The sequence below is a fragment of the Trachemys scripta genome, chromosome 3 (genome assembly GCF_013100865.1).
Source record: "Trachemys scripta elegans isolate TJP31775 chromosome 3, CAS_Tse_1.0, whole genome shotgun sequence".
Taxonomy (NCBI): domain Eukaryota; kingdom Metazoa; phylum Chordata; order Testudines; family Emydidae; genus Trachemys; species Trachemys scripta.
Window position 1 is genome coordinate 7,706,517 of NC_048300.1, and position 121,653 is coordinate 7,828,169.

General features: G+C 45.9%; 3 protein-coding genes across 4 annotated transcripts; 2 read left to right on the forward strand and 1 right to left on the reverse strand.

Moving 5' to 3' along the window:
- Positions 1-873: 873 nt before the first annotated feature.
- On the forward strand, positions 874-9,749 carry OVOL2 (ovo like zinc finger 2; the record flags this gene model as incomplete). Its single annotated transcript, XM_034766945.1, is given in 3 exon segments — positions 874-1,071; positions 5,099-5,288; positions 8,800-9,749. Coding segments are annotated over 3 exon segments (699 nt in total), but the record flags the coding sequence as incomplete, so codon positions are not given.
- Positions 9,750-20,323: 10,574 nt separating this feature from the next.
- Positions 20,324-34,376, reverse strand: MGME1 (mitochondrial genome maintenance exonuclease 1). Of its 2 annotated transcripts, none has more exons than XM_034764067.1 (5): positions 34,320-34,376; positions 25,422-26,545; positions 23,749-23,971; positions 22,998-23,130; positions 20,324-21,659 (listed from the first exon to the last, which is right to left on the reverse strand). In XM_034764067.1, the coding sequence occupies exons 2-5, from the start codon at positions 26,002-26,004 to the stop codon at positions 21,501-21,503; spliced, it is 1,098 nt and encodes a 365-aa protein (XP_034619958.1). In that variant the 5' UTR covers positions 26,005-26,545; positions 34,320-34,376; the 3' UTR covers positions 20,324-21,500. The 2 variants fall into 2 exon arrangements, with proteins under 2 accessions (XP_034619958.1, XP_034619956.1); XM_034764065.1 differs by having other exon boundaries at positions 25,422-26,023; positions 34,320-34,368.
- A 374-nt stretch (positions 34,377-34,750) lies between these two features.
- On the forward strand, positions 34,751-73,290 carry SNX5 (sorting nexin 5). Its single transcript, XM_034764068.1, has 13 exons — positions 34,751-34,907; positions 52,745-52,849; positions 59,047-59,157; positions 59,803-59,924; positions 60,458-60,581; positions 62,349-62,444; positions 64,474-64,579; positions 64,666-64,741; positions 66,622-66,661; positions 66,744-66,830; positions 68,962-69,121; positions 71,502-71,587; positions 72,701-73,290. Exons 1-13 carry the CDS (start codon positions 34,869-34,871, stop codon positions 72,746-72,748), a joined length of 1,200 nt encoding a protein of 399 aa, XP_034619959.1. The 5' UTR covers positions 34,751-34,868; the 3' UTR covers positions 72,749-73,290.
- Positions 73,291-121,653: the final 48,363 nt, after the last annotated feature.

Here is a 121,653-nt window from a genome sequence, read left to right on the forward strand (position 1 = left end):
CCCCCCCCGCCCCCCCCTTCCCTCCCCCCCCCCCCCTGCCTGCCTCCTGCCTGGCACCCCCCACCACCTGTGCTCTGCCTGGCACCTTCCACCTCCTGCTCCCTGCATGCCTGGCACCCCCACCACCTGTGCCCTGCCTGGCACCCCCCCACCACCTGCCCCCTGCCTGGCACCCCCTCTCCCACCTGCCCCCTGCCTGCCTGGCATCCCCTGCCATCTGCACCCTGCCTGCCAGCCTGGAGCCACCTGTGCCCTACCAGCCTTGCACCCCACCACCTGTCCCCTGCCAGCTTGTCCCTGGATAGTACCCTGCCTGCCCACCAGCCTGACACCCCTCCCCCCACCTGCGCCCAGCCTGGCATGCCTCCCCTGCCTGCCTGGTCGCCCCTGGGCAGCGTCTTGCCCGCCAGCCTGGCACCCCCTGCCACCTGCACTCTGCCTGCCCTCTTCCTGCCCTTTGCCCACCCTGGCACCCCACCATCATCTGCGTCCTCTGGCAGCGCCCTCCAGCAGCACCCTGCCCGCCTGCCCCCTGCCTATCTGCTCTCTGCGTGCCTGCCCCCTGCCTGTCTGTCCCTGGACAGCACCCTGCCAGCCTGTGCCCTCCGGCAGCACCCTGCCTGCCTGCCCCCTGCCAGCCTGTCCCTGTGCAGCACCCTCCCACTCTGCTCCTCCGACCCTCTTCTGGGAAGGGCCAGAGCCCAGCCTGCCCCTGACAGCACTGCAGCTGCCATCGGCACCCTGCTGCTGCTGCCCCTCCCCTGGCCACTATTACTCCTCTTGCAGGAGCTCTGAATCCGGGCCACCCCCTTTCCCCTGCAGCAAGCGTCTCTCCCTTTCCCAGTAACCCCCCTTCTCTGCCTTGCCCCAGGGGGGATAAGCTGCGTGCTGCTGAACTACCGCATTGAAGACAGCTGCAGCTTGGAGAGCAATGGCAGCAGCGCCACCAGCACAAGGGAGGCTGAGCGGAGTGATCCCCCGACTCCTCAGCCAGCAGCCGAGATCGGGAACGCAGAGGGGACCCTTCTGGACTTGGCCATGAAGCGCCCAGTAGTCAGATCGAAAATCAAGGTACAGCACCAGCCTCCCATAATCTGCCCACCTGGCGCACAACCAGCCCGGTGACCGTCAACCGGGGAACACAGGCCCAGACCACCCAAGATATTTAGGCACCTGACTCCTATTGGAGTTAGACGCCTACATACCTTGGAGGATCTGGGCCACAACGGCTGCCACACTGGGGCCTACTCACAGGCATAGTTTGACTTCTATATTTGGGGGGGAAACTTGAGTCAGGCCAATGGGGCTGCGAGTGGGGGAGCAATGCAGTTTAGAGGGGGCAAAGACCCTCTGCCCCCTCCCAAAACTATACCCAAGGGCCTTCTTTCAGTTAAATAAATACAAAGCTATGGAAATACCCGCCCTCAAAAACCGTGGATGAGATTCGCAAGGCAGACAAGGGGATTTAGTCACTCACCGTGTGTTGAAATTCATGAATTGTCTGTTAACTAACTACTTGGAAAAAATCACTCTCCGTGTGTGTTTCTTGCGTGTACACACACGCACATATTTGGAGCCTGACTGAGTGGAGTCAAACACCGGCTGATTGTAATGGAGATTTCAGCAGAAACGGCAAGACCGAAAAAGGGCAGTTAACTGAGTGTTTTTCCCCGGTGTAAAAGAAAAAGTAGCCCGATCAGAGCAAATGAGTTCAGCCTCATTACGGAAGCTTCATTCAAAATTTTGCAACTGGCTTGTTATCTTTTCCATGAGGCAGTTTCTGCGAGCATTGCTTTGCTACTGAGGAGGAGGAGGACGATCAGGCAAAATAGCCAGCACGTCAGGAAAACCTAATTCTCTGCCTCTTCATTGTTATTTATTATTTGTATTAATAGCTTTGTGCTGCTGTCGGCCCTGATCCTGCCATGATCTCTGTGCAGGTAAAGCCTCGCGTTCGTACTGAGCTGCTTGCGGGATCTAGGCCACATATGGCTGGGAAGAAAAGAATCCGCTGGGAATTTGGGGTTATTTTTTGTTCAAACCGTGGAATTTATTTTGCTCACTAGTTTACTGATGACCCTTATATTTTAATCCCCGCTATTGTTAAAGCCACAGAGAAATATGTATCGTCTTATTAACCAGGTTTCTGCAGAACCCCCCCAAACTTTCTAGAAACACCACTAAATGCACAGCAGATTCTCAGGAGTCTGCTAAAGTCCCTTTTTACTCTGCCTGCTAAACTCACCTTTTACCTTGTGTTTTAGGGTACGTCTACATTGTGATAAGAGACCCGGGGCACAGAGGGGCTGGCATGAGTCAGCTGACCTGGGCTTTTGGGGCTAGACAATTCCAGTATAGACATTCCAGCTTGGCTGGAGCCTGGGCTCTGGGACGCTCACATGGGGTCTTAGGTTCCAGCCCCATCCTGAATGTCTACACTGCAGTTTTATAACCCTGCCTCCCAAACCCCAGAGCCTGGGTCAGCTGACCCAGGCCAGCTGCTGGTCTTTCATTGCAATGTAGATATATCCTTAATGGACAGCGTGGCTATTAAATTAATGTTTAACTATTAGCATAATCAAAACACTGAGCTTCCCCCATAAAGGACGTTCTTCCAAATAGCTGAACCACCAGCATCGGGTCCAGCCACTTCAGATAATCACATTAGCTCAACCTTCCTTGTATTAGAATGAAGAATGAAAACATTAACTCAGAATAACACTTTCAAGTTAATTAACAGGCAAGTGAGATAAACTGGGGATGACTCCATTGTTTCAGTCTCTGCAGAGTCAACACATGGCATGCTGGCTTACTTTGTAAGGATTATCTTCACAACCAAAACCTCTAGAAACTTTTTGGTAAACAAATCTTCTGTTCCATCAAACACAGCAAAAGGAAGTCCTTAGAGATACACTGAAATCTTGTTTACACGAGAAAGCTGCATTGTGATTCTAAACCGATTTAAGCCTTGTCTATACGGGGAAGTTTTGTGGTGTAAACTAAGGTGTTAATTCAAATACCCTCATAATCCTCTGTGTAGATGCTCTTATTCCAGTATAAGGGTGGCTTTTTTGTGTGTTTGTTTTAGTATGTTGCTTGGAAGGGATTTAAGCTAAACTGAAAATAACCCATAGCAGAATGGCTATGTGTGTCTATCTAGGGCAGTGGCTCTCAACCTTCCCAGGCTACTGTACCCCTTTCAGCAATCTGATTTGTCTTGCGTACCCCCAGGTTTCACCTCACTTAATCAGACATAAAAATACAGAAGCACACTATTACTGAAAAATTGCTTGCTTTCTCATATTTACCATATAATTGTAAAACAGATCAATTGGAATGTTTAATATTGTACTTACATTTCAGTGTATAGGATATAGAATGAAAGTTTAGTTTGTACTGACTTCGCCAGTGCTTTTTATGCAGCCTGTTGTAAAACTAGGCAAATATCTAGATGAGTTGGTTACGCCCTGGAAGAGCTCTGCTTACCCCCCAGAGGTACACGTACCCCTGGTTGAAAACCACTGATCTAGGGGGTTCTACCTCTCTAACTGGTAAAACTTTCCTGTGACGATGAGGCCTTAGTTAGACAGGCATAACTCTGTCATGGAGACAAGGACCAAGGTCCTGATCCAGCAAAATACCTAAGTATGAGGAGTCCCATTGAAGCCAATGGGTTACTCATAGGTTTACAGTAAAGCATGTGCTGAAGTGCTTGGCTGGATTAGGGCATAAATCTTTGGAATGTTTTCATTTTTTCTCATGACCGCATGTTTCTATTGTCCCGGTTTATGACTCATGGGACAGGTTCCCTTTCGTCCTGTGGAAAAACCCGCTGGGACTCTAAGATTGCTCCTTGTCCGTTGAATTGGGCTACGGACTTTGCCCCATAAGCTGTGGAACTCCTCAGATCTGTGTGGAGTCTGTGGTCCGTGCTTTAGGTTGTATAACGCCTGGACAATTCCTTGTGACGGTGGAGGGAGTCATCCTCATTTCTCAATGTCCAACCCAACATCGTGCTAGCTGTTTCTCTTCCAACACAACCCACATTAACATGGCAGTAAGGAAGCTGGTATCCATGCCTCACTAACTGACATACTACAAATCCCAAATAAGATTGTTTCACATGCTTTAGAAATCCTGTTCTCTTCCATTCAGTCAGTCCTTTCTCATATAAGTTTGAACAAGAGTTCGAAATTCACCCTTAACTCTGACCCCCACACATGAGCTTACCTTTTCAGCTCATTTTATTAAATAAATCCAGAGGCTCACAAAATGTTTGAGGCCGTTTCTGCAAAACTCTCCACTCCGAGCAATTAAATTCTTATATATGTCAAATCCTGAGCTGGTGTAAATTGATGTCGCTCTACTGACCTAAATGGAGAGAAGTCGATTGACACCAGCTGAAAATCTTGCCCAAATCCATATGGAATAATCTACACCCAATTCTATGTTATTAAGATGCAATTCCACTAACTGTAATAACCCACAGACTCAAATCACTACCGCTCCTTTAGGGGGATTTTAGCGTTTTTAGCATTCTTTTTAAAAATAGTGCTAAAAAACAAACCCTCAGGCACAATACGTGTTAGTAAATATGGTCTAAAGGGCAGAATTAGGCGTACCATCAATGGAAGCTGGGCACCTGGCCATCCTTTGTGCCTTTGAAAATCAGGCCCTGGATACAGTTGGGCAGGTAATTCAGGGTATTGTGAAATGGCACTCTATTTTCAGATCCAGGTTGTGACACTGATTATGGGGGCACGGGGAGGGGACATGTAATGCAGGGACTTTATGGCGTGTTTCTGTCGGATGCGATGGATCTCTGGCCCTAATGTTTTAGGAGATGAAAGCCCTGATAATGCAGGGAGGTCGGTGTGAGGAATGTGGGTGCAAGGGGTCAGCTTCACGCAGCTCACTGCAAGTGGAAGCTAAGGCCTCAGACAATAAAAGCCGATTTCTCGTTGGTGATACTATTCAGTTTCTCCTGTGTTGTTACCGTGAGGATGCTTTCACTGTGCAGAGAGAGAATCCCCCTGTTCTTTGCTCTTGCCTGTCGACCCAGAATCGGATCGAACCATGTTTTATTTCCATCCGTTAGTTCACGACTGGTACCTGCGACGATGCGGCGCTGCACAATTGTGAGCTGTGCGGCAAAGGCTTTCGCTTGCAGAGGATGCTCAACCGTCACGTGAAGTGTCACAGCCAAGTAAAGAGACACCTGTGCACCTTCTGTGGCAAAGGTTTCAATGACACCTTTGATCTGAAGAGACATGTAAGGACCCATACAGGTGAGAGCAGCTGGGAGAAGGTTCTGCAGCTCGACCAAGTGGTGTTCCTTTTTTAAAACTAAAGTGCTCTGCCCCCTACAGGCAACAGAAAGCAGTGTTTTGGTGAATAGTCAAAGGGTGAACCACAGAATAGGATTTTATATTCAGTACAACCTCAGATAACTACGGTTTGGTTTGGTTACATCCTACTCTGCCTCCCCTCCAGACTGGCTGGTTTGAGGGAAGCCAGACAGCAAATCTGACTTCTCCTAGCCCTGAGCACAGATGCCCCACAGAGCCAGCTGTGGCAGAATCACGCTGCTTTGGGCTTCACAGAAATTGCATCCATTAAATGAAGGGCTTGTGCGGCTCTGTGTGGAGACATTTAAGGTACAAAAGGCTGTGTGGACATTGCTGTTCCGGGTTAGCTTCACTCAGTTAGAAACAGGATTACGCTAAACCAAAATAAACTGCTGTCAAACTGGAATAGGAGTGTTTACACAAGGGTTTGCACCAATTTAAGTAAACTGGTGTGAATATGAATGCAGAGGGAGCTTAAATTGGTATAACCCCTTATGTGGACACTCTTGTAAGAGTGGCAGATAACTGAATTAAGCCAAATAAATATGGATTGATTGATTTTTTAAGAGTGTCCACTAGAAGGTTGCCCTGGTTTCACTAAATCAATCTAGTTACACCTGTGCAATTTCTGAGGGACCCCTAGACTCCAACCTCACCACTGCAGACATTCTTGGTCAAGCTGGCTATCCTATAAAATAGGGGTCACTAAACCAGCAGGTGTTTAGCCTGTGCTGCAGGATTTAGACACCCAGTGACTGCTGGACAAGCTCCCTGATTTCTCTCAGTTTCAGTACTAGCCAAGACCTTAGGGATGCTACGGTGCAACCTTGATTAACCTTTTTGTTTATGGTATCCCCAAGCACAGTCATTAGCCAGGTACCCCACTGCACATCCAGGTGCAATAACTGTGTAGGCAAACTCGGCATTTATGGCTTCGCAGTCGCTCCCACACAGCCACTGACATCTAACATACTGAGAAAACGTTGGCCAAGATATGCGACTTTCTATTTGAAAAGCATTGTGGGATCTTCAATTTGTGCATGGAAAGCTGTCGGAGACAAACAGCAGGGAACAGCAGAGACACACCATCAGGTTCAATTTGGCCCAGAGTTCAGATTTTGTAAAAACAAACTTTTATTAAGGACAAAAAAAAGCTAAGACCAGCAGACACATTTCCATATATAGTATAGTCTGACGTTTCCGTGAAACGATTGCTCCTTGCAGTGTTTGCAACCAAAACTTTGCAGCTCTCTGATAGTGCATGAGAATATGAAAGTGAAACGGATTAGTCATCTTCCATTGCCTGAGCTGAATTCAATGTAAAAAGTAACCAGCATAAATTCTTTCCGTTTAATCAAAGGTATTATTTGTAAAAGAGCTACATTTTGTTTGTTCTAGATACGATTTGAAACTTGACTGTTTTCCCTGAATTCCAACTAGATTTGATGGGAATTGTGAAGAATTCCCACCCCGGAGCGCTGTAGCTATGCTAGTCTCACCCCCACTGTAAAGGCGGCTAGGTTGACGAAAGAATCTGTTGACCTAGCTACCATCGCTTGGGGAGATGGATTATCTACTGCAGTGGAAAAACCCCTTGTGTCACTGTAGGAAGAATAGGAGCATAAATGTGATAGTCTCTAAGGCACCACAAGGACTCCTGTTCTTTTGGTGGATACAGACTAACACGGCTGCTACTCTGAAACCTGTAGGAAGAATCTACGCTATGGCGCTACAGTGGCATAGCTGTGGTACCATAGCTGTACTGGTGGAGCACCTGTAGCGTAGACGTGACCTAACTTCTAGCGTGATTGGGACAAACATTTCAACACTACTAGAAAAATTTGTGATTGAGACTCTCCCTCCTCCAGCCTCAAATTAGCTGGATGTTTCTGCTAAAATGATCCAGTAGTTGAGTCATCAACAACGGATTTTAGAAGGCACTTCAGATTCTTAAATCTTGGGTTGATTGCTGTAGCTATCTTTAGAAATCTCACATTGGTACAGTCTTTGCGTTTTGTGAAATCTGCAATGAAAGTGTTCTTAAAATGAACAACATGTGCTGGGTCATCATCCGAGACTGCTATAACAGGAAATATAAGGCAGAATCCGGGTAAAACAGAGCAGGAGACATACAATTCTTCCCCAAGGCGTTCAGTCAGAAATTTAATTAATGCTTATTTTTTTAATGAGCATCATCAGCATGGAAGCATGTCCTCTGGAATGGTGGCCGAAGCATGAAGGGGCATATGAATGTTTAGCATATCTGGCATGTAAATACCTTGCAATGCCGGCTACAAAAGTGCCATGCGAATGCCTATTCTCACTTTCTGGTGACATTGTAAATAAGAAGTGGGCAGCATTATCTCCTGTAAATGTAAACAAACTTATTTCTCTTGGTGATTGGCTGTACAAGAAGTAGGACTGAGTGGATTTGTAGGCTCTGAAGTTTTACATTGTTTTGTTTGTGAGTGCAGTCACGTAACAAAAAAAGTTTACATTTGTAAATTTCACTTTCACGACAAAGAGATTGCACTACAGTACTTGTATGAGGTGAATTGAAAAATACAATTTCTTTTATCATTTTTAAAGTGCAAATATTTATGAGCAAAAATAATATACACTTTGATCTCAATTACAAAACAGAATAAAATATATGTGCAAATGTAGACAGACATCCAAAACATTTAATAAATTTCAATTGGTATTCTATTATTTAACAGTGCAATTAAAACTACAATTAATCACAATTAATTTTTTTAATCACGATTAATTTTTTTGAGTTAATTGCGTGAGTTATCAGCGATTAGTCGACAGCCCTGGTATAAATATTAGAAGGATCACAATGTCTAAACACAAAATTGCAACAGTTTATCTAAGGTTGGAAATGGACCAAAATAGCTCAAAACTCGTGAGCCAAGGTCCCGACAATCATGAGATTGGCTTAAAAATCAAGAGTTTTTTTTTTTTTTTTTTTAAGTTAGTGTTTTTTATTTGCCCTCTGGGTTTTGAGTCTTTGGAGGAAAACATTTTCAGCTTTTTCTCAGCATCCACAAGAACTGGAAACATAGGGTGAAACCCTGGCCCCATCAAAGTCAGTATCATGAAAGTTGGCAACACCGTATAATTTAGGACACTGATTCAAGAAAACCTCCCTGTTCAGCTTAAACATGTGCCTAAGTCTCATTGAAACGCTTTTGTGCTTTCCTGAAACAGGGTGTTAGGTGCCTAATATGAATTTAAGGCGCCTCGCTTGAGGCACTCACTTCAGAAAATCTTATCCTAAGAAAGTGTAAATATTTATTTAGATTGTATGCGGTTTGGGGCAGGAACTGTCTACTAATCAGTGTTTGTAGCCTAGCGCAATGGGGTGTTTTTTCTTGGTTGGTCCTAAGTGTTATTGCAATAAATGTGATTCATCATAATTAATAAACAATGTCGTCTGGCCTTATAGGAATTCGGCCTTACAAATGTGAGATCTGCAACAAGGCGTTTACCCAGCGATGTTCTCTGGAATCCCACCTTAAAAAGATCCACGGGGTGCAGCAGCAATATGCGTACAAACAGCGGCGTGATAAACTTTACGTCTGTGAAGATTGTGGCTACACGGGCCCAACGCAAGAGGACTTGTATCTGCATGTCAATAACGCTCACCCCGGGAGTGCTTTCCTCAAGAAAACCTCTAAAAAGCTGGCAGCAGTCTTACAGAATAAACTCACCTCTGTCCTGCAGAGGAACCCGGAAGATGATGAGGAAGACGAGTAACGCAGTGGATTACAGCGGTCACATGCAATGAAGTTTACATGTTGGGTATTTTTTCAAACACGAAAGGTATCCGTGTAATAGCAGGCATCTTGTCCTTTTGGTGATGACCGGCTGTGGATGTTACAGCCTCAACGTGAAAGAAATGTTCTCAGCTTAATGCAAATACAAGGCTTTTTTAATCGTGAGAATAAAAGGGAAAATTTTGGAGCCAGCATCGCCTGTGGATAGAGCCCTGCACTGGTACTCGGGAGACTCCACGTCAGTTCCCAGCTCTGCCACTGGCCTGCTGTGTAACTTTGGGCAAGTCACTTAACAATTCCATGATTCCGTTTTCCCAACTGTGTAATGGAGATAATGACACTGATCAGCTTTGTAAGGTGCTTTGAAATCTGTGCGTGAAAAGTGCTAGATAAGAGCTAGGTATCCTTAATATTATTCCCAGATGAGAATCTACAGTAAAATGAAGTTAAGGATGAGAGTATATATCATAAGGTGAGAAATGCACAGTAATACACTCAAACAACCTTAACTCTGCCCTGTAGTGAAACCATGCAGAAATAGGGTGACGAGACGTCCCGATAAAATCGGGACCGTCCCGATTTTTAGGTGTTTGTCCCGTGTCCTGACCAATCTTTGGTTGGGACGCAATTTGTCCCAATATTTTGCTCCACTGGCATTTTTTTTTTTTGCTCTGTCAGCAGCACTCAGCAGTTTTTTTTGCTCTGCCGTCAGACCCTCCCCCCCGTGTCCTGATATTTTCTTCCTCTCATCTGGTCACCCTATGCAGAAACCATGTGATTATGATTAAGGTTGTTAGGATTTGTAATCCCAGGTTAGAAAAAAATAAATTTTAAAGATGTTAGATTTTTTTTTCATATCATTCTCTCCCCCGCCCCCCCCACAGGCATGATTCTAGGGCAGAGTTAAGTTTTTTGGGTGCCTTGACTGTGCATTTCTTACCTTAACATGTTTGGATTTCTTTTGAGTGCAACCTTTACTCTGAATTGCCTGTTTTTTTAATGCTTAGTTCTGAGATCACTATCACATCCCTGTAGCAGTTATTTAATTACTGAGGCATCTTTTCAACCTTAACTCCATCTTAATATATATTTTTTTGTCTGGGAATTTCCCTAGTTCTAAAATATTTTCATAGATGAACACTAAATAAGAAACCCAAAGGGAATGCTACCAGATATTTCTAAGGACTTGAAGATACACAGCACCAACCTTCAATCATTTTTTAAAAAATTAAACTTCCAAGGGTGGATTCGCTGGGATACCAAAGCAATGTGAAGCAGCCAGAGGGCACTAGCCAGTTCACCTAGTTTTAGAACTACATTGCATTGCCAGAGCGGCACAAATCAACCAAAGCTTACTGGTGAATCTGGCCCTGAGTTTGCCACTGACCTATTGGTTTAGAAGGCTGCGTTAGGGAGACCACCACTCTGCTGTGTGGCGGGAGCAGGCAGAGAAAGACCCCAGGCCCGGAGTCCCAGTGTCTCTGCTTCCTCTTTGCTCCCCCTCTGGTTCCTTTGGCGGTGCTGGCCCAGTGTTCAATGGAGCCAAGCGGCAGGCCATTGGGCAGCCTTACAAACACTGATGCCCAAACAAGTGTGCAGCCGCCGAATGGAACCTTTGAAGAGCAATGCCCAGTTGGGCCAAGCCATCCATCAGTGAGAACTCCTGGCACATGTGTCCAATCTGCCTTGGTACCACTGAGTCATTACAGCCAATAGTACGCTTGCTTGCAAATTAGCTGGCCAGGAAGGGTGGCGATTGGTGCTCTACTCTGCTAAGATCACTCAGGACAGAGAAAAGACTCATGCCAACACTAATTAATTTCTTAAAGGACCCAGTTTGACTGCATAAACCAATGAATGAATTTACTTGTAAATTATCCAAAAACTCATTCTGTACTCAGGGAGTGAGTGCTGGACGTTTGGGGAGGACACACTCTTATTTTGTATATAAAATTGCATCCCTGCTTTAATGCAAAATGGAACTCAGCCTGAAGTACGGAACTGAACTCAGCAGCACCTCCATGGTTAATATATGAAAATGATGTCAGATTCTGGTTGTGTCTGTAAACTAAATTTTCTTTGTTTGCCTCAGTCCTTGTACAGACATCTGCGAGGGCTTTGGAGGGGAGGGAAAAAGCTTTTGGGTGTTCTTAAGCATTTCTTAATGAAGCAACTATTTTATGCAACAAGACTGAGGGTGCTTGGGGCCTTGAAAGAATCTTAATAAAGTGAAGCTTTGATGTAACGAATAAGAAACTTACTGTCCTATGTAACAGGAAAGGTTGCGAGGGATACTTTCATAAACAGAATTCCAAGTACAAAGTGTCGAGATGAATGACAGAATATTCACTCAGTGACATTTTGGCTGCAGATTATATTTTGACTCTTAGTTATTCCCTGGTCATGACTGTCTTATGCTTCAGAGATGAAAGTCGGTTTGAGTTCTTAGCTAGGGCAAGGATTGGCACGAAACAGCATCCAAAATAAAGATTATTCTTTTCTAGTAAGGTTTGCCTCTCTGCAAGCGCACTGATATGTGAGATCGGATAGTGTAAGATCGTAAAGTTTAGGTTTGATCACGTGGGTTAGCAAAATAAAGGTGGATCATTGTATTTAATTCTGGTTTTTTTTAATTGTAGAAATTTTAGGCCAAAATATACTTGACATACCTGTAGCCCAGGAAATAATGTAATTTATTTGGTGGCGAATAAACAGTTCTATATGGCAAGGGCTAACACCATTCTTCCCTGACAACTTTATTAAACAGAAAAACAAGACAACTAAGGATATTTCCTGACAAACTTACTTCTTCAACCCTAACTCTGTCCTAAGTAGCAGGAATGTAAAAGAAAAAAGGCCCGAAGAGAAGTGTCGCTTGAAATGACAAACTTTAGAAAGCCAGGGAATTCTAAAGTGGGGTTACCTATAAAAGTCCTTCCAGGGCATGTTTTTCTCCTCTCACCACACTGCATTTCATCCCCCCAACAGCTACAGTTCAGAGCCAGAGTACAGCAGCTTTATCACATGGGTTGTCCAGAAAGAGTGAACTGGGGATAAGGCATCAGCTGTACTCCAGGGGACCCAGAGGACTGGGTAGTGTTTGATACCCGTTTTGAAATGTTTGAGCTTGTTTTACTTGAGGCTCAGGCGGAGGCAATGGTAATGGCAGGGTGTGATGGGGTGTTCATCCCACACGAGCCTAGGAGGGGCAGATCAACCAACTAGGCCACAGCTGAGGGGAATTAGGTGGCCCAAGTAATCCCCTGAAAGATGACCGAGCCCAGCTGCGGGGCTAGGATAATGCCAGGAAGCTGGCAGTGGAAAGGGGCTGCAGCGAGGGAACCTGCAGTCACCCTCTGTTAGGCTGTTAGGGTGAGAAACCTAGGGAAAGGATGTAGGAAAAGACTCAGGGAAACAGCAGGAAAGGTTAAGATAGTGCAGGCCTTGGCTGCTGATTAGATGGTCCCTGGTCTGGAACTAGGAGTAGAGGGTGGGCCTACGTTCCCCTACCAGCCACTGGGGCAGTTCCACCAGCTGGGCAGTGAATAAGAAGATTGCTGGAGACAGTTTCTGTGGAAAGACTTTGATACCCCAGAAGGGGGAAACCATTGTGACCTGGCGGGAGGGCCAAGCCAAGAAGGGAGAGCACTTGGAGTCTCAAGGAGAGAGGCACGCAACAAGTGGCAGAAGGGGGCATTGGACCTGCAAAGAGCTGATCCCCAGAATAACCAGGAGGAGGTGCCCTAGCAGTGAGTAGGACCCCTTGACACAGGGGTTGAAATCAGAATGCTGCCTTGTCCCAGCTGTGCTCAGAGCTCTTTGGAGGGGCATCACCTAGGAGTCATGGACCAGAACAAAAAGAACTTAGAAGCTAGGTATATGCAGCTGTGGGGAGGGGATTCCTGGGAGCCCTTGGCCATCTTGTTTTAGTCTCTCCCTGCTTTTCGCAACAGGGGGGTGATTTTCCCTCTTCCCCTGGGAGTGACCCCTCCCCACAGGACTCTCCAATGGGAGGAGGAAGCCTTCAGTTGCGGTGAGTATCAAACTTCATCCTCCCCATTCAAGGACTGTTTTCCCCTCGCTCTCTAGCAGGGGGTGCTGCATTCCCCCTCCACCTAGGCTTGTGGACTGTCTTCTATGCCATGTGATGTATTCATCTCTTAGCGAGAACCCTGTGAAGCTCCTTTGAGAAGGCCCGCAGGTGCCACAAACTCCTCAAGTCTCCCCTTTTCTGTTGAAATGCTTAACGTCCATGCAGACAGTCTCTAGAATCAATTCAACTGGCAGAATGGGGATATATTTACCATGGTCTCCTCCCACCTTAGGAAATTAATTACAATATATTGCACCGCCCTTTCCAGCTGCTGCTGTTCATTATTATTATTTTTTTTTTACATTTGACTGGGGTTTGTATGTACCTGATCGTGAGTTTAATGTATTTCCTCTGGAAATAGGAAGCACAGCCGAATGTTATAGTATAACTTAAAAAACAAACCAAAAAAAACCCTCAAGATGAGCATTCCGCTCTTCAAAACGGATGGAGATGAGCAACTACATCATTAGTGCATGTCACAGGTCAATTGTAAGGTAACTTTCTCTAGGCTTAGAGTAATTGCTTAAACGTACCCTATAACCTTAATGTCTTGCTAGACACCTTTGAAAATGCCAGTCCTTAAACTCTACTGGTCTAGCTAAGGCAGTACAGCTCGCTGTGTGGATGTTGTTATTGCTATAAAACTTTGCTAGAGCTATTCTTGCATGGGAAGAGGAATAAGTTATATCGGTAGATGGCATCTTTACATTGGTATAACCACATCCATGCTAGGGTGGTACTGGTATAAGTATTTTACTGATGGAAAAAAGTGACCAATATAGTTGTGGTGTTTAAAAAATAAAATAAAATTAAAAAAATCCTGTGTAGACCAGGCGTAAGTGGCTAGAGCTTGAAAAGTTCTGAATAACCTTTCCTGCCACCCTACTGGCCACTTTGGTGTAGTGCTGGTCATGTGCCTTTTAACTTCAGTGGTGCAGCATCAGATCCTAAATATGGCGTTAGAAACTGTCTTAAGAATGGCCATACTGGGTCAGACCAAAGGTCCAGCTTGCCTAGTATCCTGTCTTCTGACAGTGGCCAATGCCAGGTGCCACAGAGGGAATGAACAGAACAGGCAATCATCAAGTGATCCATCCCATCACCCATTCCCAGTTTCTGACAAACAGAGGCTAGGGACACCATCCCTGTCCATCCTGGCTAATAGCCATTGATGGACCTATCCTCCATGAACTTATCTAGTCCTTTTTTGACCCCTGTTATAGTCTTTGTCTTCTCAACATCCTCTGGCAAGGAGTTCCACAGGTTGACTGCGCATCGTGTGAAAAAATACTTCCTTTTGTTTGTTTTAAATCTGGTGCCTATTAATTTCATTTGGTGGCCCCTAGTTCTTGTTATGAGGAGTAAATAACACTTTCTTATTTACTTTCTCCACACCAATCATGATTTTATAGATCTCTATCATATCCCCCTCTTTTCCAAGCTGAAAAGTCCCAGTTTTATTAATCTCTCCTCGTATGACAACCGTTCCATACCCCCAATCATTTTTGTTGCCTTTTTCTGAACCTTTTCCAATTCCAATATAACTTTTTTGAGATGGGATGACCACATCTGCACGCAGTATTCAAGATGTGGGTGTACCATGGATTTATATAGAGGTAATATGATATTTTCTGTCTTATTATCTATCCCGTTCTTAATGATTCCCAACATTCTGTTTGCTTTTTTGACTACTGCTGCACATTGAGTCGATGTTTTCAGAGAACTATCCACAATGACTCCAAGATCTCTTTCTTGAGTGGTAACAGCTAATTTAGACCCCATCATTTTATATGTATCAGTGGGTTATGTTTTCCAATGTGCATTACTTTGTATTTATCAACATTGAATTTCATCTGCCATTTTGTTGCCCAGTCACCCAGTTTTCAGAGATCCTTTTTTAGCTCTTCGCAGTCTGCCTGGGACTTAACTATCTTGAGTAGTTTTGTATCATCTGCAAATTTTGCCACCTCACTGTTTATCCCTTTTTCCAGATCATTTTATGAATATGTTGAATAGGACTGGTCCCAGTACAGACCCCTGAGGGATCTGTACTACTTACCTCTCTCCTTTGACAATTTATTCCTACCCTTTGTTTCCTGTCTTTTAACCAGCTACCAATCCATGAGAGAACCTTCCATCTTATCCCATGACAACTTACTTTGCATAAGAGCCTTTGTTGAGGGACCTTGTCAAAGGCTTACTGAAAATCTAAGTACACTATATCCACTGGATCCTCTTTGTCCACATGCTTGTTGTCCCCCTCAAAGAATTCTTGTAGATTGGTGAGGCATGATTTCCCTTTACAAAAACCAGGTTGACTATTGCCCAACAAATTATGTTCATCTATGTGTCTGATAATTTTGTTCTTTGCTATAGTTTCAATCAGTTTGCTTGGTATTGAAGTCAGGCTTACCGGCCTGTAATTGCCAGGATCAACCTCTGGAGCCCTTTTTAAAAATTGGCATCACATTAGCTATCATCCAGTCATTTGGTACAGATGCTGATTTAAATGATCGGCTACAGACTACAGTTAGTAGTTCTACAATTTCACATTTGAGTTCCTTCAGAACTCTTGGGTGAATACCATCTGGTCCTGGTGACTTATTACTGTTTAGTTTATCAATTGAGAGGCAGAATTACCTCTCCTCTTTAAACAGAAGGTGTTTTAGTAAATAAAATCAACTGCAGCCAGATGCAAACAGGCTTCCCACAGCCCCTGTACCAGCTTTGCCTCCTTTGGGCCACCTCCAGAGTGGAACTCCATACTGCATGCAGACATCGAGCGGCTGTGTCATAGCCTATATTCAAGAATTTCAGCATTCTAATGTTGTGCATCTGTTTTTTGAACTCTCGGCGCTCTCTTTCCTATTAGTCATTCTCCTGACTTTTGCTGCATCTGTAACAGAGATGATCCAACCTGACTGCAGCTTAGCGCCTGCGGCTTTCTCTCATTTCCTAGTTTAGATGTTCTTCTGTTGTGCCATCCCTTTGCTATATACAGGCTCACCCTTCCACAAAATATTGCCCATCAAGTAATGCACTTGAAACCACCCACCTAAACACTGCAATTCTGACTTGTGGAACATCCCTGCATAACAGATAGAATTACTGTGGCAGCCCTGACTACACATCTGCTCCGCCATCTAAATAGAGCTTTTAGGCCTGGCCTGAATGTTAATGTCACATTCTGGGGTACAGTCCAGAGGGGTTGTATCATTGCCTGTCCTGTAAGCCCAAGTGCCTCAAAAGGATCTGCTGCTATGGTGCTCTTGTCTAGATGCTCCCAGCCAGCATACATGTCTGATCTGAGTGCCTGGGTTAGCTCTAATTCAGCATTTCTGATTCCAGCAGCCAGCTTGTTACCCCTGGCCCCACTCTGGTTACACCTGGTAAGATGACCCCAACACGCCACCAGTCCTGAATGTCCCATGTTGTCTGCCCTCCCATAGAACACTCAGAGCACCAGTAACATTTGTTGGCTCTTTTAAAGAGACAAAAGCACATTACAGCTTACTGACTTAGCTGGGGCAAATGCTCCCTTCCCTTCAAGCACAGCTCAGAGTTGGGGTATCGTAAAAATAAAACAAAAAATAACACAATGACATAGGTTTTGACACCACGTAGAAGGAAGAAAGTTAGAGTCACAAACAAAAGTAAAAATACACATTCTAATGGCTAAGACCTAACTTAACAAGCTACAGTGTTTGTTCAAGGTTCTTCCCCGTCTTCCAATCCCAGAGACTTTGACTCCCTTGGTCGAAGGAATTCCTCTTTCTTCACTTGCCAGAGCTCTGTTCCCTGGTCTGCCCAGTGATGGGTGCCAACATGGCTTCTCCGTACATCTTCCCAAACTTACTGTTTTGTTCCCTGACTCAGGCTGACTTCCTGGAGTTCTTCCCTTCCTGTAGACTTCCCAACCCCCTGCTGATTTGTATGTAAAAAGGACCTCTATTGTTTGTGATCACAACTTGCTTAGCAGGTACACTTTTATAATACAGTAATATTGTATACAATCAGTTGTCTGAATTACTTAACACGGGATCTAAATCTCAAATGATTACAGTCCAGAGAAGGTTTCTCTTTCTTGCTGGAATGCAGATGTCAAGCTGTCTTCTCCCCCTCTTGACAGCTTTGTTACCTTTTATGTCATTAGACCTTTGTCTCTGCCTGACAAGCAAATACACAGTCCTTTGTTTAGGACACACTGGACTTATGCCCTGCTTGCCCAACACATTTTAAGAAAATAATTCTAGCACATATTCATAATTCTTTGTATACACCCTGTACGTGCATCATGCAAGAACACTATCAGAGAGTTATTGGTTTACAAATATCTTATGAGACACCATTTAGGTATAGCTCATGACAAGTACTAGGTGCAGTGAGTACGACAGGCCTGAGAAGAGCTGCTGACACAAAGTAGTAAACCACAAATGCGCATCTGGGTCACAGTTGTCCTTTTAGTTATGAAGCTACTTAGCTCTTACATAAACACACAATTCACAGGCAAGATGCGAACAAGGAAGTGTCATAATAGCTGATTTGGAGTTTCACTGCATTGTTTTCCACACAGCTGCGTGCTCTGCAGGAACTGCAAATTCAAGTCTGGCTTTCTATCTACAGCTAGAAGCTTATCCAACTTACCTGAATAAACAATCTCTGTGGATAGAAAGTCCATGCTTCAAGAAGAATATAGCACTAGGAATATACTGCTGACCCATTTCGGCAGGATGGCAAGAGTGAAATGCTGAAGGCGATTAGAGAAGCTACACAAAACAGAAAACCCAGTGATAAAGGGGGATTTCAACTATCCCCCTATTGACTGATACATGTCACCTCAGGAGAGGAAGCAGAGATAAAATTTCTATGCACCATTTAAATGACTGCTTCTTGGAGCAGCTAGTTACAGAACCCACCAAGGGAGAGGCAATTCCTAATCTAGTTCTAAGCGGAGCACAGGATCTGTAGTGCCGTGGACATCCGCTTTATAGCCACAGATGCAGATACCATGTTTGTGGACCGCGGATGGACGCAGATCCAAATTTTATATCTAGAGCCCTGCAAATCTGTGGATATCTGCTTTATATCCATGGGCCAGGTTTACAGATTACATGCAGAGACAAATTTTGTATCCATACAGGGCTCTAAGGATCTGGTCCAAGAAGTGAATATAGCTGAACCACTTGGTGATAGTGCCCATAATTAAATTTAATATCCTTGTAAGGGGGGAAGGGAATACCAAAGAAACCCACCACAATAGCATTTAACTTCAAAAAGGGGAATTACACAAAAACGAGGAAGCTAATTAAGCAGAAATTAAAAGGAACAGTGACAAGTGTGAAATGCTTGCATGGAAACACCATAATAGAGGCCCAAATTAAATATCTCCCCCCCCCCCCCAAAACAAACAAACAAAAAAAACAACAACTCCCCAAACAAACAGTAAGAGGTCCAAAAATATGCTACCACGGCTATACAGGAGAGTAAAAGAGGTGGTTAGAGGCAAAAGGCATCCTTTACAAATTGGAAGTGAAGTTCTATTGAGGAAACTAGAAAGAAAAACTCTGGCAAGTCAATTGTAAAAGTATAGAAGTCAGGACAAAAAAGAATTTGAAGAGCAACTGGCAAGACATAAAAAGAGCAAATTTTTTTGTAAAGTACATCAGAAGCAAGAAGCCTGCCAAACAGTCAGTGGGGCGACTGGACAATCAAAGTGCTAAAGGAGCACTCAAGGAAGACAATGCTGTGGCACAGCACCTAAACCGCAGAGGATGTGAGGGAAATTCCCACACTTGAGCCATTCTTTTTAGGTGACAAATCTGAGGAACGGTCCTGGGGCGCTGGAACAATTTTTATAGTGGGGGCACTGAGAGCCATTGAATCAAACTATAAACCCTGGATATGATGGAAACCACTTCAAACCGTGGGGTGCAGCAACACCCGTAGTTCCAGCACCTATGAACTGTCCCAGATTGAGGTGTCATTAAAGGTGGTTTTGGAACAAACTGATAAATTAAACGGTAGTAAGTCACCAGGACCAGATGGGATTCACTCAAAAGTTCTGAAGGAACTCAAATATGAAATTGCAAAACTACTACCTGTGGTATGTAATCCATTGTTTAAATCAGCCTCTATACCAGATGCCTGGAGGACTGGTAATGTAAAACTGATTTTAAAAAAAGGCTCTAGAGGTGATCTTGGCACTCACTGAAGTTAGTCTTAACAGCCTGTACGAGGCACAGTGGTTGAAACTATAGTAAAGAACAGAATTATCATACACCTATATGAACAGGGCTTTTGTAAAGGAAAATCATGCCTCATCAATCTATTAGAATTCTTTAATGGCGTCAACAAGAGAGATCTAGTTGACATGGCATACTAGGACTTTCAGAACACCTTTGACAAGATCCCACAGCAAAATCTCTTAAGCAAAGTAAGCAGTCATGGGATAAGAAGGAAGGTCCTCTCATGGATCAGTAACTGGTAACAAGATAAGGGGATGGATCACTTGATAATTGTCCTGTTCATTTGCTCTGAAGTGTCTGGCATTGGTCAGTGTTAGAAGACAGGATATTGGGCTACAATTCAGGGGTTCTCAAACTTCATTGTACAGCGACCCCCTTCTGACAACAAAAATTACTACAAGACCCCAGGAGGGGGGACTGAAGCCTAAGCCCCACTGCCCCAGGCGGGTGGGGCGGCCCAAAGCCGAATCCCAAGGGCTTCAGTCTCAGGCAGGGGGCCTATAACTTGAAGCCCTCGGGCTTTGGCCCTGGGCGTTGGGTTTCAGCTTCAGCCTGAACAGGGTCGTGACCCATTTTGGGGTCCTGACCCACAGTTTGAGAACCGTTGAGCTATACGAGTCTGACCCAGCATGGCCCTTCTTCTGTTCAAAAGCAAACCTGTTCAGTCCTTTTCAGGTACTGTCTAGTTGGTAGTCTTTAAAATTATGGATCAGCTGTTCTTAAATATGTAATCCTGAGTGATGACAAGAAAAGTTCAAGTGTATGATTCAAAGGAATGAAATGAATAGGAAATGTTGACACATACACAAAGCAACACCACCTAAGAAGAAATGTTCAGTGTTTATTCAACATTTACAACACTATCTTGTTACCATCTCTTCTTACAAACTCGTTTTTATGAAATGAGTCTCAAATGTAACTCCTGTATTTTAGGACTAATTATTAATCGATAAACTTGTTATTTAGTCAACTTAACATAGTCAACAGAAAGCCTTTGTAGTCCGTGAAGGATATGGTTGCCGTTTTTACTTGTTTATTTAAGAACTAGCATCGGGGTTCAGTTCTTAAATTTCAAAATCACAAAATAAGGTTTCTGAAAAACATACTGTCATCAATATACATCCCAAGGTTTTGATCCTGCAATTAGTTCTGCATGGGTGGGCCCCCTTAATCTATGCAACACCCCAGTGAAATCAGCGGAGCTGTGTTGGCACAAGAGTCTTTGTATGGAACTTATTGCCCAATTGGGGCCTAAGGTACAAAGCCTCCGTTTCATTCTCACTTTGCTTTATCTGAGAGAACCAGCTTTGTACTGATGCAGAGAAACCTGTACGAGAGAGAGTCGTTAGAGCAACCTCTTGTCTTAGGGGGCTCTTACGGGTCGTCTTCAGCTATGCCAATTACATTTCTGCTCCTCTTCTGGGGGCCACTTCTGCTAAAGCAACCAATTTGTCTTAACATCCTGAGTGATTGCTTAATGCAGGTTTAGTTATAATTCTTAGCACTTGCAGTTTTTCTGGCTTCAGAGGGACACTGTCAACATAATGTTGTAAACAGATGAGAGATTAGCAAGAGCTGAAATGTTTAAAATCCAGTCTACTTGTCACTACTTATGCTCTTTATTGTTTGCATTTCACTCAGCTCTGACAATGCAAGTTTTGCTTTGGTTCAGAGTCAATTTCACTTTCGTGTTCTCAGTTCAGCAAGGGTTAGGTTTCAAACACTGCAAGAGTGTGATAGTTTGCTTACATAAACTTTTAACTGGATTTTTTCTTTAATTGTGGGAACATTTCTATGGATTTCAGGTTTTATAAAGGCTTGCTGCAAAATGTAAATATCAGCCCAATTTAAGTTGGCCCATTAAATCCTCTTTGCACCTCTGTAAGGTAGGCAAGTATTAGGCCCAATTTACAAATGGGACAAAGAGGTAGAGATATTAAGTGATTTGCCCAAGGTCAAAGAAGGTCAGTGTCGGAGACTAGATTAAAATTCAGGACTTCCCGCTTCACTTCTGTGCTCAGACCACACCCCTCTAACTTGTCTCAATTGCACGTTTTTTTTCCTTCTCTGTATATTCTTCAAGGCGCAGGAGCCATTTGTTCCAGTACTGAGAGCACAGATCCAAGTCCATGAAATGTGGATGTGCAGGGGAGCCATCTTTATAAGAAACCACAATGAGTCCACAATTAACCTGCAATGAAAAGCAGGATATCAGTAGTTCAATATCACTATGCAGGTTCAGTTGACTATTCCAAAGATTAAATTGCATTTTCACCATGTAGATCAATGTAAAGCTAAAATAAACCCCACTAACTTTAATAAGCAATGTTATTCACAATAAAGCACCAGGAGCCCAATTTTCCAAAGTGTGGAGTGCCCACTGTCTTGGAGTTGTAGGTGCTGAGCAATCCTGCATATCAGGCCTTAAGGGTCTAATCCTGTGTTCTGGACATTGACAAAATTCCCATTGACTTTGAGTCGATTTTTGCCTGTACCAGTACAGATTCAGGCCCATGCTATTCAGCAAATCAGGCTGTAAGGAAATGGTTACTTCGGCATGTTCCACTACCTAACAGACTTGTCAAATAAAACAACATAAAAAGTTAACAGTGAAGAATGAAGTGATATCATTGGCCTGTTATCAGAGCCATTTTTTTTAAAAAGGAACAGAACCATGTAGCTACTTCCTATATTTCTCAATGAAATGATCCTGCCATAGCATTATACAAGTCCTCAGCTTAACTTATCTTTCCTTTCCTAGAAAGCCCTCGACAGGGCCTTGGGGTATCCTGTCATTTTCTCCTGCTTTAATCTTCCCTCTCCAAATCAGGAACTGCCTTCCTTCAGGCCAAGCAGATCCTCTTTGGAGTCTATAAACACACATCCCTTCCTCAGCTGTTGAGTAATGGGCACCACTTCCCTTAACCGCTAAGGAACGGAGTAATGTTCCCGGATGGTTTAAGGAGAGCATTTAACCACATCCATTCAATTGCCAGTGGACTAAAGGCACTCTTCTACGAGGCAATCAGGATGTTTGTTACGAGCTCATTTCCTTGTTTGCCTGCTCTCGAGTTTGATTCCTCTCCACCCCTTTCACTTGCCACGCTCATGCAAAGCAGCATGGAGCTGGATGGTCCTTCTCCCCCGCTGTGCATTTCCCAGATGCTATGTTCCCACTGTAAATTGGCTTGCTGCGTTAGGGTCTGACTTTCCGTAGGGCCGTGCACCTGTAGCTCCCACGGAGTTCAGCTGGAGATTTGGGAGCTCAGCACTTCTCAATAGCTGTGCCATTAGCTAAGGGCCTGAGGAGTGGAAAATTCCTTGAGTACACTGACAACATACTGCTGACCAAGGGAGGCAGCAGGAGCAGCAATGATGGTGGAATTTGCTTAGGTTGGGACAGGTACAAGCGTGTAAATGCTAGATGCAGTTCTATATTGGATAGGGGATGACTAGAGGACGTGAGTGGGGAAAAATGAAGTTGATGTGAGCACTCCTGCTTGTCTCAGCAGGTAGTAGGCCTACTGACCTGGAAGTCATAATTAGCATCATGGTTTATGGCTCCGATATATGCTGCAACCTGTAGTGGGTTGTCAAATGTGTTCCGGAGATACGGCTTTGATTTCTCTGAAGTCTTCCAGTCAATCACACATAACTGGCCTCTGTAAAACCAAGCAAAAGGGGAGTATTTTAGTAAAACTTAGTGCTAATGCAAAAACATGACATCAGACACGTAAGTCACTCACTTTACTCTATTTCTCCTGTTTCCTGCTGATGAGGTGTCACTTGTAATTATTACATTGCTGGTGACAGCCTAAGTTATAAACTCCTTCTGCACAGGCTGGATTAGATCCAGGGGCCAATAAGTACAAATACCAGTGGCAGTTGTAGAGGACACCACTTTGGTTCACTAAGCCCTTTCGTGCTAATGTGATGCTCCAGTGGTGTGCAGAGGTTACTCACTAAAGAATAGCAGCACTGCTGTTAGCAGGGCAATCTGTGATCTCCCCTGTTCTCCTCCTCCCATCCCTATTTCTCATTCTGAACCTGCCTGACCTCCCCTGTTCCATCCCTGGTGCTGTTGCTTTGATGCCTCTTCAGCGCCACAGTCTCTCTGGCTTCCTCCCCCAGTCCACTCAACCTCCCAGCTGCTACGTGATGTGTCCTACCATCTGAGCCACATAACATCAAATAGGCCAGATCTGGCCCACAAGCCAGCTGTTTGGTCACCAAAGTCATAGAAAACACAGTGGGGTATAATAGGAGAACCAGCATCTCACCGATATTCAGCCACACAATCTACAAGGCCTAAATAGTGAAGAGTCTCATGATGAACTGCACTTTCAAGAGCTTTTACTCCACTGATGTCTCTCAGGACATGCTGCACACTTGCTAAGTAGCCAGCGACAGTGTTATCTTTTTCCTGCTCCTTCAATGGAACCTCTTCAGACAAAAAGACAGATTCCAAAGCTGCATGGAATAGTTTTCCTTGAAGGAAGATGTCTATGAAAGATGACAGAAAAAAGATCTTTAAAACCCCTTTCTTAATAAGCAATGCTCATATATGGAATAAATACGCATTTTAAAAACTACTATACAATCAGCTTAGCTTAGCTAAAAAGCAGACTCTAAAATCAGCCCCATTTTGGTGCTGAGACAGCTTCCAGGGTATAGGAAGGGGAAGGGAACAAATAATGGAATTATTTAAAGTATTAATCTAAATTAGCCTCTGTATTCATGAATTGAGTGGAGCAATTTACAATGTGGTCAGATTTATTCTTTAGTCAAACATATTTGCCATACAATTTCTATGAATCAGTCTTGGCCTGTACAATGCTTGTGAGCAGTTCATTGTATTTGATATCAAAGCTGCGATGGTTAGTTTTAATTGGATGCACCTGTTAACTGACTGAACATAACTCTTAGGATAAGGTTTGAGTTAAGAATGATAGCTGCTTAAAATTTGCTGTTTCTGTAGAACATTCTGGCTAGTATGTTTGCTCATGAAAATATTCAAGAACACAGACGGGACGTGAATACAGCAAATTCAGCTTTTCAGTTGAGCAAAAATTTATGTTAGAAGTGTCAAAGAGCTAGCCAGCATCCCCAAGACTGGGCGTTTCAGCAGGACTACGGTGCCTTAGCTCCACTGACCATGGGGAAATCAGTTGACAGTCTTTATGAATTAAAGACTTCATATGCACTAGGACTTCACAGAAAAACTTGGAATTCACATTAAGGACTTCAATATATCAAGCACGCTTGGGCAAGTGGCTGCCCAAATGCTGGTTGGTTTGGCACACACAGCAGGACCAAAGACACTTAGCTGAAGAGCCTCAGGCTGTTGAGACAGCCAGTGGTCTATAATCAGATAACTGGCCAGCAGGCTTTGAAGTCTGTACTCCAGGTCTGGGTCCCTGAACGCAAATATCAAAGTCTCCAGAACAGTCATCTCCAGTTATCCAAAAATTCTCAGTGTCCCATGACCCTCAGACAATCATTGTTACACTGTGGTGTTATGTAGTGCAGTGACTACTTTATTCCCAAACACGGAAAAAAAAAGATCATTCTATCTGTAGAAGTTCTAGTCAAACTCCATAAATCAGGTGGGAAGTATCAACCTATTACAGATTCTAGCAGGCACTACCAAAATAATGGGGGTTGGAGCAAGGAACTCCTCAATTCTAATCCCACTTTACCACTAAGTACTATTAGGTTATTGGTTCAACCCCTGTGGTTCTTGTAGTCAATGGGAGTGTCCCTGAATAAGCAATCAGGGAAGGCCTCAAAATGTGGTCCATTAATACCGGGCATTCCTGTAAAGTGCTTTGAGATTCTGAAATGGACGCTGCTATATGGATATGCAACGTGTGTGTCTTCTTGGGCCAGATCCGGCAGCTATGCTGCTGAGAGCCTGGCCCATTATTTTTAGAAGCATTTTGGTTAGACTTACTTTTGGTATATTCTGCAAAACCATCTTTTCCAAGTTCCAGAATCATCCGCTGCTTCCACCTCTTCAGGTAGAAAGCCTGGTCCAAAGGCATGGTCTGCTGAAGAACACTCGTCACACTGGGCACCTTGTGCCTTTGTAAACCGATTTTCAGCAGGTGCTTTCGGTCACTGTTTAGAGGCGAAGTTCTTTTATTGGAGTTTACCAGAGGGACCCAATTTTTTGGAATTTTTGCTTCAACATCCTTAACTGGAGACTTACTCACTGGTCCATATATCAGATTATCTTCTTCAAACAATGTTTCTGGTGTCTGAGGGCTGGCTTTGGAAGATATGACAGAACGGACCAAGTTCATGTATCTTTCTTGGTCAACTTGCTCATAACCATTCTCTTTTTTCTTCTTGCTGCAAAGGTAGGAGGAGATACACAGGCACACACACGGGACTTGACTTTTGCAAAAATGTTCTGTCAACAGCATTTTTAGTCTCCCAGATTTTCTGGTTAATAGCTTGAGGGATTTCATTCCCAGAAGCAGCATGTATAGATGGTTAAACAGAGTTTTCTTTCTTCTGTTAGGAGCATTCATAACCTTCCATAATTTCCTACCGTAGAAAAAGAATTTCCATGATTTGAAGAGTTACTGCACTTTAGCATCATCAAGCTATCATCTCACTTTACAAATGAAAGCTGCACAGTATTCATTAGTGCCTTTCATATCAACTGAACTCCTACCACTTTGAGTTAAACAACACAGTAATAGTGAGAAATAATAGCAGATGGAAAGATAAAATAAGAGGTATAGACAAGAGGAAAAAACGTTTTCAGATTTGAAATGCGATGGAGAGATAAAAGAAGGCTGTTGCAAGTGGGAGAAGCTGTAATGCAGAAGGCTCTTACAGTAGCAAAACTGTAGGAAGGTACAGAGAAGATGGTACTACATGCAGGGAGAAAGACACTAGCTACATGGGCTAGACAGAAGCAAGGCCCTGCATTAGAATTAACTGACTAGAGAGGGCAGATGAGCTCTTCGGGAATGGTGTGGATGTGTTTGTTCTCTGTACATGTGAGAAGGCAGCCAGCAGTATTATGTACAGCCTAGAATCTGGAGAGCTGAGACTTGGAGAAGCCTAAGAGAAGGGAGATTGCAAATATTTTTAGTTTATCTTCAAATACCAGTTTAAGCTCTTTTGGAAAATATATATTTTAAATTAAAATTTTAGATTTTTTCCCCCCAAGCTGAGAATAAAACAAGTCCTCTTTTTAAGCAAAAACATTTTAGGATATTTCTTTAATAGAAGCTGCAGACCAAGATAGTCTAGTTTATAGCCTGGCTCTGAAAAGTATGTTGTAGTTGCAATTTTTGGCTCTGACCCGGAGCAGTTGCATTGAAATAAGTGTGTTTTCTAGTATGCTTAAAATTAAACATAGGCACAAGTCCTTGCAGTATTAGGGCCCAAGTTTTCTTCTATTGAAAACTATCCACTTAGCAATCAGTTACTTCACTCCATGTTTTGCAAATAAAACATGCAGGCAATATGTATTATAAGCTAACAGGACTGCTTTGTTCTTGAAACACTTCAGTATTTTTCATTTCATTCACTGCATTTCTCAAACACTCCACACACTGTTCAAACAGTAGGAGTACTAGGAAAAAAAAACAAAGGTCTTGATTTTACAAGTTCTTCTGGATAGGGACATTCCTGCGCTCACACAGAGTCCTGATTAAGTCAATGGGGCTCACAGGACAACTTGCAAGAGCTGTGCCCAAAAGCACTTATAGCTTAGTAGATGGAGCAATCCTAGTGACAAAGGACCTTATGCAGTTCTAGTTAAGGTGCATCCCTTACTATCAGTTCATCAAGGGAATTGCTAGTAATTTTAGGATTACATCGTGAACTGTAAAAGAGAAAGGGCGGGAGGGGGGAAAAACCAGTACAAACTGTTCCAGCCCAGAATTGTTTGCACTTGTTTGTATAATGTAAGTTAACTCCTTTGGGAAACCATAAGGTATGTAGTAGAAATGAAAAATAAATCATAACTTCCTGGTCAATCTAGTTATTGTCCTTTTTTTTGGTTTAGAACAAAAACAAGGTACTTTTAAAAAGGAAAACTTTCCTACTATGACATTTTGAATACCAAAATATACAGTTTCGCTATTATTACATTTGTATAGCAGAGAAGTCAGTATTGAAGCTTAAAGGAATGTCAAAATCTTGATCTACTTAAAATAAATAAATAAATTAGGATTGTGTTGTGTCCTGTTACGGTTGCTGTGTCCTCTTATATCTGTTCGCTCTTTTCCAGTGTGCAACAATGGGAAATTGACATGAATCTTGCTCTGAGCATCCTGACATTCAGACTCTTGTCAAGTTTAGTTTTCTGTCTGCACACAAGAATAGAGCAGTCAGGTGTAGTAGGGAAGGGCAAATCAATCCATTCCAATCATTTTCTTACTAAGACAAGGTGTGCAACTATTGCCAAAATTAGATCATGAGTAGTAATGCTGTAGATTGGTTTTATGCAATGGGCTAAATTCTGCCCAGTTCAATCTCATTGAAATTAATTGCACAGGTTTTGAGTAAAATCTGAATATCAATTTTCATATTACTTCTCATTTTTACTTGGTGGCAGGCTGGTTTTTGCCAGTTTTGCTTTTCCTACAATAGGGGCTTTATCCCTTCTTTTTAGCAATACATTTATTCTTTCTGGTCATGTAAAGAAGTACTATACATTGCATTAAGTACACATCAGTTTCAGTTCTTCTCAGACACAATTTTTAAGTCAGTCCACCTTGGGCTTCTTGTGAGCCTTATAGTTCATGTTTGCTATAAGTCACTGATCAGAATCTTAACAAATAGAGAATTGATTAAAACGATCTGTTCTTGCCAATAGGCACTCTTCTTTAATCCTGTTGACCACTCTTCATTTTTAATAGAATTATTTCCAGTCTCTGATTTAGGTCAGTTACCTGTCATAATTTGCTACTTGCTAGACAAAGAATAAGAAGTGATGTTTGTAAATTATGACAGAGGTATACATTCTAAAGACTGTCAAAATGTACTACCTTGTGTATGAAATGATGGGAAGTGGTGCACGTAGCAAGTTGATATCTAAAGGTCAGACTTTGTTACCAGAAGCAAGTTGTTTCAGGGAAGCACTGTCTCCCTACCCAGGTTTTTACAATGGAACAATCTGTTCTCCCTTGCTCACACTACCATCCTTAGGGATTGGGGGAAATTTCTAACCTACCTGCTAATATGCCCATTGCCCTCTAGTGGCTGACACACAGAAGAAAGTCTTCTGATTAATAAAAACTAAAGGAATTCTTGAGTTTTTATGGCGGAGAATTCTAAGCTCTATGCCCTGCCCCTGAATCACATGATGTTTGTGTGTAAAGAACTCATGATCACTTACAAAGGAAAATTAAACTCTGCCTACACTCGCTGTACAGAGGGACAAAGAAAAAAAAATTCTAGCCCTACCCCTTCAAATTCGGTGATGAATCCTGGTCATGTGCTCAGAGTTGACATATGCCAAGAAGACTGCTGCCTACTGGGTAGCAAATACATGCCACTAATTTCACCTCAGTGGTAACTGCAATGAGCATCGTTCAACTTATTTATAACAATAGTATCTGGCTCGGATGTTGTACTTTCCATCCATAGTGCTCAAAGCCCTTTCTAAAGAATGTCAGTAACACTATCCCCTTTTCACAGATTGGGGAAACTGAGGCACAAAAAGGCAAAGTTATTGGCCCAAGATCCCCAAGCAGTCCAGTGGTCTAACCACTAGGCAACCCGTGCTGCCAGCTTCCACTACATTGGGGTGAGAGTCCCCCTTCCTGGATGTTGATTTTAAACAGAGCAAGTTAAAATTTCCCTCCGGGGATGTGTGTTGCAATGAGGCAGCCTGGCCTAGTGACTACAGCAGCAAACTGGGACTCCGGAGAGCTCTGCCACCGGCTTGCGGGGTGGCCACGGCCAAGTCACTTTCCCCGCTCCGTGCCTCAGTTTCCCCATCTATACAATGGGGGTGATGGCGCTGTCCTCCTTTGCAAAGCGCCGGGAGGTCCAGGGGTGAAGCGCACTGGATGCCTCCTTCCCTGAGGAGAGCTGAGCTCGGTCTCCACGCGGCTTGGGGCAGCTCCCCCAGCCGGTGTAGCCCCACAAATTGCTCCCACTCCCGTTTTGCTACTTTGGGTGTACTGAGCATGCTCAGTCGAACTGAGCATGCCCAGTAACCTTCGTTGTAGCCACTGCCCTCTCTCTGCCCTCTCTCTGCCCTTACTTCTGCTAACGATTTGCTGCCTCCTCTTTGGGGGGGTTTAAAAGGATTAAGGGGGGCAAATCGCAGCGGGGGGGCTGTCAGGGTCTGAGCAGGGGGCAGAATTTTACTGGCCTGGGGGGTTCAAGCTACTGTAGCTAGCGGCAGAAGAGGGACTGAAGGGCAAAAATCGGTGGTGGGGGGTGAGAGCCGGGGTTAAGCGGGGGAGGGGAGATACTGCCAGACCCCGTGTGGGTACAAAACCCCCGTTTAGGGAGGGGGAGGGGGGGAACAGTGACCCCGTGGGATGAGCCACCCACTGTGCTCGCTAATCTAGGGGTGTGGGGGGGGCAGAGGCTGTTTTTTTGTTCTCACAGGGACCCTGCATGTCAGCCTCGGAGCAGGGGGCGGGTTCCTGGGGCTGGGGTCTTAAAGGCACAGGCCTCCAATTCCTAGCCTGTCAAAGCTTAATCAACGCAGCTCCTCTCTATCCTATACAAGTGTTGCAGGGCCAGGGCCGCCCAGACGGGGGGGGGGGGGGCCAAGTGGGGCAATTTTTTGCAGGGGCCCCCACGAATATGTCGGAGGCTGCCCCCGCCTCCGTCTTCCCCCGGTGTCTCAGCGTGCCGCGTCCGGGAGCGGCCCTGGCGCACTGCAGCGCAGTGGCTCCAACGCGGTCCGGGGCCGCTCCTGGTCGCAGCACACTGAGGCTCCAGGAGAGGGGGTAAGCGCCATGGTAAGGTGTGGGGCCCCCCCCCGACCCCATCCTAACCATCACCATCACCCAGCAACAGCCCATTATGTAATTGCAAATATATACATACCATTAAAGCATTGAATGTTTTTAAATAATGTATTTTGTGTATTTTCAAATTATTACAAATTAATTTTTGAATGTATGTCACTGGTTATTTTTTACATTTCAAAATACATGTTACTATAGTATTGCAACTTTTTTTATGGAAGGGGCCCCCAAAATTGCTTTGACCCAGGCCCCCTGAATCCTCTGGGCAGCCCTGTACACGGCTACGTTACTGATCCAGCCAGGAGACTGAATGCGGTGAAATATTGTACAGACACCCCCTCCCTCCAACTCTGCCTCTCACATTTTGAATATGTAAAAGTGTCTTCTATCAGTTTCTATGCCTATATGAAATCACTGCAGTTCATTTCTCTTATATAACGTGCTGAGTTGCTAACTCCCTCCCAGAGCCCACATGTCTGCACCCCCTCCTGTACCCCAATCCCATGCCCCAGGTCAGAGCCTGCACCCCTCACTCAAACTACCCAAACTACCTATAGCCTGCAACCCTCCTGCACCCCAACTCCATCCCAGAGCCTGCACCCCAAAAAGGGATGGATTAACTTTTTGTGGTCCTGGTGCTAAACATATTTGTGGTCCCCCAGGGGGGAAATGGGGACATGGGGCATGGGGGGCAGAGTCCTCAGAGCGACGGGTGGGGGGGGCATTGTATGTCAATAGTGAAATAAGCTGTAAAGAAATAATAGTCGATGGAATAGATAACACAGAGTCCGTCTGGGCAATACTCACACAGGGTAAAAGGACTACTAGAGCCTCTCCGTGGATAGTGCTTGGGGTGTGCTATAGACCGCCGGGATCGACCCAGGATATGGATAAGGAACTATTTAATGTGTTTAGAGAAGTAAATACTAATAGAAACTGTATAATTATGGGGGACTTTAACTTCCCGGATATAGATTGGGGAACAAACGCTAGTAGCAATAATAGGGCTCAGATGTTCCTAGATGTGCTTGCTGATCAATTCCTTCATCAAGTGGTAGCTGAACCGACGAGGGGGGGGGCATTTTAGATTTGATTCTGGTAAGTAGTGAGGACCTCGTTGAGGAAGTGGTAGTAGGGGACAATTTGGGCTCCAGTGATCATGAGCTAATTCGGTTTAAAATAAATGGAAGGAGTAACAGAATTAAGTCAAAGACTAGGGTTTATAATTTTAAAAAGGCCAATTTTAACAAATTAAGGGGACTGGTAAGGGAAGTGGATTGGGCAAACATATTAATGGATCTAAAGGCAGAAGAAGCCTGGGATTACTTCAAGTTAAAGATGCATGAGCTGTCAGAGGCCTGTATCCCAAAAAAGGGAAAAAGATTACTAAGCAAGAGATTTAGACTGAGCTGGATGAGCGACCGACTCAAAGGGGCGATTAGGAAAAAACAGAAAGCGTACAAAGACTGGAAGAGGGGAGTGATCAGCAAGGAAACTTACCTTAGTGAAGTCAGAGAATGTAGACATAGAGTGAGAAAGGCCAAAGGCCGTGTAGAGTTGGACCTAGCGAGGGGAATTAAAAGCAATAGTAAGAGGTTTTACAGCCATATAAATAGGAAGAAAGCAAAGAAAGAAGAAGTGGAACCACTGAAGACTATTGCCGGCGAGGATATTAAAGATAATCTAGGCATGGCGCAATATCTCAATGAATATTTTGCATTGGTGTTTAATGAGGCCAATGAAGGTATTAGGGTTACTAGCACCATTACAGAGGGGCATTCAGGATGGGGGATTACCGTATCCGAGGTAGAAACAAAACTCGAACACCTTAATGGGGCTAAGTCGGGAGGACCGGACGATCTTCATCCGAGAATATTCAAGGAATTGGCGCGGGAAATAGCAGGCCCATTAGCGATAATATTTAATGAATCTGTAAACTCGGGGGTGGTCCCGTTAGACTGGAGAATAGCTAATGTGGTTCCTATTTTCAAGAAAGGGAAAAAAAAGTGATCCGGGTAACTATAGGCCTGTTAGTTTAACATCTGTAGTGTGCAAGGTGCTAGAGAAAATTCTGAAAGAGAAACTAGTTGAGGACCTGGAGGTTAATGGCAATTGCGATAAATTACAACATGGTTTTACGAAGGGCAGATCGTGCCAAACGAATCTGATCTCCTTCTTTGAGAAAGTAACGGACTTATTAGATAAGGGAAATGCGGTGGACCTAATATACCTGGATTTCAGTAAAGCGTTTGATACTGTACCCCATGAGGAATTATTGGTTAAACTGAAAAACATGGTGATTGATATGAAAATCCAGAGGTGGATAAGGAATTGGTTAATGGGGAGACTGCAGCGGGTCGTATTGAAGGGTGAACTGTCAGGTTGGAGGGAGGTTACTAGTGGAGTGCCTCAAGGTTCAGTTTTGGGACCCATTTTATTCAATCTATTTATAACTGACCTCGGAACCGATTGCAGGCGTGGGCTGATAAAGTTTGCGGATGATACGAAGGTGGGAGGCGTTGTGAATTCGGAGGAGGATAGGGATATTCTGCAGGGAGACTTGAATGAGCTTGTGAATTGGAGTGTCAGAAATAAGATGAAATTTAATAGTGAAAAGTGTAAGGTGATGCATTTGGGGATGACTAACAACAATTTTAGTTACAAGATGGGGACGCATTGGTTAGAAGTAACGGAAGAGGAGAAGGACCTAGGGGTCCTTGTAGACCACCTCCAGGCAGCGACAGCCCTTTTGCACCAACCATCACCATCACCCAGTGAGAGCCCATTATGTAACTGCAAATGTCTACATCCTATTAAAGCATTTAATGTTTTCAAATGTTGGATTTAGTGTATTTTCAAATTATTACAAATTAATTTTTGAATGTATTTCACTGGTTATTTTTTACATTTCCAAATACATGTTACTAGAGTATTGCAACTTTTTTTTATGGAAGGGGCCCCAAAAATTGCTTTGTATATGATGAAAATTGGAAGAGTAAAGTAAAAAAAAACCCTTTTCACGGATTCACACAAAAAAAAGTGAAACAGCATGCCTCAATCATGCAATAGATCAACTTGGCACATTAGCCAGGAGGAAGCAGACCGGGAGTGTTTTCCACCACAACCCCATCCCTCCCGTTTTGCAACCATCCCCCCCACAGAAAGCAGACCGGGAGTGTTTTCCACCACAACCCCATCCCTCCCGTTTTGCAACCATCCCCCCAGAGGAAGCAGACCGGGAGTGTTTTCCACCACAACCCCATCCCTCCCGTTTTGCAACCATCTCCCCAGAGGAAGCAGACCTGGAGTGTTTTCCACCACAACCCCATCCCTCCCGTTTCGCAACCATCCCTGGACCAGTGACAGGTGCATGAGCAGCCCAGTCATTGGAACTAAGCAAGGAGAAGCCAGTGGAAAAAATGAAAAGGGGCCACTGTGGTCTCACCTTGGGCTCAGGGGCATGCTCCGTTCCCCCAAACCTTACCTCCCTTTTCACGGATTCACACACAAAAAAGTAAAATAGTATGCCTCAATCATGCAACAGATCAATTTGGCACATTAGCCAGGAGGAAGCAGACCGGGAGTGTTTTCCACCACAACCCCATCCCTCCCGTTTTGCAACCATCCCCCCCCCCAGAGGAAGCAGACCGGGAGTGTTTACCAAACTGCTACGCTGCGTGGCAGAAACCGCTCCCAGTAGCAAAAGGGGAGGGGAGCAATTTGTGGGGCTACACCGGCGGCGGCAGCAGCGGGAGGTTGTTGTCCCACCGGGGACCTGGCCATAGGGGGACACGGCTCTGCCCAGCCGGACACATCTCTCTCGCGGAGCTCGTGGCCCTTACCCCGCACCCCATCCGAGCGCTCTCCCTCCCTCCAGCCGTTAGTGCCGTTACCTCCGCTCGCCCAGCGCCTGGCCCACCGCTACCTTCCCGCCAGAACGGCGCGCCGCCTCTCGGGATTTGTAGTTCTCTCCCCCCGTCCCTCGGCCTATACGCTGTACAGCTCCTGGATCCCGAGAACTACAACGCCCACAATGCACTTCGCCTCCCCCCTCGGCGCGGAGCTCGGCGGTTGAGATTTACGTCGGCGGGAGGCTACGGTTGTGATAGGAGGGGCGGTGTGAACACGTGACGGAGACGGGCGTCTCTCGCTGCCCTCTGACCTAAGGGCAGGGTCACCAAGCGTACGTGCCCAGCTACGCTTTCCCGCCCGGATCCAAAATGGCCTCCCAAAGCCAGGCGAGTGCTCCCCCTGGTGGGAAAGGCTCCTGGATCTCTATGGTGGCCGCCCGCCCGCCCGCCCGCGTGCTGCTGGGAAGGTGGGGGAGGTGCTGAGGAGGCGGTGCCCGGCCCCGCTCGCGTGGGTCAGGTGGCCTGAGCCTATATGAGCCGCCGCGGGCGCTGAGGGAAGTGGGTGGCTGTGAGCAAGGAGCGGTGGGCGCGATGGCTGCGCTGCCCGAGGAGGTGGAGGAGAAGAGGAAGGTACGAGGGGGGCTCGTGTTGCGGTGGGGCGCCCTGGGGGCTCAGACCCCCCCACGTCTCCGCTTGGGGCTGCTTCCCCCTTCCTGGGGGGTTGTGACCTCCCCCACCCCAGGCTCCCTCTCCCTTGGGGCTGCTTCCCCCTTCCTGGGGGGGTTGTGACCCCCCACCCCAGGTTCCCTCTCCCTTTGGGCTGCTTCCCCCTTGGGCTGGATGGCAGAGCCCTGTACTGAAGGAGTTGGTTCCTCTTCCCAGTGGGGCTGTGACCCCAATATCTGTCTCCCTTGCCAAGGGGCTGCTGGCTGAGCCCCCCCTGCTGGGGGACTGATTTCCTCCCACTGGTGGGGCTGGCTGCTTTCTTGCGTATCCTGGAGCCCCTTCCCCTTGGCTGGGCTCTGCCCAGGGGTAGATCTGTTGTTTGCCTCCTCCTTGTGCTGTGCTCTTTGCCCTGTCCCTGTCTTCACTCCCTGCTCTGCTGACTGGCCCTGCTTTAAATTCCCCTGGAGTGTGTGTGTATGTGTTGGCTGCACCAGTGTCTGTACCATGGTGGCTGGGCTGGTGCTGTAACTAACAACCATGGCCCCTCCCCAGAGTCGGTGAGGACTGACTCTATCCACTTGAGACCTGTGGAGGCAGTACAGAGTAACTGTCCTGGAACTGCTGAGTGATTTTGGTTTCTTTGAAAGCTGAAAACCAAAATGCCTTAAACAAAATGCTCCCTGTACTCTAGGATTTTGTATTTATACAGTAGGGAGGAAAAGGAACTTCAGCTTAATATCCACAGTCCCAATGGAGTACCAAGGGCGTGCTTAAGAGCATGGAAACAGTATATGACTTAAGCCAAATACCTGACCTGTGGGTAGGTTCTGGCCTATCTGTCTACGTATGTGGCTGACTTGGTCTATCTAGCCTTCATGGTTGCAAAGAAAACTTTGATCACATTTGGAAAGTGTAACTGATGTGTTGTTGTCTTCCTGAGTCTGCAGGCAGCTGAAGTAATGACGGAGAGGGGTGAATTTCTCCCAGCCCCCATTAAACTCTTTCGGTTTGAACTCTAAAGCTTATGTCAGCACTAGTTAACTGCTGATCATTTTAACAGACTGAGGGATGGGGCCTTAGTGAGGCTTGCAAGGGGGTTGGGGAAAATGTGAGTTGCAGCAGGGAAGAAAATAGAGGGGAGAAAGGAGATGATGCACAAACTTAGGGAAAGGAAGAAAGAAAGGAGGCTGGCAAAGGAAGAGAAACAAAGGGCAGAAATTGCAGTGGCCTTAAAAGAGCAAAATGTCATAATAAACTACATTGAATGTTTCATGGAAGTACTGAACAAATAACTGAAAGTTCAGATAATGCATATAAACTGCTGGTGCTCAAATAAGATTACCTCTTCCAGTTAGCATTGCTTTAGTCTCTTCTGGAGTCAATTTCAGACAGCTGATCTTCTTTTATGATCCAGAGTCCATGTTATTACCTGTGAGACCACCATGATTTCTAGATGAAACACAGGCTGCATGTCCTTAATCACAGTCCATGTTGATAGTTTTCTTTTAATGGTTGTATCTTGATACCTTGGAGCAGTGATCCCTAAGGGACTTGGCATGTTAGAGCTCTTGTGGGAGGACAGGACGCTCACCATCATCCTGGATATGACTGGCACTAGCTTAGTGTAGTATCTGCTGGGACATGCAGATTTCTAACTGTGTTGTGCCAATTCAAATGAACTTTAAAACAGAAACATAGAGAGTTATACTTATCTGGCACACCCCACCATGACTCGGAGCCCACTCTACACTTTTTCTTTAACTAACACTAGTTAGTGTTAACTTGTTTAATATCTTGGGAAAATGGCGTGTGAATGTCCTTTTTATAGCAGTAAACTGCCCGAGCATTGAATAAGCCCCTTGGCTGGCCGTACAAAACATAAACTTTTGTGTCTGTGGTGGCTTTTAATCTAAGCATTTCCTATGAAAATTGCCATGCTCGCTATACTTCTAGCACACTGAACAATGTAGCAGTCTTGCCCTTAGATCAGACCACCATAACTAGTTGGGGAGGAGATGGGGGGGGGGGGGACAATTATAAATGTCTGAAGCAATGTCTCCTGTTGGAGTCATAGAAACTTTCCTCTGGAAGAGTGGCTTTTAAGGGGCACCTTACATTTAAATGCTCCAGTAAAAACGAGGAAAATTAAACCTGCACATATTTTTGTAATACGCTTCAAAGCAACCATGACATCTCACTTGGCTTTCCTTGTTACTTCGGTTCTGAAGTGACACATTCACTCAGAAGCTCTCTTTCAGTACACTGAGATTATCAGCATGGACAAAAAAGGTGCTTTCTTCATCTATTAGCTCAATGGAATTGTCTTAAAATGACTAGAAAGCCTTCTCTGCATCAGTGTAGACAAAGCCCCTTTCAGCTGTGTTGTGGGGAGGACAGTTCTTATGGCCTGTGGGCCAGGAATAAACTTAAAATTACAATACCTCCCAGCCGTCAATCTGTGATGGAGTTTTCCCTGGGGTCTTTGAGAGACTTGAATGAAGATCAAGGGTAGACAGAACATGGTCTCACTGTAGTAACTAAACTTCTTTCACTGCTGCTTATATCAATATTTCATCTAGAAGTAGCATAATGTAGTCAGAAAATTGGCCCCCTTTAGGACCACAGATGTTCCTACTCCCTCTGTCTTCCCTCATGTTTTTTTTTTTTTTTTTTTCTTCTTCTTTGTGGATTTCACTTCTGGTCTCTCCCCAATCTGTAATTAAATGGTTATGCTGACATTAAAGTGGCATTAACATCCCAGTGCACTTAGTGGGAAGCAGCATTTCAATCACTGTTTCAAGCTGTTGGCAGGGTCAGGGAGGCAACTGTGCTGATTATGTTTGTGTAACCTTCCAATTGTGACTCAAGGATTAGGTAAGTACTTTAAACAAAAGCTTAGATCCTACTTGTTCTTGAATATCTTTGGGCCCTAAATATCAAGCAGGATGGGTGTCTGACCTCTGTTTCATAAGTTAAGCTTCTTGGTGGGAATTGAGACCATGTGTTTACACTGTGATGGAAGGGGATGGGTGTGTGAGTAGGATAGGTTGGAGGTGGGAAAGGACTGGGAGGAGTGGTGTGCTGGTCTAGCTTGGGGGGGGGGGGGGGGGAAAGCAAAGGGAAAGGGTAGAGATGACCATTGGGAGTTAAGTAAACTGATTTAAAGACAAATTCAAGTGGCAAGCTGCTTAAAGTTATTAAAATCCAGAAGATGTCTAGAGATGGCAAAGTGGTCCAGAGTTGGAGTAGGTGGCCTCCCCAGCAACTTAAGTCTGTCATCCAGAGGGGAAATCAAACCTGCCTCTTCCTTTAGACTCCTGATTTCAAGGAGGCTGAGGATGGAGTGATCATTTGCCCAGGGTGACTAAGGCCAGGGCTGCACTAAAATTTAAGTTGACTCAGTTAAGGTGCTAAAGGGTGTGAAAAATCCACACCCCTGAGTGACATAGTTAAGCTAACGTAAACCTGTATATAGACAGCATTTGGGTGACAGAAGAATTCTTCCAGCAACCTATCTCTCCCCTCTCCACAATGAGGGAGTGATAGAGTAGTGGACAGCACTGCCAACCTTCAGAGCAATCAAGAAGATCTGGAAGGGGGTGGGGATTGGGAGAAAAGTGTGTTCCTTTCCCCAGGAGTTGGGGTGGCTTCAAACATGTGACACCTAATGGCAAGAGGCTGATATACCAATCCCCAGGCAGGGTCCAGGTGCAACACACTGGTAAGAATTCTAACTACTTTTTTCCAGTAGCTGAGAGAAAGTTGGCTTTTTTTCAGACGGTGCCCACTCCTGCCCAACTTTGCATTGGATCTGTGGTAATCCCTGGGGTATCAAATGGCTAACAATTTCCAAGACCCATGTGAGGATGGATCTCTGTGGGATGGGCATACATTTGCCCACGCTCGCAGCACACTTTTCAAAGCAGAAGAAAGGAGTAGAAAACATGGAAAGGAGGAGGGGTGTGTGTGTGGGTGGGGGGGGGGGGGGGGGAAGGAGTAGAATAAAGAGAGCAGGAAATGGAATGCAAAGGACAGCATGACCTATTAGAGGAAGGAAAAGTGGTGTGAAGCCAGAAAAGGAAAAGATACAATACTTTAAAAAGAACAGGAGTACTTGTGGCACCTTAGAGACTAAAATTTATTAGAGCATAAGCTTTCGTGGACTACAGCCCACTTCTTCGGATGCATATGATATGCATCCGAAGAAGTGGGCTGTAGTCCACGAAAGCTTATGCTCTAATAAATCTGTTAGTCTCTAAGGTGCCACAAGTACTCCTGTTCTTTTTGCGGATACAGACTAACACGGCTGCTACTCTAAATACTTTAAAAGTAACTATTCGGTCAACTCACTTACTTGACCAACTTCACCAGTACTTACCGATTTACCTGATAAATACTGTCCTATAGTGCTCATACTGCCTTATAGCTGGTCAGATATTAGAACAGGAATATATTTAGCAAGTACCAGTGAAACTGATAGGACTGATTCTATTCTGCTGTTCAAACAGTATGTTGCACTTCAAAATAAGCCCTAAATAGAAGGCAAGGCATGCAACACAACAAGACAGTTACTGTATTGCTTAAATCAGGGGTTCTCAGCCATTTTCTTTCTGAAGTCCCCCCCCCCCCCAACATGCTATTAAAAACTCCGTGCACCACCTGTAACACAACAATTGTTTTTCTGCATATAAAAGCCAGGGCTGGTGTTAGAAGGTAGCAGTTGCCTGGGGCTGCATGCCACAGGTGGCTCAGCAAAGCTAAGTTGCTTTAGCTTCTGCCACATCTGGTGGGGCTTGGGGCCTGTGGCTTCAGCTTTCTGCCATGGGCCCCAGTGAGTCTGTCAGCCCTGCTTGGCAGGCCCCCTAAAACCTGCTTGCAGCCCCCCAGGGAGCCCCAGACCCCTAGTTGAGAACTGCTGGCTTAAATTACAGGGGATAGTACTTGAGCAGTAGTGTGGTGGTGTAGGTGTGATGGTCATAGGTATTAGCAGGCTTAGTCCTTGGGCAGGTAGCTTTTTGGGTACACTTTAATGCCCTAGGTGCTTTTAGGTGAAGAAGTTAACCTTTCTAGGACACGTGGATTGATTTCAGTCCCCTGATGCCCTGGGTTGATACTGGTGGAGGATGTGAGTGGCAAGTGTCAGAGGGAAAGTGACTGGGTGTTCAGATAGTTCTCCTAGCAGGAGCCATCACTGTGCTAACAGTCCAAGAATAGTGCTGCTCCTAGAGACTTAAGAGTTGGTTCCTTCTGGTGGCTGCTGCTGCTAGGACTTTTCTAGGGGAAATGAGGTTTCTTAAATTCTGCTCCACCTGTAGAGAGCACAGCTGGTAGATGAGGCTACTGGGACCTGTTGCTGAGAGGAAGGGTGGGCAGGTAAGCCCTACTCAGCAGCTTTCTCTCTGCTTGGTGCTGGCTGCATTACATTTTCATGTGCAATGGAAAGGAGCTTTGTCGTATGGACCAGTTGTTATAAGGCCCAAATCCTAGGACCTTGGTTTGACTGTAGTAATGCTTGAGTTGACTCTGTCTAAAGAGGCTGGCTGTCATAGTTGATTGTGACCCATTCTCTGAGTTGGAGAACTGTACCGCTGAAACACGAATGGGTGATGCATGGTCATCATTTGTACTCATACGCAGCAGCTCTGCAAACATCTGCAGGGTTTAGGGATCGTTGCACCTATTGCACAACTCCTAGCGTAGCTGGAATAGATCCATAACCTCTATAGTATGTCTGGTTGGACAATTACTGTAGTCAAGACTCTTATTGCTTAATGGTTCTGTCCTGCATGCAGATCTGCCCATGCATTGTAAGCCAGGCGTTACATGCTGCTAGACCCTCAACCATCAGTGCTGATGACAGGATGGAGAGTCTCAAACGTCCACCTGAGCTGCTGTGAAACGAGACTGGGGCCTGTTCTGCTGCTGTTAAATCAGTTCTATACATTGAAGGGCTGTGAGTTTTACTTAATCTAAGGGTGGATTCGATTTTAAATCAAATTGATTTAAATCACTAGTCAGGAAGACTCAATTTAATCATTTTCTACATAAAAGTGCATTCTGTTGGTTGTTATAACTTAATACATATTCTTCACCTCTCAGAGGTAGAGGTACCTTCTAAAAATGAAACCTACACACTGTACATTTTTAAACTGATTTTATTTTGAGAACTTTTCAGATTAGTTTTACAGCTATATCAGAAAATGAATGATTGGTTATTTCATTTACCGAAGGTAATTGAAGGAGATAGTTCACCTCCCAATGGCTTCATAAATATCTCCAATTCAACAGGTTAATCATTAATATTTGAAGGATTTTCTTGCCATGCTGTTTTAGGAGGAGAACATCACCAGACAGACATTTAAATTGTTTTATTTAACTAAAACAACATTATGTATTCTGGATTTTTTTCAACAGCAAACATATAATTTAATAAAACAAGCATATGTCCCTCGCTTCGCACATTTATCTCCAGACTTCTTCTCCTTGTCCAGATATATTCCACCTCAACAATCTTGTATTCATTGGACTTTTTGAAACTTTGCACTCTTAGAGAGAGCTAAGGGATTGACTGTACACAAATTTGCAGAGGGACAACAGAGTTGAGGTCTGTTGTTTCTCACCTCTACATATTTATTTTAAAACATTTTTGCTGTTAACAAGCAGGTTGCCTCTGGAGACACACAACCACAGTCTGAGAACTGCAAAACTTAAGCATCTCTGATGGTATCTTTCAGACTGAGCACTGAGTCCAATTGGGTAGATAGAAAAATTAACCTAAAGCTATACAGAAGCCTGTGGAACCCCATAACATTGGATCCCTAATCCATGAACTATTGGAACTCATTTACAAAACTTTTCTTAAACATTACATGAATATATTGTCTCGTACTATAGAATTTATAATCCCTATTCCATGATGAGCTATCTTTGAGCTATAATGTATCTTAATTAAAACTATCTTTAGAGAGGCTTTTCCTCAAACATTTGATCAAAAAATCAAATTTAAATTAAAAAAATGATTTTTATTCACTCTGCTTAATCTCACTGGCTGGGAGCATTCGTCTAGATTGGCTGCCAGCACTCTGCCATGTTGTTCAACCTGAAACACTGGTAGCCCATCAATAACACTACTTCCACTAGTGCTAGCGTCAGTGGAATTACAATAGTGGGATATCTTCGGAGCTATGTGGGCACAGCCCTTCTGACTTCTCTTGGAGAACAGTCTGGATCAGTAGTAACACTGGTAGGTGTTTGCCCTTCAGTCCAGTCACCTCACTCAGGTGCTTAACAAATAAGGCTAAAATAGTAACACTAAACAGGGGGCAACATCATCTTGCTCTCCGGGTATGTCTACGCAGGGATAAAAACCCCATGGCTGGCCCAGGTCAGTTGGCTCAGGCTCACAGGGCTCTGGCTCCAGGGCTGAAAAATTGCTGTGTGGACATTTGGGGTCAGGCTGGAGCCTGAGCTCTGGGACCCTGCAAGGGTGGAAGGTCCCAGAGCTTTGAGTCCCCAGACCGAGCCCGACTGTCTACACAGCAATTCTTGGCCCCATGAGCCAGTCAGCTGATGTGGGCCAGCCATGGCTGTGCTGTGGGTCTTTTATTCCCGTGTAGACCAGTGGTTCTCAAACTTTTTTGTGCTGGTGACCCCTTTCACACAGCAAGCATCTGAGTGTGATCTACCCCTCTTGTAAATTGAAAACACTTTTATTATATATTTAACACCGTTATAAATGCTAGAGGCAAAGCAGGGTTGGCGTGGAGGCTGACTCCTCGTGACCCCCATGTAATAACTGTATGACCCCCCTGAGGGGTCCCGACCCCCATTTTGAGAACCGCTGGTGTAGACCTACCCTCAGTTTCTTTGCTTAAAGTACAGATTAATGTAATTGCAACTCGAAGCTTCCCCAGTTAAAATCCGTAATGGGAAATGCAGCTATTAAGGTATTAATAGCAACACTAACATGCATTGCACACATGTAGTGCATAGTCCTGTTTTTCTGGTTAAATGCCTCACTTAAGACTGCTTATAAAACACATTAAAATTTCAGGACTGATGTGGCAAAGCTAATGCTGCTTTTGGAACGAACTTTTGCGTGTCCTGACTTTATTCCGGTTGCACAACTATTTACAATATTGCATAACCTTCTGTTTGTACTGTATATACTCTAGTAAATGAAGTTTTAGTTTTACTTAAGGTAACGTACTCAAAGGCAATCAGAAACTGGATGCCTAGTGTTTGAAGCATGCAGCATAGCTCTACTTCTGAATTATTTATATTGGTATCTGCAGGTCACTTAATGATTAAGATTACTGCTAGTGATGTCCTAGACTATTTCAAAGTAAGTTTTCCTGACTAGATGCAGGTAAACCTCATCTAAAGAACATGAGGATCAAATTAAATGGAACTGATTTCTTTCTCTTAGAACTCTAGAACATAGTGCTATAGTGTGTCCAATAGAAATACAACTAACTGTGAAAGCTTGCTCATAACATTTCTTCTGTATTTGTTTCTTGGCTACAATCTCTAAGATCTAGCAGCCAGCATACATTTCACTGAAGTTAGGTGATCTTGCTTTGCATGAAAAGAGGGGTGGCTTTAAAGATAACTGGTTAAAAACAAAGCCACTTCATAAAATGAGACTCATCCTGTTGACACTTTTAGTAGCAATTGGCTCTTGTTCCAGTGGCCAAGCTACTAACTAAATTTCCTAATCAGGAGCTCTTGCATGTGCTTAAAATTGATGACGGAAGTATGGGTAGTATATTCTTACTGCTAGCGTCCACATGCTGAGTCGAAGTTCTGCAAAGCAAACGTACTGATGTGGTTATTTGAGACTTTAGAGTGCCAAGCCGTTATGTAAACAATGGGATCATTTATTATTGCAATAACTTAAACTATAACATCTAATTGTTTGGCATCGTTAATATTGGGAAAATCTACAAGGTTAAAAATATGTAGTACTGTATAAAATCAATCACAGAATTCAGGGACTTGCACAATAGCTATACTATGTGGGTTGCTGAAAGCACTTGACTTTGGCATGTGGTGCTTAGACTGAATTTGCAGCTATGGTAGGCAAATGTATTTGACCTTTGGGAGCCTCACTTGCCCTTGATGGTACCAGTTGACTTTTTTTGTCTGGAAACCAGTTTTAAAAAAAAAAAAAGCGTATAAGCTGGAGTCAGAGTTGAGGGAACATATTGCTACTTCTGGGTAAACTTATGGACATTCTGTACCGAAACAGTCACTAAATCCAGGAAATTCAGTTATTCAAAATGTCCAAACACATGAAAGCCTAGAAATACATAATCAAGGCATCTAAGCAACCTTAACTCTGCCCCTCTTGCTAGAGTGCACTCGACAGGTGGCGTCTGCCTCTCCACCTGCTGCTCCCTCTACTGGATTGCAGCATGCTGGAGCTGAGGAAACACAAACACCAGTAGCAAGAGGAGGTGAACATGGGGCCCCCACGAGCACTAATCACTTCCAGCCTGCTGTCTTTGGCATTTTCCAGGCAGGGCCATGCAAAGATGCTTCCCCTGCAACTAGTCAGCTACCTCGGGCAACTTTTCCTGCCCAGCTGTCCCAGCATCTTCCACCACCCACTCAGCTGCCTAAAGTGCCACTGTATGGGTGAAGTGATGTCTTCCAGCTGTCTCTCCCACCCTCCCTAGAGAGCCTCACTGGATGGAGGAGGCCCTCAGACCATCTGGGTAGTGGGTGCTGGAGAGGTTTTTTTTCTTCTCCACACCTGCTCTCATGGTTCATTGCTGGAGGGCAGAAATGGTGAGGTCCTGTCTTTGAGAGCCCTCACACATGGAACAGCCCCAAACACAACAGATTCACTAATCATGGGGGTCTAGGCACTTTAGGAAGGCAAGAGAGACTTTTCCATTGAATGCCTCTCCGAGAGAGCACAGTCCAGTAGTTGAGGTGCTCGTCTGGGACACGGGAGACCTGGGTTCATTTCCTTGCTTTGCCACAGACTTTTTTTGACTATCAGCAAGTCACTTAGGGCTAGATTCACGAAAGGACTTAAGCACCAATCTGCCAATTCAGGCATCTAGATCCTAGAATCCAGTCCCACTGGAATTCACAAAACTCCCACTGAGCTGTCCCTGAGCCACGTAGGTGCCTGAACTCCCTCTGCGCTTAAATGTTTACAGTAAAAGTTCCCTGGCTGCCTGCTTCTGCCTCTGTGGATGCACGCTGCGGCCTCGCACCAGGCATCTGGACACCTAAGCCCCACAGTGATGTACGAACTGCGGAAAGATGGGTGTTCTCTGCCTAACCTACATACATGACAAACGTGCTACATCCTACTCTTTAGCTGACTGTCAGAAATATAGACTTACAGAATTGAGGTTTAAGAGCAATTGTACTAAAGGAAGGAATCCCACAGCATTTTATTGTATTGCAGTAGAAGCCAGGAAGAGCACCCAGTGATCAACCAAGGCCCAGCTGTGCTAGGCCCTGAACAAACACAAGATTTAAAATTTCCTGTATTTATTTTTGTCCCTATTCTGTGTGGCTTTTTTTTCTCCCCCTTTCCCCACATCATGATCCACACATCAGACCTCTCAAGCAGCCAAGGCCCACATTGGGGGGGAGGGGGGGATACTAGTTGCTTCTTAACAAAAAAAAAAAAGTTTGATGCTCAGATTTATGGGGGATCACGATACCCATTCTTACCAATACATTGATTACTCCAATCACAAGTTGGGGAAGGAAGAGAAGAAGGCTTTGAATGGAAGTTCAGACTTCATCTCAGCAGTTGCATAGCAACTGACCCCTCCGTTAAAACTTTTATAAAGTTAAAGGCTCCCCATTCTGCATTGTTAGCTGGGGCTTTAAGGGCAAAGAGGGCCATCTTAATTAGACTCCAGCTCAAATCACATGTTTGAATTCTTTACTTTGGAAGGAAAAATCTGTTCCACTGAGACTGGAGGGGTGGTAGCTTTTCTTCAGGCATAAGCTATACAAAAGGGATATGACATGCTAGTTATGCAACACGTTGCTTCTACAGGAAGGAGCTCTGCAGGATTTGATTATGGTACAGAGATTGAGTGTGCAACCCCATGCTGATTAAAAAGTCCCTGGGTGTCTTCACATCCCTTTTTTTGAAGGAGAAAATAACTAGATGTCTCTAGAGCCCAAGAGTAAAACAACCTTCATGCTAATTCTTTCTCTTTCCCCCTTCCACCCTCCCCCCCAGCTGAATCACAGCCTCCTGTTGCTAGCTGAAATAAAGTTGTGTATTGAACAAGGTAGGTCTGCAAATAATATTTTCACATGCAGATCTTTGTCCAGTCACTTCTCCTCCATAGCCTTGTCTGTACTAGGAAAAGGCATGTCAGCCTTTCAGTGCCCATTCCGCTACAGTGGTGTGACCAGCAGTAGAAACTGTAGTGTAGACATCCTAGTAAGCTCCAGTCTACATTAGGACTTCTGCAGCTAACTGTGCCAGCTTGGGGGGAGAGGAGAACCTACAAAAGTCCAGTGCAGACCTATCTTTAAGTTGCCAGTAGCACTGCTGGCATGTCTGGTTCGGAGATCAAGGCATGTGACTCATTAGCACAGGATTGCATGCACCTGGAATGTGTCCCTGCCCAGTAGAATGAGCTAGCTGTAGATAGACTTCTTTCTGTAAAGCTAAGAGATATTTTCTTCAGTCTCTAAATACTATAGAGAAACTTGTTGTTAAGTTAAAGCTTAACTAGCTTTTTATTTAGAATGAACCATCCACACAAGTTTGAACCATAGGCTTTAGTTAAGATACTACAGTGACAGGTCATTACCCTTCTTCCCCAGCCTCTCTTGGACCCCTGCACTTCTCTTCTTGGTTACTGTAGTGAAACAATGAGTCATGTGTTGCAAATGTTCTCTAGTCACCAACTAATGCTAAGGCTTTGTGTCCTCCTCCCCTTTCACTGCAACTTTTCCCCTACAAAATAATCTAAAATGACAGCTCACAACTGTAGGACTGGCTGGGTTGTGCAACATTTTCCTTGAAAACGAGCTGAACGGAAGTTGCTTCCTTTGGCTTATCACACTCTTCACAGACTCAGCAGTTTGTATTGTTTTGCCTGTCAATCCTGTTTGGACAGCAAAGATAAGTAACCTCAAAGAGTAGGCTTTTAAAAATCTCTGTCCGCACCTTGAGGTCCACTCCTATAATACCTTGCCAGTAACTGAAACAAAACTGTTAATCCCGTTTCTCTCCTTGTTAGCTAATGCTGAACAGCTTGTGCTTCTCTCCATGTGCGGCAGGACTGCACTGAGCCCTGGTTCAGTGAACAAGATTGACAGCTGTGCTGTGGTCAGACCTAGTTAAACTGACCCCGCCTGACAGGAACTACTTAGGCAGATATTGATCGAAAACGTTGTCATTGTTAGAGGCTTCAGCTGCTCCTGTTTGAACCAGATGAAGCATGAACAGTTTGTGTCCACACTCGCTATGTGCTCTGAACCATCAACTTCCCCCTATGTCAAAAGTGGTGCTCTCAAACTTTCTGTTGCAGTTTCCTCTGGTTCAAAGCAGCTCTTAGAAACTGTCAATTTTGGAAGATTTGAAAAGACCACTAGTGCAGGGTTCTCAGACTTTTCTACTGGTGACCCCCCCCTTAAACATTAAAAACACTTGTTATATATTTAACGCCATTCTAAATGCTGGATAGAAAACAGGGTTTGGGGTGGAGGCTGACAGCTCACAACCCCCCATGTAATAACCGCATGACCCCATGAGGGGTCCCAATCCCCAGTTTGAGAACCCTGCAGTAGTGCACTCTGGGAGAGGAGGACGACTACTTGCCCTACATGGACAATACAACAGTTCAGACTCCTGGTACTCAGTTGTTGAAGGCAAATTTAAGCCAAACAGTATCTATACCAGGGGTCAGCAACCTTTCAGAAGGGGTGTGCCGAGTCTTCATTTATTCACTCTAATTTAAGGTTTCGTGTGCCAGTAATACAGTTGAATGTTTCTAGAAGGTCTTTCTAGAAGTCTAAAATATATAACTAAACTATTGTATGTAAAGTAAATAAGGTTTTTAAATGTTTAAGATTCATTTAAAATTAAATTAAAATGCAGAGCCCCCCCAGACTGGTGGCCAGGACCCGGGCAGTGTGAGTGCCACTGAAAATCTGCTCACGGGCCCCCTTTGGCATGCATGCCATAAGTTGCCTACCCCTGATCTAGACCATGTGTTGGAGCACTTGACAGTAGCAGGGTGCTACTAGGGGGAACCAAACCGTTCTTAAAGTAGTACATCATCTGTAGACAGTGCCTATAAGTGGCTTGGAGACGGGCCCTCTAACAGATTAGCCTGAAAAAATAAGAATGGGGACCTTAAAACTCTCATCCTACAACTCATTCATGTACCTCAAATGTGTTCAGTAAAAAACAAATTCATGTCTGGCTTTAAAATAAATGGTCTTGTGACTATTACGGACATGAAATGGTCAGACTTCCATATAGGTTGGCTTTATGGGGCAGTGAGCCCTTGGGTGTTTTGCTGCATAATGGCTGATTGTACAAGCTTTCTCTGTTAACCTTTTTATCCTTCCATTCCTAAAAGGGCATGGTAGGGCCAGGTGACTTTAATACCCCTTCCTTGCTATTCTACAGAATGAAAGGCAGGGGAAGCGCTAGGGTTGCCAACTTGGTAATATTTAAAAACCAGACATTCCAGTAGGAGGGCTGGAACCTCCCCTGCCCTGCTTCTCTCCCTGAGGCCCCACCCCTGTCCACTCCTCTTACCCCCACCCCACCACCATTTGCTGCTGCCCAGGTCAGGAGGGACTTGCCTGCAGAGACAGGGCTGGGAACTGCAGCTGCCCGACAAAAGTTGGAGGCGGCCCTGGCTGAGTAGGGGCTGGAGTCGGTGATGACCCATGGCCTCCCCCGCTCACAGCATCTGGATTTTAGGTGTTGGGTCAGTAGATCTGACAGGACACGGTCAGGTCCCCTTTTTGACACTCTCATTAGTGCATTGTGGGTAAAAGTCAAGAACATCTGGAAGAGCATCTGCTGCAGAACTGCTACAGTGTTGGAGTGTTGCTTTCTTTCCTGGCGCTGATGTGTTCAGAATCCTGTTTTTTAAAGAGGTATAGCCTTGTGGCTAAGTAGTTGGGCTAAATTACCAGCTCTGCCACAAACTTACCCAAGGTCACACCACAGGAAGTCACTTAACCTCTCTGGCACAGTTTTCCAAGGTCTAAAAGGGGGAATACTTCTGTTGTAATCGGGGCCACTGAGAGCGGGTTCAGGCCTCAGTGAAAAAATTTTTGGGCCCCCCAGCAAGGGTAGACTGGCTAAACAGGGCTGAGGAGGGGAAGCCGGGCCCCAGACTTCCTTCCGGATTGCCAGGCCCCGGTAACTTGTACCAGCTTCCCCCCTCTCGTCAGCCCTGGTTGTAATATCTAATTAGATTGTAAGCTCTCTGAGGACAGGGACTCTCGGTGGTAGTCTATACCACAGCCGGGGCCCAAATTTGATTAGGCTGAGGCCCTGAGATGTTACTGAACTACAAATGAGGACTGCAGCTGGCTAATAACATTTGTGTCTGACTTGCCTGCAGGAGCTTTCACCTCACAATGTGCAGGCATCTGTAACCTGTATACCCAGCAAAAAGCTACTACAGTAATGTGCTATTCCTGTTTGTCCTGGTGTAGAGACTACTCCCGTGATCTGCTTGCTGAGCCTAAATTGGCAAAAAAAAAACAAAACAAAAAAACCTAGGCTAAGCAGCAGGAAATTTGCTTTTGTATGTGTCTCTTTAAAACGAGAGAGCAACATGCCCCTCATGCCTGGGGTTGTGGGTGGGTGGGGGTGTGTTGAACTGTTACAGTCCCTGCACACTAATCTGGCCTCTTCCTGTCTGGTGTTGGTGGGCAGTGTGGGGAGAAGTTTAATCTGTTTTTGAGTGGGAAACCTTGGGCTTTGTCCTCTCAAAGAATGTCTGAGATTATGGCCTTAGGAATCTAGCATTTACAGCCCACTGCTCTACCAGCTGAGTCGGCTATTCAGCTGCTAAGCAAATTGGCACAACTAAAATGGTGCCTGGTGCTAAAATGTTACATGGAAATGGAAAAGTGTCCTGGAAAGGAGGAGGGAAAAACTAGCTTTATTGCTCCCTTTGCTGCTGTAGGGTGTATGGTACAGGCCTGAGACTGGACTTAACTACAAAAAAGCCACAAATTGTAAAACATCTGGAAGGTGAAGTCTGTCCTCTCCTGTTCTGTTGATGCTCCAACTCAAAATAGTCTTAGAGCACTCTTAGCCCTTAGATTCAACCACCCCCAAATCCTTTCATAGATCATTCCTCCAAGTGGTCAGGTAAATAGATCTAGGACTATAAAATCACATCCTCACCCCTGGCTTCCACTCCTGATGGTACTTGTGGTGATAGAAATCTGCCAGACCTCCAGTTAGCAATGGTCTTCCAGCAGTAGACAGCAAGGTCTGAATTTGTAACAGAGGAGAGGGCAATTAAAATAATATGAAGGTTTGGAAGGTTTTCCTAAGCTGTGAAGGGGGCCCAAACAGCCTCTTCCTCTATTACCTTTAGTACCCAAAGCAGCTTTCATCAGCCTGCTATCTAAAACCTGATGTAACTAGCTGCATCTGAGAGATCAGTGCAGGGTGTTCTGAAAGCAAGCTTAAATTGAGATGCTATAATACTTCCTGCATCTCTTGCCTGGCCACCTGTGGACCTTGTTCCTGGCCCTAATAATCAAACTGCCGTATCTTTAAATTTGTGTCTGAATCTTGTTATAAGACTTCAAACTCTCATCTTCATGGTGCGACCCTAATCTCTGAAGAACTAAGGGAAGTTGCCAAAACAAAACTGCCTGAAATAAATTGCATCCCAATCCTCATGTACAATATTTATGGAAGATTTGTGGCATACTTCTCAGATATCTGAGATGTGGGGGCCAGTCTTTTTGGAAAGACTTGTATAATTGGCTCTCCATATTTCCATACAGCTTGGCCTATAAATTTCAATCTCGTCCTAGAGCAGAGCACTGCCTCTGACTTGAAAGGTGGTGGCTGTGGAATTACATATTAACTCGACTTTTCATGTACAGACCAGAACCATATTTTGCAGTGGCACAGTAAAGTGCTAATGAGGATTTGAGTGGTGGGATGGGCAGTGTGCCAGATGCTGTGACCATCCCTGCTTTACAACTTAGGCTAGGTCTACACTACACAGCTTTTAGTGACATGGCTGCGTTGCTACAGCCGTGCCGCTAAAAGTCATGCCGTGTAGCCGCTGTTCGTTGGCTCTCCTGCTGACACAACTTCCACCCCTCAATGAGTGGTGTTTGCGTTCTCGGCAGGAGAGCGCTTCTGCCAACAACGTGCTGTTCACGCTGGTGCTTGTCGCGGGAAAACTTTTGCCTTTCCAGGAGGGCGGGACACGTCTGAAAGACAAGTTTTGTCGTTCAATTGCCAGTGTAGACGTAGCCTCAAAGGAAAAACTCTGGAAAGGGCAGGTGAAAAGATGCACGCAAAATGGTGGGAAGCACATATTCGGTTAGTTACCAGACTTAAATAACTTAATTTTTTAATAATAAAAATGTTGGGGTTGGTGAAGGGCTTGTTTGATTAAGCGGGGGTGGAGGGTGCGGGGGGGGGGGGGGGGGAATGGCTCAGTGAATGGGAAGTGTGAAGCTGAGCAGCTGAAGGGGGCCCTTCTGTGGTATGAGAAGGGTGGCAAGAAGAAGAAACAGACTTCTATACTCCATACTTATTGTAGCTTATGGTAGATGGTACAAGTAGTCTGTTTATCCAACTGCAGGATGCTCACAAGAGCTAAAGACTGTAAACTGAAATTTTAAGGAAAAGTAGTGACCAAAAGGACTGCAGGTTGGAAAAATGGCTCAAGGTGGGGAAGTGCTAGTATGGGGCAGAGTTAGTTACCTGACTTCTGTACCCCAAACATCTGCCTTTTAAATGGAACCTTAACTTTGGATCTGCCGGTCTTCCAAAGACCAATTAATATTAAACTACCGCATTTTAAAAAAGTGAGCTCCAAAAGCACAACCGGGTTTGTGCCTTCGTTTGCTCTCTGATAACCTGCAAAGACGCTTGAGGTTCAGTTTCTTCAGCTTGTTTTTGATTTAAAAAAAGTCTTGTTTCTGCAGTGACCAGAAAACTAGTCAATTGACATCCTAAGAGTGGAAACCGAGCAATGGTGGGAGGTGCTTCTAATTACTTGCTCTTTTTGTAAATACGTCTTTAAAACTTATTGGTGGTTGACTATTGAAAGAAATGATGCCTCCAAGCTTCAACACCCCTGACTTTAAGTTAAAAGTGCAAGACCTTAACAGACATCTGTGGTGCTGCTGTGTGCCTCTGTCCCTGCCCCAAGACCTCCAACAAAATCTGGGAAGAACAGACTTTATTCCTGTTAAACCAGCAGGGAAAACTTGAAAACAGAGCCTTTTATTTTTATATATACAAGGTGCAAACCAGGCTTCTGAAAACCCTTTACAGGTACCTTTAAGGACTCTTCAAAAGGCTATTTATTATGTCTGTTTAAACTTAACTCCAAGTTCAAAAGCTGCTTGCTATGTGTTTAGAGTGAGGAAGCTTGTAGTTCTTCTGCATCCCTTCAGCTGACGCATACAGTTAGGTATGACCATGACACATCTGTCTCAAGATTTGACTCTTTTCAAGGTATTAAGAATTTCTGGTTGTGCACGGTCTCTTTCAATTTTAGATTATTGGCAAGTCAGACTAATTTTGACTTCTGACTTTAGGCTTAAATACTTTTTAACTTGTGTTTCAGGTGAGGGCTGTGTCTGTAGATCTGAATATTGATCCTTCCCTCCAAATTGACATCCCGGATGCCCTGAGTGAAAAAGACAAAGTAAAGTTCACTGTACATACTAAGGTAAGTTCATGGTGAAGGGGGAAGCTGGTTAATATACACACACGCAGGCTTAAAATCCACTTGAATGAGGCAAGTAGGAAACTTATCCTGTTGTCAAATGGGCCTATACGATTAACTCCTGGATTTTAGGCTTTCATTTAAAAACACTGCAGGCCTTAACCATGAGGCCATCCTGGATCAGAACAATGGTCCATCCAGCCCAGTATCCTGTCTTCCAACAGTGGCCAATGCCAGGTGCCCCAGAGGGAGCGAACAGAACAAGGCAATTGAGTGATCCATGTCCTGTCATCCACTCTCAGCTTCTGGCAGTCAGAGACTTAAGGACACCCAGAGAATGGGGCTGCATCTGTGACCATCTTGGTTAATAGCGATTGATGGACCTATCCTCTTTGAACTTGTCTAATTCTTTTGTTGAGCCCAGTTGTGAAGGCCGAAAGTACAACATTCTCCTGGAGTTCCACAGGTTGACTGTGCATTGTGTGAAAGAGTACTTGCTTTTGTTTGTTTAAATGTGCTGCCTATTAATTTCATTAGGTGACCCTTGGCTCTTATGTGAAGGGGTAAATAACACTTCCTTATTTACTGTCTCCACATCAGTCATGATTTTGTAGACCTCGATCATATCTCCCCTTAGTTGTTTCTTTTCCCAGCAGAAAAGTCCTGGTCTCATTAATCTCTCCTTGTATGGAAGCTTTTCTATATCCTTAATCACTTTTGCTGCCCTTCTCTGTACCTCTTTCAATTCTAATACGTCTCTTTTGAGATCAGGCAACAGAATGGCATGCAGTATTCAAGGTGTGGGCATGCCATGGATTTATATAGGGGCATTATGATATTTTCTGATCATTAGCTATCCCTTTCCTAATAGTTTCTATCCTTCTGTTCAGTCTTTCGACTGCTGCCGCACACTGAATAGATGTTTGCAGAGAACGATCCACAAAGGCTCCAAGGGCTTTTTTTGAGTGCTAACAGCTAACTTAGACTCCGTCATTGTGTGTGTATAGCTGGGATTATGTTCTCCCATGTGCATTACTTTGCGTTTATCACCACTGAATTTCATCTGCCATTTTGTTGCCTAGTTACAGGTTTGAGATTCCTTTAACTCTTCAGTGTGCTTTGGACTTGGCTATCTTGAGTAGTTGTTGTGTCACAGATTTTGCCATCCCATTGTTTGCTACTGTTTTCATAAAATTACCTGAATACTTCAAACAGCACTGGTCCCAGTACAGATCCATTGAAGATCCAGCTATTTACCCCTCTCCATTCTGAAATCTGACCATTTATTCCTACCCATTGTTTCCTGTCTTTCAACCTGTTACTGATCCATGAGAGGACCATCTCCTTTTATCCCATAGCTACTTACTTTGCTTAAGAGCCTTTGGTTTGGAACCTTGTCAAAAACTTTCTGAAGTCCAAGTACGTGGTATCTACTGGATTCCCCCTTATCCACATGTTGCCTCCCACCCCCAAATTCTAGTAGATGGGTGGGGCATTTCCCTTTACAAAAGCAATGTTGACTCTCTCAACAAATTGTGTTCATTTGTGTCCGATTCTGTTCTTTACTATAATTTCAACTAATTTGCCTGGTACTGAAATTCAGCTTACTGGCTGTAACTGCCAGGATCACCTCTAGAGCCTTTATTTAAAAAAAATTGGTGTTCGCTATTCTCCAGTCATCTGGTACAGAAGCTTATTTAATTAATAGGTTATGTACCCTGGTTGTTCTGAAGAAACTCAAATATGAAATTATAGAACTGTTGGGTGAATCCCATCTGGTATTGGTGACTTATTACTGTTAAATTTATCAATCTGTTCCAAAACCACCTCTAGTGACACCTCCATCTTAAATGGTTCCTCACATTTGTCACACAAAGAATGGCTCAGGTGTGGGAATCTCCCTCACATCTTCTGCAGAGATAAGTGAGTCAAAGAATTCACTTAGCTTCTCTACAATGGCCTTATTTTCCTTCAGTGCTCCTTTAGCACCTCGATTGTCCAGTGGGACCACTGATTGTTTGGCAGGCTTCCTGCTTCTGATGCACTTGCACAATTTTTTTGCTGTGGTTTTTTTTTTTCTTTTCGGTCCTGCCTATTTATACATTTACACCTTAAGAAGGGGAAGAAAACTGTCCAAATGGAACCCAAGTAACTGACACAGGGTTGTTGGCTTGAGTCTCCAGACAGATCAGTACTGCCACTCTTAGCTTTGCTAAGCAGTGGTGGATTGAAATTAACCTCCCCATGCCTTTGTTTCTTCATACCTATTAGGGATACCTGCCTCATTTTTTCTAAAGTTTGTGATCTACTGCTGAAAGCATTATATAAGGGTATGTCTACACTACGGGATTAATCTGAATTTATATAAATCAAATTTTGGAAATGGATTGTATAAAGTCAAATGTATGTGGCCACACTAAGCACATTAATTTGGCGGTGTGCGTCCATGTACCGAGGCGAGTGTCGATTTCCAGAACACTGCACTGTGGGTAGCTATCCCATAGTTCCCGCAGTCTCCTCCATCCACTGGAATTGTGGGTTGATATCCCAATGCCTGATGGGGCCAAAAATATTGTCATGGATGGTTCTGGGTACATCCTCCCACCTCTCCAGGGAAGCAACAGCAGACAACTGTTTCGTGCCGTTTTCCTGGGTGAACAGTGCAGACGCCATACCACGGCAAGCATGGAGCCCGCTCGGCTCAAGACAGCAGTCATGAACATTGTAAACACCTCGCGCGTTATCGTGCAGGTTATGCTGAACCAGAACCTGCAAAACCAGGCATCGAGGAGTAGGCTACGGCAGCATGGCAGCGAGAATAATGAGGACACGGACATGGAATTCCATCAAACCGTGGGCCCTGGTGCTTTGGAGATCATGCTGTTAATGGGGCAGGTTATAGCCGTGGAACGCCAATTCTGGGCCTGGGAAACAAGCACAGACTGGTGGGACCGCATAGTGTTGCAGGTGTGGGACGATTCCCAGTGGCTGCAAAACTTTCGCATGCGTAAGGGCACTTTCATGGAACTTTGACTTGCTTTCCCCTGCCCTGAAGTGCCAGAATACCAAGATGAGAGCAGCCCTCACAGTTGAGAAGCGAGTGGCAATAGCCCTGTGGAACCTTGCAACGCCAGACAGCTACCGGTCAGTCGGGAATCAGTTTGGAGTGGGCAAATCTACTGTGGGGGTTGCTGTGATGCAAGTATCCAAAGCAATCGCTAAGCTGCTGCTACGAAAGGTAGTGACTCTGGGAAATGTGCAGGTCATAATGGATGGCTTTGCTGCAATGGGATTCCCTAACTGTGGCGGGGCGATATAAGGATATGGGTTCCATCTCTTGGCACTGGAGCACCAGGGTACCCAGTACATAAACCGCAAGGGGTAATTTTCAATGGTGCTGCAAGCACTTGTGGATCACAAGGGACATTTCACCAACATCAACGTGGGCTGGCCGGGAAGGGTTCATGACGCTCGCGTCTTCAGGAACACTAATCTGTTTAAAGGGCTGCAGCAAGGGACTTACTTCCCAGACCAGAAAATAACCGTTGGGGATGTTGAAATGCCTATGGTTATCCTTGGGGACCCAGCCTACCCCTTAATGCCATGGCTCATGAAGCCATACATAGGCAGCCTGGACAGGAGTCAGGAGCTGTTCAACTACAGGCTGAGCAAGTGCAGAATGGTGGTAGAATGTGCATTTGGCTGTTTAAAAGGTTGCTGGTGCTCGTTACTGATTCGGTCAGACCTCAGCCAAACCAATATCCCCATTGTTTTTGCTGCTTGCTGTGGGCTCCACAATATCTGTGAGAGTAACGGGGAGACCTTTATGGTGGGGTGGGAGGCTGAGGCGAATCACCTGGCTGCTGATTATGCGCAGCCAGACACCAGGGCGATTAGAAGATCACACCAGGAAGCACTGAGCATCAGAGAAGCTTTGAAAACCAGTTTCATGTCTGGCCAGGCTACGGTGTGAAAGTTCTGTTTGTTGAAAATCCGCCCCCTTGATTGACTCATTCCCTGTAAGCGAACCACCCTCCCCTCCTTAAATCACAGCTTGCTTTTAAATGAAATAAAGTCACTATCATTTAAAAATCATGTATTCTTTATTAATTATAAACATAGGGAGAGAACTGACAAGGTAGCCCAGGTGAGGTTTGGGAGGAGGAGAGGAGGGAAGTAAAGGGCCACTGAAAAAATTCAATATGACAGCCTTTTGGTTGGGCTGTCCACTGGGGTGGAGTGGGAGGATGCACAGAGCCTTCCCCCCCCACATTCTTACACATCTGGGTGAGGAGGGGAAGGAGGTTATGCAGCGGCACTCTGTTATCCTGCTGCCATTCCTGAAGCTCCACCAGACGCCGGAGCATGTCCGTTTGATCACGCAGCAGCCCCAGCATTGCAGCCTGCCACCTCTCATCTCGAGCATCCCTCATGACCTCACATTCACTGGCATCTTTCCTGTACTTAGATACCATGTCCTTCCACTCGTTCAAATGAGCTCTTTCATTGCGGGTGCATTCCATTATTTCCGAGAACATCTAGTCTCGTGTCCTCTTTCTCCGCCGCCTTATCTGAGATAGCCTTCGGGACAGAGGAGGGAGGCTTGAAAAATTTGCAGCTGCTGGAGGGATGGGGAAAAAAGAGGTTTTTAAAAATACATTTTACAGAACAATGCTTATAATCTTTCACGATGAACAACACTATTCACATTACATAGCACATGTGATTTCAGTACAAGGTAGCATTTTCCATCTTAATATTGAGTGCCTGCGGCTTTGGTGTTAGATCACAGATGCAGGTCCGGGCAACAGAATTCGGCTTGCATGCGGCCATGGTAAGCCATTGTCTTTCAGCTTTTGCGCTCTCCTTTCCCACATACCAAGCAAAGCCTGTTGACTGCTGCGGTTTTCCTGTTAACCTTCAGCAGCAGAAAACAAACCCCCTCCTCCCCCGCCATGAATTATCTGGGATGATCCCAAGTCCTCAGGGCAAATTAATCATTAAACGCTTGCTTTTAAACCATGTTTTATATTTTAAAAGGTAAAGTCACCTGAGGTCCCTTCCATGGGGTTATGGTCTTGGGTACTGGCTTGGGAGGGTACTTCAGTCAGGCTGAGAAAAAGATCCTGTCCGTTGGGGAGAACTGAGTGCTGTGTGCTCTCGCAAGCTCGTCATCCTCCTCTTCCCCGTCTGCAGAATCCTCAGGTGTGGCTGATGAGATTACCCCCGCCTCAGAATCCACGGTCAGAGGTGGGGTAGTGGTGCGCACCCCCCCCCCAGAATTCATGCAGTTCAGCATAGAAGTGACATGTCTGCGGCTCTGACCCGGAGCGACCGTTTGCCTCCTTTGTTTTCTGATAGGCTTGTCTGAGCTCCTTGACTTTCACGCGGCACTGCTCTGAGTCCCTATTGTGGCCTCTCTCCATCATGCCCTTGGACATTTTTTTTTCAAAAGTTTTGTCATTTCGTATTTTTGAACGAAGTTCTGCAAGCACTGAATCCTCTCCCCATATAGCGATCAGATCCAGTACCTTCCTCACGGTCCATGCTGGTGCTCTTTTTCGATTATCGGCCTGCATGGTTACCTGTGCTCTCCACGCTGGGCAAACAGGAAATGGAATTCAAATGTTCGCGGGGCTTTTCCTGTCTACCTGGCCAGTGCATCAGAGTTCAGATCGCTGTCCAGAGCGGTCACAATGGTGCACTGTGGGATAGCTCCCAGAGGCAAATACCATCGAATTGCAGCCACGCTAACCCGAATTCAAAATGCCAATATCTATTTTGGCACTACTCCGCTCGTCGGGGAGGAGTACAGAAATCTATTTTAAGAGCCCTCTATTTCAAAATAAATGGCTTCGTTGTGTGGATGGGTGCAGGGTTAATTAAATTAAACTCCTAGTGTAGACTAGGAATTAAACTCCTAGTGTAGACTAGGCCTAAGAGCTAGATATCACTAATTCTGGTCAGCTAAAGTGGTATGGCACACTTGAATATCTTGTTCCTACAAAATTATCCTTTCTTTGCATATCTCCCTTAGCAGTGAAGGCTCACCTTAACTGAGGGCTAGCCAACACTAGAAAAGGCAATTAGGTCTGGCCTTTACTAATCAAAAGGGCTTGCTATGGAAACTAATGAACAAAACTGCTTCTAAAAGCACTAGCTTACAAAACAGTAGGACTTCTGTATCTCTTCTCTTCCAGACTACACTGCCAACTTTTCAAAGCCCAGAGTTTTCAGTTACGAGGCAGCATGAAGACTTTGTGTGGCTACATGATACGCTTACTGAAACTGAAGAGTATGCAGGATTTATTGTAAGTGTTTTGCTTAGGATTGAATTTTATAATGGGAAAATGTGGTGCACCTAAGAGGAAGTTAGTAAGGATGTAACCCTGCTAAAGTAAATACTGCTAGTATTTTCTGTCTTGGATCTTAACTATGTAGATTCAATGTGGTTGTAACATAGCTTTGCTTTTATCTTCCCTGAACTGTCTGAAAACCCTGCCATACTCTGCCCTCCACTCTTTTAAGCTCACGGTATTGGAATCCTGCAGGTACTGCAGAGTGAATTTGTCCCCATGTTGGTATCATTCCTTACCCCATAGAAGCCTTTATGGAGAGAGACATTGATTACCCTGCTGCCATGACTTTTGAGAACTTGACACTTCAGTGTTTGAGTCCAGGGATAGCAGCTGGTGGAGAGCCTCAGTTAGTATGGCTTCTCCAGGAGCCATGCTGATCGCAGGATAAACAGGCCCATGCCTCCACCTCATATGACACAGGATTTGTGGGTACTCTGGATGAGCCCTATTGCATCCACAAACAAACTGCACTACACAAAACCTGGGTAAAAAGAGCAGTGGTACATTAGTTTACAAGGTAGCTATGGAAACTCCAGGAACCTTCACTACAGAGTGATAGGTACTTGCAACTAATACCATCTATTTTATATTGACTAGATACCTCCAGCGCCTTCAAAGCCTGACTTTGATGGTCCCCGAGAGAAGATGCAGAAACTTGGGGAAGGAGAAGTCTCTATGACAAAAGAGGAATTTGCAAAAATGAAGCAAGAACTAGAAGCGTAAGTATGTGTAGCTGTGTGTAGACACCAAAGTCAGTCTGCATTTTGATGGAGGATCTACTTGCATGGTAGCACCAACCCTGTTTAAAGTAAGGCTCTGGCTTGAGGTGTAACCTCACCATAACACTTTAACCAGGTCTCTGTTTCTAGAAAGTCTTGGACTTGGTTAGGTAAACCATATAAATGCCTAACAACCTTAGTACCTTTCCCAGCCCTGAAGAAGAGCTCTGTGTAGCTCAAAAGCTTGTCTCTCACCAACAAAAGATGGTCCAATAAGAGATTACCCCACCCAGCTTGTTTCTCTAACCTTCATAAGACATCTTTTGGCCATCACTGTGTGAATTCTAAAATATACTGGAAATGGCCAGGTGGAGACAGGAATGCTTGTTCAGAAGCCCGAGGCCAAAACCTGAAGCGTTAAATAAAATTATTTTTGTCAGAGCAACACTTTGTGCAGTGAAGCAGGGGGTACAGACTACACGTCTTCATCAGTGCTTAACTTTGAGATTTTTTTTTTCCCCTTGATCTTCCAGTGAATACCTTGCTGTCTTTAAGAAGACTGTGTCATCACATGAAGTTTTCCTTCAGCGACTTTCTTCTCATCCTGTGCTCAACAAAGATCGCAACTTCCATGTTTTCCTAGAGTATGACCAGGATGTAAGGAATCGTTCTCCATTTCCTCTGAACTTCTGGGACAGGATGTTAAGAATGCAGTCAGTTTCCATGAACTCGTTTATCAGTTTTGTTACAACTACAGCAAATTCTAATCTAAACACACAATCCTACATAGGGTTTATACCAGGGGTTCTCAAACTGGGGGTCAGGACCCTTCAAGGGGTCATGAGCTGTCAGCCTCCACCCCAAACCACTCTTTGCCTCCAGCATTTATAATGGTGTTTAATATATTAGTGTTTTTAATTTATAAGGGGGGGGGTCCGCACTCATAGGCTTGCTATGTGAAAGGGGTCACCAGTACAGAAATTTGAGAACCACTGGTTTATACTGTTATCTATGTAGGATTGAGCAATCAACGTCTCAAAGAATATCCTAGGGCCAAAAATTCCATCTCACTCAAAGCTTTTTTTGGGGGGGGGGGTCCGTATTCATGACAGAAATATCATTGCCTCAAAAGATAAATTGCAACATACAAACCAGGCTCGATTGACTTAAAACACTGACTTTAAATTAGGACTTAAATCGGCAAATGGGTAACATGGATTTAAATCACTGATTCAAATCTTGTTTTGCATGTGTCCCTTTCAGTTGTCTTCCAAAAGAGGCTGATTCTCATGGGTGGTATAATTTGGTATTACTTTTTGCTAGCTAGGAGGATGCACTAGATCATGATTTGTGTCAAACTACATTTAGTTGGAAATTTGGAATTAGATTTAAAATGCATAAACAGCATTTAAAAATGCTTTAATTAAATAAAATCCCTTTAAATATTTTGAATATGTAAGAAGAAAAAATAAGCAAGTCATGAATAATTTCAAAATGTTTTTAATTTAAGTGAGCGTTCACTGTAGTTAGGGAATCGAATTGACTTTTTGGTCGTCATGATCTTTAGACCTTGTAGATCTCGTTCCCATACCCACTTCTATAGATGGGCGGGGAACAAGCTATCAACCCCCACTTGGTTTCTCCACTTTGAATAAACTAATTGAATTGAACTAGTTGAATACACAAAAATGAAGAAAATAATCTCTCTGCAGAAGAGGCTACTGCTAAGCTGGGTTAGCCCTTCAACAAACTTTGATTCCAGGTGCTTAGCCAGTGACTTCCTTGAAGACTTCAGCAGCAAACATAGTCTCAAATATTCTTGGTTTTAAGCATTACAGTAATGATAGGCCTTAACAGAGGTTATCATAATTCAGAACCAATTTTAAGTAGGATTATTTTTAAAGAAAAATGTACTTACATTTTTGCTAAAGGGATTTCTTTTATCTAAGCTGATAAAATTCAGCTTCAGAAAAGCCTGTGCACTTCAAATCCTCTGTCTTTCTCCAGCTGTAAGGGCTGTTGTGTAACATGCCCATTACACAGCATCTCTGCTTTGTATGTTCCCTCTTTATTCAGAGAGATTAAATAGAAGCTGTTAAAATGCTCCTTACTTCTAATGCACCTGCAGCTGTGGGAAAGACTGTTCTAACATCCTTGTTCATAAATGAATTCAGCACAAAGAAAAATTTAACTCCCATGTTTCTAACAAGAGTCCCTTCATTACAAGAAGACCTCTCTGGTGCTATAACTTGAAAACGAGAATTTTAGAGGAAACTTGCAATTCAGTCACTTTTAAAATAGCGCTAGAAGTTAGCGCAGTACAAACAACACTTTGTATGGTGCAATGACAACACCAGTACAACATTAAACTTGAAGCATGTCTTTGAATTACTTTTTACTCCCCTAAAATGTTGGTTGTTTTAGCTCAGCGTTCGGAGAAAAAATACCAAAGAAATGTTTGGTGGCTTTTTAAAAAGCATGGTGAAGAGTGCTGATGAAGTCCTCTTCTCTGGAGTGAAGGTAAGATGATTTGCTCCCCTTCAATCAGATCCCTTTTCACTCTTGCTTTCTACTATGTAGGATTGCTTTATTCCTGGTGCAGGTTTCGCCTAGCTTTGTCAACAGTATATTTAATAACTTACCTACCTCATCTTTGCTATCAAGTCTGAAGGATCGGTTAAGCCAATCCATTGCAGAGTTGAGAGCACTTGATTGTGTCTGAATAGGTAAAACCTGCCTACATAGAGGAAGTACATGACTGGCAAGCTGGGGATGAAATTGACAAACCTGGGCTCCAAGGATATAAATACTGGAGTTGGACATCTAAGGAGTCAGTTTTGGTGGTTCTTCTCTCCCCCCTTCTCCCCCACCCCAAAAAAAATAAAATAAAAAAAACATCTAACTCTTCAGTAGACAGTGAAGAGTCACCCAGTAATATCCTCCTAAAGAAACTGCTCTGAGTGTAGTCGTTGACTCTTGAGCAAAAATGTGGTGGTCTGCTGAAACTTCTGCATATCTAATAGTACTAGAATGCCTCCACTCAGCTCCAGAAACCAATACATCCCACTGAAGTAGGGGGTGGGGGGAGATCAGGGGACTACTCCTGCCTGCAAGCACTGCCCCCGCAGCTCCTATTGGCTGGGGAACTGTGGCCAATGGGAGTTTTGGGGTGGTGCCCTCAGAGAGGGTCAGTGCGCAGAGCCACATTTCCTCTTCTTCCCCTCTCCCCCCACCCCCCCAAGCACATTGGCCCCTTCTGGGAGCAGCATGGGGCTGGGGCAGGCAGGGTGCCTGCCTTAGCCTCACTGAGATGCCTGAGGTAAGTGCTGTCCAGTGGGAGGCCACACCCCAGCCCTGAACCCCCTCCCAGATCCAGCACCCTTATCTTCTCCCCCACACACACACACCAACACTGTGCCCCAGGCTCTGCCCAGAGCCTGCTCCCACAGTGCAAACCCCTTGGCCCCAGCCCAGAGCCCACACCCCACCTCCAATCCACCAGCCCCATGAAAGTGAGTGAGGGTCAGGGGGGGAGGGAGTGAGCAGGGTGGGGGCTTAGGGAAGGGATGGGGTAGATCTTGGGTTGCCCTTAAATTTCAAAGGTGATCTTGGGCATAAAAAGGCTGGAGACCCCTGCACTAGAATAATGAACTGTTAACATTGAGTGAAACCTTGGGAGACCAGCCACTGAACCTCTGCCCCTTCAGACAGCAATGCTAATCTCCCATGACCTAAGCTTTTTCTAAGGAAATGCCATAAAATCAGATGTAAAGGTTCAACTCCTGCTGACTGTAAGTAGAGAACTAGTCATCTTTGAAGTGTTCCTAACTTGGAGAGGTGTTGACTAGTGATGGACAGCATGTTGTAGCACAGTTGTTTCCGTAGACAATGAAAAGTTGAGGTAACTCTATACTACATTTCCAGTGTTTCTCCCAACCTTCTGAAGTGCAGAGCAACTGAGACACGTCCATCGTATGTTGCAGCTGCACTAATTAAGAGTTGAATGTGATAAAGCTTTTTCTTTCCATCCTCAGTGTTAGAGGCAAAATTAACTTCCTTTTGCTTTTAAGTGGATTACCACGTTAATGAACTTGGTTGCACTAAATACATAGTAAAACACTAAACTTTATAGTACATGCTGTAATACCAGTTATGACCGTAAGAACCATAACTTCTGAACTTTTTGTCATGTTTTAAATTGCTGCCCATCACATACCACTGGCCTGGAGAATCAGGTCTCCACCAAGCTGGGTGGAGGTATGTCAAAAGGAAAATGAAAATTCAGTGCCACCAGACTCTTCCTTTTTTAGGGGTCCCTCATCACTTCTGCATAAAGAGAAAATTGTACTAGAGAAACTTTTTAAGCAGCTGTGGCTTGTTTCATTGTGTACACTATGAAGGGGAGGCTAGAAATGTGTAGCGACACTTAATGGCCAGATTCACAACATAGGGGCAAAGGTTTAAAGTCTCTTACTGAACTCCTTGGTAAATGAAGGAGATGCTAATGCTCTAGCCGTGCAATCGGTTTAACATCCTATTCTCTTTTCAGGAGGTGGATGACTTCTTTGAGCAAGAGAAGATTTTTCTCGTAAACTATTACAACAGAATCAAGGATGCATGCGCAAAGGCAGATAAGATGACAAGATCACATAAAAGTGAAACCTTTTTACAAACCTTTTCTGTGTAATGTCAGTGTATGTCACTAGAGACGAAACTGACCGCATTGTCCTTGTTCCTGCAGATGTTGCAGATGACTACATCAGCACTTCAGCTTGCTTAAACAGCCTGGCTCTTGAAGAGCCCACAGTCACTAAAAAGTAAGCAAACCCACTAATTGTTCAGTGAATACCTGATCTTGGACTTTTGTATGGAGTAGTCCAATTTTAATTCTGTTACACAATAAACTGAGGTCCCCTCCTTGGTAATTAGTATCTCTAGTTTTGGTGTTCAGAGTTTTTCTATTTTATTTTTTTAATGGTGCTATCATTATGGCACATATCCACTTCCACTTAATGTTTTTAAATAGAATCCTAATTGAATCCAGCAGATTTGGACTCGTGGTGCACAGGATGTCTGACCAAGTTTTAGCCTTCTAGAATCATAGAACTGGAAGGGACCTCGAGAGGTCATCTTGTCCAGTCCCCTGCACTCAGGGCAGGACTCAGTATTATCTAGACCATCCTGACAGGCGTTTGTCCAACCTGCTTTTAAAAATCCCCAATGATGGAGATTCCACAACCTCCCTAGGCAATTTATTCCAGTGCTTAACCACTCTGGCAGGTAGTTTTTTTTTTTCCTAATGTTCAACCTTAACCACCCTTGCTGCAATTTAAGCCCATTGCTGCTTGTCCTATTCTTGGAGGTTAAGAAGAACAATTTTTCTCCCTCCTCCTTGTAACAACCTTTTATGTACTTGAAAACGGTTATCATGTCCCCTCTGTCTTCTCTTCTCCAGACTAAAACAAAATGTTGTTTAATCTTCCCTCATAGGTCATGTTTTCTAGACCTTTAATCATTTTTGTTGCTCTTCTCTGGACTTTCTCCAATTTGTCCACATCCTTCCTGAAATGTGGCACCCAGAACTGGACACACTACTCCAATTGCAGCCTAATCAGCACAGAGTAGAGTGGAAGAATTACTTCTTGTGTCTTGCTCATAAGACTTCTAATACATCCCAGAATGATGTTTGCCTGTTCTTGAACAGTGATTCATATTTATCTTGTGATCCACTATGACCCCCAGATCCCTTTCTGCAGTACTCCTTCCTAGGCAGTCATTTCCCATTTTGTATGTTATACAAAATGTTATAGAAGCCCTGTCTAACGTATAACTAAGTTTGTACCCTGTGCATGACAAGCTTGTCTGTAAACGTGGCATGTGGCCATACATGGCCAATACTCATGGTGGTAACTAACCATGTGTGTCCTTTGCCTGGACCCTGTAGTAGTCTGACACATGGCTGCCTTCTGGTGATGTCAGAATTTTTAGTGTAGAAGGGACCCCTGACTACCTGTAAACAGGTTGGCCAGTCTTCCTTCTTCCTAGCTCCTGTAACCAGGTCGCACTAGAGTACATTGCCCTTAGCACATGTAGAGGAGCACCCACAACATGAGACTTCCTATATGCTGCTGCTGACAGCTATCCCATGCACCTTGCCTTCCCAGAATGCACTGATACCATTCATTGGTTGGTTGGGGGTTTGGACAAACACTGACTTATAATTGTCGGCACCGAGGCTCTTTTCTCAATGCAAGTCAGCGATTTGTTAATTTATTAGGCCAGTTTTTCCTGGGAGAACCATTCTGCATATGAGGCCTGAATGACTTGCATAAATAAGTGTGGTGCAATGCAAAATGTCCCCTCAAAGAGGTGTCCTGTAAGCATTATTAAACACTTCTTTGTGGCTCCAGAGCATAAAGACAAGCCCATTGGAACAAAGTTTACAAGTTAGGTAGACTCTCTCATAGCAGGCTAAAGCTAAAAGTGCCTTGTCTTCTCACACTGGTTTCAGTCTGGACACATTTTCTTACTTGTACTCTAATTTCCTCATTCAAATAAGGACTTGTCTAAACATGCACCTACACCAGTATGCAAACTTGTGTAGGTTTCTGCTCTTGTACTAACACATCTTGTGTTCTTTAAGTGCTACATTACAGGTTTCCATGAAATGTAAGAATTTTTTTTTCTGTTCTTTTAGGTACTTGTTCAAAGTTGCTGAGCTCTTTGAAAAACTCAGGGTAAGAGCTTCTTTGAAGGGCCGTAAATCTAGGTTTCATTGTCTCTTGTTACGTCATTCCTATCTGCTCCTTTCTTCTGTAGAAGGTAGAGAGTCGTGTGTCATCAGACGAAGACTTAAAGCTGACTGAACTGTTAAGATACTACATGCTCAACATAGAAGCAGCAAAGGTGAGCCACCTCTGCCAAAGCTGCTCCTGTATTTATTCCCTGAAGTTAGTTACGAACTTGCTAATTAGCACATGAGCTTGTGCATGTGTTCTCCCCCCCCAAACCCCACAACCAGGAATACAGCCTGAGTCTCTTCCCTGCCTTGTCCCTGGAAAAATAGATGTGCTGTGCATGTTTTCTGGGCTTTAATCTAGCAGAACAGAGTAGAGAAGTTCAGAGCAAAGTGTTGAGGGGACCCTTGACAAGCCACTCCTCCTCCCCCTCCACCCTCAAAAGCAGGGATCTGCTAGCTGACAGCTTAAATAACTCTGCAATTGTCAACTGGGGGAGACTGTCAAGTAGTCAAAACTCCCTTTTTACCACTTAATGTAAGAAAGCAGATCTTCAAGGCAGGAGGTCAAGTCTACCAGCTGTTTTTAGTTCAAGTCTCTCAAAAGCCCTTCAGGTTTCCTATTGGATTGTGTTGTGCAACATTTTTTTAAATCTTGGTTTGTAAGAAGATAATCGGATCATAAGCAGCTGTACCAACTTGAGTCTTGCAATTAAAAGCAAGAACAACAATCTCAGGTTAGATATTCAGTATGTAACAGCCTTTCGTCGTGAAAGGCTGTTACATACTATCGTCCCCAATCCTGACAGACACGTGCTGGGACTGGGTGACGGGATGGATCACTTGATTGCCCTTCATTCCCTCGGAAGCATCTGGCATTAGCTACTGTCAGAAGACAGGATACTGGGCTAGCTGGACCATTGGTCTGACTCAGTATGACTGTTATGTCCCAAGTCCCCTGAGGGTATGTCTGCCCAGCAAAGAGAACCCTGTGGCTGGCCTGTGCTAGCGGACTTGGGCATGCAGGGCTTTCATTGCTATGTAGACTTTGGGACCCTGCGCAGCTGGAGGGTCCTAGAACTTGGTTTCCAGCCGGAGTCTGGAAATCTACACTGCAATAAAAGCCCCGTGATCCCGCGTCGGCTGGCCCTTGCCAGCCGTGGGGTTCTCTTTGCTGTGTAGATATACCATGAGCTGTCACCATTCCCATAAAGCTTGAGGGTGGGACTTTCAGAAGTGGTTCATGTAGTCCTAATGCTGCTCCCATTCAAGTAATGGTAAACCCACTGACCTAAATGGGGAGAGACTTGAACTCAGTGCTAAGTCGTCCCCCCCCACCCCCCCGAAATAACACCCTTTTATGTTTAAGATTAAAAATGGCACCTGCCTCCTACCACTTCTCATTGCTTTGTCATGGATTTGGTATGAACTTGAGTTCAGATTCCATTAGATCAAGTTTATGGTGGGACCCTCTATGTACCTTCAAGAGCAAACTTTATTGCTGGTCAGTGTTCCATTCTGATCATACTGGTGCTGTTACAAAGGAGGGTGCCATGCTGGGTTGGAGAAGATGTTTCCATCTGCACTATTTGCAACCCTAGCATAGCTGTGGTTTGCATCAGGCTTGAACCATGGTGTGTCTAGAGTATAATAAGTGTTACTGCATTGGATCATTCAGAGAAATGCAATACAAACACTCTAGCCCCTCAAACGGTGGCCTCCGTATCTTTAGTAGTTTTACAGGGCGTTGTTGATGCCTTAGAACTGTTTTTTCCAGAACACTGTTTTGTGTAAGTATTTCTAGACTAGTGTAAATACAGTGCTAGTGTATCTTTGGGTGCTTCAAGAGTGACATTAATGGCTGCAGAAAGTCCTGCCTAATTTCCCCCCCCCCCCCCCCGCCTTGAGCAGAAGTATTCCGTTCAGGATATGAATGCTTGTAAGGAAGGACAGGCAACCCCAGGGCTCTAAGGAGGTGGATAAAATTGGCTTGAATGAAGGAGAGGGGACAATGGCTTCACAAGAGTTTTAAATAAGTCTAGAGTGACTTTCCTGGAGCATCTATTATAGGCATCCATAAATAGCTGCTCTTGAACTTCAAAGCTACTTTCAGCTTCGTTTTATGCTTCTAAGAGGTAGGATCAAGTGCTCTGTTGGCTTAGAAGTACAGTTTGTGTGAGGCCGATTGCTTGCCTTACTCGGCAACCAAAGCTCAGAATCCAGCACCAGTTTCTCTGGATGTTACTCTTATTTGTATCAACAGCATCTAATCTCCTTTTTTTTTTTTTTTAATTATTAAAGGATCTCCTATACAGACGTACCCGGAGTCTTGCGGACTATGAAAATTCAAACAAAGCCCTGGACAAAGCTAGATTGAAAAGCAAAGATGTCAGACTGGCAGAAGCACATCAGCAAGACTGCTGTCAGAAGTTTGAAAAGCTTTCCGAGTCTGCAAAGGAAGGTAAAAACCTCATCACGGCCCACTAAATTCCATTGATCCCCTGCATCCTTTCCAGGCCCCTCTGAGGGGATTTCTCCATAGTAACTCCATGGAGTTCTGTGCTCCACAGCTCACCCAAAAATCCCATTTCTCCTAACTCTTCTCTCTAGGCTAGCAGGCTTTGAGTAAGGTAGTCAAGTGAACAACGTTTACATCACATGGACAAGTCTCAGCATTTCTAATAATCGGTGACCTCAATTAAACGCTCAGTCATTTGATGTTCTTCAAACTAAGCAGATCATTGTAATACTGAAGAAAGAACAGGGGCCTATCCTTATAGTGCTTTAATGGTCCTGCGTTTTCCTTTTGGGTTGAAGCTTTGTTCTTGCTATCTCCCTCCCCCCCCCCCCAAGGGTAACTTTGAAACTAAATCCCTTCAGCTACACAAAGTCAAGATGCCCAAATGGGTGTAGGTCAGTGATCTACTTAGAGCAGTATTTGAGTCATGCAGGTCTAGTATGAGAGGTATCTAAAAACAAGGCAAAACTCTTCTGATCAGAGCCCATGCACTCTAGTAAAACATGCAAGAGGAAATTCTTGTTTTCCCAACAATCCTCACTCCCAAACCTGCTCTACCAGCTAGGAGGGGCATTCTAGGGCAGAGCTTACAGGTCCGCCATACCCTCACCTGAACATCTGTGCACTTCTTACACAAGGGCAGGAGTGATCTGGGAATGCACATGCTACTGGCCAGAACGTAAATGTACATGATTGCAGATTCTCTTGTAGTATTTGGCCACAACTAGAGAACTGCACGCACCACTTCAGGAGTATAGGACAAACTTCAGAAGGTCGCATTTGGAGTGACTCTGCTGACTTGTCTGTCTGAAGGAAAAACTTGATTTAAGGGTTTCAGTAAGTGCATCACAAACTGAGCACACGTTAAGATGCATGATGGTGCAACTCCAGAGCACTGATCTGATCTAGCACCTAGATCAGAGAGCTGAGAATTCAGTTCTACTTGGAGAGCTGCCTCTGACTTACTGTCACTTAGGGTATGTCATTTAACCTCTTGGTGTTGCTGTTTTATTGCATATAAAATCATAACCTCCCACCCAGTTAAGTAAATGTTTGATGTAAGGGTCTCTAAGCACTCTGCAAAGTACTTGCTTTGCATAAAAGTTCATGTAGTATTGCAGCATGAATGACTAAAACTACTCTCTAATCTACTGCACATTGCATTCAACCACTGCTACGTAGGAGTATGTTCATAAGTCTAGAGTAGGTTTGTGTTTTAAGGAGAGAGGAGAAAAAAAAAAAAGTTGACTCCCATTTCTGCTGGACTGTCTAGAGTATCTAGTCAGTATCTGTCTCTTATCAGAGGGGTAGCCATGTTAGTCCAGATCTGTAAAAAGCAACAGAGTCCTGTGGCACCTTATAGACTAACAGACATATTGGAGCATAAGCTTTCGTGGGTGAATACCCACTTCGTCAGACACATGTTTGAAGTGGGTATTCACCCATGAAAGCTCATGCTCCAATATGTCTGTTAGTCTATAAGGTGCCACAGGACTCTGTCGCCGTCTCTAACTTAGTCCTCCATTTATATAGCAGTCTCTTTTGTGTATGCTAGGGATTCTGCAAAGATGTTAGGTTTCTACTGCAAACAGCTTAATCTAGGACTAAGCACAAGGGATTCAAATACATAAACAGATGAGGTGAGAAGCACTGTCTAGTGGGTACTGTGGTGGGGCCCCATGCTTCATGGTGGTTCTCTTGTGCTTCTAGAAGGTCTGGCAGTCCAGCAATGGGTAGTCCCTCTTGTCTGACTTGCCTCCATGCAGAGAGGAGGTGCGACACATTGTCTGACTGCCAGCCTTTCCTAGATGAGGTAAGCCACAATTCCTTTCCTTCTGCTGATTCCTTACACATGGAGTCTAGCCCCATGTTAAGCAGGGTTTAAATGGAGTTAGCTCCCTTTCTCCTGCGGTACCACCCTATAGTCATCTCCCTATGCTGCAAAGGCATTCAAAGTGCACATTCCTGGGCTATCCACACTATTGCTTTTATACTCTCCTTCTAGGAGGAAACAGGAGGCCGTAAGGGCTACTCCTTGGATCTACTCTCTTCAGAATTTCAGCTTCTTGGGGACACTGTTCTTCAGAGGAGGAGCTAGGCAGGGGTGTCAAACTTGTTCTGAGTGCTGAATGCTGCTTGTAGTCTGAATCACATTAGGATGGCTCGACTTGCAACCATAAGAATGTAAACATTGCCAATTTAAAACCATAAGTTTGGCAGACTGATACCATGTGCATGGGGTAGAAGTAAAGGGCAAGTCCTTCAGTGTTTCCCCGCTTCCCCAGAATTTAATGTTCCTGAATTCCCTCCCTCTTGTGTGTAGAACTGATCAGCTTCAAGCGGAAGAGAATAGCAGCCTTCCGTAAAAATCTAATTGAAATGGCTGAGCTGGAAATCAAGCATGGGAAGGTAAGAACCCTCTCCTTAATGTAAAGTGCACAGCTATAACACCACATCGGGGACCACAAACTCCCAAACCTTTCTCCTGGTGAAGCTGCTTTTTTTTACTCTGGTTGCACATTAGAGGATTGTTTTTTTCCTTGTAAAGCTAAGAAATTACATGCAAAACAATCTTTTAAAAAGGCTAAGTTTGAGTCAGTACTAAAACTAGGAAAAGCCAGATTGGGTTGGCCCCTGTGTGTATGATGATTGCATACTAATTTTTTTTCAACAGGCCTCTGCAGTATTCTGTATGGAGGATGCTCAGGGATTGAATATCCAGTACGGATAATGAGGCAGCTTGTAGGACCCCTGCCTCATTCGCTGGAGTAGTTGAAAGGTGTAGAGAATGCTGCAGGAAGAAGATAGGACCCAGTTCTCCTGGGTCTCTTCCACAGACTCTGTGCTGCTGCACAATCACTTAAATTCAGAGGTGGCCACTGTGTTCCTCATCTTCTGAGAGCCTGGCTTGAGACACCTGAGCGTCATTCATGAGGTGCTGAGCACTCAGACCTCCAAATAGTCCATGGGAGCTGCAAATGCTCAGCGCCTCTGAATAATCAGACTGCGGGTATCTCATGTTGGGCATTAATCATTCGGGCACCCACAGTTAGTGGACACTTGCAAATCCTGGCCTTGAATCTCCCCGTGCCTCAGTTTCCCAGCTGTAAAATGAGGAGGGTACTTCCCATCTCTCAAGCTGCACAGACGATCTTGCAAATGCTTGTTCTATAGTGAGCACTGAATGAGATGGACCCTGCGGGTGGAGGAGGATAGTATGTGACTCCATAATTAAGGACTCTATATGCACACTTCAAGGGGCAGAATTAAGGTTGCTTGTGCAGCCTTAATTTTGGCACTTCCTAACTTGTTTGCTTGTCTGTGCAACCTTAGCATCCTTCTAGTGATCTTTGTAGTGGTGATACTAAATGTAGCTTTCAGACAGAGTCCAGAAAATTCAGCCTTTCCATTTTGAGAGCATCAAAAGTGCTAAGCTCACTTGTTTCCAGAATGTGAGAATTAATTTGGTGCCTGTTTTTGATCCCACACTTCTCACTGAGAATTAACTGTCTTCCCTTCCAGAACAATGTCTCTCTCCTGCAAAGCTGCATTGATTTGTTCAAGAACTAAGGCGCCTTAATCGGAAAGAATGTGAAAAACCAGCATCAGTTGCACTCCGCAGCCATTGGAAGATTTATATTTAGCTTGACTTAGGTGAAAATATATAAATAAAGACATTATCTCAAACATTTTGTTTGACTGACTAATACTTAACCATGTTGATGCCAATGTATTGGCTTCCATGGTATAAATGAAAGCTGAATTGCATATGAATTACTTGGATGTAGCCAATTTCCTGTTGAGAGTTAATATCTCAAGGTGGGCAAAAAGTACAAGTACTAGATTCCAGAATGTTGACCAGTTTTCTAATGATAAAAAGGGGCAATTCTCTCCAAGTGTGAATGAAATGTAGGTGGTATTGCAATCTCTCTATAAACTATTTTAAAGAAGTTCATATTTGGGAGGGTCTTGTGTACATTAAGCAATTTTATAAAGTAAAATACTTTCCACTTCATAAACAGATTTCTACTACAGTGTATTTTGGATTTCTATAACTACATTCAGTATTTGTACACTCAGCAATACAGCAAAAATAAAGATGTCTAATACTATGAAGTGTGTTTCTATAAACAAAATGGCCTTGAATAATCATCTGTAGATGGGATTTAAACCCCCACGTAGTTTAGGGGAAGATTGTTTTCATATCATGAAAACCTGTTGCACACTGAATATCTAACCTGAATGATTGTTGCAATTAAAGGCAAAAACAAGACTGAAGTTGATACAGCTACTTATGGTCTGATCTTCTTACAAACTAACATTTAAAAAAAAATTGCACAACACAATCAAATAGGAAACCTGAAGGGTTTTTTTTGAGACTCTTGAACTAAAATGGCTGGTAGACTTGATCTTCTGCCTTGAAGATCTGCTTTCTTGTTGTAGTTTGCATCCTGGCACTTTCCTTTTCTCTAACTTGTAGCTGAGCTCAGGTTGGTTGTCCTAAAGAAATACAACATCTCAGTATGTTCTGAGTGGCAGGTGAATTGGGTATTGTCTGTGCAAGGATGGGCAAATTGATCTCTCAGATGTTTACAAAAGAAGGTTGTCCCATGAATTTCATTATTCCACTGCATACTTTGAGCCTGTATCGTGTTTTTCATCAGTGCTTTATGAAAGAGTAATATCATTGTCCCCATTTTACAGATGGGGAGGGGGGCGTACGGGGGGAACTGAGGCATGGGGCTATGACATGCCTTGCCCACTGTTCTCCAACAGGCAAGTGGCAGAGGTGGGAAGAGAACCCAGGTCTCCAGAGTTCCAGTGCAGTAGCTTTAATTTTAATCAGCCGCCACATGGCCTAGGCAGGATCAGTTTAGCTGGGCAATAAGTGTGGCCCTGTCTAAAATGCAGTTGGCTAGTCATAGAACTAGCCACCTTCTTTCCCTGCCCTGTTGCTACATCCTGTTCTTGTGTCCCTGCCTTGATCCAGCATTAGTCCTTTCGCCTTTCCAAGATGGGTAGAAACTAACACAACAAGCAGTCCAACAGATCTGCTCTGTTGCTTATCTGATAGGCCCTAGAGCAGGACTGGGGCCTTGCTCTAGGTGCTGCCTTAAGACAGTGTTGCTGCCTTGAAGAGTTTGCAGTCTGACAAGATGGAGTAAGTAGGTGTAACCCTGCTGGTTAGGGGAGGGTATAGGAAAGGATAAGGCAAGTCCTAAAATGGACAAAGTATCTGTACACAACTTCTTTTAAAGAAGGAAAATAGACTTGCATGGTCTGTGCTGGCTTATGAAGAGAGGCTGAGTAGTCTCTCAAAGCCTGCTTCACTCTTATTATAAATTCAAGGTTTCATGACACACCAGTCATCAGTAAAACACAAGGCATATCCACTACACTGCCTGTAGCCATAGCTCATCTAGCTGCAATTGTTTTGCTACCTCTGGCCAGAGCTGAAGTTGCTTGCTTCTTACTGTCCAAGAGGTTTCCAGGGAAGTGGGACAATAGTACTATCCCCAATGTATCTCTGCTTTTCTGTAAGGTTCTGGCTAAACCTTTCTCCAGCCCCCTCCTGTGTGGGTTCCTGCTGTGGATTTAAAGAAATACTACACTGCCCTCTTTAACCCACTTCTTTCCTGTGTAAACCATCTTTAGCAAGAACTAGTATTTAAAACTGTAGATCTAAATGAGTCAGTGGGGTCAGTAATGGTCTAGATCGGGTGGCCTTGGTGGGTTTTAGCCAGTTGGTTCATGTGAAAATAGTAGACTCCTGTGAAGTAGCATTGATGCTCTATCACCATGGTTATCCCCTTTCTCTCAGGCTCTTGCAGGAATTCCATTTGGTTACAGGATTCTGTTTCTTCTGCCTAGATCACTTTGATCAGCCTAAACCATCTAGGGTCTCTGTCTGCAGCTCCTTCCTATGGTAAAAGCTACAGCTGTCCAATGCTTTTCCATCGGTTTGATTTGGGAGGGGGTTTCCTGTCTCAAGTTTGGGTATATTGCAGGCTCCATTGTGACTTAGGCCATGTCTACAGGAGAACTTACATAGGCAAAACTCTTGTTGGCCAGGGTTTTATTGTGTCTACGGGAGAGCTCTCCTGTTGGTATAACGTGGCTAGGTGAGCAATCTTACAACGGCACAGCTGTGAGCTTGGAAGTGTACACACGGCTTTAGACTAAGCCTAAAGGTCATGTCGTGTCTTGGCCTCCCATCCTCTAAAGCAGGGACCCCTTGCTGGGAAGACTTATATGGTTTGCAACAGCTTTCCAAGCACCCAGCCCCCAAGTAGTTCATCTGGGCAACCTCTTGCAACCAAGGGAGTGACCCTGTCAGAATTGACAATGGGGCTGTGTTGGAGAATTCATAGCAGTCTATACTGCTTTCTCCCTCGTGCTTGGGGGTGGTAGGGGCTAGCAGTGATAGGTTTGAAACCCTATGGGTCCCACCAGCTGACAGCCTAGAGCTGGTGAAATAGCCTGACAAGGTACCTTGAAACACATCTGTCACCAGCTGAAGTGTGGGGCCAGTGGAAAAACAGAATTACCAAGAAAAGTTGCCACTGGCTGCCCATGTCATCTTTCTGTAACCACCTTATTCTCTGAAATAATATCCTATCTATCCCTCCCCAAAAGCAACCTGCAAGCAATAGTTCCTGGACTCTAGTGGCATGGGGGAGCTGAAGGAGTGGGGGCCCTCACTGGTCTGAATGGATGCTGGACTGCCAGATGATTCACCTATTGCCCACAGCCCTCAAGGGAAGTGGTCAGTTGCAGATCAGGCTGTGGGCCTTCCCTGAGCTGCCGCTGTCCGCCTTTAGAGGTCTTTGCTCGGTGGCCAGCAGTTTGCGGCTGGGACAAGCGAGTACAGTATATGCAGTGACTGCAGAACACAATAGCAGCCAGCAGAGGGTGCTATTGTATTTTTTTTTCTGAGAGCATCTTGAGATGTGCATGTGCAGATGCTCTGTGCTCCCAGCACCTCACTCCATATACAGTATGTACCTATAGGGAGGGAGCTGACCGGCTTTCAGGCCAGTGAAGGGCACTAGTTCTCCAGCAAATACCCACTGGATGCTCCTGGCTGAGCCTGGTGGCTACTGACCTGACAGCAGTAGTGACACTACAGCGAGGCGGCTGCTCCACTATAGTTAAGATTGTAACTGAGTGTCCACTGTAAAACTGACTTCTGTCCTCTCCTAACATTTAAAAAAATTATATTACCCTGAATCTTAATGGGTTAGTTCTGGGAGACTGTCACCCTAACAACTACTGTGATTCACATTAGGGATTTATTCTGTGGGCCACTTGAAATATATGGTGGGTGAATGCAGTTCCTTAATTCTGTTCTTTTCCTTGTCACTTTCCAACATATAATTGATTGCCCGAGCGGAGATCTAGTGCCTTAACACTGGGCAAGGACCTTGCATAAGCAGCGTTGCCATCTCTTGCAATATTTGGTGTGTTTCTTAAAGCCCCAGCTTCTGGAATCAGGTGAGTGGGGAGAACTTATCTCTCTTACCTCCCCTCCCTTCCCCCCAATTTTTTGTTTCATTTTAAATGAGAGTTTCTAGCCCTCCTGGTTGGGTCACATCTTCAAACTTTCCTCCACAAGTGCATTAAAAAGGCTAAAAACACAAAGTAAATAAACAGAACCTAAAATGTATTGTTCTTTAGAAATCTCCTGGGGAGGTTTTCAGCCAGTCTCGTCATTTTTGAACACTGGCAGTTGGCAATACCGCGTAACACAACTTGTTTTCTTTTGGAAGCACACTGGGGGACATCCTCTCCAGTGTATTTACTTGCTCTTTTTTCATGGAGTGCTGTATTGTTGTATCATACTGGGGCAGAGTTAAAGTTGTTAATGGCGTGTAAGTGCCTCGTATGAGGAATGTGACCATAACTGCATTTCCTGGGATTTGAATGTTCTCTTTTAAGCTAGCATTGGAAAGGTTACACATGCTTCAAACCCAGCTATGCACATGCAACTTTAATGAGGGATTCCCACTTAAAATAACATTGATCAGTCATTGCAATGTTGTAATTTAACTGACTGATCTGCACGTATGTTGTGCTGATGTAGCTGTTTCAGTTAGAGGTGTGTGTGTGTGTGTGTGTGTGTAATAGAAATAAATACTGGTAAAAACCCTCTGGTGGGTGCGGTTCTCTATATAAAAAATACATTATGCTGGTATAGTTATTCCCCTGCCTGCAGAGTACTAGTTACATCCATATAAAACACACATCAATATCACTGGGGAGGTGGTCCTGCTTTAACTTGATCACAATCAGGTCTTGACATCTGAAAGGGCCCTAGCTCTAAGGATTTCCTGATGGGCTATGGGAATAGAACTGGTTGTAGGTTCCCCTCTTTTCCCCCCCCCCCCCCACCTCCCAATCTTGTGGGTGGCAGCCTTGGACAGCCTTCTACAGCTGGTAACTAACGATATGTGGCGTGGATTTACAGCAGGACTATAAATAAGTATCAGTGGCACTGCTGGACAGTCCAGCTGTTTAAATGGCACATCTGTTCTGCGTTCATGCAGTAGGCTAGAGAAACGTGATGGCACCAAACAACAAGCTGCTGCCCCACAACCCATCCATCCATAAATCTTGGGGGCAGTCGTGCTAAGATGACACAAGACGTTGCCTCAGACTTTCTTTTGTAATTGGCTAATGTTTGCTTTGATTTCCTTTCCCTTGGAGCTGGGCCTTGCCTAAGCCTTTGGCAGCACAAATGGACCAAAATGGAGGTGATTCATCTTAAAATAGAGATTTTAAAAACCCAGCTCCATGATTCATGGGGTCACACGGAGGAGCGACCAGCTTTCATGTTTGATCCCACTCAGGAGTGAGTCTGTTCTGGTTGTGTTTATCCACCAGCTAGGCTTTAGGCGTGTGCCTAGAGCTAAGCCTTTGCATTGGTGTGAGCAGAGCGGGGCCTTAAATCACATGCGGTAGAGTGAGACTTTCGCTGCGGTGCGTGGATTGTAGCTCGACAGTCACTTCTCTCTCCTCCTTTTCAGCTCAGTGTAGGAACGTGGGCAGTTGTCCTGGAGGAGGAAAACTCTTCCTCGCACTGGTTTTCAACCTCTCCTCCATCTTGCTGGCAGAGACGCTGAACAGATCAGCCAAGCTCTTGGGTCCGTTGTTTTTGAGACGAGGTGGATGATTCTTTTGTATTCAGGGAGCTACAACTACCACTGGGGCGGACAGGTGTGCAGCAGTGAAAATGAGACCGTTAGGGAGGGGATAATGCTGTAGGCATTCACTGACCAGCTGTATGCCCCAGCGTGGCAGTTCTGGGCCTGTGAAATGAGCATCGGGGTGTGAGGGGGTCAAATTGTGGAAGGATCAGCTGCAGAACTTTTGGATAGGGAAGGCCAGGTTCCTGGATCTGTGGGTCGAGCTTGTCCCAACTCACCAGCGCAGAGATACTAGAATGAGAGTTGCTTTGGCAGTGAAGAAATGGTTGGCCATCATGCTGTGGACAGCCAGTTTGGAGCTGGGAAATCTCTGGTGGGGTGATTGTCTTCCAGGTGCAACAGGGCCATTCAGCGGGTTCTGCTGTGCAGGACTGCGACTCTGGGTAATATGCAGGAAATAATAGATGGATGTGATGCATCGGGCTCCCATCCCTTGCCTTACCTCTGAATACAGAAATGGGGGACTTCTCCATGGTTACACAGGCGCTGGTGGAGCACCTGGCGTGTTTCACTGATTTTAGTGTTGGCTGGTCAGGGAAGGTGTATGGTGCTCACCTCTTTAAGGATGCTGGACTTTTCCAAAAGCAGGGAGATTTTTCCTGGGCTGCCGCGTTCACATAGGAGAGGTTGCAATACCAATTGTGAGTCTCAAGGACCCAGCCTTCCCTTTGGTTCTCTGGCTCCAGAAGCCAAACCCGGGCACATGGACAGCAGCAAGGGAAGATTTCGCTATTGGCTGAGCAGGTGCTGGCTGACCATGGAGTTTGCCTTGGGCTGATTAAAGGGGCGATGGAGATGGCTTTATGGCCAGGCTGGATCGGAGAGAGCCAGCTGTTCCCACAACTGTTGCTGCATGTTGTGTTTTACAGAATATTTGTGAGGCCAAGGGGGAAATGTAACCAGCATGGTGGAGGGAGGATGTGGACAGACGGTCTGTGCTTGCAAGCAGCCGGGCACAAGGGTATTTACCGGAGCCCACTGGGTGTTGTGCAGATACGGGAGGGAGCCTGAAGCATGCTGTGCCTAGAGAGTGTGCTGCTTTGTGTTGTTGTGTGTTACTTTGTGACTACACAGTCCCTGGCCAGGTTATGAACTGTTCTCAGTCTGATGAGGGGTTACTGACTGGTGGGGTTGCAGCTCTGTATTGTGCGACACAGAAAACCAGTTATGGGGATCACAAAATAGCCTGATGGCGAGATAATACACCCCAACCACACTGCTCAAAAGAGTGCACAGTGCTGGCTAGACCACAGGTCACGAGCATGCATTTACTCATAGCAGTTCTCCTTCATGTCTCTGGGGGGGTGAGTGGAAGGTATATAATTGCAGAGCATATTGGGATAGGGTGATTATATGTCCCTGGCCCTTGACGTCTATGCAGTATAATGGGTGTTGGGGTGTAGGCCATTGGATGCTTTCTCATCTTGGCCTTCCTGCCTTTCCTCCAGCAAGCGTTTCCTCCGTTCCCTCATCTCAGACTCTGGAGTCGAGACTCGTGAGCGGCTCCCGGAACAAAGCAACCCCGTGCTCTGGGTGTCCCTAAACTCTGACTGTCACAAGCTGGGACTGGACGATGGGATGGATCACTCGCTGATTGCCATCCTGTTCATTCCCTCTGAGCATCTGGCCACTGTCAGAACCCAGGCTACTGGGCTAAGTGGACCATTGTCTGACCCAGTTTGCCATTCTTATGTTCTCATTTCTTTCTTCTCCTTATCTTGGTCAGTCTTTCAGCAGATCTGGAGGGGGTGGCTCTCAAAGATACCATGATCAAGGTCTATTATAAACAACCAGACAAAGCCATTGTTAGATTTTTTTGAGGCTAGCAGACATCAACAGGCCATGACTCCCGAACATTTCCCCCATATAGATCTGCATAAAAATATGACCAGAACAGCGTCCTAGTCACTACCACTTGATTCAGGGCCATGCAATAGCACAGGCATGGTGAGTATATGGGGGTGCTTTTCAAATCCCATAGTCGTGTCCTGGCTAAGCGCAGGGACAGTGTGGTAAATACTGCTGAACTTATTACAGGCAGTGGTGACCCTTGTGGGTATATCGCTGCGAAGGCGCTAAAGGCCTAGAGAAGGCAGCTGCTCAAGATGGCTCAAGGTTGCCGGGCCCATATACTGCTGAGTCCCTCACAGCAACAGTGACCCCAGAGCTCACTGCAGCGTGGCATGGGAAGTGTCGTATTGTAGTGGGAGAAACAAGGCAGCTCTTCCCAGATACATGCAGGCAAAGGTCGAGCAATACATGCTCGGAAACTTCAGAGAAATTGTGCCAGAGGACAAAAGGGACGTCCAGACCAGATGACCTGCCAGCAGAGAAGAATTGTTGTCGCCAGCGAGTTCTGGGAGCAAAGTCCCTGAGCCAGCAACAGTTTCTACCTCTTTCCTGAATCCCAGCACAGCATGTGAGGAATTTGTTTGGGGCTTTCAGGCTGTGTCTGCGCTAGAAAAGCTACAGTGGCACAGCTCCTGTAGCACTGACATTTACTACAGCGACAGAGGAAATTCTTCTGTTGCTACAGTAAATCCACCTGTCTGAGAGGGGGTAGCTAAGTCAGTGTCTACACTGGGCTTAGGTCAACTTAATTACACTGCGTAGGATGTGATTATTTTTCACAGCTCTGAGCAATGTAGTTAAGCCAACCTAACTCTGTAGGGTAGATCAGCCAGTCTTGAAAACCAGAATATTGTGTTTTGAGCTAGCAGACCTGCATCCAGTATGTTCACAACAGAGTTTCAGCAAAACATGTTGCCCGACTGCCCAGTCACTGGATGGGCAACTACAAGCATTCCTTTGTATTTATTTAATTTGGATGCTGAAGCACTGGTTTGCATGTATTTCTTTTTGGGGGTTGAGTGCATTGAATTATAGATTGCTTTTATTGTACTAAAGATTTTTTTTTTCTGTCCGCACTGGCGGAAGTGTCCCAGGAGACGGCGTATATCACTGGGAGGTGGTTTAATTTGAATTTAAGTACAGCCATACTGGATCGGACCAATGGTCCATCTATGGATTTATATAGTGGCATTATGATATTTTCTGTCTTATCTATCCCTTTCCTATTGGTTTCTAACATGCTGTTAGCTTTTTTGACTGCCGCTGCACATTGAGCTGATGTTTGCAAAGAGCTATCCACAATGACTCCAAGATCTTGATAAGTGGTAACAGCTAATTTAGACTCCATCATTTAAGAACATAAAAACAGCCATACGGGGTCAGAGCAATGGCCCATCTAGCCCAGTATCCCGTCTTCCGTCAGTGGCCAATGCCAGGTGCCCCAGAGGGAATGAACAGAACAGGGAATCATCAAGTGATCCATCCCCAGTTGCCCATTCTCAGCTTCTCACATTTTGTATGTCTAGTTGGGATTATGTTTTCCAATGTGCATTACTTTGTACTTATCAACATCGAATGGGCGGGCAGGAGTTTGTCGGTGGGACTCAAAGTGGAGTGTGGACGCGTGCGAGGCTGTGCTGACCCAAGGCCCGGGTTACCGGCAAAGCTCTGTAGTGAAGACCAGGCCCGAGTTTAATTTTACAAAACATTGTTTCTCGCCTTTCTGTCTGTGGAGAAAACCTTCTATGTGGGTGTGAGCTGGTCAATGCTGGTAATTCACTGTACAGCCATGGGGTGGGAAGGGAGACCATGGGCCTCTCTCTCCAAATCCCAGGGGTAAGGAGAAGCAGAAACAAGGGGCAGGTGGGGCTGGTTCACAGAAGCTGGGGATGTTAGTGGAAAAGCCACTAAAGAACTTCACTGGAGTGTTGGGTGCGCTCTCCACTGGCAGGAGGAAGGATAGTCTTGTGGTTAGAGACTGGGCTAGGACTTGAAGAGCTCTAGGTTCAACCCTTGGTGGTTCTTCGAGTGCTGTCCTGTGGGTGCTCCGCTCCAGGTGACGGCGTGTCTCGGTTCTGTCCCAGACTGTGTATGTGACCTTGAGGAGATCGGTTCAGCAGAGGTGCTAAGGAAGTAGGGGGGCTGCCGCACTCCCTGGCTGGCTTGAAGTGGTTTCTATCGTGGACAGAGTTTTCAGCTTGATTCAATGGTTCTCAGCGCCCCTACACTTAGGCCCAGATCTTCCAAGGTATTTAGGTGTCTAACTCCCATTGGTTTCATCAATCTCTCTGTGCCTGAGGTCCCCATCTGTAAAATGTGGGTAACAATATTTTTTTTTTCTCCCACCCATAAATTTAATTGTCTGTCAACTGTAAACTCTTTGGGGGCTGGGACAGTCTCTCACTGGAGCAATGGGGCACTGATCTCAGTCAGGGATCCTACTGTAATATAAATAATTATTTCCAATAACTGCAAACTAGAATTTCCCAGAAAGAACCAGGAGCGGGCCAAGAACATTCTGGTGGGCTTTCATAGAGGATCTGGCACGTGCAATCATCCTAGCAAGAGGAACAGAGATTCTGCAGAAATCACATGAGAAATGAACTTTGCAGAGCCCCCTTTTGTGGTCCGAGGGATCAGGGCATGACCCAACATTCTGTGATGACAGCCAGCTGTAGTGGAGGAGTTTTGCTGCTCCATGTGGGATAGCGGTACTGAAAAATGTCCTTTTTCAACTTGTGCTTCTCTGAAGAAATGGTTGAGACGCGACCATGGCCAAGGAACACTGATCTGCAGTTCATTCATTCAGAGGGATCCCGGACACCAGGAAACCGATAGAAAATAAAACTGACTGCACCACAACCAGGATCTTGAAGGTAATTGCTTGTGTGTAGAGCTTTAGATCTCATGCAGTTCACTACCTTTCCTGAAGGTGGAGCTGGTTTGCATCCCAATCCTATCTGCCACTGTAACCTTTTATGTTGAAATGTCCCCAATTAATATTGAGTTGTTCAAGACAAGGGTGCCATAAAATCCAACTTAGGTTTAAGGTTCGAGCCTCTAGGTCGGTTACAGAAAATTCGCCTAGTAGAGGACCACTAGGTGACACTTTAATGCTAAAACTAAACTTTTTTAAAAATGGAAAATCATCAGCTAAGCAGACAGGCATGCAAATGCCACTTACACAAGACAATTAATGATACTTACACTCCAGGATAGAATGGTGTATCAGTGGGGGACAGGTTTATAATCCTGGAAGCTAAGGGTAACCTTTAGATGGTAAGTGGAGTTCTCCCCATATTTAGCAAGGCTACACTCTTTATAATCCATTATAACACTAATTAACATTAAACTGCCCCTTACCACAATTATATTTTCACCACTTCCTTATTGGCTATTTACAATACACATTATTTCAATGTCCTTCCCATTTGATCAATATTGGTTGTCTTATTAAAATGCTTTCACAATTCTCCAAAACACTCATTTAAAAACCTTGCTCAAACCAGTTTTTAGCAAATCATAAAGGTCACCCAAGCCTGGCTCACGTCCTTGCTAACTCTTACTTGCCCATAACACCGTGTTTCCAACTTATCTCTAACTTTCTCACACTAGCAACTTCAATTTCCCATACTCCTCTACACTCAAGCTGATTTAGGCCCCAATCCTAACTTGAGCATAAACCATCCTATAGACTACACCCCTTCTACATTGCAAGACCCTGAATTAGTGGAGGTGTTTACTTATTTCTCGTATTTATTATAATTTGTATTAAATTGGCACCAAGCACCCCCAACTGAGATCCGGACCCCCATTGTGCTGGGTTTAGGGCATACACAGGCCCAGATCCTCAAAGGTATTAAGGTGAAGCCAATGGGAGGTAGGCACGAAACTTCCTTTGAGGATTTGGGCCTAAGTGACAATCCTGGCTACGCCAGCTTTACAGATGGGGAACTGATGTGCAGAGAGGTTAAGTGACTTGTCCAAGGTCCCACAGGCCATTTGTGGCAGAGCTGAGAATGGAATCCAGATCATCTGAGTCCCAATGCAGTGCTTTAACCAGCTTCCTCTCATCTCTTCTTGCCTCAGCCACTGAAACGGAGGCCTGGCCCCCCTTCCTCTGGGGAACAGCTGACTTGCTTGGCGCTGTTCGTCACGCAGTCTCAGCATTGTGTTTTGTTTCCTCAGACAGTCTGTAAAGTCTGTCTCGCTTCTGTTTGCAAACCTTCCCAGCCCGTTCTGTTGAGTAAATGCTCTTGTGAGTTGGGGTCAGCGTGTGTGAAAGGAGTGGCAGAAAAGCATTTCACATGCATTTAAAACTAGCCTGCGGCGTGGGTCTGAACTGTTGTCCTATTGCAGGGATCCTGCTGCTAGAAGATTAACACAGCTCAACTTTCCTTTGAATTTGTGAACGAGTCTGTTTAAAGCAGGCTCAAGACTTTCTCACCCCATCTGCTGTCTTCGAAATGCTTAGCCGTTGAATATCTTCCCCCCTCCCCTCGAGTCTGGAAACCCTGTGTATACATTCATGGCTCAGCTCAGATTGTACCTTGCTAGGGAGCGGCTGAAAGATATTCTCCTAAGCCGCTACCCATGGACAGTTCTGGTGGTGGAAAGCCCTTGGGCACATGCTTTCATCCATCCCTGCTCTGGAAAGTCCTTTAACAGAGCTGAAGCACATGCCTCAGAATCTTCCTGAACCAGGGCCCAGAAGCAATGCATGCAGGGAGCTCTTGGAGGAGCTCATTCAATGAGCAGGTTACTTCTAATTCCTCCCTTTGAGAACACATTGCAGATCCTTTAAGTGGAAAACACCAGGTGAATGCCAGGTGGAGCACGCTGTGGTCAAGGAGTCTGATCTGAGTCTTACTTGCAGGCTGATGAATTCACAAGTTAGGGCCAGATTTTCACTGGGGTAAATGAGTGTAGTCCCACGGACACCAATGGCGCTATACTGACGTACCTCCCGGGTGATATATTTTAATAATATAGACCAGGGGTAGGCAACCTATGGCATGCATGCCAAAGGCGGCACGCGAGCTGATTTTCAGTGGCACTCACTGCCCGGGTCCTGGCCACCGGTCCGGGGGACTCTGCATTTTAATTTAATTTTAAATGAAGCTTCTTAAACATTTTAAAAACCTCATTTACTCTCCATACAGCAATAGTTTAGTTCTATATTATAGACATAGAAAGAGACTCTCTAAAAACGTTCAAATGTATCACTGGCACGCGAAACCTTACATTAGAGTGAATAAATGAAGACTCGGCACAGCACTTCTGAAAGGTTGCCGATCCCTGATATAGAGAGTGTTTGACTTGCAGTGTCGGCTGGCAAACAATCAAGGCCCAAATCCGCATAAACTCTGAAAGCCAGACTCGCTTCTGGTTACACTGAAAATAAAATATGGTGAGCAAAGAAACCGCTACTGCCAAAGAGGCCTCTCCTCTTGTTGAGAGGCTACTTCCTCTTAAGGGGCCGGATCCTCAGCTGCCATACATCCAACTAGCTCCTTGGTAGTCAGCGCAACTCCCCAGGGACACTGAATGATGATCTTGGTTCCCCAACCCCCAGCTGGTTTTCCTTGCGCACGGCAAAGGAAATTATTTTGTATTAAAAGCTAGAATGACATTTGGGGTGAAAGAGCTGGAAGTGACTAAAGCGTGTGAGCTACGAAGCGGCGCCACTTTAAAACTTTTCCTACTGCTGCAAGGATTATTGGCACAGGTGGGTGAATCAGTCCATGCAAGATTGTTGCTATGGAGGACAGGAAATCCTTCGTCTGCACTGAGTAGGAAAACGCTGGAAACTATCCTCTGGTAAATCACAACCGCCTTTGGAGTGAGAAAGGCGTCTTTGCCTGGCATGTTTTCCTAAAGACTAATTTTTCCCCCTGCCAATTTTGCACATATTTGCTCTGTCTCCGAATTCCCTTGTTGCATGTTGAAGAGCAGGAGACAAAGGAAATCAAACAGCTGGCTGGAACTCACGGCGAGGGCCGGGCTCGTATTATCTGCAGCAAGGATCTCCATATGGGAATTAGTATATTAGCACATGGCATGTATTAATACCATACATCTGTGACTGTATCCGTGCCTTTCCAGCTAGTTTACTGCTCCCTGCGCCCATAGTCGCTCTGGGTGGGGAAGAAGGCAGTGTTCTCCTTGGTATTTGATCTGCACGGCACTCCTTCTACTGTCCTCCTTGAAAGTAACTTGTTCCCTCGCTGGGTGTGCTGTAGGACATCTGCCCCAACCAGAAGATGTCAAACCCAATTCAGTTTGCTTAAAGGAAAGTGTGTTCTTTGGGCAACTGTAGTGTAGGATAGGAAATCTGCCATCAACATCCCTGCACTAGGCTGACCCGGTGGTTAGCTGCCCAAAGTGTGATTCCTTCACACACGAGAGTGACAGGTGAGTCGGGACACGTAGTTATCCTATGGTTCTGCCCCCTGCTGTTATAACGGGGTTTTGTTTGTATTGAGGCAGCCCCTAGTTGCGCCAGCCATGAACCAGGCCCCCACTGTGCTCTGTGCTGTACAGACACAGAACAAAAAAATCAGTCCCTGCCCCAAAGAGCTTCCATTCGGGTTAGTTTTCATCGCCTGGGTAAGCCTCTTCAATGCAGTGCCATGGCTCCTGTAATGGAGTGTGGTCCCATTCACACAATCAAAGCCAGGGCGTGGTTCAACATCATTGGGGCACAATCGTAGCTACCCACACAATCAGTGCGCTTTCTGCCAGCCTCCTATGCCTGACCCCATCCCCACTGCCCCTATGCTGTCCACATTTAACTCCCTCTTAACGGCCCATTTCTGCTGCGCTGCCTACCATGACTCAGGTTGATTTATAGAACAAACCTCTATTGGTTGTTCCTCTAATCTCTGTGCGTCCATCGGCTGTTTGTGCCCTAAGAGAGGGTCTGCCTGCTCCTTCAGTGCCTGGAAAATTCCCAGCACTGTGAGAACCGGATGCCCCAACATGGATGGAATTATAACCAAGATATAGGTCCTCTAGCTTTGTACTGAGTTTCTCTTTCCTCCAATATGAGCAAATCAGTTCAACCAAATAACCTATAAGCTGCATCTACACTAGGGTGTTTTCCTCTAAACTTTCCCATTGTTGGTAGCCCTGCTTCAGCTCCACCAGCTGTGTCAATGGTGGGAATGGCAGTAGAGAGAGGCCGGCATTCTAACCAGTGTGTGTCATCTAACCCTGCTCAGAGCGGGTCTACATGATGTAACCCGCTGGTCAACGTGTGTTATGTGCCGCCTTCTGTGCTCCAGCTACTGTGGAGTCTGTCACAGCTCCCAGTTACAAATTGAAGGGATTGTGTCTCATTGGCTTCAGCAGGCTTTGGATGAGATCTCAGATGTGCTAGACCTGTGTGACATGTTCACAGTGAAACCTTCAATGCGCATAGCATTTATTTGGTTAACGCTTTTGTTTCAACCGTGACCTGCATTCCAGCTTTGTGGAAGGGAACTGGGCTTTCAGATCAACGCCACTACCTTGATTCCTTGTGAAGTTCAATGTTCTGCTGCAGGGTGGGATGACAAACCCCATGAAATGTGATGGGTTTAGGTTTCAGGCTGACAATTTGGGTTCATGTGAACCCCAAACTCAAACCTAGCTCGGGGGCATGGGCCCCTAGAGATCAAAACCAAGGACTGGTTTGAGTATCCATTTTAAACTCGAAATGAACATTAACCATCTTTCTCTCTATTTATTCCTACCCCTTCTGTAGGGGAAATAGCTTGGCTAGTTCTAGGTTTTGGGGGTTGGTTCACATCTGTGTGAGTGGCTAACGTGTTCTGTGTCTGGGTCTCTCTGTGTGAAGAAATCCCTGAGGGTGGCTTAGTTGGAGAAAGGAGCTTTGGGAATTGAGCGCTGAACATGGTGAGCTCCATGGTCATTCGTGTCTCCTGCTGAGGGTCTATAGTCTGGATCCAGCCCCAAGGAAGTGTGGCGATCGTGGTCCCAGGCAGAGAAACGATCTCTGAAGGGGCTGGGGCCAAACCCGTGGAGGGTTTGAATATCTGGACAGACACCATGAGCTGCACTCTGTATTGTTGGGGAGGCAGTGATGTGTTCAGGGCAGCCTGCATTGCTCAGCGGATGGCTATTGCACTTGGTATCAGCGGGAGCATTTTCAGCGAGGGTGGTTTAATTCCTAGAGGTGGTGAGTAGCAATAAAGAAGCTGAAGGTCACAAGTGCAAGGACACCGCCCTGGCCAGGTCTGTGTCTGATTGGCTGGAAGACTGTACCCCAGCCTATCACAGACAGAAGTGGGTGTTTTTCCCACCATGGCTATTTGAGCATCTAGTAACGCTGAGGATGCAGTCCCAAAGCACCTCAAGGCGCCAGGTCAGTGCAATGATTGGACTGTGCATTAGGCCCAAAGGGGAGAGGTCACCATGCTGGTAAAAGGGTACGGCATTAGCGAGGGGGGACTTGTCACATGTCACCCCCAGGGGGAGCGGCCTGCAGAGATGGGAACCATTACGGTGGGGTGGCAGGACAGTGTGTGGGGCCCAACAAAACCACCAGAGGCATGAATCAACCCTGGCCCGTGGCACCTACAGGCTTAGTTTCTCTCCAGGACAAAGACGGACTAGAAAGGGCACCTCAGTTACTGGACACGAGGCTACCAATGCACCTCTATTAGGCTGCCCCCCTACAGGCCACGTTACGAGCTGCTCCGTTCAACCAATTGGACCTGGAGGATTTGTGTGATGGCTGCCCTGTTGGGCATGAATTGAGGACTACCAGAGCTATGGGCATGAGCTCTAGCTAGAGGCTGTAACAGCCTCCTCTGCTCTGAAGACTGGCACAGAGAGGAACCCGTAGCCCACGCTCCCCAATGGTTTACACTTGCACCCTTTCCTTGCAGGCAGCTCTGGTGAATAATCCTGTCCTTTAGGGGCGTGGGTGGGTGTTAGAAGGGAGCTACCTGGTGCTGCAGCGAAATGGCTAAGCAGTTGAAGTGCCCCCAACACTTCCCTCTGAGTCCATGGCACAACTGGCATGTTACCACAGCCCTGGTGCGCTCCAGTGACCTCCTGGGGTGGTGGGTCTGCTGCGCTGTTAAAGGGATGGTGAAAAGACTCCAGCTGTTTTATGACCATGCCGTCCTGCTTTGCCTTTAATTGCAGGGACGGTTGGGATCCGGGTGAAAGTAAAGTAATCGGCAGTGCTGGCGGGTTTGTTTGTGCAGCCAGTGGGAATTCTGGTGACTGACAGTGTTGGCAATGCCGCTGTCCCTCGCCTTGTCTGTAAATATTTGTATCCTCCCTACGCTATTGGCAGGCTGGTATTTACACACCGGGAAGGTAACAGATGTCACAGCAATTCATTTTCCAAGCTGCCCACTCATGTCTGCTGTGTACACAAGGCTTCCAAATGCCTTTACTCTCCTCCACTGGGCCGCAGGAATGGATAGCAACGTGAACAACGGTGGCATTTCTGCATTGGGTACTGCGCTGCAGGAGGGCATCTTCCTAACACCATTATGATGATGACTTATAGAGCACAATGCTTATATACTGATTAGCACCCACTCCATAAAAAAACAACCTCTGCTCCATGTGTAATGTGTAGTAAGAGACACGGACAGCAATTTTTATTCTCTGTGCATGCATGTTCAAGATCTTTTTTTTTTTTAATCCTTGCCTCAGTATCATGTGTCAATAAGTTCCACGGCCTGTATGTGCATTGGTTTTTTAAAAAGTATTCCCCTAAGCTGATTTCAAACTTATTGCCCAAAGTGGGGAGGAAGGGGGTGGGAAGTCGATGGAGGCATGTCTCTGCCCTTCCCTGCCATGCCAACCAGCAGAGTTCCATTTACAGCAACTGAAGCTTTGGTTCCAAGACAATGAAGGAATATGGAAAAGTCAGGGCTAGTATTCTCCTACTGTTCATATTCCACTGATATTTCACTCTCTGATGCACAACAATATTCGCTAGCACTTATAGAGCACTCTGAACCAGTCCATCTCAAAGCCCTTTACAAAGGAGGGCAAGATAATTATCCTCATTTTACAGATGGGGAAACTGAGGCACAGAGCGGGGAAGTGACTTGCTCAAGGCCACCCAGCAGAAGTATGACTAGAGCCCTGGTCTCCTGAGGTCAAGCCCAGTGCTCTACGTACTAGGCTACACACTAGAGTTTTTATTGGAATTTTACTGGAGTTTTCCAGGAGTACTTTCACGGAGCTTAGCTCTTGGATGCCATCTGAAAGCTGCTGTCAAAGAGTTAAGCTGGCTCTTCAGGGAACCCCAGCTGATTTTCAGGCACAAGTATGAATTGTAGAGCAGAAATCAGAGGGGAGTTTTCTAAATATGCTGCTTTTCCAAAGGGTCTGCCAGCTCCCAACTGTAATAACAGGCCTCTTTCAATCAAGGGTTTCTGATGAAGAAGAAACCCAAATCACAAGCACAGTTCAGGCTGGCCAAAGTGACCTCAAAGGAGAGTAGACTCTATCTGATGTCATTACACTTTTTATCTGTGCTAAGAACATAAGAACGGCCATAGTGGGTCAGACCAAAAGTCCATCTAGCCCAGTATCCTGTTGTCCGACAATGGCCAGTGCCAGGTGCTCCAGGGGGAATGAACAGAACAGGGAATCATCAAGTGATCCATCCTCTGTCGTCCGTTCCTCTGGCAAACAGAGGCTAGGGACACCATTCTGCCCATCCTGGCTAATAGCCCTTAACAACCTATCCTCCATGGATTTATCTAGTTCTTTTTTGAACCCTGTTATGGTCTTGGCCTTCACAATATCCTGTGGCAAGGAGTTCTACAGGTTGACTGTGCATTGTGTGAAGAATGTGTGTTACTGAAGAGCTGTTTGTCCTTGGTTTAAGCCACGTAATGCTCATACCGTGCTGGGAGGGAACTCTTTGTTTGATCTATTAAAAGTGAAAGCCCTTACTGAAGGCATGCCAGGAGCAAAGGAAGAAAATACATAAATCAATAGTATCCTTTGACATGTCAGAAGGCAGCTGTTATTTTTACTGATAAGTGTCTCTCTGTCCCCTGAAATGTATGATGTGCATATCATATATTCTAGCTTTCTTATGAAACACAGCCAGGAAATTTTTCTGCAAACATCCATCACTCTTTTAGAAATGACTTTCCTGCTGTTGAAAGGGGGATGGGTTGACAGTCCTGGAAGTGAGTGCACTACTATCTCGCTCCAGAATCGGTAGAGTAGGGGTAATAGCAGTGCAAGTTTCCTTTCTCTTTGCTGGGAGAATGACTCTTGTGCTTAGATGTAAGTCACTCGCTATAGCCTTTTGTTTTCCCTGCTGCTATATTAGGGCTGCCAAGTGATTGCAATGCGGACTCTTGTTCGCTATAACCTGCGTGAGATGAACAATCCCTTTCACTTAGGTCCCCAAATAGCTGTCAGCTGCTGTAGCTACCTTGAGCCATTACCGACCTGGGTGACGAGTATAATAGTTTTTGCAAGCTCCATGGCATTGCAGTGATGGCCTAGTGGGAAGCACGCTCTACTGGGACTCCAGAGAGCCCCAATTTTGTCCCTGATCTGCTGGGTGTCCTTGGAGAAGTCACTTCTCCTCCCGTGCCTCGGGTTTCCCCATCTGTACAATGGGGATAATGAGACTGAGCTCCTTGGTAAAGCGATTTGAGCTCTCCGGATGAAAAGTGCTAGATAAGAGCTGGGTATTATTTTGAATGGTGCTAACAATGATATCATGACTATACAATCAAACACATTGCCTGTGCTTGACCATAGTCTTCCACTCGTCTGTTGCCTTGAGAACGTGAACGCCCTTTTCTTCACCTGTCTCACTTCAGCGGAGCAGCATTGTTCTTTCCCATTAACGAACCCAGAGCGTGTGGAATATGCCAGTTTGGCAGGACTTCAGATGAAGTTCCTGATTTATCCACAGGCCAAGTTTGGCCTGAGTGGAAGCTTTTCTATCCCATGCCTGGGGTTTGAGGAAGATAGGCAGCCTGGAGATTAAAAGGTGGCTGAGTCTCTATGTGCGTTCCTTACTCGCTGTGACTTCCCCCAAAGTGCTTAGTTAGGTCCTGGTCCAAATCAGGGCCTTGGTGACAGCTTTGAGGATGGCTTTTGTGACCATCTATGAAGCTCACCTGGGACTTTCAGGAGTCATAGGCATGGCTTTCAGTTGCTATGACCCGGGCTGGGTTCATCCAGGGTTCCTAGAGGTGCAAGGCCTCAACTCCCAGTGCCATTCTCTCCATCTTTTGCTGAGGAACACTGAACCCCAAAGCGGGGTGTGAGGCCTGAGGGCAAACTCTTCCTCCAGAGCTTCTACCGCCACCGTCAGGAAGTTGGGGTTCTATCGGGTCAGGAAATACATGTCACCTAACGCATGGGGCTACGTCTGACTCACCAGAATACATTGCTCTTCTTGTTTATGGCAGGCTGGTATAAATTTCCTTGCTTACAGCTTTCTTTTATGATGGCTGCCCAATCTTTTTTTTTTTTTCCCTTTCTAGTACAATACCGCTTCACCCGTTTGTCTTCTCTCCCTTGTGCCTTGCTTATCTGACTTCCAACACACCTTGTGGAAACCTTCCACCTGGGCCAGACCCTCAGTTGGGGTGAATTCGATTTAGATCTGGCCCATTGGTTTCCTCTCTCTCTCTCTTCACTCTTAGCTTGGCTGTTCATGCTCCTGTCTCCTGGAGCACTGTCGGGCAGATGCTGAGCGCTGAGACATGCTCATGGTGGTTGCTGCTGAGAAAATGCTGGAATCTGAGCATTAGGTCATGCTCTGCGGTCTTGAAAGTGAGCTCCCAGTGAGCGTGTGGGGTTGACTAATGTGCTAGGAAAGTTTCTCATGTAAAGGCCTACTCCCCTCAGCGTTCACCCTTAATATCCACCGGAGGACATTGCAGCCCTGAGGCTGGGAATTTCAAAGGACCCTGAAGGAGCTCTTTTCCTGTGCAAAATTTTGACAAAAATGCAGGGGAGGGAAACTGTTTTTTTTTTTTTTTTCCCCTATGGAAAGCAGATACTTTCTGTGAAAATTTCCGTTTTGTTGAAACCCCAATGTTCGGTGGAATATTTTCCGCCTGCCTTAATTTTTAAATGAGAAAATTTAAAACACGGTGAAGTTGTTTCAGTTTGGCAGGCTTTGAAACACTCATTTTTCAATTTTTTTCATCCCTTCTCCCTCCCTCCCCCCCCCCCAAGCTTTACTGAAATGGTTCTTTGACTGAAATTATATATATATTTTAGTAAAAGAAAAACCATTTCAATACACTTTTTTGATGACTTTTGCTAGATCAATCTTTTTTCTTTCAACTTTTCTGTGAACATTTTCATTTATAAAAAGCCATTTTTGGACACCCAACCCCCTCCCTCCCCTCCCCCCGAAACAAAAAAAGTGTTGAAAAATGCTGACCAGCAATACTCATTCCACAGGGCGAGAGACGGGCTCCGGCTGGGATCTGAGTCACCGTCTCCTTACTGTGGTGGTATATAAATAACTGGAAAACTGAAGCCGTCCCTCTTCCCTCACAAAGCTGTGAATTGCAGAGGGATCATTGGGTTTTTTTAGTGGTCTGGCAAACATACATAGTCCTTTTATTTTCTATTTAAGGCCCCGAGCCTGCAGTGAGCTCAGGGAAAACCAGGGCTCTGCATGGGGGCAGAGAGCTGTCTGCCTGTTCACCGCAGGAGCAGGGAATCAGAAGCTGCCTTGAAAAGAAGAACAAGGAAAAATGGGGAGGGGGTAGCCTACCTCCTTGCCTTTCATGGATACCATTCCAAAGTGTAGAAAGCAATGACTGAAACTCCACCGCATGAAGCGATTTTAGAAGCCCAAAGGAGAAAATGACAAGGATGTTTTGGTCTTCAAAGGGTTAAGGAATCTGGATCTAAGGACCGTGAGTTGATATTCCTTTTGTGATTTAAAGAAGGAAAAATGTGCTCAGCTATTTTCCCTCTGTCCAAATAAGGCCACAATAAGCCCCGTGCAATAACGTATGAGGCATTACTCATATGCTCTGGAGTAATTCAATTAAAAGCCCGGCTTTAAAAGGGCAGCTCATGAGAAATCAAATGTGACATTTAGAGGAATTCGCCTTCTGTAGGAAAGCCAGATGCGATTTCAGTAAATGGAGACACCTGGGTCATTAGCAGGAGAGCAAGACAAGGCCGTGTTAGAGAGAGAACCAGATACCGTCAGCCCATTAGTCATCGCAGATTATTAAACTCAAGAGGCCGGTTTGTCTTTTTGGCATGGTTTACATGCCTGGTAATAATCTCAGGCACTCAGCCTGGTTTACAGGGGCTCCCGGCTATTTAGGAAGCACACAGGTGAATGTGATAGAGCCTGAGGCCCAAATCCATCCAAGTCAATGGGAGTCTTTCCGTTGACTTCAATGGGCTTTAGATCAGGCCCCTAGATTACTTGTTAAAGACCTATTCCTATAACCGTGTTTCTCAAGAAGGTCTATCCTTAGTCCACTGGGGAACTTGGCTAATATAAGGTATGATCCTCATTCCGCTGAATATCTGTGACTTGGTGCAGCAAGGGAAGGCACCCAGGTGCAGGGCAACGTCCACCTATTGGTTGGTGCATCTGCGTGTGTGGTCCTGCATCTCTTCCCCACCTTTGTGTATCGCCGAACATCACAAGCTCTTTGTCTCAGTCAATGTAAAGTATCCCCAAAGCTTGGACTATGCTCAAGATCTCCAGCATTGTTGTCATCGGCACCTTCTCCTCCACTCCTCGCACCTCCTCCCCAGCCCCTTCTGTCCTGAACCACACACAGAACAAACGTGTGTGTGTGTGTGTGTGTGTGTGTGTGTGTGTGTGTGTAATTATTCTCAGCCTCTCTTCCATCTCCGCTCCCCTCTCCACAAATAGCTCCACAAACCAGCGCAGATTCTTATTAGTACATTGGTAGAGGAGCATGACGGGAGAAAAAGGATCAGTGATGGTCTGTGAGAACGTTGTGCCTCTGGGTAGCAGAGTTGTGCCACAGCAAAGAACGGTACTTGTGAAATGTGTCTGTGTCCACTTGCGCCCCTAAAACGATGCGTTTCCATGGACTTTTAGGGCATTTTATATTCTTTTAAGCAGATGATACACAGCTCTACCTATCCAGTACCACATACCGCCACAGCGCTACCACCAAGATGGCCCAGTGCTGGGATGAGATCAGCCCATGAATGAAGAACAGCTGTCTGTACTTGAACCTGAGCAGAATGGAAGGGATGCTGGTGGTCAGGAGAAAGCACCTTGGAGAGTTTGCAGCTGTGGTACGGTCTCCGTTGGTTGAAGATGCACACCCGTGATTGGTCAGTTCAGTCTGTAGTCTAGGAGTACTCTTGGATTCTTCGCTGATGCTGAGCTGTCACGTAGCAGGATCCATGTGTAGCCCTTTCTACCATCTCTGCTTGGCTAGGAGACTCCATCCCGCCCTGGTGGACGAAGACCTGAGCTCAGTTATTCATGCCCTCGTCACCTCTCAGCTGGATGACAGCAATGCAGTATACATGGGCACGAAGCCTTCAGCACCCAGGAACCTCCAACTTGTACAGACACGATTGCGTCTCCTCAGCAACTCAGACTACTGGGGGCACATCACACCTGTCCTCTGCTCGCTACGCTGGCTTCCCATAGACTATTGAATCATATTCAGGGTCTTGGCACTTATCTTCAAAATGCTCTGTGACCTGGGCCCAGGTTACCTACAGGATTGACCAGAGCTCCAGGATGAAGACTCTGCTCCACAACGGTGCTATTCTGGCACAATGAAACTGTCAACAATAACAATCAAGCTTGTCTGTGCGGGAGACAGAACTTTCTCAGGGGGGCGGTGTGATGGGGTGTACCAACCCTGCACTGGACCAACAGGGCCCAACCAATCACTGTGGGCCCCTCGCCCCTGCTGTGCATGCTCCCGGTGGCAGGGACAGATAAAAGGAGGCAGCCTAGCTCAATCTGGGCTGGCTGAAGAGGAGGAAGGACGTGTGCTGCTGGCTCCTGTAAAGACGCCTGAGTGTCATAATCTTGATTTGGTTTTTACATAAGGCTCCAGAAGCCCCAGGAGGCTGACCACATCCATGTAACATGCTAAACGTTTTACTTTTTTTGGTACCTACCTAACTCCTAATCGATCGTGACATATTTACGGTGGCTTCGTGTGATGCTGTCAGGAGCTGTTACTGATGCTTGATGGCTCTGCCAGGCCTGTAACTTGTGAAATCTACAGGCCGCATCACTTGTAAGGATTTAAAGGTCCATGGGCGACTAGCTCACTTTAGGGGCGGGGCACCAGCGCAGTCCCCAGTATTTCAAAGGTGGCCCCACCGCTGCTTCCACAGAGCTTCATGTTCCTTGTGAAAGAAGAGCTGTTAAGAGTAGCAAGTGCCCCAGAAGTGCCTGGAAATAGCAACATTTCAGGGGTTCAAAAAGAAAAATGATTCCCAAGAAACCTATCTTGGGCTGTTTGAAAAGGACCCGCAGGGTCGCCTATAGCTTAGTCTTGAAATGATGTGATGGGCTAGATTCTCAGCTGGCGTAACCTGGCATTGCCTCCGTGACTTCGATGAGTTACTGGGAATCTGGTGCGAAATCCTGACGGCTCTTGGATTTCTCTAAAAACACCCGCTATGATCAATACTTTCACTTCTGGGAAAAGCCAAGGTGGAGCATTTTTTAATGTAATCTTGTATTTCAAATGTAATTGGTGAGGGTTGAAAAGACCCTGGGCCAGATCTTTGAATCGCATAAATCAGCACAGCTGCAGGGACTGGGTGCCACGTTACACCAAATGAAGATCTGGCCCTATATATAAATAATGTGCATTTAGATGGTTTTGAGTGGCACATCTTGTCTACTGCAGCATATGGGGGGCCAGGCCTATTGAGCCAAATCTTGCCCACAGGTCTTTGGCTATGGAGGATGTAGATGTAGCAGTGGGACCAGTGCTGGGTTGGCCGTGGTACGATTATGGAGCCCAAGTAGGGCTGTATGTATAAAATCGGTGTGTGGATGATTCCTAGGACCACACACAGAGAGATTGCTCATGCTAAGGGAAAACAATGGAGGAACGCCACCGATGCATTGCAGGTCTGAACTGGGGAGCTATCAATGAAATCCATGGAATTACACCAGGGTGAATTTCAGCTCAAATGGTTAAAGTTTGGAAAACTTATAAGCAACGGAAAACAGGCCTTAAAATGGAAAGTGTCAGGGAACCTTAATAATAGGTGGTGCTAAAAGTCCCAACCTGTAATGTAATATAGCTAATTGTGTTTGTGGTTATACCATAGTCTATACAATGCAACATTCATAATATGTCCAAATCGCTGTCTCTCATGTAGAGTGAGTGTGTGTATAAAATAAAGGTGTATCACAAACTGGGCTTGATTTCTCTCCATAAGTTGGGCAGTGGATACATTTCTCATGGCCTCAGTATGAGGACAATTGGGATCGTGTTGCTCTTGAACTTGCTGTCCCCTAATTCTTGAATGTAGCTCTGAATCCCAGCCATACCAAAGAAAGATATATATAGCTAGCACATTGATTTAGTTCACTAGGGGCAAAATGCCCCCATGTGCCTGCACTAGCGTGAACACCTTTCATGCTGGTGTAACACCGACAAACCCCAGTCACTGGTGGGCAGGATCAAACCTGGGACTGCTGGAGCCTCTACTGCCATAGATGCCGACTCCGTGGGTGCGCCGGGGCTGGAGCACCCACAGGAAAAAATTAGTGGGTGCTCTGCACCCCCTGGCAGCCAAGCTCCCCTGCCCCCCGCCCCATCTCCTCCTCCCCCCCCTGAGCGCACTGCGTCCCCGCTCCTCTACCTACCTTCCAGCGTTTTCTGCCTGTCCGCTGCCAAACAGCTGTTTGCACGTTCGGGGGGGGGAGGGAGGAGAGAAGAGTCGGAACACGGTGTGCTCAGGGGAGGAGGTGGGGAAGAGGTGGGGCCGAAGCGGGAATTTGGGGAAGGAGTTGGAATAGGGGTGGGAAGAGGCGGGGCAGGGGTGGGGACTTTGGGAAGAGGTTGAAATGGGGGTGGGGCAAGGGCGGGGCCTCATGGTAGGGGTGGAGTGGGGGCGGTGCCAGGGGCACAGCGGAAGTTGAGCACCCACGGAAAACAGGGGAAGTCGGCGCCTATGTCTACCGCATGAGATAAAAACCAACTGGCTGTTAGCTAAGGTTGTAGAGCAGACTTATTTTATCTTGCTCTCTAAGTGGTCCCGGTGGCACTAGATGGGACAGAACATCACACCCAGGAGGGGTGTGGGTTACACTGGGCCTCTTCCCAAAGATGAATGTCACCCCACATTTATGAGCCCCGTTGCTGGGTCTAGGAGGGGTTGTAGAAAGGGCTCCATTCTGAAGAGGCCCCTTGCTCGGTATTATTAGTATGACAGCAGCATCGTAAGGGGCCAACACAGCACTAGGTGCCGGACATCCCCAAGAGCCAGTTCGTGCCCTAACGAGCTTAACGTCTAAGTAGGCAAACGGGGAGAGGAAACAGCCACAGAGACTTGGCTGCAGGCCACTGTGAGAGCCAAGACTAGAAGCCAGCTCTCCTCGAAGGCTCTCTCCATTACACCACGCTGCCTCGCGGTTGCCGGGGATGGTCAATGCCGCGTTTTCAGTAGTACACAATGTTGTGGTGTGGCGGGCAGAGTGCTGCCCAGTGGGGGTGGAATCTCTGACCCTGCTGTCCATCTGAAACCGAAGCAGCGTTTGGCATAAAATAGCTCATTCTGTTACTAACGTTCACGCTAGTTTGGCTGCAAAACCAGTTGATTTGTGTTTAAAATAAAATAACAAAAGGCGAAGAGGTGATGTTGGGAACCTCTCAGGCTGGACAAGCACCCAGCCCTGCCTTTGGGCCAGTCCGATGAACTGTTTCCCCTGTTGTCAAACCAAGCTCCTGGCACGGCTCAGGCAGTGGTGAATCAGGGTCTCCTGCTTAACCAGCACACGGCTCAGGATGTGACTGAGAGAAAGTAGTGCCCTGGGCCAGGAAACAGGCCATGACTCTTACAAACTGAATCCTGATGCAGGCATGTCCCCTCTTCTTTGCGCCTATTGCTTTCGCTGGAGAGGAGAAAGAGGGTTCTTTATTATTCGCAGTGTTTGCTGTGCAATTTTGAAAAGCTGATGCTTCATTTCAGGGGTGCAGAGCTGTTTAGAAACCGTGGCTCAAATATTCTGTTAATCAGAGATACTGGGACCAGGGTGTGGAGGGGAGACTGGAAAGAGGGAGACTGGGACTTTTGGAGAGTCTTGAGCAGCAGAGTAGGATTGACTGGGCAAGGAGGTTGGGCCTGGGATGAGAAGCCTGAGGAGTGAAGACGGAGAACTGCAAGATAGAGACAAAGGGACTATGCTTCTTTGATCATGGCTGGATCTGGCTGCCTTTCCGGAGGATACACTTTAGTCAAATGCGAAGTTATTGGAGTAACTGGATGAAATTATCTGGCCTGTGATACACAGGAGGTCAGAATAGATGGTCCCTTCTGGCCTTAAGCTCTCAGACTCTGTGAAAAACATGCAATATCACAGCCAGGTGAGCTGAAGCAGGGCTCTGCCATGGCTCATGAGGGTTTGTCCAGCACTGCAAACCACAAAGGAAAAATAAACTCGTGTCCTGTCTGAGAACATCAGGAACCACACGCTATGTGCGTCACCTGGGAAACCGACTCTGGATTGCTTGGATCTAGGTCCCAACTTATCTGAGCAACCTCAGGCCAACTGGTACAGATAAAAGGTTTGAGTCTAGGAGCTTCTCCATCATGGGGGAACTCAAGTGGTCTCTGCTTTGCAAAAACCATCTCAGCTAGACTGGGCTTTTGCAAAACAAAATAAAAACAATAAAAGTTCGAGTCAGATCTGGGAACAAGTCAACTTTGTGGTGGTGGGGTTTCCGATCAAAGATTCCAGCTGATGTTTTCAAACCAGCCAGAGAGATTTGGAGACCCAATTTCCATTACCGTTAATGGGCAGGAAGTCTCCAGAAAAGTCCAGGAAACTTTTAATATCTTGCCCTCTATTTTTGCCCATTTCTAACTAGTATGGGTATCACTATAGTCGCTGGAAACTTGATCAGTTTGGGGCTGCATTGTGCTGGGCATGGTCCATACCCATAGAATAAGAAATGGTCCCTGCAATGAATACTTTATTGTCATTAATAGGGCTGCGTGAATAACCAAATATTCGGTTCAGGTGCAGGTCAGAAAAATAGACAAAAAAAATCATGTTGGGTCTATCCAAATTTCAAAACAAAATGTCTTTCTGAAATGAACCATTTCAATATTTCTGAAACTCTGGTTTGACTGAGACACTCCACTAAAACCAACCCAAATTTGTGGATTGTGTCAGTGACCCAAATCTGCATTTTTCATAACACACACAAAAAAAGTTTTGGATAAAAAATTTCATCCACCTCTAATCCTGTCTCCCATTCAGTAGTTACTCTTTAGCAACCCACTAGGGGGTGCAAGAGGGTCAACAGTTGTGGGGATTTACCAGCCTGGTAAAGAGTTCAGACTATAATTAATTAAGAGAGATGGGTAGGGAGCTCTATAAATTCCTCATTATCGCATAAGTGGTGCTCCAGGCTGGAATGTCTGTTCAGGCTTTGGAACAAAGCTCTTCCATTTAGCTTAAATGGTGTTATGGGATGATTCTATTTTTGATCCTACCATGGGTCACCAATCCCTAGCGAATAATTGTGAATGTTCCGTAAGGAAAAAACAAGCAATGACACATGAGTAAGGCAACATGTAGAGCATCAGGTGGACATTAAAAAATTATCTCACTGTGTCGCAGAAGAGGTCAGGACGCCTTTCCTTCCCTGGCTCTTTCTTTCGGGCTACATGGCACTCCCTGTAAGTCCCCCCCACCCCCCAGCCTTAAAAAAAAAAAATCCAAGTAAGTCAGCTGAAAACTGCCACCAGGGAGTACTAGAAGCGTGACTCAGCCTTTACAACAGCGAATCCTAACATGCCTGGGAACTCAGGGGAAATCAGTTGTTGATCAAGGGTTTCTAAGTGCCCGGGACGTGCTCACTGGCTTTTTTGCCTTGAAGTCTCCCATTTCCATCCATTTCTGATTGGAATAAGTGACTGCCTTCCTGACCGGACAGTGTTAACTGGCCATAAACAAACTGAGTGTGGGCAGGGGGGTAGTATGGGGGAAACAGCAGTTTATTTCCCCAAGCTATTACATACTCTTGTCATGGCTTTGAAAGAGATTGATAAGAACATGAAATATGTGGGACAAAATATCCCCCCATTCCTGAGATCCCATGCAACGGGGGAAGCAACAGGGGTAAACGTCACAGGAGGTACGTGATTTCCACATAGTCTGCCTGTCAAAAGAGGGTTTAGAACACCGAGTCTAATGTTCTTTCTAGAACTTGAACTTCAGTTTAACAACAATCGTTTATCTACAGCTGGCCGAAGTTTGGCCTTGGGTGTGTGTGTACAGCTGTTATTGGTTCCAGAGGCAAAGGAGGCCCTGACCTAGGAAAGCACGTAAGAATGTACTTTACCTTAACCATGTGCCTAGTCCCACTGGGTGAGCATATGAAAAAGGCAGAAGCATCTGTCTGTCTGTCTAATCGCAACCAACCAGCTAGATCCCTGGAGCTCGTCTATTCCATCCCTTTAACTCTTTACTTCCATGGCCTCACATAAGTTCCACCATCATACTGGGTGAAGAGAGGATGGGACTCCCTTTGGAGTTCTCTTACGCCACAGTTTCAGCAGCCAGTCTTGTTGAGCAATGCACGGTATGCAGACCTCTCCGGAGACCAGGCTAACTGCTGCTGGAGGTTGGGTGGGCCTAGGGGATGAGGTTTGGAGGGATCCCCGATTGACTGCAAGCAGAACTTAGCCCACTGCGCATACTGTCTCTGCAGTCCCTTCTGGCTAGAGCTGTGCAGAATTCACAATGGTTTCCCCACGGCATTTCACATGGACATTTTCACCACTATATTTCATGCATAGCTATGCTCTACTTCGAACAGGAATGAATTCAGGGAAGTTCTCTGGCCTGTGTTATCCAGGAGGTCAGACTAGAGGAGCACAATGGTTTCTCCTACCCTTAGACTCTATGAACCTATGCAGTTTTGCATCCTATTATTTGTTGACTAAACGGTTGAAAATCCATATGCTTTCATGGGCTTTTAATGCCTCACGTGAAAACCTGGCCCAGCTTTGTTTAACAACCCCCCCAAACAGTCAGTGTATTGTGAACCTTTCTGTTAAAATGACCCATGTGGGGTTTGTTACAAAAGACCAGACACTGAAAGGAGCAGAAATGGAATTTTCAAAATGACTAAATGACTTAGGAGCCAAAGTCCCATTTTCAAAAGTGACTTGGGAATCTAAGGTCATGTCTATGCTACAATCAGAAGTGTGAGTGCAGTATGAGTAGACATACCCACGCTAGCTTTACCTGTGCTACCACTGCTAAAAATAACAGTTCAGACAGGGGAGCATGGGCTTCAGTACCTCTGATTGCAGTGGAGATGTGCAGACACACCCTTAGTCTCATTGAAATTCAGTGCGGCTTAGGCTCCAAAGTACCTAAGGCCAGGTCTACACTACACCCCTAATTCGAACTAAGGTACGCAACTTCAGCTACGTGAATAACGTAGCTGAAGTTCGAAGTACCTTAGTTCGAATTAGTTCGAACTTACCTTGGTCCACACGCGGCAGGCAGGCTCCCCCGTCGACTCCGCGGTACTCCTCTCGGCGAGCTGGAGTACCGCAGTCGACGGCGAGCACTTCCGGGTTCGACTTATCGCGTCCAGACTAGACGCGATAAGTCGAACCCAGAAGTTCGATTTCCAGCTGTCGAACTAGCGGGTAAGTGTAGCCAAGGCCTAAGTCACTTTTGAAAATGGGTCTTGGGTGCTTTTGAAAATGTGACCCTAGGTCTCCAAGCTAGTCCCTGCCTTAAGAAGAGTGTGATGACTTTCATGACCATGTAGGCTTTGACTACACTGGGGTTTTGCCATGATTCCAACCACTGGTGTAGACAGAATAAGATGCCGTTTGCCCGAATGCAGCCTAACCTTGCTTGAAACTGGGGTTAGCAGCACCAGTGCAGTTTTCTTTATCTGCACTTGGGCTGGCCGGTGCTACCATTTAGGCCAACTAGGCGGTTGCCTAGGGCGCCAAGATTTGGGGGTGCCAAAAAGCGGCACCCCCAATTTTTTTTTTTAATTTTTTTTTACAGCGGCCGCTGTGCTGGGAGGGAGAGGGAGTCTGAACCACCGGCAGGCAGCCCAGGGGTTCCCCTGGGTCAGAGCTGCCGCCCGGCTCCCCGGGCTGGGGGGGGAGAGCTGCTGTGGGGGGGGGGGGGGGGCCCCCGGGGGGGGGGGGGGGCGCGAAACTTCCTTGCACCGGCCCTGCACTTGGGGTTTGTATGTGTCTAGCGACACCATTGGCTGCACCAGGGCAGATTCCAAGCCTAGACAAAGCCCAGGTACTACAGGTGTCCTGTATTGTGAAACAGGACTTCAGGTCATGCGTGTGAAGTGTTGTGGGCTTCACTGGCTGATTGTATAGAAAAGGGGAAGGGCTATAGAGCACTGACAAGTCTTGCAATCTTGTCCCGTGACATTTGGTGTGTGTCCGAGAGCCCCTGCACTTGGAGTCACATGATTACAACAAACTCTCTGCCTTCATGTGTTTAAAAAGGGACTGGCAACAAGCGGCTTAACACTAGTGCTGTAAATGGTGCATGAGCAGTGACCCAAACCCTTGCCAGTAGTTCTGACGGCCCGAACTCCCTCCAAAGCCAATGGGGACCCATTCCAGTGACTTCTCTGGGAGCTGGATCAGGCCCTAAAGATACAGTGAGTGCTAATATCTATGGGTCAAACTCCAGCTGCTTCCTCCCTGGGTAGGAGCGTGCAGTGTGCCTGTTCCCTCCCAGCGCCGGCCTGACCGCTAGCAATCACAGAGGGATTCTGGCCAACTCCTCAGGCAATCCTCGAGGAGCCATACATGATGGCTTCACTGTGCCACACCTTCAAGTGAGCTTTGAGGCCAGTATCTATCTAAGCTCTGGAGGAGAGAAGCCCCTCGCCCACCTGTCTCTGTATTGCTAACTAAACCCTACCTACCTGGGGTAAATCTTAGCCCTGGCTCAAAACTACTTATTTTATTGGTCTTTGGAATCTGGCCAATTGTCCACATGCTGCAAGGAGGAGCCTGGTCACCTGCTGCTCAGGCTTTCATAGAATCAGAATGTGAGGGCTGGAAAGGACCACGAGAGGTCAGTTAGTGCCTGCACTCATGGCAAGACTAAGTATTGTCTAGACCATCCCTGACATCTCCAGACTAAACAAACTCCATTTCTTCAGTCTTCCCTCATAGGTCATGGTTTCTAGACCTTTAATCCTTTTTGTTGCTCTTCTCTGGACTTTCTCCACATCTTTCCTGAAATGTGGCACCCAGGACTGAACACAATACTCCAGTTGAGGCCTAATCAGTGCGGAGTAGAGCAGAAGAATTACTTCTTGTGTCTTGCGTACAACACTCCTGCTAATACATCCCAGAAGGATGTTTGCTTTTTTTGCAACAGCATTACACTGTTGACTCATATTTAGCTTGTGATCCACTATCACCCCCACCCAGATCCCTTTCTGCGGTACTCCTTCCTAGGCAGTCATTTCCCACTGTGTATGTGTGCAACTGATTGTTCCTTCCTAAATGGAGTACTTTGCATTTGTCCTTGCCCCTGTGTGTTCTCAGATCTTGCCTGGGCCTCTTGCTCCTGCCGGCAATGCTCTCCACACCATGTTTACTGAGTGGCTTATTCCCCCAGGCTGTACCAATGGTGCAGGAGGATCCACGGGTCTAGAACCTGGAGCTGCTCATCCCTGGATGGTTACCACACCCACAGCACCACCCAACTGCTCTGGCAGAGCACCCCTCAATGGGCTGTGAGCCTCATGGGGCCAAGCACCCAGGATGTGCCACGCACCGGAGGCCTGATTGGCAATGCTCCTGGGGTCCCTGGTTGGTCCAGGCGCACTCCTTAGTCCTGGAGGAGACAGCAGGAAGCTTTGTGCACCAAGGTGAGTCCTCAGCTGGCTGTTATGACAGACCCGTCTCCTTTGCCTTGTTCCTGACCTCTGGCTCCAGACTCTGGTTCCACTCTCGCTGCCCATGGCTAGGCCATGATATGGTGGGTCGTCACCTCTAGCGCAGAGCACAGCGTGTATGATCTGGCTGCATCTTGCCTAGTGTTCTCTCTGCTGCCTGCAGGCAAGAATTGCACAGAGGCCGCGGCTGGCTTCACAGCAAGGCTCTCTCTCCATGCATGGATCTGAGCATGGTGAAGCTGGTTGGTGCCGTTGCTGCTTCATACAGGCTTTATGAATACTGTCAGGGTCCCCTGTCCGTCATTAGCTTGGGGAGACTTTCTTTTTACGTCTATTTCTTTTTCCCCTTTGGCTGCTTTCTCTGATCCCTTTTGCTCGTCTGCATTTTGTCTTCCCCCTTCAATAGCATGCTGGCTGCTGCGTCCTTTCCCAGTTTAAAAGGATGGCTGAAGTCACTGGGAGTTTTTCTGTTGACTCCAATGGACTTTGGATATCAGCCCCCTGGTGCAAACCGATTTCATCAGGTTTAATCATTTCACCCCCCCCTTCCCTCCCCGCTGCTTTTTAAAAAGCTCTTGCAAGTTTGACACAGCAATGTGTGTCTCTAGCCCCTCCACCGCTCAGACACATTGATTTGTTATTGTAGGGTTGCGCATAAGCCCTGTGCCTCATTTTACAGATGGGGAAATGGAAGCAGATAGATTTAAGGTGGGATTTTGAAAGAAGTGTTAAAGAGAGTTGAAATTCAAAGGGAGTTAGGTGGCTCACACCCTTATTTTATTTTTCCCTGGGGGTGCTCCACCCCAAGGCCCTGCCCCCACTCTGCCCCCTCCCCAAGGCCCTGTCCTCCTGCCACTTGCTGCTCTCCGCCCTCCTGCAAGCGCCTCCCCCAGCCACCAAACAGCAATTTTTTTCCAGCCCTGGAGCAGCCCCAGAGTCGGCGCCTACGCTCTTATGATCCTTTGAAAAATCTTGACTTGTCATGGGCCTGCTCTCCACCTAAAGATTAGATCCACCTAGCTACACTGCTCAGGGCTGTGAAAAATTTCACACCCTGTGCGTCAGAGTTAGGTCCACCTAACCCTCACTGTAGATGCAGAAGAATTCTTCCTGGAGGGGTGGATTAGCTACATGGACGGGAAAACATCTTCCACTGATGTAAGAAGTGTCTACTCTACCGTGCTACAGGGGTACAGCTGCAGGGCCATAGCTGTGCCGCTGTAGTGTAGATGTAGCCAAAGTCTGAGTGTTGCCAACATTAAAGTGTTCAAAATAGCATGAGTTAGGTCCCTCTTAAAAATCATAAGATTGGCTTAAAAATCATGGGATTTAAAAAACTAATCAAATTTGGGTTTTTTTTAATTTGCCCTCTGCTTTTTGAACCTGTAGGAGTCACATTTTCAAGATTTTCTTCACAACCATACAGGCTAGAAGCTCTTTTTAAATTTTTAAATGTAAGCCAAGGTTCTCATGCAATCACCTGCTTCCCAGAGCTGGGGCTTTAGGACCAACACCAAACATTGCGGGACTCATGGTTGAAGCTGGTGGGGAAATGGTTTTATTTGTTTCTGTGAAAAAAACTGGACGAAAAGGAACTCCTTTTTGGGTTTTGCTAAAATTTTTCTTGGAAGATTTTACACTGGAAAAGAAGAAAAGTTCTGGATTAACCCCTCCCGCCCACAGTGTTGACAAAACTGGACATTTCTTGCAAAACTTCCCATTTTGTCAAAGAAGCCCGTTTCCACGAGAAAAATATTTTGATTCGACTTACAAGAGGCGGCAGAAGGCGTTTGTACCAGAGCCAGGTGGATGGAATTTTCTCAGTGGAGAGACGGCTTTGTAAAGTTATATGGTGATACCTACAAGACAGCAGCTTTCTTCTCCTTACAGATGCTCCTTAGTTACCAAACGGACACACATTTCCTAATCTCGCACCCTCCCGCCAGCCCTGGCCCTCTTGCGAGTTGTGACCTGGCAGCATTGTGAGTCTCTGAGATGACTCACGTCAGTGCCTGGTGGAGAGAGAGATGGCGAGCCCACCAGCCTGTGAGGTAACAGACTATTCTTTGTGCTGAGCGGCTTAAAGGAGCTTTATGGCTCTTCTCAGAACAGGGCGAGTGGGGGCTCCCACACAGGCCCTCTTTGTGGTGACGTTCTCCTCTGATGGAAGGGGGGCAGGGCTGAACTTGACGAACATGCCGCACATCAGGTTTTCCATTTTGCTGGGGGGGAGCTGAATAAACACAGAAGGCGTCTGGGCTGGCGGAGGGCAGCGGCGCTCCAGATCCTTGCTACGCGCCGCAGGGAGGCAGGGCGACGGAGCAAGTTATCTAAGGTGAACGTACAGACCAGCAGAGGAGGCCCCGGGAGAGCACTGGCAAGCGAGCCAGTCGGGAGTTCTTTGAGGAAACGTTTTGTAGTCAGAAAATGCTGATTCGTTTAAACTGATTTTTCCCCGCAGAAATAACAATAGTTGTGTCAACATTGCAGCTTGGACTGGAGCTCAGGCCTTGAGGCCTAGGGAGGAGGTGGTCTAGAGAGGCCGAGCCATGACTTAAAAGCGCTGTCTACGTGGCTGTTTTTAAGGCCCCTGCACAAGCCTGAGTCCGTTGAGCTGGGCTCGGAGGCACCGATCAGTTGTAACAAAGTGGAATAGCTCCAATAAGAGAGACTGAGCGCAGCTGACCCTAGACTAGCCACTAGTCCAGAGGTTCGGGCGCTCAGGTGGGATGTGGGCAATCTAGGTTTGAGTCTCTCTTTCCCCTCAGGTGGAGCAGGCCCGTAAACCCAGGTCTCCCACGTCCTCGCTGAGTATCGTAACTACTGGGCTGTAAGTTATTCCAGGGCCTCTCGCTTGCTCTGGTTTTTCAGAAGAAATTTCAGCAAGATTCACCTGCGTCCTGCCGAGGAACAAAACTGGGACTGGTTTTCCAGCCAGGCTTAACTGGGTGTAGTTTCATCGACTTCAGTGGGGTTGCATCAGGCCCTATGCACAGAACAGCACAAAACCATAATGAACGCAAACGTACACACGTGGGCATGAAATAGCACTTTGGACGGGTGCATTTTAAACACAAGGGAATGAATAAATAATACTCCACCACACCTTCAAAGCATGGGACAGGTAATCATTGAGTAAGCCCCACAACAGCCCTAAGATACTACTAAAATAACGATTATTATTAGAATGGAAGAGCTGCTTCAGAACTCTTCTGCTAGCATTCAAGCCGCTTTGAGTTACACTCTTTTCATTATTTGTACTCCCGCAGTGCCTGTAGATCGAGGCCCAGCTGTGCTAGGCCTACCAGGTCCCACTGGGGCGCTAGGCAGGGGTAGGCCTAGTTTGAGAGTGTCGCGTGGGGTTAGGTGTGAACTAGTGAGTGGACCAGCTTGTCCGTTCTGCGGTGGCATCGGGACAGAAGGAGCGTTGTGCGTGCCTATTGGTGGAAACGTAGGCGCCTAGGCGGCAGCTGAGTGCTGGTCTGGGAGTTAGGCACCCAAGTCCCTTTGTGGCTCTAGCCCATAACCTTTATTGCCAGCCCATTGTGGCCTGTTGGGTGCTGAGCTTTGAACCAGTCTCCCGCTTCTTGTTTGAATTATGGGTGGTGGTGGGGGCCTTGTTTTCAGCCTGTTTAGGGTTGTCACCCATCTGGGTTTTACCCGGACAGTCCGGGTTTTGGCTTCTGTGTCTGGGTGCCATTTAGGGTTTCCAGGTGCCCAGTTTTTGACTGGAAAGTCCAGTTGAAAAGGGGATCTGGCAACCCTAAATGGCACCCGAATAAAAAGTCCAGTTACCGTGGGGCGGGCCCCTTGAGACAATCCAGCGAGCGATTGGCAGGGGGAAAGAGGAGTGAGCAATGGAGGGAAGAGGTGGAGCAGAGGCAGGGCCTTGGGGGAAGAGGCAGGGCGGGTCATTAGAACGGTGGCAACCCTAACCCTGTTACTTCCTTTATTCTGGTGGGTGGGTGGCGTCCTGTGGGTGCTCTGGGTGGCTCATGTCCCTCGTTTCATCTGACGGTCCCACCTCTGGCCAGCTGATGGCTGAGGCTCGTTCCAAGTCCTCCTGGTCCCAGCCTTGGCCCATCTGTCTGGGTGTGCGGGCTGTCTGCCGCTCGTCTTCAGTTGCATTTGGGTTTTGTCTCCACCGCTGCCCTGAGTCAGTAGGTACAGACTCCTATGACTTGTGTCCCATTTTTTTGCCATTGCTTTGTGTGGCCAGTGCCAGGTGCCCCAGAGGGAATGAACAGAAGAGAAATCATCAAGTGATCCATCCCCTGTCACCCGTTCCCAGCTTCTGGTAAACAGCTTCTGTAGCATGTTAATAGACTCTCTCCTGTCCCACAGAGTCATCTGTGTTGGACTCTGGGAGATCTGCCCTGCTCAATGTGTCTGCCATCAACAGTGATTTCCTGGGCACTACCTTATACCTCATAGTGCTGCAGTCTCTATGATAACTTGGTGCACTCAGCAGTGGCTTCTTCAGGATGTTTTCTAATGGCCTGTGCTCAGCCTGCACACCCCGCCTTGTGCCGCAGAAGAACTGATGGAGTCGGTCTGTTCCAAACAGCGCAGCCAGGAGCTCCTTCCCTGTCTGAACACATCCCATTCCTGTGTCCGTCAGGGCTCTGCTAGCAAATGCTGCGGCGCGCTGGCTTTGCGGCTAGGCTTCTTCTGAGGCATCACATTGTGGCTCTAGCTGCCCTGCAGGGCTGTACTGCTTTAGGACTGGTGCCTTCATGATTTGCTTTCCTTATCTTGGGTCTCTGACCATTCCCACGCTGCCCCATTGTGTGTTAACTGTCTCAAGGGCTCCCAGCCTTCCACTGGGGAGGTAGCTGGCCCTCCCTAGACGTCCTTTGGTCGGTGCATTTCCTTAATGGATCTCAGTTTCACAGGGTCGCACCGGAGTTCCTAAGAAATGGACAGTTGTCCAATGGAGGGGACCCCAGTTCTCCTCAGCTTCAGCTTGTCAGGCACCTGTTTAGGACTCACCGCAGCTTAGAATCATGTCCTGGGTTGCTGGTGGCTTGACATCTCCTTCTCCTACGATCAGAATGTCATCAGCTACAATCGCGTGTCTGGAAATCCCTCCGGTGCCTGCATCAGTTTACACGGGAACACCTCTGGGTCTGGGCTGATGCCCATAGGCATTCGTACCCAGCAGTACCTGCCAAAAGGTGCAGCAGAGACTGTCAGGGAGCAGGATGGCTTGATATCACCAACAGTGAACACTTTTGCCCTGGATAGATCAGGTAGCATGTCCGCAATTCTTGGCCGGGGGAGGGACTTCTGTTCAATGCTCCGTTCAATGGTTTTGGATCAATGCAGACCCTCAGTTTACCTGAAGGTTTTCTCACCTCTACTGAGCTGCTGATCCATTCTGTGCTAGATTCAATGGGTGTAATGATGCCACCTCTTCACAGCCTTGTCAGTTCCTTCTTCAGCAGTTCCACCAGGGTAACGGAAGTCTGAGTTTCAGTAGTCCCACAAGGCTACAAGTGGGGGTCTATTTCTAACTTCTGCATGCCCGCTAGATGTCCATCTTCTTGAAATATGTCCCTATGTACTGTTAGAATGCTAGTCTGGCCCCACGGTGACTCTTCTCCTTTCTCAGACATACTGAGGATATTCTGGGGTTGTACTGGGAGCAAATCCATGGCTTGTACTTCCCTTCTCCCCAGCAGTTCTCTTGGGCGTCACTGCTACGCATTCCAATTTCTCGTGCTTCGTGGATTTCTTATCAACAGCCTGTATTTCCCCAGTGATCTCAGAATGGTTTTATTGTACATCCCCAGCACTTGGTCGCTCTTTGCCAGTCTATTATTGCTGCTTATCAATGTAGCTGGCATGTACATTGCAGCTGGCACCACAATCCAGCTGGAGTCCAATTGGTCATTGGTCTAACAGCATAATTGCAAATAACGCAGTTGAATGGCTGTCCACCTTCTGCAGCGCGTCCATATTGAGAGTCTTTGGAGCGCTAGAAGCCCACTGCAGATATTCTTCACTGGAAGTCTCCATGCCTTCAGTCGCTCTGTGTACGGCTGCTTTATTCTTCTTGGGGCAGCTGCAGCACTGGGACATTAAGTAGTTCCGTTTCCCAGGCCTTTTGCACCACTGTCCATATGCTTGGCATTTTTCCTTCCTCCTTTCGTATTACTTTCCATAGTATATGCACTGGCCCCTAATGCCCGTATTCTCAGTTGGACTGGCTCTGTCCTGGCTTGAGCCCGTGTACTTGTTCTGCACTAGTGGTTGTCAGTGATTTGATCCTTTCCCTGGACAACTCAGGCCTCAAAGCACTTTACAAAAGGAGGTAAGTAGCATCATCCGCATATCACAGCTGGGGACAGGGAAGCACAGGGCAGGCACGTGGCTCACCCAAGGACACCCACCAGGCCAGCTGGGAATCAGACTTGGGTCTCTTGGCTCTGGGGTCAGTACCCTGCCACACTGATAAGAGGCTGATTTTATTAGCGAGCTTCCAAACTTCTTGGCAATAAGAACAACGTGGTGAATGTGGGAGGGGAGTTTGCTGGCTGGAAAATGATACCAAAATGAAAATTTCAGAAAGGACTGTACAATTTAATGCAAATGTCAGTGAAGCTTGTGTAAAACACAGATCTCTCTCTCTCTCTCTCACACACACACACACACACACACACACACACACACACACACACACACACACCCCACCGCCCCTTCCTAAGGCTCTGCGAGAATCGGCTAGTTCACACTACCTGGCTGCCTTGAAGACCTGCTATGTAGTCCATATGACATAACGTTGCTTGGATGGTTTCCAGCTAGGGAGTTATTACACCCAGTCTGTAATTGACTGACTTCTTTTTCTCCTCTGGATTCTAACCTCCCCTAGACAATGTTTATTGAAACATCCATGTTAAAAACGTCCCTTCTCGCTGCACGGCTGCAGCATCTGTGTTTTTTGCTTGAAGGCCAGTAACCCGCTTACAGTCAATTCATCTTCAAGGCAAAATAAAAGAGAACAGCAAGCAGATTGCTTCACTTCCGGAAAAGACCAAAACATGGAACAATGGCCTGTCAAATTGTGGGATTAACTAAATGAAGAAGGAGGGGACGCCACATGCTTTTCAGATGTATGGCAACCATTTCTAAAGTGCGAAGAAGGCTTAGCAGTGACTTTAGGTTCACGATAAGCCAGAAGGAAATAGCAACAGCCGTGTACGATGCCGTGGGCTGCTCCTGCTCCCCAGATCTGTCCTCTCTCTGAATGTTGAAAATTTTCAGAAATTTTTGGTGACAAATTTTCAACAACAGTTTTGAATTTTCAATGTTGTTGTGACCTGCTCTATTCACCATGCTACCCTAGTTATAGTCCAGGTGTGTATCTTCAATGCTGGTGGTACGCAGGTATAAAACTGGAGCACCACAGTGGCGAATCAGACTCTTCCTGAGTGGGTAGGCAGCTAAGATTGACTAGGCTGTCTTTTTGTTCTGGGTTTGTACAGCACCTGGCACAGTAGAGGTCCTGGTCCATGTGTAGAATCCTATATGCTACCGCAATACAAACAAATAATGATAATAAAACTGAACACAGCAGTTCCACTGGTCTTAATAGGAAATTGTATTATATTTATTATAATTATAATTATAATTATATTTAATTTAATAGGCAATTACATTGTATTTTTCACCATGAACATTTTGAGGAAAAAAATGTTTTTCTTCAATTTTTTTCCAGATTTTCATTGAAAAACTGAAATACAAGCATTTTTTTTACAACAGTGGAATTTTTTTCCTGAAACATTTCAATGTAGTCAGAAAGCCATTTTCTGTCAGAAAAAAAACCATTACCATTGAAAACGCTGATCAACACTAGTTCACAAGGAACTTTCTGGAACATTCTGTGTGGCAGAATTCAAAAAGAGACTGGTCAATTGGAGTTATAATGAAGGCATCATGACTCCACACCAAGAGCCAAATGGGATGAAACGTGCCCAAGACCCAAAACAAGGGACCCCCCCCCAAACAATTATTCATTCAGGAAACATCAACAGCTGTGATTTCCTTCCTTTGGTGTCAACAGCTCTTCCTCTGTCCTCAAATTCATGATTCTTTATGTCTGATGTAAACCATTTTAAACAATAAAAGACACCAAATTTGTATGGAATGTAGACTAAAATGAGTGACATTCCTTGAAATGAGGGATGTGTGAGAGGAACGAGTGGAGATGAAGAACCATCTTTTGCCGCCTGAATGATCATGGCATATGATTTTAAAAGAAACCTTATTTGGCCAGGTTCTCGGCTGGGGCAGATCTCAGCTAACGTTAATGGCGCTACCCCAGTTTCCACCAGGTGAAGATCTGGCTCATTAGATTTCACTTTTGGAACCATGAATGCAGAGCTGCTGCCAGTAAAACAATTACTTCTAATAATAGTACCTGTGTGTGTGAGTTATGACTTGGCACTGAAAGGAAAATCTGGTACAAATTATCACGGCAGGTTAACAGCTCCTCAGCACTGCCACCCACATGGAATGTTTGCAAGTTCCTTCTCCCTTTTGGTCCTTGAAAGCCACTGTAGAATGGCTTATACCCAAACCAAATCTGTCTGCACTTAACAATTAGTCTTCTCTCCACTGATGGTTTCCATGCAGAATTTCTTCACAATAGTTGAGCAGCTGAGAATCCTACAGTAGAAAGGAATAAATCCTGCATACAGAACCAGCTATATGAGGACCTGATCTCAGCCCCTCTGCAACAGCTGACAAGGACACCCAAACCCTATTTCAAACTTTCAGTAGGGGAGGAAGAATGGGGAGGAGGGGCCAAGGGGGCTAGTCTGGGAGATCTAGGTTCTTTCCCCTCCTCTGTCACAGGCTAGTTGTGTGACCTTGAGCAAGTCACTTAGCCTCTGTGTACCTCAGTTCCGCATCTGTACAATGGGGATAACCGTATTTCTCTCCCTCACAGGGATGTTGTGAAGATAAATACATTGACAATTGTGAGGGAATTCTCCTGGCTGCAGTAAAGAAACATGACTGAATTCTTACCTGGAACAAGCTGACATAGCTCCATTGAAGTCAACAGTTCCTGCTTTCTAAAGTGCCCAAATCTCATTGTCTTTCAATAAGACTTGGATGCCGCTTTTGAAAATGGGTCTCTGACCTGCCAAAGAGCTGGCATGAGGCAATGGCATTTGTGGCACAATGCAGGCCAGATTTCCAAAGGCTTGGCACCCACAACCAGGGCCAGGGTTTCAGATAACTAAATCAGGGCTGGAGTTGCAAAAGTGCTGAGCACCCAACAGGTCCTGTTGTGACACTTACGATCCATTGTGCTGAGCTCTCTTGAAAATCTGGCCCTACATGCTGATCTGACAGCACGACAGCCTGAAAGGTGGGAACACTACTCTATCGATTGCCTGCTGAACCAAACTCATGGTGTCTCAAATGTGGCTTGCTTGCTAGCCTTGATGCCAAAGGAGCTCTTCAGAAAGATGAAAACGGGTGGAGCAGGGGGCAGTTTGGTGGAACTGCAAGGCTGACAAAGGAGGGAGAATTTCAACAGGGGGCCTCAAAGGGACTTGAGGAGGGTGATTTTATAGTGTGTGTTTGTAGTGTTTTCCTGTGGTGAAACACCCCGAGATATTCACAGCAAGTAAATATATGAAAGCGAGATCTACAGAGCCTGATTCTCTACTCTGCTACTCCAGCTCATATGGGCCAGATCCTCAGCTGATGTAAATTGGGGTTGTGCCACTGAGCTGCGGTGGCGCTGAGCCCGTTAGCACCAGCTAAGGATCCAGCCTGTTGACTTCAGCACAGTCACACTGGCATTGAACTGGTGTAACAGAGTGGAGAATCAGTCCCACTGAAATGCTTAGTCAATGTCTCACAGATTGATTGTTTCTGGACGGGAATGGGAGTGCCATAACCTTGGGTCATGGGACTGGAAGGAAGCCATAGCTCCATAAAGTTCCAGGATAAATCTCATCGGCGTGTAACATCTAGCTGATTTGTCACTGGGAATAACAGAGAGTCCTTGTGACTGACGGCGAAGGTCTGGGCTTGTGGTAAATCCAAAACCCAATATTACTAATTACGAGGCTTTCCAATGACACGGCTCAGACAACAACGATATGAAACAGAACATCTGTTACCCAGCCAGGATGCTAGACAGAACCCCCAGCTCATGGCGTTCAACTAGCTGGTACATTTTCATGGCTATGAAAAACAATCATTTCTGCTTTAAATGCTCAGATGCTCACAGAATTTATGCTTTCATTGATGCTGATACATACACACATAGGGTGACCAGATGTCTTGTTTTAAAGGGACAGTCCCGTTTTTGGGGACTTTTTCTTATATAGGCGCCTATTACTCCCCACCCCTTGTCCCATTTTTTCACAGTTGCTATCTGGTCACCCTATACACACACACATTCGCCAGCCCCCCTCCCAAGTCTAGCCCCTTATTTCCAGGCTTAAAAATGGGATTTTAGGAGCCAAAACCAATGTAACCGAGGACAGTATTCTATACAAAGGAAATTTTAGGAATAAAAATAATTTGATGTGACATGGTAAAGGGCTAAAACGGCTTTTATAAAAAGCGGGGCTCCCTTAGGATGTAACAAGCTGCTGTTAAAATATCTGCACCATCACATCATCCCTCGGACACCCAGATTTCCACTCCCATCCATATAACAGCGCCACGTCCATATAACGGTGATTACTGGGACCTGGCAGAACACAAAGCAAGTCCAAGGGTGGAGGGTGGGCTAGGAGAGTGGCAGACAGGGATGGTGCCAAGGAGGTCAAGGCTGGAGGAGAAGAGAAATGAAAACAGGAAGCTGGACTGGGGACTTGACAAACACATCATAAATGTAACATACTTGAAAACAGGAAATGAAGCCACGTGTCGGTTTTAGGGATAATGAGAACCAGACTGAGCAACTGGCTAAATAGCAGGAAATGTATCTTTTATGTGGCATCCTATAGCGATGCACCTTCTCTCTGGTGTGTGTTAAGTGAAATATTTTTCTGGCTAAGTTTCCTTTTTCCACTGCAGGCCCTCAGACATAACTTCTGAGTTTTAGGATTATACATTTTTTAAGAGCCACTGGCAGATTAGGGCTGATGTCACCGAAGGATTCTTTCTGTGGTTAGCCAGCTGTTTCAGATTGTAAGTTTTTGGGGGGCAGAGACTATTATTTTATTCTCTGTTTGTGTACAGCACTTGTGCACTGGGGTCCCGATCAGAGCTGTGAGAAACAGTTTGGCTGAAACTTTTTTGTGTGTGAATTTGTATCGGTTCTGCCAAATTTGTTTTGGTGAAAAAAAGAGAAACCGCCCCTCTGCCCCAACTCTAAAAAATAAAATAAAGTACAAATTCTTAGAAAACTGAAATGTTTCAATTTTTAAGTTTGAAATGAATTTTCATTTCAAAATTTCCTTTAATTTAATTAAAAAAAACCCCAAAGATGTTTACAAATGATCAGAATCAAACAAAACATTTTGTTCCACCCAAAATGAAATTTTTTCAACTTTTCGATTTGCACCAGTTTAACTTAAATCAGTTGTTAAACAGACTTAATTAAACTGGTGTAAAACTCTTGTTTTGGGTGTAAAAATGCCTAGGACTCAGGAGAGAATCAAGTTAAGTTAAACTGACTTATTTCTATTTAGCTTCAGTTAGAAAGGGATCGACTTAAGTTTAATCAACATAAGCCACTTTTAAAGCAACATAGTGGTGTTTCCATGCAAACTCGCACTGGTTTAATTGGTTGCAATTGGTTTAATGACAACCCTCCAGTTAACCGGTGCAGACAAGGCCTCTTAATAGCAGAGAGGGTTAAAAAGGAGCATCATTAACAAGTGTTTCAGCTGTGGTCTCTCTGAGGGCACCCCGTCAGGTCTTAGGCCTTGCGACTTTCCCTTTCCTAAGGTGGAATCCCATGATCATTCCACTCCTGGACCAGGCTCTGGGCTACAGCATCCTGTGTATTGACAACGCCTACTCAGCAGGCCTGACTGGCTTTGGCACCTGCGGTCCTTCCCTTTTGGAGTCCGTGGCACATGGTGAATATAGGGACTAGCACAGTAGGAGCACAGTATTTAGAACAAATGGATTTTAAAACAACAAACACTCTACATGCATGTCGAGCCCACTTACAGGCTTGCCATTTCCTGCCGGCAGCCCAACCACACCTAGCTTTTCCAGCCACCTCAGAGGTGTCTGCGTCAGTCTGAACAGCTCCCTAGGAACAACCTCCCCTGGAAGAGAGAGTCTCTCTTTAGCCAGGCAGAGATCCTTTGTTCTTGTCCATTCCCAGGCCCTGTTTGTCAAAATCCAGTTCTGCAACTTGGCTGGAGTCAGGGGGAGAATCGTCACATCTAATAGCGCAGGAATTGTCTCTTAACAGCCCAGAAGGGTCTGCTGAGGGGTGTCTTATCTCGAGCTGTTCTTTCTTTTCCTGCGTCTTTTTCTTTACAGCCTGCTATTAAACTAAACCAACATATTCATACAGTCAATGTCACTATAACCAGGTCACGTATAATCTTCATACTTTATTACAGTGCAGACCCACCTCTGCCACAAAAATTCACCCCATAGTCAATGGGCACATGGCAAACTGGAGCCCCTGGGACTGGGATCCCCCACGGGGTGTTGTCTTGGAAAGCACCCATGTAAGTCTCACTCACTGCAGTGGAGAGTTGCCACCCATCCTGAAACCAATGCAACAGCGCCAGGTGCCATGCCCCTCCATCTAACAGGAGAGGAAAGGAGGAGTCAACCAACAGAGAACACAGGAAGGAAGGGTACACACAGCTGTGGGTTTTGTACAGCTAATAGTGAAACAGAGCCAAACCGGCTCATCTAGAATGTGCACAGCTGGGGGAGTCAGGCAAGAATCACCGTGCGTCTGGCTTTTGCATGCTTGCCATGGAGGACACATCATGCAGATGGCCACAAATGATGACTGAATTTGCATGCCAAGGAGTTCAGAGCTCCGGGCAGCTTCAGGCTAAGAATTGCAACTGCTCACTCAAGACATCAGATCCTTAGCCAGTATAAATTGGCATAGATCTGCTGATTTCAATGAGGCTAAGGTCCCAGCTAAGGATCTGGCCCATTCACTCCTTTCTCACAAATCATTTGCAGTCATGTTTTTAAGCATGCAAGTGGACAGGGCCCACAAAACTGACCCTTTTGCTGAAAAGTCTATTGCTGTGTGTAAACGGCTGGTCGATCATCCGTGCACGTCAGACATGGCACCCAGGCAGGGTTGAGATGGGCACCTTGGGCCGTGGCTTGTGCTCAGATACACCCCTGGAGCCCCATTGATTTTAACGGCTCTGCACTGGTGCAATGGAGGGCAGAATCTGACTGCTTATGGGCAGAGTATTGAGTCAACACTCCGGTGCTGGCGAAGTCTAACCATCTCCTGCGTCCCAAAGCCCTGGATACTCACATGATGAACTCCTCTCCACATCGGATACAGCAGTGTTGGGCCATTAGGTACAGCATGAGCAACTTCCACCTTCTTCTGCAACAGCTGCACTGCCAGGGACAAGATGGCCCGCGTATTAGCCGGACCACTGCTCTGTTCTACCCAGGCAGCATTTATGCGTCTGCCAGTAAAAATATACAGGGCCCATCCTGAAGTCCTTCCTTAGTGTTTACTGAGGCAAAACTCCCAGGGAAGATTTCCAGGAATAAAAGCTTTTCAATCAGCCATTGGCTTGAGTGCATAAACGATAAAAACCAGGGATAAGTATCATGGAGACAGGTTTTCTGCCTCTTTACTGAAGGCTGATGTCTCTGAGTTTGGAGCTATTTGGTCCAAACTCACTCAGAGATCTCACTGCAACCCCCCTGGTTGACAGCAACCATTAGTCTAACAAATAGGTGCTCCGTGCTGGCCACAGAGGGGTGTGTGACCAGGATGACCGGGGGACACATTAACCTAGTGCATCCTTTCTGTAGCATCTACCAGCAGGGAGCCTTTGGCACAGCTAGTAGAACTCGGAAACCCCAAGGGAAGCAGACAGCGGAAGCGCTGGCCGCACTTCCTCGTAGGATGAACCCCCCTTTAGGGCTAGGCCGTACTGGCAGAGAGACGGGCTGTTTCTACTTCCCTGAGCCAGCATGAGAGAATCAGGCCCATGCCTATCCTACATTTCTCTTGAACCACCGGGGGAGATCATAAGACCCCGGGGTCTTAAATGCTGGCCAAACGCTGGGGTGGAGTGAGGCGAACTCCATAGATTTAGCAGAGTCACAGATTTTAAGACCAGAAGGGACAATTATGATCCTCTAATCCGCATCACGCCGGCCGTCGCTCACCCGGTCATTGCCGCTTGGAGCCCAGTGATTCCTGCAGAACCACGTACCCTTCCCGAGGAGTCAAGCAACATGCTCCCATGCAGACGAATGCAAACTAAATTATGCAAAGCCAGGCTTGTGGAGGGTCCTGTCCTCTGAGCTAAACCCATTTACAGAATAATAATAGGCATGAGGAAACCTCATGGGCTAAATACACTGAAGAGATACACACTCGTGCTCTGGCTGGTTTCTAACACATAGAACATAGTGAGCACCCTCAGAGGGCTCACCAACTGTTTAAATGGCTACTACCCAATTGCTGCACACTACAGCAGGGGACAGTATGGCTAGTTGCCCGAGTGCAAGCTTGCCCAGCCCCTGGGTCTGAGCGCTGGTGGCTAGCCCAAGCTGCTACCTGTGCCATAATCTTCATGCTGCTATTTTTCACACGCTAGTTCGAGCGGAGCTTGTGCATGTCTGTCTGCCCAGGCTGGGAAGCTTGCCCCCAGGTGCAGGCGACGTGGTATTTGATTTGAAAACCAAACCAGAGGGAATGACGTGGACTCCACGGAGAAACAGAAGGAGGTAGGTCAGATTTTTGTGCCTGTCAACATTACCACGGAGTGTCCCTGGGAATTTGAAGAGGATTTTTGGCAGGATATTTATTATACACACCCAACCAGGAAATCCCATAGCTTACAGGGAGAAAGGAACAGGAGAAATCAGGAATGCAGAACAGAAGGAAATTAGCATGATGGCTATTTTTAAAATGTCCCCTTCGTTACTGCTTATAAGGCATGAGTTAAGGGTGAAAATCAGTGATGTAAGGTGTCTATTCAAGGTGAAAAATAACGCCCAGGCAGTCACATATGGGCATTAAGTCAGAATGACTGGCAAATGAATGCTATTGTTAACCGGCCTTTTCATTCCTGGAAGTCACAGGCTGTATTTTTAGCATAATGGTTACAGGTGGGTTCCCCGCACCCGAAACCTCATACAGGGCTGAAAATCAACTGTGCTTCGAGCCCTGTCCAACTGCTCTGGGGTAGCCAGGCCTGAAAGCAAAGCGAACTGGAGGTTTCCATGCAAACCATGGGGATTTCCCCTCCAGGGACAGTAAGTCATAGCAACTGCAGAATAGCCCTGCAGGGTAAAACTAAGAGCCTGCAGTGTTTTGTGCAGAGAGAGGAAATAGTTAATGAAACCAAATTATCTCTCTCTCACCTTTCTTGCCAGTGATTAATTGCAGCTTTTGTATATTGCCACTTATGTCAAGCCAAAGCTCAGAAGCAGGGGTGGGGCAGGCATCCCATATCCTTATCTCACATCCTCATTGGCCCTCCTGGCAGTGTGTCGGTAGCTGGGCTTTCTCACTGCAGCTCAAAGAAACACTTGGGCTGACCCGGGAGCGCACCAAGAAGTTTCAAGCACAAGTTACAGTGACCCTGGCTAGTACAGCAGTCAGTCTCACCACTCTCCTCCATCACTACCTATGTGGGGAGGCAGTGTATCCTTGTGCATAATGGCTTAGCCTGGAACTCCAGAGACCTAGTCCCAACTCTGCTGCTGGGTGACCTTGCGTAAGTAGGGTTACCATACGTCCTCTTTTTCCCGGACATGTCCGGCTTTTCGGCACTCAAAATCCCCGTCCGGGGGGAATTGCCAAAAAGCCGAACATGTCCGGGAAAATGACGGCTCTGCTCCTCCCCTGACTCTTCAGCTCTGTTTAAGAGCCAAGCTGCCCGAGCGCTATGGGCTTCAGGCAGCCCCCTTGCCTCCGGACCCTGCGCCCCCAGCCGGGCACTTCCCCTCCCGGGCTCCGGCGGCGCAGGGTCCAGAGGCATAGGGGCTGCCCGAAGTCGGTAGCGCTGGGGCAGCTCGGCTCTTAAACAGAGCCGAAGAGTCAGGGGAGGAGCAGAGCCTCCGGCTGCGGCGGCTCTGCTCCTCCCCGACTCTTCGGCTCTTAAACAGAGCCGAAGAGTCGGGGAGGAGCAGAGCCGCC

Bases quoted from the DNA above. Each gene is read 5' to 3' on its own strand.
- MGME1 (XM_034764067.1), bottom strand. From the start codon at position 26,004: ATGAATGCTCCTAACAGAAGAAAGAAAACTCTGTTTAACCATCTATAC. The intron at 23,131-23,748 runs GTGAGATGCTGG...TTGGTTTTACAG, and splicing joins GATTGTGTGGCTGAATATCG to AGGCCAGTTATGTGTGATTG. The intron at 21,660-22,997 runs GTCAGTAGGCCT...TTTTCATTGCAG, and splicing joins ATGCTAATTATGACTTCCAG to GTTAATTGTGGACTCATTGT.
- SNX5 (XM_034764068.1), top strand. From the start codon at position 34,869: ATGGCTGCGCTGCCCGAGGAGGTGGAGGAGAAGAGGAAG. The intron at 34,908-52,744 runs GTACGAGGGGGG...CTTGTGTTTCAG, and splicing joins AGGTGGAGGAGAAGAGGAAG to GTGAGGGCTGTGTCTGTAGA. The intron at 64,580-64,665 runs GTGAAACCTTTT...TTGTTCCTGCAG, and splicing joins GATGACAAGATCACATAAAA to ATGTTGCAGATGACTACATC.